Here is a 122,448-nt window from a genome sequence, read left to right on the forward strand (position 1 = left end):
TTGCACTCAAAACACATCACTAACTGGATCTCCATGTGGTATATCTATTACCATAAAATACTCTGCTGCTCCCCACTGAAAGCTCACTATCCTCCTCTGCCCTCCGCTCTCCCTCACACACACATCAGCCCCCAACACCACCCATACTCCACCACCCCCACCCCCCACCCCACCCCACCACCCCAGCCCCTCCATGAAAACCGCTTACGCTGGCAGTTCTGAATTGGGTTAAGTCCAAGTTTAACATTAGTGGGGGCGGTTGGGTGTTTAAAAGCAGCCTGCGGAGAGCTGCAAGAGTGATCACAGCCATGACTTAAGCTCCAGTAAAAGAAAAAAAAAAAAAAACTCTGCACACTCCTTATTGCTTTGTTGTGAGAATGATGGTCTTTTTTTTTTTTTCTTTTCTTTTTAAACCACAAATTGAGAAATCAGTAGGCTAATGCAATGCAGACGTGCAGATTTTATGTTTGAGGAGGAAGCTTAACTTGTCTATGGGCAATTTACATCGACGTTGCCAAGGACAACATTAGTTACCTTAGGATTATTAATTTCTGCGTGATGTTCCTGCAGAGAGCAGTCATTTATCACCCGTACTGCAGGGACTCGTCTTACCAAGGAGCCTCGTTTTTCCCTCTGACTTTGTGCAGTATAGCCACAGTGTGCTGCCACTACCAGGAAATGGAGATATTTTGGGGCTCAGCTCTCTTTTATTTGGATTTTGTCCTCATCCCTTGTTCTGGGGAAATGCTGACAAATCTCATTCTTGGTGCCAGATTCTGAGTAAAACCCTGTCATTGTTTAAGGCCAACAAAAGAGTGGTTCATTTAGAGTCAATTTATTATGATTTCTTCTTTGTGTCAACAAATAGTAACACTGGCTTGGCAAATTGCTTCACAGCAAATACAAAACCAAACCTTGGCTCTCTTGTATATGTGTGTGTGTGTGTGTGTGTGTGTGTGCGTGCGCGTGTGCGTGTGCGTGTGTGTGAGAGAGAGAGAGAGAGAGGGAGAGAGAATTCTATTATTACAAAGAAAATCTTGATATATGTTAACATGACAACTAAGAAATGTGCCCATGACTTTTTTTGTGCAGTTCATTAGGTTCAGAAAAGGTTAAAGTATTTTTCCACATGGCATCCTACTGAAGTATCCAAACCACAGCTGCATGGGGGCACCACTTGTAAAATCATGGGCTGTGATAACAGGATTAAATGGGTGCAGTGAAGCAAAGGTCACGGACACGAGACCAAAGCTCCTGCAAATTTAAACATGAATTTTGCATGTGTTTATATGAACGTGGAGACTGTTAAAATTTTATTAGATGGCCAACATGGACACGGCCACTGGTGATGATTTTATTTAAGGCGTCTTTTGTTCAGATTATGATTATTAAAGCACAATTACAAAAATGGTGAGAAAAAAACACTGGTCAGAGGTGAAGGTGATTTCAAATGTCTTGTTTTGTTCAAAATGCAAAAACATTTTTCAGTAAGTTGAACCAGCAAATTTTTTGGCATGTTGGCTTTAAAGACAATTCAAACAATGAATTGATTTTTGAGATTAATTTTCTGTCAAACACCTCATCGATTAATTGATTTATCACGTCAGCTCTAGATGACACAGTAAAGTCCTGTTTCCACTGGAGTCCTTAATGAGAGGACAGATGCAGGAGCCCAAGTGATAAAATCAAAAACATTTAATTATAATAAATACATACAAATTATAATAAAGGATGAGAAGCTTAAAGACCCGCTCCACATGTTTTAAGACAAAGATAAAATACTCTAATAATCATTATGGCTAATTTTCTTATTCCACAAAATAGATAAAAAAAATAGATGGATATAAAAACCACTTCTTCTTCCTCATTGAAAAATCCAGAATCTATGAATATTATTGTTCTGCTTATATGTTTTACTTCTGTATTGTTTCAAAGGATTAGCTGCTGGACACTAGATGTCTCCTCCTTCACTGAAAAGTCAATTGTTAGTGTGTGTGTGTGTGTGTGTGTGTGTGTGTGTACGGAAGTTTTCACATTACACTTATATAGGTTTCTTACATGACCACGATTGGCACCTGAAAACTGAGATTTAAAAGTGAGCACAGAACAGCTTTCCTCCTACAGCAGACGAATGTGAAAACAGCCTTTCAGTGTGAAACTCTGCACACGATCTCTGCACGGTGAAGCACAAACATCCAACTGAACTAACAATAAGCAGAACACATTTCTCACTGGAGGGAAAAAGTTAAATTGTATTGGTTGCCTATTATTTTAATGTGCAAAGGTAACTTTTTCCCAGTTCCTGGCACCACAGAACCAAAAGGAACAAGCACCAGTGTTGGACTTAAACCTCAGCAAGCCCAAGTTGTCAACACCAGCTCTGGTGTGCATGAGTTCCTCCATCCCTACGAAGGTGGTCTTGAAGATACTCGGGGGGGCTCCACTGACCACACTGAGTTAAGACTCTGTCGGCATTGCTTGAATGTGCCCTTGGGCTCAAATTCACCACAACCCTGACTGCTTCATGTGAGAGATCTGTAGTTCATCTTTAAGTGTTTCACCAAGAACAGACGTGGCCTTGCACTTCTGACCAACACAGGAAGGTCAAAGTGTTGTGCTGGGCTGAGCCTTTACTGTTCATCTGCAGCTACTCCTCACATTCAACACAAGCCCACTGTTCTATATAAATGAAATGCATTTCTTAACAGCGATGCCATTTCCAGGAGGAACAGAGTCATAATTCAGGTGAGCACGTTCTATATAACTTCCTTAAACATGTATTAACACACCAGCCCTCCCTCCTACTCTCAAACTCACTCAGAAATAGACCTGTCATCTTGCCACCATCCCCTTATCGTCTAACTGCTAACAAGCCTGTTTGCCTGTGACTGACGTTGATGTGATCCCTAAAGCCCCGGGCTTGGCACCAGATCGCTCCTAAGCCAAATTAAGCCTCTGTCATGCCCACCCCCACCTCCAGCCTAGTGCTACCCCTGCCATGGGAACCCTAAATCTTTAATGACGACGGAGAGCTCTGCACGCTCCCACGACACAAAAGCGATGACATCTGTCTCTGTAAGTGCTGCACTCCAGAGCAACCCCATTTGTTCTATCTCCGCTTCTTGAAAAGAAATCAAATATAAAAGTTGAGGGAGGGTGGAGGCTGCTAAAAGAGGAAGGAGGAGGTGGAGCTCAGGAGGTTAAAACAAAGATCCTTTCTTTCAAAGGTTTATTCCCCTGCCCACTGGTCCCTAAATGTTCAAAGAAGGTGTTAAAAGAGTCTCAGCTCGCCGTCGTGCTCTGGTGCCCTGGCTACGGCCCACCTGCTCACAACTACTTCCAAGTCGACGAGGATGGTGAGTGAAAAACATGCCTCCAACCACTGAATCTAACTCCTGGAAGCCAAAGCCACTGACAGCACCTCTCAAAAGGTGATTCATTTACCAGGCCGAAAAACCTTCTGACCTTTGACCACCACAAAAACCCCATACAGCAAACCGAAGAAAAAGTATTTCTGATGAAATAACATATAATAAAAATGTCTGAAACTAGTAACTGCTACAGCACACCACAAGGAGGAAGACAATTCATTCAGTTATACTAAAACAGTGTAAGCTGTGGCCCTCCTCTGACCACCTTAAAACCAGATTGATTATTGATTAATCCAAGTCTTTTTTTTTTTTTTTTTCAATTAATCATTGGTTGATGAAATGTCACAAAATAGTGACAATGATGGTGCAATTCCCCAGACACCAAATGCATTGTCTCTGAAATAGCTTGTTTCTTTGAACCAACAGCATAAAAACATTACATTTTCAATTAAAACATAGAAAAGTAGTAAATACTCACATGGGAGACGCTGGAAATGGAGGATGTTTGGTACTTTTGGTTAAAATATAAATAAATCTAAACAATATGTCAGTTATTAACATTTTTGTCAAATCATTTTCTGTCGATCAACTAATCGATCACAAACATTCGCGGGTTCAGCACAACTTCCCCTTCTATTTCTTCTTCGTTTAAGTTTATAGGCGGTTTGCGAACAGCGAATTGGCGCATTACCGCCACCAACTGGAACGGAGTGTGTATCGGGATTAAAAAGCCTGTTCATATTCCAAAATTAATTAATTAAAAATAAAAATAAAAACTCATATCCTTTCAATCAGTTTTGTTATTTTAGGATACTGGAATAAGATTTAATAGCATCCCCGTGACTTCTATTGCTGTACATCTATTACATCAAATTTTATGTTTTATCTTTCTCAAATTTTGAATCATATTTGATATTTTTCGTAATGAACCATAACATGCTCCATTGTTTCCTCTTATCCACAGTATTCACATTTGTCAGTATTGCGTTGAGCACAACTTCCCACTTTTTGAATAAGTTTTTAATTCCAGGCTGTTTTGTCTACCGTAATGCCTTTCATGCTTCATGGTCAGGCACTTTGAATTGCCTCTTTGAAATTAAATGTGCTGTATATTTAAAATACCTTGCGTTTCCTGGTAAGCATTGTAGTGATTTCACCTGGTCAAAGAAGCTTTTCAAATTACACCACTGGCAGAAAATCTGGAAGATTCGTCTTGTCGTTGTGAACAGGCACTGCGGTGGTCGCCTATGATTCCACTCCGGGTCCTTCTTGTTGATGAAGAAAGATGGCGGCGTCCATCCTGTCCAGGAGGGCAGCAGTGTTTTGTAGGACTTTTAAGGGAATTTCATCTTCTAAACCTACGAATTCTCAGTGTGGACTGTTGTTGCAGACAGCGTCCTACAACCCCAGACCCCTGAAGCTAAACCTCCGTGAGAAATATATTCCAGACAAAGACGACCGGGAGACGCCGGAATGGCAGAAGACGGCCCGGTACGACAAGAAGCTCTTCGGTCGCTACGGAACGGCGTCGGGCATCGACCCCGCGTCGCTATGGCCCAGCCACGAGCAGCTGGACAAGATCATCGCAGAGGAGAATGAGTGGCACCCTCCGTTAGAAGTGATGCTGAAGAACATAAAGATCAAGGAGAAGGAAGAAACCAGAAAAAGACTGGCAAAGTAAGTCATGCTAACGTGGCTAACGTCAGTGCGTCAATTATCGGACAGCGAGGCTAGTTAAGCTGCGCACTCTTTACTCTGATTCCTGTTCAGTCTGATTTTATTTCTGTCAATGACTCGTTTATAACAGTACTTCAGAACACTTGAAGACGCTCCCTGACATAAACCACAACCTAGACGCACTTTATGCCTCTTATATGTTAGCATTACATTTGAGTCACTAGAAAATACCACGATTCCACAAGGTAGTTTAACAGCACTTTTATTTCCAAAATCGTCAAAGATCTTCTCACCATTTGAATGAAAAAATAACTCATCTGACTTAAAGATTATTCACTGCAAAACATTTTACACAGGCTAATACAAAATGGTCCCATATCTCACAAACACTGTTACCACTACAACAGCACAAAGTAATTACAAGGTTAAGTTCTATTGAGGATAAAATCAGGACATTTTGTCTAATCTGTGTGTGAAGTGTCGCTGTCATCACTACCCTCTGGGAAAGAAATAGAAAAACTATAGCTATCCACAATCAATTTAACATCTACAGGTTCAGTGTTACCTCCACCCATTTTAAAACTATTTTAAAACACTGTAAAAATGCATTAGTTTACAGGCATTGACAGATGTGATGAAATATGAAGCAATTACTTCTAGTAAATAAACACAAGGATTGTCACCAGTTAAATGGAGCTGTCCCTGTTTATGAGGCAGTTTTTCTTTTTGGGGGGGGGGGGCAATATGCACGGACCATTCTTGCAGCATATTCTGTGTTTGTTGTCTTTAATATTGCACAATTATTTCTTATCTCCATTTTGAACATTAACATTTTCTTATTTTTTACAAATAAAATCTATGAACCCATGAGTCCTTAATAAAGATGGCACCCAATTTATGGCCTGAATTCAAACCCGGCCTGATGTACTAAGAGCCTAAGTGGTTTGCGTTCTACCAGGTGAGCCCCCAAGATGACAAAGCATTCAGTGCCAGCCATACTAAGAAGTTAAAATGTTCCTGGTTGTAATGCTAACGTGCCGATGTATATCAAGTATCTTGTTTACCTTGTCCATCTTTGTTTAGCAGGTTAGCATGTTAACATTTGCTGACATGCAAATGAGCACTAAACACACAGTACAGCTGAGGCTGAGTACTTGACAAATTCTAAGTTTGACCTGATGGTGGCACTAGATGAAAAATGAAAGGAGTGGTTATTACAGTTAATCCTGAGGGGAACATAAATGTCGGATCCAGATTTCAGAGCAATCCATCCAATAGTTGTTTAAATATTTCACCCAAAACCAGAGTGGTGGACTGCCCATCACACAACTATGCATCCAGCACCGCATCAACATCTGTTATACTCATCTTTTCTATTTCCACCGCAGAGAGAAGCTCATAGCAGCAAACATGGCCAAAATGCCCAAGATGATCGCTGACTGGCGCAGAGAAAAGCGTGAATCCAAACTGAAGCAAAAGGAGGAGAAGGCTCGCCGTGATATGTTGCTGTCTCAGGCCAGAGAGCGTTTTGGCTACGCAGTGGACCCCCGCAGCCCCAAGTTCTTGGAAATGGTTGCTGAGATAGAAAAGGAAGAGAAGAAGAGGAGGAAACTAGTGAAACGCAGACTGAAAGAAGAGCAGGTGGCAGCTCCTCTCACGCCGCCTGCTGACTCCTCATAGTCTTGAAATAAGCGTTGGGCCCTTGGTCTAACTGTGTTTAATAATGGAGAGTGTACTACACAACACGGTTCAGTGGGACAGTTGTATCTGAACAGAATCTGAAGAACAGTTTGCTCCTTGTTTTGTGTCACCTGGATCAAAGAAAAAGTTTATCCAGTTATTTGCCCTATTTGTTTTGCATATTTGGAAAAACTTCATGACCTATGTGTTTAGCTGTCACTGAAATAAATTAATCTCTGAGCAGATTGCATCTTGTCTAACATATTTTTAAAGGAAGAAAAAAATTACTGCAAGACAGACTGATGCTGATTTTTGGTTTAAGACAAAACATTCATATGTAGGATTTATTTGTGCAAAAATAACTTTTAGACATTTGAAAGTTTTTGGAAAGTACACGCACCGATCCAGATACGTCCAAACACTGAATTTTAATTAATTCAAACACACCGAGATGGTGAGAGTTAAGAACAGCAGCAGTTTCACCTGTTTATCCGTGTCATGCTTCCATCAATTTCCTCTGCAAGTGAACAGGCCGGGACAGATGCAGTGACAATGTGTTTGTCAGGGAGCACAGAATACTGGCTGCGACTGTGCGTCATAAAATTATCCAAGCCCGTTAACTAATAACTAAATTACGTTTTAAAACAATTTTGCATAAAATGTTTGTGCAGCTGTGTGTGAAATACCATGAACACATCAAAAAAAAAATCTTCCTAACATGTTAGAGCACAGTATGCTTAAGTTACGCAGTTTGGTGATAATCATATAGAGCTCTTACTATACAGCAAAATAAAGTCATTACAATACCTTTCATTAAGTCAAAATTTATTACATTTACTATTTATAGTGATATCAATCAGCTGTTGATTAAGATTTTGTGTAGTTTAATATTCGATGTAAACGATAAAAACATCCATAAAATAAAACATCTACTCTATATACACTCGAGTCTGTGTTAACCTACGGAAGACAGTGAAATTCAACGTCCCTCAACTTGAAATTTCAACTTGCCACGTTCAATTCTCTTTGAAGTCTTTCTGTGGACAGGACCGCTCTTGTAAATAATCAGGTTATACCTTTGTCCAGTGAGGTGTTGTCGCAAACTGTGATGCAAAAATACCTGAAAAGGTATCCCAGCACAAAGATAAAACACTCAGTATTCACTGGTTGAAAAAATGCATAGAGGTTAAAAAAAAAAAACTGGGTATCAAGTTAAAAACAGTCAACAGTGTGAGGGAAATGGAGGGTCCACTGTGAAGAGCCTCTGCAGTCAGGAAGAAAGGTCTTTTTTTACAGATGAGTGTCCTCATCTTCACCAGGGTCAGCCTTCAGTTTGGCCAGAGCGGCGTGCACCCTGAACTGCGTACGAGACTCCATCGAGTAATCCTTGTAGTTTTGTCTAGGAGGTAAAACAGCACACACGGTTAGACAGTGGGTAATTTACTTTGCACATGCTGTGCTCTTGTTCCGCCCAGACAAGCAACAATGACACCTTCCATGTAAAGTTGATAACATATCATTACCCCAGTGAGTGGATAATGTTGAGGACGGTCTACGTAGACCTACATTAACAGGCAAATGGCGACCTCTAGTGTTCCTGCATGCAGCACATTTCCTGTCCAACTGACTTGGAAAGTGTTGGGTCCATTCTCAGCTTGACAAGTGGATGCAAAAATGTGCAGTGGTGTGAGGTACAAACTGTGGTCTAGTTCAGTTAGAAGGCGGCTGGATAAGAGCTTAGATTTCTGCTAACATCACCAAAATCCTCTGTAAATAAAAGGTCTGTACAGAACCTGAAGGGTAATGTTTAATCATTTGCACACAGTAATAACTACATTAGTGTTTTTCATTACTAAACAGAACTTTTCCCCTCATAATAATCTATGCAGATGATTCGCTCCCCTAAATGCTGCATGTGTAAGTTATGCAAGCTGCAGAAAACACAGCATCTCTGTGTTAAATGCACATATTCTATAGGTACAAGAGTTAAAATAACATGTTTTACTTGGTCATATAACTGGAACTATGTGGCAGGATTTCACCGTTTCTCTGATGGTGCATGCAGCAATGAAGCTGCTGTAAAGGAATCACTTACTTGGCCTTCTGCAGCAGTTTAATAGCCTCGTCCCTTCTGCCTTGGTCTATGTAGAGCAGACTGAGCTCCACCAGGGAGTTGGGCACCAGGTAGTGGTCAAACTTGATCTTCTTTTCACTGAAAACACACAGACAGGAGGTGAATTATGTAATTACGTTGCTGTCACTTACAGTCTCATTTTACACATATTTAAAGTCAGGACCTTGGTACTGTACTGCACACGACATCCTCAGTAATGCTGCTGAACAGCTGTGATTTGTTTTTCTGTGCAGGTCGACTGACTTCACTCTTGAGATGAATGAGGAAACAAATGTTTCTCACAAGACCTGTTTGAAAGTTTCCTCAGTCATAAGTGTGTTGTCGTGATTTCAACAAGGAGTGATCCCATTCATGACTGCATTACAAACGTTCACTGTGTGACTTGGAAGGTAAGTTGAGAGGATTCTGTGACTACCAGTACATCCGCTCAAGAGCTGCCCTTAGACAGACATTAGGAAAGAAAACTTTTTCGGATGATTTTGGAACTGTTTATGTTTTTATTGGTACTCTGTGAATGATGGAGGGAAATTTTGAAAAGTTTAGGAGTTTTCTGGCCAAATTCAACAAGACAAATCCAAGCTCACAAAAAAAAGCAATTAACTTTTCACATGCAGTGCAAAGACCGGTGATTCTCCATTCACAGAGAATTCATGGATTTCTAGGAGGATGGTTTCCGTGTGAGCAGGTAACAAAAAACGAATCCACTGCAGCTCACCTGGAACACACTTTGTTGAAGCACTCCTCAGCAGCCTGGAGTAAACCCTGGTTCTTCAAACAGAGACCCTTCAGAAGGTGGATCACACAGCGGTCGTCCACCGAATACTCGTTCTCTGTAGAAGACAGAGCACACACCTTCAACCTTGTAAAAAAGGTGGGTGGGGGTGGGGGGGGGGTGTTTCCTGGTTTGGGATGTGCTCTATTACCAGGAGCCTCCAGCAGGGAGCGCTCTGCCTCCACCAAAGTCTGCATCATGCCTTCAGTCAGCTCTGGTCGTTTGCTGATCATACTGAAACCATTCCACATGTACATCATCTCCTGTGATGAAAAAGATATATATATATATATTGGACGGCTCTGTGAGTCAAACATACAGCCCGTTGTGTGTGTTTTTTGTGTGTGAAGCTTTACCAGCACTGGTACTGGCAGCTTGACTGGGCGTTGAGCCTTGTAGCGTCTGGCTTTACGAATAGCAAACTTCTCAGTCGGAGGAGACTTCCCTGCTATCTTCTGCTTGAAGGTTGGCACTTGTCTAAAAGACACAGGAAAATAATAAAGGTAAATTTGGAAAGAAAGCACGAGGTCTGAATTAGTGAGACAGCGCACAAAACTTTGGATGTATTTGCTTTTATACCTGCGTTTATTTACCAAGTGGTAAGCTTTTATAGGGGCCATTTGAATCACCCAGGTGGAGGTGATTGTCACTTGACAAGAGCTTTGGTCATCGTTGCATTTACAAGGCAAGAGGTTATAAAACTCCCTCTGAGCAGCGCTACGTCTTCAGGGCAGATTAGAGGCTACAGTGAGTTACTATCAGAAAGTGACTAGACGGGCCGGAGCTAGCTTGTTAGCATGCTAGCATGCTCAGTAGAGGTAAAGACATGATAGAGTTAATATTGGTGTTGCTTTCCACCTCTGGAGACAGCTGTTGGTGAGTAAAAGAATGAAGCTTGATGCTGAACTCACAATGTTTCTTCTAGACTAGTTAGTAAACAGCTGTTAATGCTAATGCTAACTTACAAATTGCTCCTTTAATACAAAAGTGACGCATTGTCACCTCATGTAGAACATGTCGGAGTAAGGTCAGTAGCAGACTCTGAACAGGAGAAGCAATTTTACTGCCATGATCTCAAAGTTAAAGTGCCCCTCAACTCAGAAATGACTTTGCGTAGTGTTACTTCAACTGGATGTTTGACAGAATGATGTATATGAGGTGTTTCAATGCATTTCATCCTCTGCTGGAGGGGAAAGTTTCTCTGTGCTCACCTTAAATCTGAGTTTAATACGTGGACACACACATACATTATGTCACTGTGTGACATCCCAACTAGTTTGGAAGCCAATCACCAACAAAACTTTTTTATTTATTTTAAAGGACTCAGAAAATGTCTGGAGGTGACCTTTAATGTTTTACATAGTAACCTCCTCAAGTGTTTATGTTGTGCAAAACTGTAACTCTCCCAGAAGACATTGCAGCTTTGGTCAGGGAGGACTTAGGCCTGATCCACCCCTTGCGTATACACTTTATAATCCTGAGTGTTCTCACAAAGTTCAAACACAATTACCGTCTGTGAACAATGCCATTTGCGTAGCAGCTGTTTGTCTACATATACAGATTGGTAAAAAAAAGTAAATATGCAATGAGCATAAGGACAATAGCAGTCTGTTGCTAAGACACAACATGAAAAAATGACGGCGTATTTACCTGAAGAGTTGTACCTCGTCCTCCCCAAACGGCCTGGCCTCATCCTTAGGCAGCATACTGAGGTAAGCAGCTTTCATGTACACATACATGGCCTAACAGAGACAAGCAAACAGACAGCATTCACGCTTTTTGTTCCTCAAGATGTTTGACAGGATTTAAAAAAAAAAAAAACAAAAGGAGAAACTTCGCAGTTCATCTTCACAGTGGTGTACCTTGGACCAGCGGCTCTCCTGGCTCAGCAGGTCTGCGTAGAAGTAGGCCATCTTCCACGCTCGTTTGTAGGTGAAGCACCACATCAGCTCCCAGTAGCACATGTGGTGGAACTGCTTCCACGCCTGCTGGGCCTTGCAGCCATCTTCAAAGAGCGCCACCGCCTGGGAGCATCAGTGAAATGACACCGTACAGCAAAATAATGATGTTTGACATTTGAGGAATGTCCCGTGTTAGATATTAACATTCGCGCTGGTCCTTTGCAGCTCACTGGCTAAAACATAGCAATAATGTTACCATAGTAACAAGGTGCTATTACTTGCTATTATGTAAAGTGTGTGAGAACATAATACTGCATTAAAAACAAATGTACAGGTAATGAAACACCTAGTCATCATCATTTCCAGCCATTTTCCTAAACACACCTCATCAATGTTTCCTTTGATCTCCTCAGTCCTGCCTGCAAAGAAGAGGAATATCGCTCCCTGGACAAAAGAGAAACAAAGTACAATTCATAACATTTTATTTCAGCCTCTAATGTTTCAGTATTACAGCTGACTGTCAGCTTATTGCATTAGATTCTCATCTTTCTTCTAGAAGACCTACTGTCCAACAATTACTCTCGTCAGTGTTTAACCAAGACACTTGTATTTTGGGTTTGGTACACACTGTGTCAGAGCTTTGAGTTTGCTCTCTGGGAAGGGCTGGCATGTAGGTAAAAGGTGGAGTAGAAAACGGGGATTGTGAAGTTACAGGAGTGTCAAGCGGAGTGATAGCACGGAGGCGTGCGAGTACACATAAATGAAGGACGGATGGCGTCAGGATCCAGGGAGCACGAGGGACTGCGTGAGTGGAAGGTGGAGTGAGTGTCAGAGGAAAGAAATCAGGGTGTGGGAGAATCTACGCGTGTGACTACATGAGGAATAAAAGAAGGAATAAAAGAAAAGAGATGCAATGTGAGTGGAGGGAGGGATGTGTGAGAAAGTGCTGACACAGAGTAAGACGCAAGAAGGTGTAAAAATAGAAAGACTGACAGAACAATGAAGAAGTTTAGGCGGCGGTCGGAGAAAAGAGAACAAAAGTTTGAATGAGGAACTACGAAGCACCAACACAAAGAACAAGATGTAATCCTAACATCACAAACCACAGCCTGAATTCATTAACAATAAAAGGATCATTTAAACCAAGTTTATCTCAACCTGGATCTTGTTTTTGTAGTTTTGGCCTCATTTCTAACAATTATGACAGAATTCTTCTCACTTTTCATTCAGATTTCTGAGATGATTGACTGTTAAATATAAGTAGAAATAGGCCAGAAATAGAACAGTTAGATGACAGGTTGTTAATCAGATGATCTAAATCACTTTAAAACCCCTTCCCTGCACAAGAAAACAATCGCTACGGCAAGCACAGTGGGTCAGTGTTTAATCAGAAAGTTACCCCCTCTGACTTTTCAAGATCTCAGAAATGACTTTAGTAAATAAAGTAAAAAAAACCCCAAACCAAAACCGCTCCTTACATTCAAAGCTTAAACGTCTGTGAAGCCACAATTGCACGAGAACGCCACACACCCCTGATGTGTGTTAACACCTTCATTACCAGACAGAAAGTCCCAAGCTTTTCATACAAAGTGATTTTGGATTTTTCTTGTTTCTACTCACCCGCGGGTAACGAAGCCGGAAAGGTTTGAGCAGACTTTCAGCCTCAGCCACCTCGCCCTCCCCTGTCCCTGTGGAGGATAAGAACAAAGACATATACGATATGATATATGAAATGATATACGATATGATAATATTATTTGAATCTCGGGACGCATGTAATGTATGGATGCGGTACAGCACTACCTAGTATGAAGGTGAGGAAGGTGTAGTAGCAGAGCAGGAGCAGAGCACACAGCATGGAGCGCAGATTCATCCCTGTGGCACCGTCACGCAGCAGGGACAGACCATATTCCTACACCAGGACCACACATGTAGAAAACGTGCATGAGTGCATCGCGTACATGAACTGATACGCACACGGGTGAGTTGTTCGTTTTAATGAGTGAGAACATAATGAAGGCACATCACACCTTGTCTCCTGAAAAGCCTGCGAACTCCAAAACTCTGAGTATCCGCGGGGGGAATAGAGAGAGCGTCTGTGGAGAAAGAAGAACCGATGAACTCTGTGGTTCAAACGCACGACACGTCGTCAACCTGCAGCGTTTAAAGATACTTCAGTGACATACCAGATTAAACGCCCCTATTCCAAATGATATCCCTCCCTCTAAGTGACTGTGGCTGGGTCCTTTGAGACAGTTGTGAGATTTTATGAAGGAATGCAGGTCTCTGGATGAAAAAAGGGAATTATGTTATACACACCACAGCTCAGTATAGAAACCCAATACTGACATTCACTAAACATAAGGCCTGTTTTCTCTTTGTTTACTTACTTGTAAATCAGGTAACTGTTTCGTACTTTGATCCCTCCTTTGATAAAACTCACCATGTTCTCATCCTGTGAAAAGTAAAATAAAACTAAATAATGCCAAAAATCCCGCATGCAGTCATTTGAGTTAGATTTTGATTTAATGTAGTTGAAGTGCTACAAATCTAAGTTCCACTTTCATGCCATTTATTTAATTGACATTTCTTGAAAACACTTTGTTTCTGTGTCTTAAAAGGTGGAGTGTTTTACTGCACCTGTAAGAAGGTGAGAGCAGCTCTTTGGAGTTGGCACTCTGCATAACACACTTCAGCATGAAGCTGCACTGCAAAAACACATCCATACACACACATACACACACACACACACACATGAATAAATAACATACAATAATCAATGGTCAAGGAGCAATAAAGCATAAAATCCAGCTGTTGCTATGGGTTTAATCTACAGGACAGGAGCTTCCAGACTTGACCTTCCACTCTTCTACCTGACTTCATCACTTTTGAGGAGTAGATTAAGAAGAAAAATCAGTTTCTTCCTGAATTTGCACATACAGATTCTACTGGATCTTCCTCTTACATTTGTAAAAGTCAACCCGATAGATTTATTCGGCACCACTACAGCTGTGGAAACAGTTTCCTTCTCCATGGAAAGAAGACAATTCTGTCTGGGTGCATTAATCCACTGGACGACTCTTCTTCATTTCAATGGTCTAGCTTTTCCCACCATCACTAATATGCTAACAATGCTTAAGAATCTTTTTTAGCCACACAGGCAGCATGGCTCAAGGGACGATCATATCACTCTGTCAGCCAACTGCTTTGGTTCAGACTGCAATAGCTCAACAACTATTGGCTGGATTACCACGACATTTTCCACAGACATATTATGTTTAATCCTCTGACTTTTCCTCTACTGCCGACATACGGTTTACATTTGTGGTTTTGAGTGAAATAGTTAAATAACTGTTTAATGCATTGTCATAAAATTTGGCAGAGACATACTTGTTCCCCTGAGGATGAATGATAATCCTCTGGCACCATCATCAGTTTGAAATTTGTCCAGTACTCTGGTTTTAATGATCAAACATATGCAAAGCTAATGACATTCCCATCAGCCTCTGCTGTACTCTATGGTCAGTGCCAGTTAGCAAATGACTGCATGCTAGGATGCTAAGACGCTAAACTGAGATGGTGAACAAAGAAAACATTATACCTGCTTGTGAGCAGCATTGTGAGCATGTTAGCATGCTGATGCTAGTTACTATCATAAAGCACCACAGTCAAGCTGATGTCTCTGTTGACAGTTACAAGTACAATAACAAACAGCAGGGGTGCAGAGGGTGCAGGGGATGCGGGGGGTGCAGGTGGGGAGATCTTCAAGCCTTTTACCTTCAGTAAGTGATTCCGACTTGTTGGCCAAACCTGGGGATTTCTGTCGAAACCTGAAACAGCAAACAACATTTCTATTCCTGTGACTGTAACCGCATCTTTTCTGACACAACACTCATCCGTGAATTACATGTGTCCAATTCTGCTATCTCTACAGCCACTTTATTGTTGCTTCTCTCATAAAGACGCAGTCAAATCAGTAGAGACGAGCCATGTAAATGCACTCATGTAAATTTGCCTCTTACAGCTGAGGTGTTTAAAAAGATGTGGAGACTTAATTACAGTCTATGAAATGGCTGAAATGATCGTCTGCTTTTAGACCGAAGCTGGTGAAAATGATCCACAGCCTACAATGACGGGACGTCCTGACCTCTGACAGACCTCCTGGGCACTCTTCATGGTATTTCCTGCGTTGCTGATGTCATCGTGCTGGAACGTCATCATGGCCTGCATTTCCAGCACAGTGGCGTAGATAAGAGCATGGTACATACTCTCATTCACCCTACACAGAAAACATGGGAGTCGCAGGATCAACATCACACGCATCACACCGTGAGCAAACAGAGGTAATGTTAGGAGGACAGCTACTGTGTGACCTGCGCATTTTCCTGTTGAGAAAAGATAAGAGTAAATATCTTCCTCTCTTTATTCTTCCTATCTGCTCCACCATCCCAATCCGTCTTGTGCATCGTGTTTATTTTGCAGGGCTGCCATTCTCCTGGCTATTCGGTCACTCAAACCTTGGGCGTCAGCCTCAGCAAACACTTCATATCCTGGAGAACTGAAGCCTGCCAGGGCCACCCTCAAGTCTTGGCAGACAGGAAACGCACTACTTCACAGTTCATACCGAAGAAGTTTCTTAACATCAGCAGAGGCCGAATACTGCTGAGATCATACTAAAGGCATAGCCTGCCCCTGTGAAGAGAACAGTACCAGCTGCTTCAAACCTCTGTAGAGACAAACATGACTCAGGATTATTCTGTTACCTTGGCCGCAGCCTCTCCAGGCTCTCGCTGAAGTGGTTGTTAAGGAAGAGATCCAAGGCCTCCACACATTCATCCAGACACTCTTTCAGGGTCATCTGTGAGGATCTGCCACACAGTGCAAACAGGGATTTAAAAAGATACACATAACAAATGCAAACTGAGCTGTAACTGAGCTGTGTGTTCTGTGTTCTGTGAGGTTAATGTTAATGTTTACTCAATGATTAGTATGCATTTGAGTTTTTAAGTATTTTTTATGAAACGCAGACTATATCATCGAAAATTAAGATTTATCAATTAAGCATCAGCAGTTTTGTTTCCGGAGAGTCTGATGGGAACTGGAAAACCCCCTCCGTCATCATCAGTCACTGAAAGCATGCAAAACTACACTAGACTCCTTCCTGATGCAGTAAACCCCCCTGCAGCTGCGACTATAATTCACTTGCCACTCTCATGACAAAGCTCGATCTATCATTGGCAGACAACGAGAAAACACCAGATGCGGTTCATTATCATTTCCTGCTGCAGGTGAACAAGTTTTTTTTTTTTTTTTTAATTTCCTGCTACATTTTTTTTTTTTCCTTTTGCCGAGCTCAACATGATCTCACCAGCTGATCCAGAGAGCAAATATAAACCGGTTACCCGACCACCAGGATATCAACACAACGTCTGCCTTGTGGTGGGAGAAGTCTTGACTTGTAGCGTCTCTGTGAATTCTCAGTTGCGTGTACTCACTTAACTGAAGCATTTGCGTCTTTCCCATTGGACATGTTCGCTCTCCGGGCGGCGTGCCCCCCAACACCTGTTAGGTTAGGAGCTCAGAGGTAGTCGCAGGAGATCAAGACGCGTCCAGGATTCACACCGTAAAACTAAGCACTCAAACTAGACCGGTGACATCGAAGCTGGCATTAGGTAATAAAGATTCGCCTGTTGTTTAAACTCGGGTAAAGTGCTTGGAAGGAGCAGAGGTAGACGCGTGCGTTCGTATGTGTGGATCCAACAGTGTGAGTGTGCGCAATAGAGGCGCACCTGACTCCTCCTCTGTGACACCGCTGCCACGCACACATTACACTGGAAACTCAGAATGAAAGGAACTGAATGAAAGACTGACAACAGCTAAATTAGACCAGGTTGTATCCAACAGCACAACGGGTTTTTTATTTTTTTTTTTATTTTTATATAATATTAAATTTCTTCTGTTTTTCTGCGAGGTAGAAATCAATTGTCAAACTCTGAGATTGAAACGGTTCATTAAATCATCGTAAGGATAATTATGCTGAGTTCAAGTTGACGGAAAACTCGGGAACTTCAGTGCGGGAAACATACACATGACATCATCAGCTCTGAAAACCAACTTGGATGCCCGCGGTAACATTATCACATCAGTAGTCAATCATGTTAATATCAATGAAGCTCGAGATGACTAGCGCGCTAATTTCAATGATTACAAAAGTATTTGCAAAAGAAACGTTGGCAAAATCACTAAATATTAAACTTTGTTGAAAGGCGTTAAATAGCATTTGTAATGTTGCTGAGTTTCCCAGCAAAAAATCCGATGTTCATGTGTTTCAAATTATTTTTTTCACAGTTGAAGTGTCTAGTTTCCTACGTGTCCTGAACACAGCAATAATTTAGCATTACACAAGATGACATATGGATGTGAATAATAAGTTTATTAGGATGAAGATCAGTTTTCCTCAAGGGCAGTGGGAAACAAACTGCCAACTAGGCTATTACTTTACTTGAGGCGAGGGGTGTGTGTGTGTGTGTGTGTGTGTGTGTGTGTGTGTCCCAAATAACTGATTAATTCGTTATAAATTATAAATTTATGGGTCAATAGTTGGGTGTCACTCAGCACCTACTCAAAATGTAGATTCACATCTCTCAGTTCACGTGTATTTTTATAGTGCAGACACTTGGGGGCACTACTGTCATTGTATTTGTAGCAGTGTAGTGGAGACTGAGGCTCCTTCATTGGTGCCTCCATCAGTCAAAAGTGACCCAGCAGAGACCCCAGGCTTGTACTATGACGTAGGATTTGAGGTTATCGAGGTAACTTCAGGTTTAACTCTGGGTTTTCAGTCCTACGACACTGCGTGTGCTCTTTCTTTCATTTGTAGAAAAATACAACCACTCGCAACTCGCATGCAAAAGATTAAATACTTTTTCTTTTTCTGCACCAGATGCTTTGAGGATGGAAGACTGTATTGTAATCACGGATTGTGCATTTATGAGAGAACCCTACCGTTTTTAAGAATTCACATTTGTTATTCCTGCACCTCAGAACAGATTGGTGAACATTTGTGAACTTGCTGCACTCTCCTCTAAAGTTAGAAACCAAAGTGAGAAAGGCAGGGCCCACTGGGGGCAAGCTAACTGCCTGGGAGGGACAAAATACAAAATACATTAAACTGGTTTAATTTGCACTTGAACGTGATCATTTTACAGTAAGCTGTTGGCTTCTAGAAACCAGTAATCTTACTCTTATCTGGCCCTTTTCATTTATACCCATTCATTACTGGTTCTTCAATTGTTAATTTATCATTTTTGTGGACAGTTTATTTTTTAAATGCACGTGGAGCTGACTGAGAGATGGTCAGATGAAACAACCCTGTATCGTAGAAATAACGTTCCTATATCAATAAATTCAAGGAGCCAGGGCGAGATACACACACACACACACACACACACACACGCAAACATAAGCAGTGTGTGTGGTTAGAAGCAATTAGCAGATATGATTCATAAAATATAAACATGTTTCCCTTTAGCAGTATTTGCTTTATCACTGTACAGGAGCATTTTTCATCCATTTTTATTGGTTGGTATATTCATCAGTAAAAACTGATCATTTGATAGTTTGATTAAAACTTATTAATTACTTATATATTAACCCACTCACTCCAAGGATCACAAGTGTCCCCGCAGCATGAGGACATTTCCTGCCAGAACTAACTCATGTCAGAAAGCTCACTTATCTAAAAGGTCTATCTAAACAGCATTTGCTCCAAGTTACACATTAACACACATTATTTTTTTTTATCATGCCACCTAAACCAAAATCAATTAGCTTGATCCTAAATTCAAACTTACTGTACAATATGTTTTCTTATCTATGCAAAGTCCTGAAAGTCTTGGTGGAAAATCTGAGCTTGTGTGTTTCGCTTTTAATAGTTTCAGGCAAATGGCACCGAGTGGCACTAATATCCACAACTACAGCACACTTATAATTCAAACTCTTTCAACCTGCATGTGCTTGTGGACAATGCGTTTGTTGTCAGAACTGCTTCCTTGTTAAATTACAATAAAAGAGGAAATACATGAAGGATTTTCAGCTTCTCCATCCCATTAAAAGCTCCTGTAATGTCACACAGCACAAAAACTCACCAGCATCTAGAAACATTTTGCATTTTATTTCAAAATTGATCACCATACAACAAACATAGAAATAACGCATCACTTCCGTTGCTATTTTATAAGCGGCCTTTTGGCAACAACACTCACAATAGTGGTTCCTGTGCCCAACAGACCAGCCTTTGTTTCATTATCACAGTAAACGCAGTTATCACGTAATTCCTCATTGACTGGCCATGTGTCACAGGTAGTAGCACTGCTTGACATTGAAAACAATCTCTGGTTTGTGTAGTCTGTTTTGTAAAGTGTAGTTGTCTTAAGAAATATAGTATATGTTCATATACATCTATATATCTATTAGATAGATTTAAATGTAGTAAAAATAGATGTTATGTCATTCAGTAATTCTGATTGCACAAGATTGGACATTAACCGTCTTTGGTGATGAGGCATTTATGCAAGACAAAGGCACAGCCCTTCACTCCTCTAGAGGAGATACAGGAAGCGGAAAGGCTCCAGTGATTAAAATAATCCTTCTAAGGTCTTCGCAATTTGTAGTTAGGCACTCATTGATTTTACTCTGCAGAAAAGGATCATGGAGACGACCATGGCACATACCTGGGAAGAATATATGCATTAGAAAAATAAAAATTAAAAAAAGAAAAAGACAGAAATGCCATTTTATAATTTCTCTGATGAATTTCAGCCTATTCTTAAATGGGCCCTACAAAAGAAGAGAAGGAGAGATAAGGTCATACCTCCAGAGCTGCAATCCCCAGCGCCACTGCCACAATAACCACCGTGTTGTCGTCGATCAGCTTCTTGATCTTTGGGAAGCAACCAGTGATTGACTGAGGAAAATGAAGAACAGAGGTAGAAGAGTTAGTTATTCATTCAAAATGGTTTTGGATCTTGTTTTTGTTGGTTCTTCTACTTTCAGAGTCCGTACCGTGACACTGTCGGCCATTGCCTGAGTACATGAGGAGTTACCGCCCGGGCAGCACTGTGGTGGGTATTGCTCTTCATGACTCACATAATATGGAGAGTCTATGAAGTCGGAGGCGTTGTAGAATCCACAACATTTTAACTAATACGGACACAAAGAGAGTAAGAGTCACACAAAGTACTGGAGAAACAGTGTCAAAAAAGATCACATTTTGTAGTTTATGCAGTAGCATGATGTACCGAGCTCATCGTAGTGTTCCACAGTCCTGTGACGTCTGGATTACTCCCATAGTCTGACTTGATGTTCTGAACTGCTGCTTTGCCAAGCTTCTGGATCAACTCATCTGCCTGAAATACAAACATACACTAGCCTTTGCATCCGTGTACCAAAGGTTAACAGCTGTCGTGATAATCCAGCTACTAATATCCTCTGTGTGAAAATGTTCTTTAATAACTTACCAAGGGTCTGAAAACCAAGATCACAACTGCTCCCGCAACCTCCGCTATGAAGACCAGCAAGACTATGATAAAAAACTGTGGAAAACAGCAGAGTGTCATTCGTTTTATTGGAATGAGATTATTAAACCCAACATTTCCAATAGCTAATAAAAATTGTTTTAATTAACGTTACTGTAGAATATTGAAACTGTTCTTATGGTTTGTATGCACCAACAGTTGGTGCTTACGTGGGCTATTTGTAAGTTTTCTCTGCGGCCGAACGTCGAGAGCAGGTGGTGGTGATTGATAAGAGCTTCAGCCATTGTTGCGTTTATAAGACAAGATGTTATAATACTCCCTCTGAGCAGCGCTACGTCTTTAAGGTGGATCGCAGGCTGCGGTGAGTCGCTATCAGAAAGTGACGAGGCGGGCCGCGCTAACTGGTTAGCATGCTAACTTCAGTAGAAGAAAAGATGTGATAGAAACAAGAGGTAACGTTGGTGTTGGTTTCTACCACTGGAGACAGCTGTTGGTGAGTAAGGGAATGAAGTTTGATGCCGAACTCACAACGTTTCTTCCGTAAGTTAATGCTAACGTTGGCTATGTAGCAATAGCAAAACAACAACCAACTTAACTAAGCTTAACCGGCATTTCAAATATCAAAATCAGTGCTCACTTGTTAGAATTGAGAAGACTGCTTTTGTCTTCCTCTAATAGCTCCTTTAAAGGAACTGTTTCACATTTTGAAAAGTACACTTATTCTCCTTCTTGTTGACTGTGTCTCACTGTGTCTCATCTGTACGAAAACCAAAGAATAAAACAACACTTTTCTGTAGTTTAGACTCTAACTTATGCTCAAACCTTTTCTTTGACCCCTTATAAAGTAGCAGACATCAACCTACCAGCAGCAGCATACACTTGCTCTCTTTGACAGCTCCGCAGCAGCCTAGAAAGCCTATGATGACCAGCAGCGCTCCTATTGCAATCAACAGGTAGCCCACGTTGAGCACCTGACTGAGCTCTGACGGCGCGTTCTCAATTTTCCCAAGGAAGCCGAGGATGGAGCCGCTGTCCACCTTCACCCAGATCCCAACACCCAGGACGGCAGCACCCGCCAACTGATGGAGAGAGATGGGGAGAGTGGAGAAATGGGTAAAAGCTTCAAGATTGAAGCAGCAGTCCACTGATTTTGCATGTGAAGTTCAGTCAGACAGCTGAAGCAGAGAGAATATCTTCTTGCAAGCGTCATCAGTTCATTTCTGTGTCACAAAGATACCATGTTTCTTTGCACTTGCGCTTTTTTTTTTTTTGCACATTTTTTCATAATGCAAAAGTAAAAAGTGAAATGAATGAAAATGAAATAATTTTTGAATCATTTGTCATTAAACATGAAAACTTACAAAGATAATGCCATTGAAAACAAACATCATGACTTTGAGGAATCCAAAACACCCCATCTTTGCTTCTGATTGTTGAACCTATGAGGAAAAAAACCCAAAAAAAAACATCAGTCATGTGCTGCCTTTGGACACATGTAACAGTCACTTGTGTGTACAACATTAATCATCATGCTAATGTGTTGTCCTGCTTGTCACCAAGTCATTATGCACTGCCAATTAGGTGACGAATTAACAGTGGCACTGTTCTGTTTCCTCCTCCCTGTGAGGTGGGAGGCTGAGCGCCAGGGAGGGGAAAACACCTGCCACTTTCCCAGCTCGTCACCTTTTACCCTTTGAAAGCTTAATAACTTATCTCTCTCAAACACCGAGAGTGCCCCGCACCTTTCTTTGCCACTCCAAGGACATTTACAGGACACATATCACCTAACAAAGAACTTGGGTGAGGGTTTTGTGTGGTTTAGCATTAGGGAGGTGACGATTGAGGAAGTATGCCGCACTGTATTTTCTAGGAAGTGATTCATTGCAGAAATTAAATGATAAAAGGTATACCACCTTTTGCAAATGAGGAAATGAAGCAAATTTAGGAATTACAGATAGGTTGCTTCTTTTTGCAACTTTCCCTTTTTTTTTTCTCTCTTTAAATTGGTGCTACAGTATGCAATAAGCGTTATGCAGCATAATGAAAAAACAAGGACTCCAGTGTGTGAATTTGTATAGAAAACTCTGTGGTTGGCCAGCCGATCCATCACAGCCATTTCTCTGGGATGACAGTCAGGGAGGAGGTCGGACTTTACAACATCACATCTCTTTAACTACCTGTTTATCTGTCGACACAGAAAAACAGATTTGTTTAAATTTGTGTGTGTGTGCTCAGACAAACGCATAACATTAATCATTCTCAATAATTCTGACTCATTAAACACAGGCTCACAAATAACAGTATTTTATCTCTGAATCTTCTCCTCCCACCTCCCCCTTTTTACAGCCTCCACTCTTCTAGAGTCACTTCAAGACTGTCACTTTCAAATGTGTGTGTGTGTGTGTGTGTGTGTGTGTGTGTGTGTGTGTGTGTGTGTGTGTGTGTGTGTATGGACCTCCCAGAAGGGGAACAGTCTTCTTTGTGTGGCGTGACAAAACAGACAAATTGTTATCCCCAAGGACAATGACAGAGCAGAACCCTATTGTGTGTAGCAACAGGCTGCTTTCTAAAAAATGGGATCTCCCTCATGGTCTCTTCTCTCTATTATTTAATTAATGCCAACTATTCAACCACAGCCTCTATGGTTATTTTTTAATTCCTTAAAAACTTCACCAAATATGCGCTCAGACCAACATATCAAATTAACTTGTCAGTCGATTTAGCCCACTTACGCTGATACAGTAAAGCTGGTTGTCATCAAGTTAATCATATATTTGCGGGCCAAGATGTCCTCAGGAAAAAACAGCCGTTGCCTTGACTCCCACAAACTCCCTCTATCATTTCACTCCTCTGTGCTTTTCCTACTTCCTCATGGTCAATGATTGCACTCTGACACAGAGAACTCAGCCTGGTGATGTATTAACAAGCCAGAGTCACATGCAAATCTCAGAGTGAGCCAGTGTGCACAGGCAACATCTCTTTTTCTATATATCGTGCAGCACATATAGGAAAAAGGGGAAAGCTCTTGCCTGAATGTGACCTACTTAACGCCACATGTGTGAAATTTATCAGCAGATACATGATCTACATTTGTTGGTCTTGGATCGACAAAAGCTCTGAATTGTCTCAGACTGTCCAACTTCCATCAAAAACAGAGCGGACGAGATGAATCTCAAAGGACGCCTTTGAGAGGAATAATTCGAGGCAGGTCTCAGGGGACAAAGGATCATTGTTGGATGGATCCCTCCTTACATTGGTACGGCACTTGAAAAAATAAGCAAAGGACCTAAAACTCGCATGAAGAAGCAAACATTGAACTTTAAAAAACACAGTTCGTCTCAGTTGAGTCATTATTACCTTTCACAGGAGAAATCCAAGGATGTGCTCTGAGGCTGGGCCACTGCTCAGCGTCTTTACCTTCACTGTGGTGATGGAAGCTGTTCCTGTGGGAGCGGACTGACTGTGAGATAACAGGAGCACAGGAGTGTATTATTCTTCTGCCCTCTGAAAATGACCCACAATACGCTCTCTGTCTGCCGCTTCCTGTGGATCTGTCACTCTGGTTGATATGAAAGAGCTTCTAAGTGACTTTTTCTGCTGCTTTCTGCTCTTATTTTAAGAGTCCCAGCTGGTTATAAGTACTGGAAAGGGAGGAGGGGAGGAGGGGAGCAGGTGGGCGTGACCAAAGCGGCTGAGTAATAACACACATCACCATGGAGTCAGGCTGGTTGCTCCTGAGGGAGGGAGGGGAACAGAGAGAGAGCTCACCTATGTGCAGCAACACCAACGAGCACGTGTGTCTCTGTTTGAAGGTGTTATTTTGAAGACAGTTTGTAGATATGACAAAATAATGTGACCATTTTTAATTAATATTAACAGACCTCTTACAAGCTTTTCCTTCCTCAGCATATACTGAAAAAGTTGTGTATTAATAGATGGATGATTATCTATATCTATATCTATGGAATGCCAGCTATACGTTTCCATTGGTTGTTTGGTCTTTTGCACAACGCTGTCTCAGGGGTTCCACAAGGGTCAGTCTTAGGACCACTGCTTCTTATTCATAAATGGTTCCAATTGGCAACATTTAAGTTGCATACATTTTTTTTTTTTTTTTTACATCAACAGCGGATCAAATGACAATGTAAGATATGAAAAGTGTGGTGTCTTTTAGCTCATGGTCACTTCTGGTTTTAAAGCCATCACCATATCCTTTACCATTATTGCGCTCTCAGTGTCTACACTTTTCTGAGCAATCAAAGCACTCACAAAAAAATTTGGAGAATGCAATTCATGGTCAAAAGTCACCTGCTGAAGCAGATGATAAATAAAACAATAAAAAAGCTCCGGGTACAAGCTACTAAATGGACCTTGTGAGATTGTTTTCTCAACTACTGTTTCCAAGGTCAGGAATGAAGTTTCAGTTTCAATTGGATAAAATATCTTACAGCTCTAAATATAGCGCTAAAATAACCCTTATCAAAGTAAACACTCACAGTGATATAATAACCAGTGGCTCAATGGGAACTTCTATTTTAGTTTCTCTTGACCTTACTCCTTTAATACGGTTGATTATGCTATTCTGATTAAATATGCTACACTGGTCAATCCTAGGACCACTGCCTTTGAATCTCTACATGCTCTTGCATGACAAAATTAAAAGATTAAAACACAAAACTATAATACATATGCAGGCGACACAATACATAACATTTCTCATGGACTCTGATCCTATTAATAATATATAACTAAAGCAGTTTTGTATCACTTGATAAACAAACTAAAAGTCAATTAATTAAATTTTATTTCAAATTAAATTTTGTATCACAAGTTGTTTCTGGCCACAGTGGGTGGGGACACTCCCGCCATCTGAACCGAGAGCAACATGACCACTCAAGCTGCACTGGTCCAGTGTGAGTGTTTTTCCATTGCATGACATTTTAAAAGAAGTTGTTTGCGTTGATGACGTGGTGCAGGTGTGCTGATTTAAACAAACCACAGAACAGTAGAGTACTCTCTTTGAAAATTACACTGACAAATAATAGGAAGGTTCCAGCGCATTCAAAATACAGTCCTCACATGTACATGCAAAGCGGAACCTGAAACTCCAAAATTCAAATTCGCCGGCTTCCAATGTAATTCAGCTTTATCCTATATGTTTGACCTTATCACTGACTCTGATCCATTCAGACTTAAGCAAGTTAAGAGTTGTTTGTTTTCTAAGGTGTGTATTTGTATGTGGTTTGTGTCTTGTGTTAGATTCATGGTATGTCAGTGTCTATTGGAGAATGGCTTTTCTTGCAGTTTCTCTTTTCTTTTGTTGCTGTTTGTAATTCCTTGTAGCTCAATGCTCCTCAGACATTTTACAGTGTGATATTTCCTTAACTACTAAACGTCACAATCCCGAGAGTGACAGATGTGGAAGACTGACTCATCTGCAAAAAGAAAGTAGGAGGCTGTGGCCTATATGAAGAATGAGTCTTATGAGTGTGTTGCCCCGAGCTAAACCTTCTATTTACGCAAACATCCAGAAACCAGTTACATGTCCAACGTTCAGCAGACTGAAAATGGTCCAGTATTTATGAAGTCATTTTATGACCAGGTGTCAACACTTATGCTTTTCATGCCCTTTCTTACTTTTAATGCACACCCCCACTTCATCACAAATGCACACACACACACACACACACACCTTAGAGTGCATTATGCAAGACGCAAGAACACGTTGCATGTTATTAATCATTTGTGTCGCACAAATGTCTTTCAGAAAAAGAAAAGTAGAATACAAGTACGAGTCATATTCATATATTTTAGTGATTCATCATTTAACAAAACTGACAGAAGACAGAAAAAGTGCATTTACTTAGAGACTAAAATACAGACAGAACACAAGAAAGGGACATGAGAGGACAGAGGTGAATTTTCCTGAGATTGTCACGTTAAACTCACAGGATTTTGTCATTGGTACCTGTGAGTAAGGACGCTGGGATGATGAAAACAGATGATAGGAAAATGTAAGATCAATACTGCTCTGCTGGCCCACACAACAGCTGCTCAAATTTGAATGACTGAAATGAAAGAACCTCTATTTGTGACACTACGAGAAGTGGTGCCAATTTCACAGCGTTAAATTTATTTTTATTTTTCTAATAGATTTAACACATATACTGTATGTACTGTTATAGTCATATATTTACCCTCCACACTAGTTGGCATCAATAATCTTTTTTTGGTGGTGTTTTAATGGACTGAGCAATTATATTTAACCCATACTTAATCTTTAAAGGACCATACCAGTGTTTTGCAACGTGTCTAGAAAATCTTCCTTTAATGGAAAATATTTTGTATCAAACTTTTAATTGACCGTTCACTAAACCCCAACCCCCATCCCCACCCCCTGCAGCGCCTGTGTTAGGTATATATACTCTTTACCATGGTAGTGGTGACAGATTTACCGCTCGAAATGTGTAGTAATATCAGAACATTTTTTTGTGGATTGTTGATTTCAGACAGAGGTAGAAAAAAAAGCAAGCTTCTCATCCTAGCTGACAGCCGTTGATTTTATCAGCTCAAACGAACTAGCTAATTAAGCTAGGTGACATAAGCTCCATGAGCTGCTGAAAACGCCGTCTCCCAGTCGACTTTGTGACGCTTCAAACTGACTCATTTTAACACAAGAAAGCTGTAAAAAGGGTCATTTGAACTTGGTGGCTAACATACATGAAAGGACCGAGGCTAAAGCTGCAAGTCTCAGGCAAAAAGTCAGTATCCTCATCAGCTGATGATCCACGTGGAAGACACGGTAATAAAGAAACAGCATTGTTCTTATATTGCAGTTAAAAGCTCCTAGTATTTAAAGTATAATAAGGAAAAATGTACCATTAGACTGTTATTTTTTCCTAACGCAACGTTAGCTGCTTAGCTTACACACTCAGACAAGCAAGACAGAGGCTACATTTTTATTATACTTTGAAACACCATGTTTTACTTTTAATATTATAGAGAGAAACGGCTTTTCTGACGAGGATTAACCAAGGTGTTTAGAGAACATATCACCATCTCAGTTATGATTGGCTACAGTTGCTGGAATGTAATGTAAACTTTTGTTAGCAGGACAGCGCCGCTAACATTAGCCCAACTTTGAGAGCATCCTGGATCAACTCCCAAACAGTGGGGGAAGTTTAAACAGGGGTTGTGCTGGTTGTGAATGGAGCTTTTTTTAACTTGTAACCTGTAACCTGTAACCCCACAATAATGTAGTAGTGAAATGTTGCTGCCCTTGTAAACAACAACGGGCCACTATTGTAGATAGTAAGCTAGTTAGCCAGCCATGCTAACTCTTGTAGCTTACGTTAAAACAGAAAAACACATAATTGAATGCATTCCTTACACTTTTGCTCTTGTGATTTTGGTTTTTGAAAGGGTAAAAAAAAAAATCCAATGCTTGACATAGCTGCTGAGCCTAGTTATGGTTGTTTAACTAGGACTGGGTGATCACTGTTTAGGGAAAGGGGTCCAGTGAATGGTCAGTTGGACATCATTAATCAACAGTGGATTAAGCTTTTCTTTCCTGCTGTGTCCTGCACAGCTGTTAGAGAGGCTCACTTTGCATTTACCTACTGCTTGTGTTTTCACAGGTGATGCTCACATCATCCTGGACATGAGAAGCAAAGGAAATTGTTTCTCTTCACTGGAAGTCTTCCTTTGGTTTTCGAAGGCCGACCTGTTTAGCTCCTATCAGCAGCGCTGGAGTGCCTCAGGTTGCCTGCTTGTCTGGGTGGCTCTTTAGCTTGTGGAATTTAACACTGTCCAGCTTCTCAAACCTCTTGTCGCAGAACTCACAGGTGAAGTTGTAGTGGGCCTCTGGAGTGTGCTTCTTCATGTGCCAGTTCAGGGATGCACGCTGGCGACACTGGTAGCCACAAATTTCACATCTGACAGATGACGCAGGTGAGAGGACGAGACGGACGGAACAGGGAAGAAAACAGGAGTGATTATGGGCCTCTTCTTACAAACTCTAACTGTGTAACAACAAGAAATGTTTTCAGCATTATTAACTTACTGGAGCGGTGTTTCTCCTGTGTGGGTCCGCCTGTGAACCTCCAGGTGATTCTTACGCTTAAATGATTTTCCACATGTCTCACAGATGAAATCTCTTACCCCTGTAAAAAAAAAAAAAAAGAAAAAAGATCCAGTTACATTTGGAGGTTTATGAAGATGAGACTCTGACATGACAAGCGTGTTTTTGTGCGCCCACCTGAATGGATGATCATATGGCGATGCAGGTGGTTCGACAGGTAGAACTTTTTACCGCAGCCTGGATGGGGACAAACCTTGGTCCTCCCTTTCCTGTGAACTAGGTTCACGTGATTCTACAGATAAGGGAAAAAAAAAGGTTATTTCATTCTTCTGCTAAACAAACTGAAGCATGAAATATGAATGAAAGCTGTTGTAGTACCTGAAAGCTGCTAATAGCTACGTAGACTTGACTGCAGCCCTCGTATGGACAGTGGAACATCTTGAGCATCCCATCGGCCTCAATGACTGGGCCTCGTCTGTTCCTCTTTGACCTGACGCTGCGAAAACAGACAGTGTGGAGTAGACTACAACAAGAGGACAATAACTGGTGGTGGATTAATAACCTCTGCAGAGCTCCTAACCCTCAAATCCTTCCTTGTCAATCTGTCTGGAAGTCACTTCACCATTTAGAGAATGTGTGCCACAAACCTGCTCAGACTCCTCTGCAGTTCTCTGTCACCACTCAGCTCCAGAGCGTCAACAGTGGGCTGCAGCAGCTGTTTGTCACTCAACCCTGCAGAGAAACGGTGTGAAAACCCGATTTATAAAATCACTCAGCTGAATCTAAATGTCTCCTGACTTGAGCACTGGCAGCTTGACGACTTTCATATCACTTTCACTATAATCAACATCTTTATTCTTAAGGGTGCTGAGCCTTGAGGGGAAAATATGTGCTATAAATAAAGGATTTCAGGTCTCAATTGTTGCCGTATATACGATCAATGCTGAAAACTTGACCCTTTAATTTGTCTCAGGTTATTTTTTAGAACGGTTCTGAACACAATTTGCATTAGCCAGTTTTCCCTTCAAATTTAGCACAAAATTTTACTGAAATCCCCCCAAAAAAATCATCAAAAGAAAATATTATATTAATGTGTGTTTCCAACCATTACTGTTACGTGAATATTAGGAGTTGAGTGGGTCAAGATAAACAGCTGGTGGCCCTAATTCTCCAGTTGGGAGTCATTAAATCATCATCGTCATCGCAGGAGAAGAGGGCGCCACTAGGTGACGTGATTAAAAGAGCGCCAGTCAAAGCTCAAACGATGTCGACTACATGACAGAAAAGTGACATTTCTGTTTGTTTCGTGTATTAATGTGAGGAAGGTTACAGTCTCATCAATCCACGTAGATATGACGTTTTCATCTGGTTCTATTTTTAGTCTCTGACACCCACTGGAGCCTCTGAGTGGATCGACCTTTTCACAGCCAAATAATTCAATGATATTTTTTGTTTAATTCGACTTCGCTCACCTAGCCTCGGTCTTGTCAGGTAGCTCCTTTACATTCAAACCAGTGTCTCTGCCACAACTAATGCTGGTTTTAGTGAGGATCAGGATATGATATGGAACATAAGAAACCTGGTCATTCATACTCCTGTGTGAATATTACATTATTCAGCTTTCTGAGTGTCTATCCGTTGTTTTTGAACTGAGGTGCAGCTATTATCAGCATCTCCCTATCATTTATAAATGTCTATAAAGTTTTATGATCCAATATTTATTTTACTCTGTTTGTATAATGCAGCTTACAGTACAGACATATAGCTATTAAAGCTATTTAGGTATATTTGAATAGTGCTGAAAAGTGTTGCATTACGGAAATATAACCTGCCACATTGCTTCCTTTAATGGTTTCATATCATGCTTTTACAGTGTCATGTAGTATTTGCATATTGGATGTTCCTGTAAATCTGCTGTTGCTGGAAGGTCTACACAGACTCTTTTACCAACAGCAGCAGAGTAGATAGATAGATAGATAGATAGATAGATAGATAGATATTTTAGCAAACATCTGGCTTCATAACCAAAATTGAGGCTATGTTAATTAAAAAAATGCCTGGACTGGTCCTGAGCTGGTGGATCCTTTAACGTTAATGTCAGTGTGTAGAACATCACAACCTCTACCTCTGTATTACTTGTTCAGCTGATGAGGCGCTGTGTGGCTTGAGTGGAGTGCACACCTGGGCACAGTATCCTGGTTATGAGTCTTATTACAGTTCAGATCAATTGACAGGATGTTTGCACAGAACATGAATGACCACCTGCTTATTCAAGTCTATCCATAGATGATTCTTACGCAGTGCTGTCGGCAAATGAGCGTGGCAGCCAGTAGTTTCAAATGATAGTATAGAAACATTCAGACACTACATCCACATTCACAGTCCAGCCCGCACCCCCGCACCCAGATTCCCTTTCAACGTACCTGTCATGGAGTCTTCATCCTCTGCTGTTCTGATTTTTGAGTCACACGAGCACACCTGGTTGTAGGTGACGCCCCCGATGACAGTGCAGGTGACTTCCTCCACGTTTCCGCCGCCCATATTGAGCTGGATGCCCTCTGACGCCAGGGCCTCATAGCTGGGGCCGGTAATGATGATTAACTGCGGACGACAAGAGAATGGAAAAAACAATAGTAACTTTTGAGGAAAAGCGAAAGCACATTCCTTTAGTGTGTACTACTTAAACATCTCTACAAGATACTCATTCACCTACCTGCGAGCCTTCCAACGCCGTCCTCTGGTCAGGGATCTCACAGCTGGTCACTACCGTCTGCAGAGTCTGAGGGTCAAACAGCTCACCCTGCTCTTGTACGTGTATGGGTGGGGGGACCGACAGCTGCGGCTGAGCGCCCAGTTGGACGGAGCCACTCAAGCTCTGTGACAGCACCGAGTCCTCATCCGTCTTCTCCAGTTTATCGGCTAAGGATGCCGCCACGGTAACGCAATCGTAACCATGTGGTAAAGTCCTGATTTCTTCTTCTCCGAGTCTCTCTCCTCCTCCTTCCCCTTCGTCTCCGCCTCGCCTCAGATCCTCAGCCTCCTCTTCTGAGGGGATGGAGTGAAACGCCGCAGCAGGGGAGCCCTGCTGTCGCTCCATGACCATCTCCATCTCCCACACGGGCTGCCCTGTCAGTGGGACGTCCTTGGAAGAAGCCTCTATACTGGGTTGGTGGTTTAGAGCTGCGGCCTCTTCGATCGGGCTCATGGTTGTATGTTGTACCTCAGAAACATCCACATTTTCTCCCACGTCTACAGAAAGATGAAAAAAAAAAAATATATATATATGTTGATCATCAAGGAATTCAGGATTCCCCAGCTGCTGGTAAACATTTAACTACTTATGATATCAACAACAAAACTACAAACCCTACATGACGAGTCAAAGAACAAAATTACACAGTGATCACCTTTGAATTGTTTGTGAGCCTCTTTTCTTCTCCTCCTGCTCGCTTCGCCTTTAGCCACCAGCAAGTCTGTATTTGCAGCATTCTCCTCTCCGTTCACTCCGTCCTCCTGTTCAGAGTCACTTGCCTCCCTCAGTGGCGAGAAAAGGTATTGCACAAATGAGTGGTTGGAGTCACACTGCCAGATAGCAGCGGTGGAGAAGTTGGGCTGGGGCTCCAGGGCCTTGAGCTGTGGCTCGTGAGGGCAGGAGCGCGAGTGCTCCTGGTACCAACACACGAGGCTCTGGAGGCTGGACACACGGTCCCTCCTGCCTGGGAAACAAGGAAAGTTGACAGATGAGTGGAGAAGTGGATTTCAAGAGGATTTGGTCAATTCAGAATCTACATGTAAATCCCGCTCTTTAGATTTCAATGCCTTGTTGATTCCTTGACTGAAAAAATATTAATACAAATAGCAAATCAACATTATGAGATACTGAGACAATTAAATAAGAAATAAGACATAATTAATGAAATCATATCAAGTCAGAACTTTGACTTCATGGGTGAAAATCAGATATTAAGCTTTACCCATCAGTTCTGCTGATTAATAACTATAAGCTTTTCATATTCTCTGTTAAAAGTTTGGTTATAAGTTGTCTGAAAGTGGGGAATCATAATTTTTACATTGCGTCTTCAAAAATCCAAATATATTTGATTCACTGTCATATAAGAAAAAAACCTCCTATTTCAGAACTTGGTAATGTTTGTCATCAGTCCCTGAAAAACTCAAGTCAATGAATCATAGAGTATTAAAATATTTGCAGATTTATTTTCTTCCAGTTGACTAATCGATCAATCAATCAATCAATTAATCAATCAATCAATCATCTAAAGCTACAATTCCAATTCCAGGGGGATGAGTCAAGAGTTTGACTTCAAATTTGTCAAATGATGAGATAGAAGTTATTATTTCTGACTGAAATTTCAGTCTGTAGAGGATGAGGTTGCCCTGATGAAATCAGTTCACCACTTGCATCCACTTTCCACATCACATGAGCAAAAAGCAGAAGAGCAAATCTCAGACTGAGCATTGTCAATAACAGATTTGTCTGACTTAACAAATCTAATTAACTCGGCTACTTAAAAAATATTTGAAGAATAATCTTTCACACACCTTCCAAACCTGTGTGACTGATTTGGGAAATATCCTCCTTCTGTTAATGGCAACACTCACCTTTTTTCTGCTTTGCTGAGACTTCAGGGGCAATCTTCTTCCTGCAATGCAGAATAGCATCATTTTCAAGAGTTACGTAGAATAAAACAATGAAGCTGCCAGCAGCAGTGATTGACAGAATGGAGGCAGCAGTAGCTTATAATATTACAGCAGACCGCCCTGATAAAAGACAAAAACGTGCAATTTCAGGTAGCTAATGTCAGCGTGTGGAAATAAAGTGGCCACGGCCATGCCTACCCGCAGTATTTCTGCTGGTATTTTTCTCCATATGTGGAGTTGAGCAGGATCAGGTACTCTGCCAGTCCAGCATCACTCAGGCTGGTCCGTCTGCGGAGCTCACTCCACAGCTTGTGCGACTCTCCCAGGTACACCCTCCTCACATCGTACTTCTTTCGGGATTCAAGTCGCCTCTGAGCTCGGTCGGTGTCTGTGAGCCTGGGTCGTCCTCTGCAGCGCCTCAAAACACCTTTCCCTTGGTCCCCAGCTTGGTCAGTGTCCAGGGGAACCTCCAACTCTGCCAGGCTATGCGCCATCTTGGCTGTTAACAGCTGATGTTGTGATTACCCGACTTTCCGGAAGTTGCATAGACCTCACAGGAAGCACCGATAGAGGCGCCTTTTGTAGCTTGCGTCCCACAGCACGGGCTTTTAAACGTTGCTAAAAAGATTTACACAGTCGTAAACAACATGAATGCATATCTGTTAAAAAATACTGACAGAAACGTCCTCCCTGCTCGCAGAAGAACCGCGGCGGAACGGTACAATAAACGGAACTCTTTTCTCACGGACCGCACCAGCATGAACACCGATGTGCAACATGTAAACAGACGCGGGAAAGTTAAGCGTTACCAGTGACATAACTTAATAAGAGGTGTATAGTATCTAAACAATAGACATGACAGACATTTTAACGCTTGTGTTTAAGACGTTTAAGTCACAAACGGATCTAAAGATGGACCTCACAGTCAGTCCTCCGCCTCCGACAACCTGCGGCGCCCTGGTGGTCGGAGACCACAGCGTCAGCCGGTCCGTGCTGCTGCTGGCGGCCGTGACGGCAGCCTCACAGATGGGGATGAGAGTGATGTTCTTCACCCAAACACAAATTCAAAGTCTCCCAGCGTCTCTGCAGAAATGTGTCCCGAGCCTGAGCCCGGAGAGTCTAAAGGTAGAAGTCACTTTGCTCTGTCTCCACTCGTGTGTTTGACATACTTTCTCTAAAAGTTGTAAACTATAGAGGACTTTTAAGTTGCAACTAATTTATTAATGCGTAATCAATCATTTACTAATACGTTACAGATCATTAAACCATTTAGAAACCAGCTTTTGGGTTGCCAGGTAACCAGAGATGTGGTTAAAAGCTCCAGTAAAAACTAGAAGGCGGACCTTGCTGTCTATTCAGATTAATTCCTTGTTGTGTAACTGTAACTAACAACTTTCAGTCTACAAAATATTAAAAAATGGTGAAAAATGCTATCTTGACCCACTGACGTTCTGTCTGTCAATTTAGTTTCTTTTTCTGTTTCTTTTTTCTTTATTTAAGAAAATCAAGTTTTCCTATCCCAGGACAGTGGAGGAGCTCCTCCTGCAGATTGCCAGCCTTCACGAGTCCACCAACACGTCTCCCACGCCACCCTCACTGATCATAGTCGACAGGTTGGAGAGCTTCCTGTCTGATTCTACAGGTGGTAGCCACAGTGGATTTCACCCAGGAGAGCAGTCGTGTGCCGCCCACCTGTCTGCGCTGCTGTGTGACACTGCTGCCTTTCTCACTCAAGTCCTGGAGCAGCGTTCCTCGATCTCGGGCCCCTGCCGTGTCATCGCCTCTTTCCAGTCTGAAGTAGACCCCGGACAAGCTGGCGGGGAGCCCTCTGCCACAGATCCCATCCTTGATATCCTTGATCGCTATTTCCAGGTACGCTGCACTCTGGACCAAGACAGAGGATATGAAGCTGCGGCAGCTGGACTACAGCAGCTGTGGCACATTTATCTTTCTGGGAGAGGCATCACAGAGGCCTCTTCTGCCAAAGACGGGGAGGAAAGGCTAGATGTAGCCCAGGAGTGGCAGTTGCTGATTTTTCCTGATGGTTTAATGGAGTTTAAGTTGGTTTGAAAATGTCTGTATCAAAGACTTAAACAGTGGGCATTGATAAAAGCCAATCTGTTGACTTGGAGAGGAGTAGTGTTTATTTTCAGCACCACTTGGCTTGAAATTTCGGCGCTTGGGAGTTTTCAGTGATGATGAGATGTACTACAGTATAACAGGCCATGGTCACTATTACACTCCATCTTCCAAGTAAATCATATCTTCTTTTATGCGTTTCCAGTCATTTAATACAGCACTTGTCTTTGCTTTGACTGCCGTTCCTTCTTGAATACATTGTCATGTAATCTGCTGTTCAACCTCTTTGATATTATTTAACCCACACCACAATATTTGTAGATGTAAAACATTTAATGAGTTTAGATGACATAAAGGTTTGTCAGACATATTAATCAAATCTTACACAATGAAAAAATGTATATACAATACTGGAGAATTTAGCATGTGTGAGACACTGAACTTACGCGGCTGATATCACAGTGAAAGTATTTTACACATCAGAAGAAATATAGAAAATACTTATTTTGAAAAAAAAAACAAGTAAATAAGTAAAAAATATTAATCCTTAAAAGGAGATATTCTCAAACTGAGTGTGACAAAGACAACACCCTCTCTTAAAATATGTTGCATATTAGTAAAATATTAAATATCAAACAACAAATAATTAAAAATAACATTTTGTTTTTTATTGTATTTGATAAATCATGAATTGCTGTTGTGAAATAAATTTAACAATTTGTAAGAGAGTAAGTTTTGAGCTTTAAACCTTTGTCTCCTTTAGGTGTCACACTGTGCTATAACTTTTTTTTCAATTTCAGTTACAACATATTTACTTAAGACACAAAAGCAAACAAGCATAAAAAAACATGGAAATTATTCAGTTTGATTTGAAAACGGCAATGAATTTAAATGTTTTGAATAGACATGTCGTGTGTGCTCTGCTCTTTAGATGGCAGTAATGACTAAAAGCAAACATGACAAGAGAGAGACTAAACTAACGACTACAGTCACCTGAGAATGAATATTGCCTTAAAACTTTCCTGCACAGCCTACAGTAGTAGTATTTTTATTTTTATTTTTATTTTATTTGATTATGTGTTCGGGTGTTCTTGGATCATTCTCTGAAACAACTGCGATAAAATACAAAAAGCATCATAATATTATTTACAAGTACAGTTAGTTTTTTATCAGGTTTGGAAATTACACTGGCTTAATAGCTGTCGGGTCCAAGTGAAAGCTGTGTGTTTTGTTACTTGAGGGTATAAGGCAATATTCCAATTTTTTATTGTCAACAAAGCCCATGAGAGGAGCAAAACTAGCAATATCTTAATATTATATCTTTTTTCACCTTCCCTTATCTGCCTTCTTACTAAAAATGTAAATCCTCAAAATAAATATATATATATAAATATATACTTAAATTTTTAAAACAGGCTCAGTAATTTTCTAGAATATCTTGGCGCTGTAGTTTTTAGCAAATGTTTGTTTATTTGATTAAATTTGTTGGGGACTATTTTCTGCAGTGGATTAATACACATTTGGTGCTCTAATGAGTATTCACAGCACTACAATACTTTATGTGAGTTTTACTTCAAATAAACCACTGTGGTCAGTGATATGGAGGAACATGTCACAGTGTGATGGTTGACTCACAATGCTAGCAGTGTGACATTTGTGGATGGACTGCCATTAAAATTCATCCATTCACACCCCTCAGAGTAAACTAATACCTTTGGTGATCACTTTAATGTTTCATGTGGTGTCACCAAGTCAAATATTAGTTTGTCCAGTACTTTGGTTTGTGACCTGCAAATCTAATTAGATTCCCCGTCAACCTGTTAGTTAGCATCATTTAGCATGCTAAACTAAAGACAGTGACACTGTCAGCATTTTAGCATGTTGACATTAGCGTTGAGCAAAAAGCACTGCTATGCCAAAGTACTGCCTGACAGAGCTGCTAGAACGGCTTTAAATTCTTAGTCTTAGACTGGACTAATGTGGAGCTCTGTGGCACGTGCTGAAGGATCAGTTTATTGCTGGTTTAAGTCTTTTCATGGGATTTGCTGACAACAAGAAAAACAAAGAATATCACCAGTCTTATCCTTTAAGACACGTCAGAGGGAGAGGGAAAGTGCGTCAGCCCGTGTTGTTCACAGTCCTTTGGTTCTGTACGTCTACTCTGTGTTTTAACCTAATAGCTGTTCTGTCATTTAAGCTTGAAAATAATAGTACACGTTGCTCAAACATGAATAAATCACCATGGAAACGATCAGGGAGTTCACCCCCTCGGCTTGAATTTTGGTGAAGTTATAGAAATATTCCTGATCTGATCTACAGGATAGGATACTAAGAGATCAGCATACCAACCTTTACAATGAATATCAGTATTTGGCATAAACCACAGCTGCCATTTCCATGTAATGGCATTGTCCTGTACAGATCAGGGATGATTTGGCTAAAGTAGAAATGATGTATGTACATCCAGTGGACTTGGAGTCCTGTAGCTTACACTTCACTATGAGTCAGTCAGAGCCCAAAACCTTGATACGCCTTTCTTAACAGTTGATATGAGGCTCTGTAGTTTTGCGTGTATATCCAGGTACCCTCCTCCGAGCTCGCCCCCAGTCTCAGTCCATGTGCGGCTGAGCTCCTTCTCAGCGGTCATCGTGGACAGAGTGCTGCCTCGGCAGGAATGGTCTTCTGTGAGCAGGGAGCTCATTCTTGTACTCGTTGGCGTAGATAACCACTTTCCCAATGTCGTCTACTCTGCTCATGGGGCTGTAATCCATAGAGACCCCAGAGTCTGCCACTGCCATGTAGGTGTACCCCGGGCCTTTGGGCGTCCAGGCGTGGTTCGGGTACTCAAAGCTGGACTGCGATGAAAGACGCCCTGAACCAGAGCTCTGCTGCACAGATCCCAGGTCGGAGTGAGATTCACACAGCACTGTCTTTCTGGAGGCAAAAAGTACTTCGAGGGGTAACGCCTCCTCAAGAGTATCATCCAGGTGCTCGTCCTCGCTGTGGTTGTTGGCGCTCAGGGTGACGTAGGTGTCTTGAGACTCCAGCAGAGAGGACTCTGAGCAGGGCATGGGGCGCTGGTGAAGTGCCCGTAAGCGATCCATCAACCAGTGGTCTTGCGGTGTGGCTCTCCATCCTTCTGTCAGAGGTGAATTGCCCCTTTCCGATGGCTCTCTCCCATCCAGGCCTTTCTTCACATCGTTGTCCTCCTTCCTGTCTGCGGTTAAAGCCCTGGGGACCGTGGGTGGCAGAGGCGGGGAGGGCAGTGAGGGGCAAAGGCTGAGCTCCGAGAGTATTTCCAGAGGAGAGGGGTAGTCCTCTGAGTAGAAGAAAGCCGGAGTCAACCACAAGCCTCCATTGGTCTGCCCTAACCACTCCTGTACAAAAACACAGGAAAAGATCATGACATTTTTCCTGTGACACCACGACCAGCTATTGAATGTTCTAATGTTAGCTTCCTGACAAGTTAAAGTAAGATGGTGCTAAACAGCAGCATGCTAACACGTCATTCTGAGCATGCAGCGTGCTGATGTTAGCACGTAGCTCAAACCACCGCTGCGCTGAAGCACAGCCTCGCAGAGCCACTGGTGTGGCTGTAAAGTCTTAGTCCGGTTCTTACCTGAAAGTCCCCGCCGTAAACGGTGAAAAGACCTTGGAACTTGCCGTCAGGAGTCGGAATAGTCGGCCAAATCTTCTTTGTAAGAAACCTAAAAAAAAAAAAGCATAGATACTGAAAATATAATTCTCAATGTTAAAGGTTCTTACAGAAGCAACCATATATGTTTATGTGGTTAGAAAAGTAGCAATGCACTTGTGTCCCTGTTTGACCAACCTGCGATGGGACAGGAGCATGGTGAGAGACAGCACGACGAGGATGAAAGAGATGATCAGAGTGAGGGAGATGATGAGTGGGTCAAATTCTGGAGGAATAAAATGATCAAAAGAAGAGTCATTGCAAAACACTAGGAACCAATTAAGAAAAGAAATAAAGGGAACCAATTAAGAAAAGAAATAAAAACGTGTAAAAATGTGGGACTACATATTCCCTTTCTTTTTTTTCTTTTTTTTGTGTGTTGGATGTGTGAAGGAGTAAATGAATCCTCACCTGCAGGCAGTGTTTCTATGAACACTGGGTCACTCCAGGCACTCCAATAGCCATTGTAGCTAATCCCATCCAGCTTTACACGGACCTGCACCTTGTACTTTGTACCTGGCTGCAGGCCTGTCAGGATCAACTCTGAACTAGCTCGTACCACCTCGACCTGGAAAACAGTCCTCAACTCATCAGTGAAGTCCATGAGTCCCCCGACCATCAAACCTGCTGCTTGAACCTTCATTCAACTTTTAACGTATCAGCGCCGTACCTGCGCCACATGGCTGTCCGCCGTAGCGTAGCTGACCTCGTACATCATGCTGTCATCCATGTACTTGAGAGGGGGAGGCACCCAGCTGACATTCAGTTGGCCTTGCTTCCCTGTGCTGCTCACCGCCACATTGGCAAGAGGGTCAAGAAGAACTGCCATTCAGAAAGACAGCAGGCAGCTGGTCAGGGAGGATTATTCCTTACCCCATCGGTACCCTTACGTACCCTAATGTCACATACATGTGTAGCTCGAGTGTGTATTGATTACAGCTTTGTTTAAACCTACAACAACCAAATATTTGGGCACTCAGGATCATCAGAAACAAACTTTAAAGACAACCACTGAAGCTGATTCAGGGTCGTGCTTATGTCGACCTTGATGGACGTAAACTAAAACAGTGAGTTGAAAGATAGTACAAAGCAGCTGTTGGGAACTGCAGCTTCAGGTTTTTAATTCTCTATGAGTTTGAAAAAAAACTTTTCTGGGAAATTTAGCGACAAGGAAAATGAGTCTAATCCAACATTCTCACATAAAACTTTCAAATGCGTTTCACAGGTAAAATAACTTACAGACAAGCTCGATGAGGAGGCTGCGATTGTGGATCAGAACTCCCTGCCGATGAACTCGGACGTCCATTTGGACAAACATCTGGGTTTGGTTCAGGTGGCAGAGGAACAGCCTCTTCCCACCTGCTGCACGGAGAACTCTCAGTGGGCATCTGCTGCTGTTTTCTTGACTGCTCAGGACAGAGAGAGACAGAAGCTCAAAAGCAGTACTTTAATTCTCAAATGAGTCCACAAACAGTTCTGACCTGGCACGATGCTGGGTCGTAAAAACAGTTTTTAAGCCTTGAAATAATTCTTCAATGACCCTGTTTTATTTGTAGACTACTGGTTGAAATAGAAAAAGGAAAGAAAGAAAAAGAAACCCTATGTATATTGGCCATATTGGACACAACGTGGCTTGTTGTTATACACTGTCTTACACTGAAAGTGACTTACTGGTAGCTGTATGTGAAGGAGTACTGGTCCACAGAGCCAGCTCTTTCCTCATCTTCCTCCCAGAAGCACGTTAAGTCCTTCCTGCCTTCAGCAAAGCATTTGGGATTTTCTGGCTCTACCTTCAGCATCATAGACACTAAGGGGGGTACAGGTGGGGGGGCAACAGACGTGTGAGAGCACCATGTGAGCTAGAAGATCATGATGGTCAGCCGAAAGCTTTTCTGATGTCTTAGACACGAAATACAGTCACAAACAGACTGGAGCAACGGAAGGTGTATCCAACACATCATTTCTCTATTTTTCTTTTTAACTGTCAGTCAGTTACTCAATATTTCTTCTAGTTCTTTTCTAAAAAAAAAAAAAAAGTTACCCTACCTTTCTTTTCGAAATCTCGCGCGCCCTGGACGATGGAAGCGGTTCGCATGGCGCAGAGAACCATGAAAAGTGCCAACACTCGGCTCAGGTGATCACATGACATCCTTTTGTCTTCTCTGTGAACAGAAAAACGTTGGCCTTCTGTTGTTCACCTGCATCACTGGAGAATAACCTGCCACAAATGCGTCCGCCTCGGCTCTGGCCTGGGGGAGGCTTGTTTTTTGTTTAGATACCATGGATAGCGCAGCGCGGTTACGCGCCTGCTTGTGAGCGATAAGGTGAGTAGAGCTGAGCTGTTTACTTTCTCCCAAAGTCAGTGAGGGAGAGGAGGGGCAAGAGTCTAACAAAACTTTTTACTCTCCTGATGATGGGCGGAAATCACGCGCTCATTGATGTTTACAACTTGTTTGTGCTGGTTGTACTAGTGAACGAGGAAGTGCGCCCACTGGACTTGTGCCGTGCGTAAAAGCGCGCAAACGTTGAGAGAGAGGGAGAGACAGAAAGATAGATAGATAGATAGATAGATAGATAGATAGATAGATAGATAGATAGATGAATAGATAGATAGAATTTAAAAAAAGGAATAATTTTACTCTTTTTATTTTATGGACTTCTGAGCATCTCACAGGAGCTGAAGCTGACCTCCTTCAAGATGCGATTTGGGCTCAGTTCCTGGTTGGCTCCGGGCCAATTTAATCCCTGTATGTGTCCAAGTAGTAGAGTACTCACACACCTAAGAAGCAGTCCAAAACGGTTTCTTATCTACTTTCTGCACCCACATGTTTTCTTCGTTTGACCAGCATTATCAGAGCTGCAGACAACCCTGTTTCTTCACCCACGATAAGTAGCAGAGGGGGGCGTAGCGGCCCATCCCCGTCAGTTTAAATGCAATTTAGCGCTTCTTTACATCACTTCAAAAGAGGAGGAGACAGCCCTACCCTATAGTGAAATGGGAGCTGATGTAAATACAAGCTGTATTTCACTCACATGACAACAATGGCGATGATGATGGTGATGATGATGGTAACAGAACTGAACCAGCTTAGTTAAATTCAGCTCCACAGTCTTTACAGCCAGTTTAGTGAAACACCAAACATCAGATGAGTGAAGTTCTGCAGAGGCCCTGCACAGGGAAGGTAGCTTCTTTCTGGCTGTGGTAACAGGAAGAGAAGGATGAGGAAACCTGCATTGTTGTGGGGGACAATGGCAGAGTGTGGTTTCTCTGGTTCTTCAGATAAAACATGAAAAAAAGCCCAGACCTGATGTTTTGGGGTCAGGAGGTAGGATGCATGGTCATAAATTACACTTAAGATGCTGCCTTCACCATACACACGTACCAGCCATGTTGTACCATAAGTAACTGAAAACAATGACTGGCAATTACTCCCCACCTTTTGTAATGAATATATTCTTTATTTTTCTTATACACATTTCAACATGTTCAATTTATTCTTGTTTATAAGATGCACTTTTTCACAAAGCTTCCATCCAGCACATTCAGAACTTACATTAAAGGGATCAAATGATCTGATCTCACCTCTTTTAAAAAGCTACCTATCAGGAATGCAACACATGGAAACACAGACCATAAACATAAAAAAGAAAGAAAGAAGACACACCAGACTAGCAGCTCTCGATGCTACAAACCTATTTGTACAACAGCATCAGAGCCAGTAGATCAGCCGTACAGCAGATGAGCACAGTAGCGCCAGGTACAACTGAAGCACATTCAGCGTGTAGACGAGCAGCAGCCGCCGCCATAGTGAAACTGTCACAGATACTACACACTCTCTGATGCCTCTGCTTCCATTTAAATAGATTGCACAACCACACAGTGCTTTTACACAAATGGGGTAACACAAATGTAGTGTCATGAGTCGGTGACTATACACAGCCTCCTTATGTTAAACTCACCGTGGTGCAGATGAGGTGATAACACCAGCTATCTGTGAAACTATTCACTGTCCAGCAGCACATGCTGACAGCAGAGATAACTGACCTCAGGCTTACACAATAGCAGGGAGTGGACTGACCACCAGTTGTGACCCCAACCCTCCCTCCCTCTGTGCGGAGCGGCAATGAGCTTTGGCCTGGCAACGTGAGGCTGCTATCGTGGTGTAGAGGTTGTGGTTGATACTAACTGACAGTCAGTAGTCAGCACGTGGAACGGCACCGTTAATGGCAATTCATTGATAAAAATGGCAAAGCAAATGTCCTTTTGTGAGATTTTCAAATTTCAATTTCATCAATCAGGACACAGTTTCCAGCAGGTTCAATACTGAAATGTCAAAAACAGTATAAATGAACAACAAAAGCTGCACAGTTGAACAGGTGGCAAACGTAAAGAGGACAGATTTTACAGTAATGGGATATAAAGTGACACAGGATAACACTGGTGCCGACTAACATTCGGCACCAGCACCTTACGTTTCCTGATGGTGGCAACAGCACAGTTGAGACATAAACCTATCAAGAGATCAGTGTTCTTCCCTTTCTGAGTACACACACACACACACACACACACACGGTGCTGCATTTGCAAAAACAGATATTATGTCAGTGACAATGACAACAATAGAAAGTTAATTCACTACTTTGTAAATACTTATTAAAGTTATTAAGCATAGTATTTTTGCCATGCCAACTGTTTTGCCATGCTGCAGTTAGGGGAACAGTATGTGCGTCTGTATGTGTGTAATGGTGAAAACGTGTGTGTGTGTGTGCGCGTGTGAGTGTGTGTAAGAGAAGAAAGAGTGGCACAAAGTGGGGAGCGAGGACATGCCACGAGGCAGGTCATGTGACAAACACAAGTGTCGCCAGTGTTAAACGACTTCCTCACACGAGCACACGAACACTGAGGAGAGGACAGAGCACAACAACGTTTCCCAGCTACAATCAGGTTAGCGCAGGAGACGAGGAGCAGCACAGCAGCTCACCACTGACATTAAGATTCTAAATACATGATAAGGGTCGTGATCACATCCTGCTGATCCTATTCTTTATCATGCTGATCTTGATCTATCGTCTTTATTTTTCATAATGAGTGATGGATCATGAGAAGTATATTCAGAATCTCACAACAGAGAAATCATCTAGGGGTGAAAAAAATCAACACGAAGACATACTTGTTCTCACACCTGAATTTCATGTGGCCGCGCTGCGCTGACACGTCAATATTTAAAGAATTATTCTTCAACGTTTAATGGAATCAGATTTTATTTTAAAGAGACGGTTCAACATTTTGGGAAAGAGTTAGATACGAAGAGCTATATGTCATGTATGGTAAATATGAAGCGACGGTGAGCAGGCGGTTAGCTTAGCTTAGCACAAAGACTGGAAACAGGGGGAAACAGTTAGCATGGCTCTGTCCAAAGATGATAAAATCCTAACGTTATGTCTCATTTGTTTATCCATACTAAAAAAAAACAACATCTTTGTGCTATGCTAAGCTATCCAGCTGCTGGGTGTAGCTTCATATTTACTGATATTAAACTTCTCGTCTAACACCCAGCGTTTTTCCCAAAATGTAAAACTTGTTCTTTAAGACTTGCCAGGATGACATTAGTAGAGACATGAAGTAGCAGATCATTTCAAGAGGCTGTAAAAAAAGAAAAGAAAAAAGGACTCATGCTCCTCTCCTTAAATCAGTCATGAGCATAAAGCGTCCAAGAAATGTCTTAAAAATAATAAGGCCTTCAGTTGCAGAAACATGATTCATTTCAGTTCAGCTGCGACAATTAAATCCAATAAATGTCTCTTAGCAAAAAACAGAGCTCACAATATCGACTATGGTTTTTCAAGGCCAGCTGCTGTCGTCATTGTAAACTTGAGTTAAGACGAATGTAAAGTGAAACTTTAGCACATGTACTGTGTGAATGTCAAAGTACAGATATTATCACACACTATCTGTGACTCCAACACATTTGGCAACTCTAGCTTCTGGCTATCTGCACAAATATCTGACACAGGAAATCAAAGGAATGAATGTTTTAAATATAGTAAGTTAATGATGCTAAGTGGTCAAGGCGGTTGATGCGGGGAGCGGACAGAGCACGGGGCAGGTGTTGTTGGACTATCAGCTCACCACAGACAGAGGCAGAGTGGGCCTCTATGAGGGAAAAGACAGAAGGCCAGGCATGGGGGGCAGAGAGGGGGTCTAACAGCACCGGTGACGATTATCTCAGCTAGCTGTCCTTTGGTTTGTGCAGCGCGACGTGCGGACAAAGCAGAGCTGGACGAGGCTGGAGTGAAGAGAGAGGAAGAGGTGCGGCACTTTGCTTGGTTGAGGCACAGAGAAGGAGTTGATCTTCATGTAGGAGTATCAGCGTGTGTGTGTGTGTGTGTATGTGTGTGTGTGTGTGTGTGTGGGAAGAAGACAGATGGTTTAGCAAGCACAGCCCCCCTGGCTCTCTGATGGCGAGTCTTTAAGGCCCTGGTTCCTGTGGTTGGATACGAGGTTGATGTCTCCCTCCATGCTCTCATTCATCTTCTCGCAGATGACGTCCACTAGACGCTCAAACACCTGCTTCACGTTGATGTTGTCCTTCGCGCTGGCCTCAAAGAACTGGAAACCTGAGGGCGAGCAAGAGCACACAAGTGGTTTAAGGTGATTTCATTTCATTTAATATCAACTAACAGATGTATACATGTTTTTAAAAAGAAGTACAAAACAACAAATAATACACAGGTGTTACCCAGCTCCTCAGCCAGTCGCTGGCCGTCCTCTGTGGGTACAAGCCTGTCGTCCTCCAGGTCACACTTGTTACCGACAAGGATCACCTGAGCATTGTCCCATGAGTACGTCTTGATCTGCGTCGCCCTGAAGGACAGACACACAGTTGTGTGGTCTACATTATTAAAAGCAGTTAGAATGGATCTGTAAAACAATATATACAATCCAACAAATCACTTTCCTGTATAATCAGCTATTAAATATTACATTTATAAAGTTTCTGTAGTTCCACTGATAGGAAAAAGCCATGGGATTGTGCAGAATGTTTCAGAGTTGGTATGTGAAAATGTCATCTATGTTTAGTTGCACAATGCAAAGATCTGACGACCTTCTACAGGGAAATAGTGTTGAATATCATAAAGCCAATGGAGATATTTTAGGTCCAGATCATTCAAACAAGTGACTTTACAATTGTGGTGAAGTTTGGGTGAAATCTGTAGGAAGTCGGGGAAAGAAGTTAAAAAGTTCTGCAAAAAATGAACAAATGGCAAAACGATATTGAAAGAAATGGACTCGACCTATAAGGAGAGATACGTGAAGGACCAAAGAATCCACTTAGGAGCAGAAGTGCTACACGACTGACCACACGGTGGCGCTATCCAAACTAAAAGGTGGTTAGCTCTTCCTCAGCGCATGGCTCAACTTCATACCCAGTTTCATTTAACTCCTTTTTGAGATAATATTAACGAAAAACACCGATTGGGACAACAGATATAACACCTCGCGGAGTGTGTTTAAACAGGCCCAACTCACCAGTCCTGCACTGCGTTGAAGGAGTCCTGGTTAGTGATGTCATACATGAGCAGGAAGCCCATGGCTCCTCTGTAGTAGGCTGTGGTGATGGTACGGTAGCGCTCTTGTCCTGCTGTATCCTGCATTTACACACACACACACACACACACACACACAGAAAATATATATATATTTTATAATATATTCTTTTTACATTTATCAAAGTCTATAAAACAAAACAAAAAAAAACATTAATTCCCATGTGATCATTCATTATATGATTTGTAACCACAAGGGGGCAATATTGTTCAAACTATGGCCTTTTCCAGTTCAGACTGTACTTAGGTGTGTACAGTCATCTCTCAATCACAGCCTGTTGTGTTCAGGTGTAACAGCTGACTACATTTTTTTTTTCTTTTAAATCAGAATTTATTTTTTTCTAAGCCACTTCACGATCTTTCCACACACTTTCTGACATCTGCAGAAATACAAGTAAGTGCTCTTGTTTGGGAATCACTGATCAAATAAATCACTGGTCATGAGCCAGAAAAGGCAACTATCAATTTTCTCTCAAACATTAATTGAGATAAAACTATTAGTGATGAGAAACTTGTAATGAGGCATTTACAAACTAATCTCAGGTTAGTTTTATGTCTGGTTTAATTTATAGTCTGTAAAGATGTAAAAAGATAGTTATGGACCCTGGGTGCTGTGTAGTGTAAAAGGAGAGGCCAAAATGTGATTGCGCCCACTTGGCTTCATTACCACATCAAAATGCCACTTGCTCCACTCTACACCGTCCACCAGGAGATGGCATTTAGATATGAGCTCCTGCCACAATCGTTTCTCATCAAGCAGGACTTCTGGTTTGTATCAGTCGCCAGGCAGCAAGAAGAAACAGGCAGATAACAGAAATGCAAGAATCGCAGAGTCAGAGAAGGTGTGGCACCCTCCCACCCCCCACCCCCTCCCTCCCTCCTCCTCCTCCTCCATAATGAGTGACCTGTTTATCAGAAGCATCTTCTAATTAAATGGAGGCTGTGTGTGATGTCACAGTCAGCGGCTCAAGATAGTTCAGTGGATGCTCAAAGCAGAAAGATCAAACAGGTAGTCTGAGTCCTTCATTTGCATCACGGACCTGTGTGTGTGTTTGCGTGTTTGTGTGTATGTGTCTGTGTTTGTCTGATGTTTTCCTCACAGTGAAGAGGAGGAGGGGGAGGAGGGGGAGGAGGGGGAGGAGGAGGAGGAATGGGTTGTCCAGGTAACCAGAGGCCATTGAAGGTTATGAATGTTCCATTACAGCCTGGACTGCTCCGGGTGGTCGGCCTGAATGATCCGTCTCACTTTACAAAATGGACAAGACAGAGGGGCAGTGTGCTGCGGAGCTCCTTCCATCAGAGACAGAAGAGATCGAAACTGCCCCCCGCCCCCCCGTATTTTCTTTTATTCTTTCCAAATGCCACAGTCAGAATCTGCTCTCCGTCAGGGTTGCTTTTGTTTAAATAAAGTGTGAAATATTCCAGGTCCATCTTTATCTCATCCATGCAGAGATGATCAAATATTTGGCGGCGTAATGGGACGTCTAACCAAACAGTCTGTCTCCAGGGCGGCTATAATCAACCCCAGCCAGTAAACACAAGCTGCTCCCTCATGTGTATATGTATGGTGATGGACAGGGAGGGGTTTAAATCAGGCCTCTGCATAGTCAGAGACTCTGACGTCACTGGGACCCTGATCTTTAAACATACGTCACCTGTGTTTAATTTAACTGCCAACACAAAGCAGGAGCACACACACACACACACACACTCAGGATATCATCCTCCCCGGGTTACCATACACAACATACGTGTGGCTGCGTTTATGCTAAGTGTGCCAAAGGTGTGTGTGTGTGTGTGTGTTTGATCAGAACATAATTCCATGACACAAAAAGGAGGGAGGTAAACAATATGTGTACATAGTGTGAACACACTGTGCATACGCTTGACTCTATGTATTCACTGTGCAAAGGGCCATGCGGTGTGTTATCAGGCTAGCCCTTTTCCGTGATTCACAAAGGGAAGCTAGCAGCTGGCACGGGATCATCAACAATACTCTTTGTCTGTGGAAGTGGATGAAATCTCTTACAGACGGGAGCTAAGATGAATTTAACAGCCTGAAAATTTCACAAAGTTGATTATTAACACCACATAACGGAGGACAAGCCCGCTGCTCCCACACCCTTTAAATACACGGCTCCAGTAGCACTGCAGTATGTCTTCATTATGTCTCTGTCAGAGGCTGATGGGGAACTTCCTCTGCTTCCTGACCTAAGGAAATACCGGGTCCCTTTGTCCGACAGCACTATCAGTAGTTGAGCCAAGAGCAGGCACAAACAATATGCCCACCGTCTCAAAACCCCTACTGCATCACACACGTCATACAGTCATTACAGTTCATTCTTTCGGCCCTCCTGCTCCACTGTTACAGTGTCACACGAGTCATCTAATAGAGACACATGTTTGGTCAGGTAGGTGAGTGTGTGTTTTGGTGTGGGCTCCTCCGCTGCTGATTCATCTCGGTCACTGTTTGTGTATCATACAGAGGCTCACACACTGTTGGTTCAAATGAATCATCTGTTTGAGCAGCCTCGACAACCAATATCAATAGGATTTGTAGTGCGCTGTGAGGAGTGGGGAGTGGGTGGACAGATATTAAGGCAATACCTTTTAGTACAATGTAAAAGTCCTGCAATGCAAAACCTGAGGTCAGTTTTTATTGAGACTGGCAGAGGTATTGATCCGGCTTGATCTAGGCGTTCCAAGGAAACAGTCAGTCAATCAGAAGAGAGGCTGAGAGACCGACAAATACGTCCTGTTGTTACTAGAGAGAGGCTTTTGCTAGGCAACTTAAAACCACAAATATATCTTCTTATGGATATCAAAACTTAAACAAAAAAGTAACTGAGATAACCCTGTAATTGGTGGAGTTCCACTTTAAATACTGATTATTAAACTGCTAATTAGTATTTACTGTACTTGTATAGTTGCCCTTTTAAATTGTGAATTACAGTAAATAATGCAGTGACGTGCTGCCATGTTGGTCAAAACTTAAAAACTGCCACAGGCAAATTATAATGTAGTTCCACGAATCGTACATTTAAAGCAGCCTTGACGCAGTATTTTTATATGGCTCACATGACTACTTGTATGTGAAAGGAGGCGCTTGTGGTGAATTATCACCTTCAGCTCTGCAGAGCATTTTACTGTCTTTCAGCTCACTGTTTTAGCTTTCCATCCCACAAGTGTCACTGCTTTGGTTCACAGCTGCTGCTCTCATCAGGGCCACTGTGCACTACCTGCTCAGCACCCAACAGCAGACAGACACAGTTAGCAACTAACTGGTAAACACAGTGGAGCATTTAGCCAGATATTTCCCTCAGGAGACCAAACCCAGAGATAAGAAAGAGAGTGATTATTAGAGTCAGTTTCATCAGATAATGAGGATCTGATGTAAGACAGTTTCTCGTTGCCTCTGTGCAAAGAATATTATTATTATTGTTGAGAAATGTCCCCATCAACTCAACTGCAGAAAAGACCTTTTACTAACAGGCAATAAAAGAAACATCAGAAATCAGAAAACTAAATTCTCATCTCTCATCCAGTTCGACGGCTCATCAAGTAAAATAAAACATCGCTGGAAAACAATAACCTCCAACTGGGGTTTGAGGCATCAAATAAAAGACTAGAGACAACTTCACTCCTTTACTTCTTTACACATTTCTGTGAACACTTGGTAGATGCCTGATAAGGGTAAAGAGAAACCATGAGTCGACCGTGAGGAAGTCATCCTTTTTCACTTGCACAATTCGCAGGCTAAACTTGCGCAATGGCCAAAACCACAGTCCCACACAAACTTCATCTTCAAAGGTCTTCTGTCGAGCCTCCTATCAGACATGACGCTGACTGAGAGGGATGTCCTGGTGCCAACAAACATTCCTCGTGGGCTTACTTTCCTATTCTCTACCTCCCTGTTTGTCCTTTATAGCCAAAACAATTAGAGTTCACATAGAGTTGTAGAACAGACTGAGACAGAAGCAAGAAGTAAGAATTAGAAGCCGTGGCTGTAGTTTGGCAGTAAAAAAAAAAAAACCTGTTGTTTATGTTTGCCTTTCACAAAAGGCAGCGTGGTGTCGCAATGTGACACCGCAAATCAAAACCACAACGTATCGCATGTTTAATCTCACTCACCCAGATCTGCAACTTAATCCTCTTGTCGTTGCGGAAGACGGTCTTGACCTTGAAGTCGATGCCCACGGTGCTGACGAAGGCGGAGGTGAAGGAGTCGTCCGCGTAACGGAACAGGAAGGAGGTTTTCCCCACGCTGCTGTTGCCGATGATCAGCAGTTTGAACATGTAGTCGAAGTTCTGGTCGGCCGCATCCTTCTGAGAGGGCTGCTGCTGGAGCCGCGAGTCAGTTGATGCCATCTGGAGAGGGAGAAGAAGAAGAAGAAGAAGAAGAAGAAATGAAGATAATTAAGATAACATGAGGGTGTTTAGTGGATAACGCTTTACCAAAGCAGTCAGTCTCTGAACATGACAAACACTTATTTTTATTTCTTGTTTGATCTGATTGGTGGTTGTATAAAGTGTTAGACAAAGACGAAGGAGTTTTGTGAACCTTCCCTCTATGATGGTGTTGAAAACAATGGCGAAGCTAGTAAGTTAGACCTTGAGCTGAGATTTTTTTTGTCACAAGTTCTGAGGCCAAACGATCCAATATTAAGTCTTAAAACTCAAAGATAGATCTTTTTCCCAGTAAACACACATCTGCGCTAAATGTTAGTGGTTACTTGTCGCGGGTGGTTCCGCTTTGGGCTGCATGAGGTGTAAAATGCCTATTATGTGGAAATGGAGTTTATTACAACGTACATAAAAAAAGGTTATTTTGAGTGAAAAGGTAATACAGGTGATAGCTGGCTACATTAGCAGCCTTGAATTACGACAGTCCCGTGGAACTGTGACATTAGCACTGCAAATTAGAATATTACATGAGTTGCAAAGTGATTTATCTACAACAGAATCAGAGCTTGGCTAGACTGTAGTGAAATCCATCTGTGATGAGAAGAGTCCTGTTACAACTCTATTAATCGAAATGAAAAGGCTAACGCTGAGATAAAGTTCAGAGTAGCTAGCATTTGTGCTTTTAAATTATGGGAAGCTATGCCATCTGCTTCATTATAACCATTCACAGTCAGTGTAATCTCTCATGGGGGGGGACAGGTATGAGATTACCTGCCATTAAGCCTTTTAGTGTCAGTCATCCAAACTGTGGGAGGAGGGAGAGCAGACGCACAGCTCTGGGTATGAAAAGGAGAGCAGAGAGCTATCCCTCTAAATGCACACACACACACACACACACACACACACACAACAAATACACAGCTGATCAATCAGCAATCAGCGCAGCTCAGCTCAGCCCTGTCTCTCTCTCTCTCTCTCTCTCTCTCTCTCTGGAGAGACTCATCTCCGTGGAGACGGGACTAGGACTCAGCTGCCAGCAAGAACCATTAGTGGTCAAAGCAGTCAGTTCACTCAGCTTTTAACTGGCCAGATGGAGGTCTCCAGAGCAGGATAGAGATATCTATCACACTACAACCAGAGAGGAGGAGAGGAGAGGAGGATCATTATTGAGAAATTAGAGAAGCCTGGCTAAATCATTTATTGTTTATACATGTTTATTCTCAAAATAGTGCTGGTGTGTGAGAGTCCAGCTCCTCATTTGTACACTGATAGCTTGTTTTTGTGTGTCTACTTAATAAAAACTATTTAAAAGAACTATTGTTACAGGACTTCATGAATAAGGACACAAAAATATATTGCTGCTGTCTGACGAAAACATTCAAACTCTGACACTTATTGAAAACCTTTAAAGCTGGATCGGGTGATGAAACCTTTACAAGTAACAACTTCAAACTTGTCTTCCCTGGATTTTTCTGTAACACATATTAACTCGCAGTCCACTATAGCATGAAGCAGCCTGTGCAGTCTTGTGTGATGGTTGATGTTGTAATGAAACTGCAGTTTTCTGACGGTGGGAAAATGACACAACACCCTTTCGCAGCTTTACATCACTGCTGAGTCTGAAACCTAGGTGCATTCCCTATAATCACAATCCCCTTTTCACAGAAAATTGTTCTCTGGGTGTTACGTAAAGACCCGCGTTTAAGCTGTAACTCTCAAGTCTTTCTAATCTCTCAAAACATTGGCTGTGAAATCCAAAATCACATGATGCCTGCGCTGCGTTAGGGTCTCCAAGGTACATCTCCGTGTACTTATAGATCCCATACCACACTAAAACTATATTAATTTTTTTTTTCTTTTTGCTCCAACTTTCTCATCAGCTCAGCTTTAAGCCTGAGATAAACCCAGTCACATGTCCTCCAAGTTTACTGTGCAGCTCAGGATTGTCTGCAGGCAAAGTGGGCTCATACAGTCAGCAGACATTTTTTAAATTGTATTATCTTCCCCTTTTTTTTTCAATTAATGTGACATATAAGTGACTAGATGTACAAAGTATTTTCTTGTTACTGTGCTGTGTTGCTTAATTCTGCGGTGTCAACTTCCCTCTGTGTATGTAAACTCCTTAAGACACACAGGATATATTCACAGCAACACAACTGACTGCACTTATAAAACTACTGGTAACACTGTAGAACAACAGCATCAAATTCAAACATCTCAATCTAACAAACCAAGCAGTCAGGTCAGATCACACCGAGCATCTGTGATGACTCTGATAAGGAGCCCCACATCAGCACCTGCTATGATATCAGGGCAGGACAGAGAGGACAGCCGTCCACTGAGTCTGCAGCATGGATGAGAGTGGGAGCTGCTTTATGGCACACTGGAGCTGCATTATCTCCACTAAAACAAATACAGGCTATTGTCGTGAATAGGGCCTGATGATGGTGCATCCAGGTCCCCCAGCTGGCACTGTTTGCTGAGCCAGGAGCCAGCAGGGCTGCCTGACCCACAGGAAATGAGCACCATTGATTAGTTGGCAGCTGTCACATCTGTTCTCTCATCAAGGGAAAGACAGAGACTCAAACACTGATAACCGATTAACTCAAGTTTAATTTCGATATTGGAAAATGGCTGATATTCTAAGACAAATACACTTGTTTTAACTGTGGTAAAAACCCAAACATTAGCCACCACACCGTTGAGGTAAACCTGTTAATGAAAAGGAAACATGTAACTCCACTCGGGGTGAAAGTGTCCATTACCATTAAGGAAATGTGAGGCAGGAAAAAAGAAAAACCGCTGGACTGAAACTTAGACCGACTTACCTTCTTGCGGAAGAAAGCAGACGTCCCACTCGGTTCCCTTTCGACTCTGATATCTCCCGTCCGACACTGAGATGCGTGTGGAACTGTGCTAACAAAGTGCACCTGAAGTATCCCTTCCTGCTCCAGCGACAGCAGCAGCAGCAGCCGGCGACCTCTCCTTCCTCAACAGGCTACTTTTTTTTTTTCCGTGTCGGCGGTCGCGGACTTGAGCAGCTCCCGGATCTAGCTTGTGTATGCGTGTATGCGTGTGTGTGTGTGTGTGTGTGTGTGTACTGAGCTGTCGGTGTGGCTGGAGCTCCTTCTGTGACGGAGTTAATGCGGGCACTGAGTCAGCCGCTGAAAACCTGTGGCGCTGTGTCAGTCTACACAGCTCGAGGAGACAGGGCCGTGCAGGGCGCGTGTGCACGTGAGCGCGCGGGGACCACATCAACCTCATACACCCTAAGGAAACCACTACTGGGACCATAAGTGTGTCCAGGCTATTACGCATGTCATTATTGTCATATTTATTTATTTATTTATTTTTCTTACAATATTCATATATTATCTCTACAGGGTTTTCAGTGATAAAAGTAAAAGTGTAGAAATTGACAACGAGACAAATAAATAATTAATAAAATTACAGTTAGAATAAATAAAATCATTGAGGTCAACTTTAAGTTTTGGTAAAGCATATTCAAAGTGTGTGGGGCACAGTAACAGTAGAAAGCAGATCTTCCTAACTCTGTAGCAAATAGCTTTATAAATAAATAAGAATAAATGCTGGTCCCTCCTCTGATAGAGCAGTGATACCAGGTTTTTGGTACAGTAGGCAATGGTGAGTCCCACAACTATCTCCAGTGATGAATCTTAATGCAGGGTGATATACTGCATCTGATGGTTTGAGTGTGGAACTGGCTGCCGGCCCATACATAACATCCCTGTAATCCAGTACAGAGAGGAAAACTGCTTCAACAATTCCTTTTCTCATAAACAAAGAAAAACTAGATTTATTTCTGCAAAAGAAAACCCAATATCAACCTCAGTCTGGATAACAGCATTTCAATGTGGATAAGTTTTTCATCAACCCAAATGTTTAGACATTAAAAGTATTGCGCTCTCTTTAGTAGAACAAATTTCTAAAACCACCAGTCAATATTTCTTGCATTTGAAAACAACATCTATTTTGTCTTTGCACAGTGTAGAACCAGTTTTCAAGTTATGAAAGTGTCTTTGAAGGAGGTTAAATGATAGCTGTAGAAGGACCACGTCATCTGTATATCTCAATGAAAGTTACAATTGTTTAATGAAGAAATTATATTGTTTATGTAAACAGAGAATAGGGTTGGTCCAAGCACAGAATCCTGGGGAACTCCTTTATTAATGGGGAGAAAAGAGGACTGAATATTACTTATTTTGATAAACTGGGGCCTGTCTGAAAGATAATTCTGACACCACAAGCATCTAGCATTGTCAAAACCCAAAGAAGAAAGTTGTTGTAAGAGCAGAGTATGGTGTCCTACAATATCCCTATCATATCTGTATGTTAAATATGCCACCAGTGGTCGGTTAGCTTAGCTTCGAAGAAACGGGAAAACAGCTAACCTATGTGTCAGTTTCACTTATTTCTCAGCCAGGTGTATAGTAAAGTATAGTAAGGTGTCTAGTAAATTCCAGGAGTCTCTATTGGACTCAATTTATAGACACACTGTTAAGCAGAAAGCTAAAGCCGCACATTCCTTTAATTTTAGGGGCCAAATCCCTCACAAGGACCTCAATGAGTTCGCTGGTAGCAAGACACAGGCAGGTGGAGCGCACAAGGCAAAGTTCAAGTAAATAAAGTGTGACTTGGAAGGGTTGGAAAAATTTCTCTGCAGAAATCCATCAGATATTCACTGTCGCTAAATTAAATTTGAGCGTTATCATTTTTGTAAGAATCAATATAGTTCAGACACAGATCTGTATCACTGTGAACCAAAATAGCAACAACAGTGGACTTCCACAGTAAAGAGCATTGACAGCTCAGTGGATCTGCCCCACTCACTGCCAAGCTCAGGAAATGTCAGCGGCTCCTGGTGGCCTCACCTTTTTTCCGTGTGTTTCTACCCTCACAGTGACGACAAGACTGCAGGAATTGACTGCGCCTGCCCAAGAAATAGTCCGTAAAACCACACAGTAGCAGTAGCCAGTAGTCAGTATCCTTATATTTACTGTACAGACATGAGTGTAGTATCAGTCTTCTCCTTTCACTATTGATAAGTTAGCGTATAAGTCTATTATATGACAATAAGTCAGCTGGAACACACACACAAAACACTATCAATTAAACCACAAAACTTCAACCACAATTAAACTACAAAACCTCTATTGGGACTTTAAAGTACATTTGACAAAATTCAGTATTTTTCTCTCCTATGATGTTATGTTCAAAGACCTCTGAATTTCTGAGAGGGAGTGGGACTCACACTGAGTTTATGGAAGCCTTCAGTGCTCCCTCTTGGTATCATCATGAGTTTTGATGGTTTTGTTTTTCTGGTAAGCATAACAGACGTTCATAATCATTAACTAAAGCAGAGGTGTGTGTGTGTGTGTGTGTGTGTGTGGGGGGGGGGGGGGGGGGGTTAATGTTTGTATCAAACTGTGCAGCCCTATCCTTTGATAAATTGTGCGTTCTATTAGGATCTCAGTGTTTTTATGCTGCATAGGTGCATATCCATCACCGAGATCAGACAGTTGCAAATTAGGTCTACATTTCCACATTAAAGATGATTGAATAAAGCCTTGCACAGACTCATAAATAATTGAACACACTGTATTACTGCTGGGCTGCTCTGCAGTATCACTACAGGTCCAAATAATGGACTCGCAGCCGCCGACATTTACAGTGTGTTTGCTGCAGTGACTTTCTTTCTGTTACACACATATATTCATTTCCTTGTGCGGGGTCAGGAATGAGGGAGGATGGTGGAACTTGTCTGCTGTTTCCTTTTGTTTCCCTACTTCCTCATGTTTTAGTCTGAGCAGCCAGAGGTGAGGAAATTTTAAACAGCATAGATTTTCTTCACGGTCTTCATGTCCGTGTTTGACTGATCTGAATAAACTCCTCATTCCTACATGCAGATTGTTTTTGGAGGGTTTTACTGAGTTATTCTCACCAACTGTCCTGTCACCTCTCAAACTGTATCAGGGATATGAACCGTTCACTTGGAATCTCTCTCTCCCTTGCCATGAAGAGATGAGTGGATAAACTCGCTCTCTGGTTAAACAAGGTTTGTTTCCTGATGCCACTGCAACGGGCGACCTGACAGGACAGCAAAAGACATTCCTCAAATGATTCAGAATGTGTGGTCGGCCTTTTTCCTCAAGTCACTCAGTCATCCACTTGAACTAACTTCCTTGTACATTCTCAGTGAATGTACAAGGAACTCAACTGAAAACGAGGCACGTTAACACAATGTCAGCAAGCCGAAAGAAAGTGTGTTTGGAGGTTAAGTATGTATGTTGATACCATGCTGTATTTGTATAAGCTAGAAAGCAAGAAAATTAAAAACCTGATCACAGCTGAGGGAGGGAAACATCTTAAAAAAGGGCCAGCATGAATTGCATTGGGAAAACCTCATCCCTTTACTTTTAGTCCCTGCATCTTATATTGAAATGATTCCATTATGATCCATTAGTGCCGACGTAGTAGCTGTAATATGGACAGTGCCTCTCTCATCCTGTAGCTGGCCAGAAAACACTGTTCTCTGCATTCAAGGCTGCTCCTCTCAAAATCCAACATGCGTCACCGGTAATTGAATTAAAAAACTGTTTATTCCAAATCCAGGCGCTGTCTGTTGGGTCTGCGTTCACTCATCAGTGTGTTTCTTTCCCTAACCAATCCAATAAAACAAGTGTTTGTTTTTAGGGCATAAAGATCATGAGACGGCAAAACAGAAAGACACGTAGCACCAGATCAACAGAGATATCAGTGGACGCACTCGTAAGAATCAAACAGCACGCTGTTAAATCTCACAATCAGTGTTAATTCACCATTGTTGAAGTTAAAACACATTTCCATCACAATATCTGGAACACAACATTTAACAACCATACAAACAAATGTAACGCTGTGTGTTATGCCGGGCTCAGCAATGGAGATACAAACTTTCCTTGAAAACACCAGTGTCTTAACATCGCCCCCTGCTGGGGATGCACACAGCACCCGAGGTGTGCTCATTCACTTTTCCCTGTGTTTTTAAAGGAAATGCAGTTGTTAACAGGGGGTGACATCATCCGTAATAAAGTCAAATATTAAAAGAAGGTATATAAAAATGCAAAAATACATCTTATTTTGTGACATAGCATTAATTAGTTACTGATTGACAGGATGAAAAGTGCTTAACTGGCAGATTCAAGTGAACAACAGTAGTGAGCTCGGTGGCAAAGGCCTCCTCACTCATAAGGACACTTGGGACAGCTCCAGCTCCACCAGTGGCTCCGACAGCGATGCAAAATTCTGTCTAATTAAGTTTAACTCAAGTCCGTACTGTCCTTCCAGATTCATCAAACATCATTTCTACCTTATCATATGAAATACTGTGATGACTGCAGAAAAAGACTGAGACATTTTTCATAAATTGAAGCCTGAATCCTGCTCCTCTCTAAATGGTGGATAAATTCAAGGCTGTGTAGATCAGATTCACTGTGGTGCAGATGAAGCCTATCAGGTTGCAGAGGTTGGACAAGCCGTGGTAGCGGCCAAAGGTTCTCTTGTATGCTCTGTACTTGGGGTCCTGCTCTTTGAGCTTGGCGTACGCCTCTTTCTGGCTGCCCAGGCCTATCTGGTTCCCCAGGCCGTGCTCCTTCTCCACCTCCCTCATCTCGAACATGACCTCTGTGGCCGCCGGGCCGAACCACTGGGCGTTCAGACCTGCCATGATCAGCGCCACAAAGTACAGAACCATCTGCAAGATAAAAATAAAAAAAAATTACTTTACTGGAAAGAAACATTATGATGATTTACTTTTAAATATTCTGATTTAAATATATACATGTCTGTCTAAGACATATGTGTATTTTTGTTAGTGTGCGTATGTGCAAGTGTGATGTTCAACCTGCACACTTTCATGCCAGTCCAGCAGCTCTCTGGGGTGGTACACAGCGTACACAGCCAGGCTGACAAAGTTGCTACCCAGCAGACAGTAGAAGTATACAGGGAAGAGTTTACTCTGCACCAGGCCAAAGGTGTGCAACGTTACCTGCCACACCAGCGCAAAGCCTGCAGGCACAAACACCGAGGTCAGAAATCAAATACAGTGTTGTAACAGGAATACGTTCGGTATGTTGTGTCCACCGTACCTGCGATGAAGGAGACCCACACCTGCATGCCCCAGGAGAAAGAGAGCACCAGGAGGTGTAGCACTTTGATCAAGTCTGTCGGCTCCCCCTCTGTTGCCATGGTGTCACTGTGCAAACTACACACAGACATCCAGTATATACACAGTTTGCCTACATTGACCCTTGTGTTCTGCTGACACTGGCTTCGCTTCCTTAATAGTTTGGTATTCCACAGACCTGACTGCTGGATGTGTTAAACTACCACCTGCAAATCTTTCCTTTAAAAATTTATTTATTTATTTTTCTTCTGGTCATGTTAAAACCCAATATGTAGAAACTACAATCATTTGCTTTGCCAAAAAAAAATGGGTTTGCACATTTGATAAAGGTGACAAAATATGGAAATTAGTATTTTTGATGAAGCTCATTGTGAACAAATGGATGTTAATTTTATTTGCGAAAACGTAATTTATAGATGTTCAGAGATGTTATTTATGTTTGGGGTTCATTTGACCCCACAGAGGTTAGTGAATTAACTGTTATAAAACTCCAGTAACAGACACACAGATAGCCTTATTTGGGATAGGGCGGGGGCAGAGTTGTGTAAACAATGTCAGGCCTAATCACAGGTACAGAGCATATGATCATTGTAATCCATGTCTTACATCAGGGTTGTGTAATTTTCTGTAGCATGTCGACAGTTCTAAAACCATGTTTTAAAGCAATTCTCATAAAAAGTTTTTGTTTTTTGTTGCTGTCACAGAGAGTCTCGGGTGTCCACAGGATCCAAACAGAGCATCAGGGTTACAAACAGGGCCTCAGAGATAAAGGTCCTGTGTATCATTTGAGCCTGCTGCTCCACATGTGCAGCAGACCTGATAAAGTCCCCAGAATGAGATAAGAGTGCAGAGGCCGAGCAGAGAAAATGCATTACACTCATTTCATATCAGACAATTATAACCCGTATAAGCGTCTTCGAGGTAACAACTTATCAAAACGGCGTGATAAAGGTGAATACACGGGAGAGAAGCGGTGGACCGGCTCTCTGTCTATAACAGTTTGACAAGCTAACCAGCTTTAGCCTCTAAGCTAAGGGTGAGTTACACAAGACTTTTCCTGGGCTCGGCAGCGTCGCTGACTTCATTACATTTTAACTACATTCAGTCACTGGAGGGTTAGAAAAGGTCGCACTTACCTCGGGTTCCTTTCCCTGTGAGTTATTAGCAAAGCCAAAAACACAAATGAATAACGTTGGTGTGATCCAAGGTTCAGCTGAGCCACTTCCTCTATCTCCACTAGCCCCGCCCCCTGTGGCACAGGCGGACCAATGATATTCTTTGAAAATGAATATCTTATAATATTTAATGTATGCATCCATTCATTGATTTTTATTCGGTGTTTTCTGTCACAGTTCCTCCCTTGGTTTTACCCCCCCCCCCAAATCTTGTTGTCGCCGAAGCAGCAGCTTGCCAGTTTAAGGTAAGATGCCGTTTTTTCTTACTTTGTTATGTACAAAATTCTTAAGCTTTAATATTTTTGTCCAATAAATTTCTTATTCCACAGAGCAGAGAACAAGCAACCACTGCTGCTGACCCACTGCTTCTGACCACTGTGGCTGTGCAGTGCTAACTTTACCTACCTGTAAAGTTATTGTTTTTATCATGTGTTTTTACTGGCTGGTCAGAGGTTAAACTAAAGAGTCACTCTATGGTGAAAATCTGCTTATATCTTCATAAGTAACTCCATCTTCCTCTTAGAAATTAAATGTTTTACATAGTTACATAAGCTGTGTAGCTTAATGCTTCAAACGTTATAATATAAATATTATAAATTAGATTTTGATGTTGTGTGGGCAGGTGATAAGAAGTGTCTGTACAGAGCTGGTTATTTGAAAGTTTATCAATACATCAAATCTTAAGAGGTTATGCGTTTTGCATGTATCTTACTCTGCAAAGTAACCGGTGACCACAGCCATCAGATAAACACTGTAGTAAAATTCTCTTTGATGATTTACTTTCAGAAAACTAAACTTTGTTATAAGAACATGCGCAGTGAGAATGTGTGAAAAAATACACAGAAATGCTGAAGCACACTGCCCTCAAATCCCTCAAAAACTTAATTTACAAAAACCTTTTTTCCCCTGCACTGTATGGTAGTATCATGTAAGCTATTGTCATCTGTACCTGCAAAATTCAATTATTCATGTAAGTTCTATAATGCTTGCACTTTGTGAAATTAAAACCACACACAACATATTAATTATGGTTGCACTAAAACAAAAACAAAAAAAAATAATCAAGTGAAAATATTCTAGAGGTGTTAAGAGGAATACATTTACACATTTCCCCCACCGTTTAACTCCAGTGGATATTAAATTTTGCCTGAACCTTTTATTACCTGATTATTTTCTTGAGTTAATTGCCCTTCAACATGTTTTTGCTATTGATGGACCTTCAAGGTAATTATTTTTCAATTTCTGGGGAGAAAAAAAAATCAGTTTATCTTAATTAATTACAGCTACCAGTTTAGCCTAATTGGTTTTATTTATCTATTAAATGCAACATTTATCTATCTAACATTTCTTTCTCAACTGTCTGTTTGTACCATCACTCGAGGAGGAGGGACTTAATTTACAAGACGAGCTCTACTACTGGATACACAAAGCTGCCAGTCTCCACTTTTCAACCAATCAAACCCCGGACAAATTTTCAAGTAACCAATCAGAAGCGGTCCTCCAGAGACGCTGCATCCGGAGCTAGTTGAATACACAAAGCATCCTCCTACGCTGCAAGACATCACCTCGGTAAGACAACAGACACATCATTAAGCAAATGCTTGACGCGGCAACCCGAGACAGATGAAACACACGCGCGTTAGCTTCGCCTTTTGCCTTGAAAATCGTCTTTAAAAGTATTTTTTTAATGTCACACAGTCTTTACCCACATGCTAGCAGCTGTTAGCTCGCTAGCGTGTAACGGTGTCTTTTTTGGCGCTTCAGTGCATCGTTAATCTGTTTGGAAGAAATTACAGCTTCGGGCAGCCACTGAGTGTGACTGTGGTTAAGTGTAGTTCAGATTTGCTGTTTATATAGTGGTAACGTTAATTAGTATTCACAAGAAAAAGGTGTAACGTAAGGTTGACACGGGAGTCGCGTTAGTTTTTCGTCCAGTGATTGTACCTGCCTGAGAACCAGGTGCGGACCGAATAAAAACAAGCTATGACAGATAAAACTGCGATTTGATTATTTGTTTTTTTGTATACAAGAGTCATTTAAATAGGTGGAAGCTGAAAACAATCTATAATGTCTAGTAAAGGTAAAGTTTATGAATGGAAAGCCATGAAAAGTGACTTAACCTAATGGGCAAATTTGCATTAATTCATAGTACATACACACAGGAACATCCACTAGACTTGACTTCTCTGTGAAAGAGTGTAAAGGGAAATCCAGAGTGAATGAAGTGTATGGTAATAACCATGGCTGATGGGGAAAAAGAAGAAAAAAAGTAATCATTCAACTGTTTTTGTTTGTTTTTTTTTCTGCAGGCATACAAGATTACAAATGGGGCGCAGAAAGTCAAAGAGAAAGCCACCTCCCAAGAAAAAAATGACAGGTAACCTGGACACCCAGTTCACGTGCCCGTTCTGTAACCATGAGAAATCCTGCGATGTGAAAATGTAAGTTCAGCCTGATGTAACATCACATTGCTTTAATAAAAATTAAAAAAAATAAAAAAACAAACAGAGAAATGCCTCATTATCAACAAACTACTTACTCTTTTCCAGGGAACGAACACGCAACACGGGAATTATATCATGCAGTGTTTGTTTGGAGGAGTTTCAGACTCCAATAACCTGTATCCTTTTTTTTTTTTACCAACAAAGGACAGCAACATGGCTGACTGGCTGATTATAATTACTTTCACCTGTTAAGATTTGTTTTTTTGGTCCTGTTTGCTTTATTTTAGGTTGAAGGAAAATCTTGTGAAATTAAGTAATGCAGAAAGTCAAGAGCCAAGGAACAATGATTTTGTTTTTGGTTTGAATCCAGGAATTTTGAAATGTCTGTCTTAATATTGCAATAGATGAATTTAGAGGATTGTTTTTTTGTGTGTGTGTGTGTCACTTGCCTGCACATGTGGAATATCCCTTAACCCTTCCTCTACAGATCTGTCCGAGCCAGTGGATGTTTACAGCGACTGGATTGATGCCTGTGAAGCAGCCAATCAGTAGTCCCGTTTTGCTGTGACTCACCTTTTCTCTAACCTCACTCACGTAACACCTCTTTGATTGGTCTGGTGAATCACTTCCTGTTTAGCACCATGTAGCAGACATTATGTTTTTCTGTTTTAAAGTGTATGACATCCTTAGTTTTCATTTTTGCTACAGTGTGGCTTGCTGAGCATGACGCATCTGTCTGGCTGGGCCAGAGTGTCATCATGTTGTTTTGACAGTAACCTCTCTACATCACAGTTCTCGATGTAAAGGTTTTCATATTTAATTTCAGTGATTCGCTTATGGAAAGTGATTCTTTATTTTATATTGGATCAAGATTTCGTCTTTTTCTGGACCAAACTGTCGTAAGTTTAAAATGTAATCTGACAGATATTTCTACAAATATAAAACATTCAATGTCCTTCATTTTTTGTGAATTTATAGATGAAAAAAATATTCTCTACTATTTGGGTTGAATACAGATTATAATGAGACATACAAGTGTTACTTTTGTGTTAGTAGTAGTGTTTTAGTTTTCAACCCTGTCACTAATGCACTGAAACATTAAGTTTTTCTTTTGTTTGTTTGTTTTTTGAACTGCCAAATCCTTAATTGTTTTGGACCAGTATATATATTTGTACTGCTTGATTTTATTATGTTCCTTTTTAAATCACAATCATGTTATTTCTGTTACACTACTTTTGTGGATTTCACGTTTACTGTGTAATTTGATGTAATGACAGTAAAGAGAAAATTACACCAGAACCATATTTTTGAAGTGTTTTTATTGCACAAATGTCATGTTTAGTGAAAGGCATATAGAAAAAAAAAAAAAAAAAAAAAAAAAAAAAAAAAATCAAGAGGTTAGCAAAGATGTATAGTTTGAACAATGTTGAAACAAAGCCAACACATTAGGGTGAAATGTTACTATACATTTACTTGACATTATTGCCATTGTTGATATCACAGGGTGGGAATGATGATCAATAAATTAACTACATTCCTATATTTGATGGAATAAAAGTAATGTTTGGTCGTTTGATGGATTAAAAATACAGTAAATATACTCATGCTTTTTCCCCCCACTAGATGTCGCCCTGCCACATGTCCAAAATCGTAGCTGTGATGCTTTTAAATCAGGAGCTCAAATATAATGGTCCATTTACTTCTGACACCATTTAAAGCCAAAACTGAAATGTAAGTGTAAATTTCTGCACTCTAATGTGTTGAAAATGAATCCTGTGACAGCTAGAGGCACTTCTAACTTTTACATTCAAGACATTCGGTGGGTTAACAGTATGATGCAGAAGTTTCAAAAGGAGGATCTCATCTGTATATTTGGCATGACTCACATTAGCAATTATCAGCAAGCACCTGGGTCTGCTTTGATATTGCTATTTATTGCCAGTGGTGGACAACGTACTCAGACACTTTGCATAAGTAAAAGTAGCAATACCACAATGTAAAAATACTCCTTTTGCATTATCAGCAAAATGTTCTTTAATTATGAAAGTAAGCGTAGTAAAATATTGTTACTTATACTTACAACATACTTAATAAACTAATTTGTTTTGTATGTAAAAACCTCATTGTCTAAAGTAACTATAACTGACAAATGTAATGGAGTATAAGTAAAAAGTGGCATCAAATGGAAAACTCAAGTAAAGTTCAAGTACCCTAAAATTTATATCTAAGTACAGTATCTGAGTAACTGCACTTAGTTTCATCCTCCACTGTTTACAGCACATAAGGTGAGGCCAGGTAAAGTGCAAAAGGAGCAACAGCACTAAAGCCAAAGTTCACTGAGGCAGAAGGCGAGCGGCAAATGTTTCCAAAAGGCTGGAAGCAAAAAGACAACAGCTTCACTCTCAGTACAAAAACTACTGGTGACCTAGTTTACCCCAACATCAAACTGGATATCACAACACTTACATTGACTTTTTTTAAGTTTATAAATGCATTGTCTGACAGACCCTGCTACTTTTTCTAAATACCTCCTCAAAAAACCAAAGACTCACGCTGCACACAAGCCATGTAAATCAGCCCAGTAACATCGGCAAAATGGGTAATCTGGCAGGCCGGTGAACACAACTATTTGTCAGCGCAGGTGCTCACAAAACAAAAGCGATGTCCGCACAAAGCTACAAGTCCTCCTGCATTGTTCGCCCCCCCCCCCCCCGTCAACCTGTGGACCTGAGGCTTCTGCGTCATCCCGAGCGCTGGGATCCCGGAGCCTGCGGAGCTCCGACGTGGACTCTGTTCCAACTGGGTTGAAGTTCAATAGCACCAACACAGTCACTTGTTTCCTTTCAAGGAACGTTCAGATTCTGCTTCGTCAGTGTTCAAACTGGACAGGACGGGTAAGGGAGGTGAGGCGAGGGGTATAAAAAGTAAAAAAAAAAAAAAAATCTCTAATTACAATGCAAATATAAAAAGCAGTAGAAAATAAATCTATAAATAGCAAAAGGTCATTTAATCTCAAACTAAGTGTTGTTTGGGTGTTTTTAGCAGTAATAAAATTCATCAGCGCAATGAGATACAGACGTTGGCCACTAAATTAAATCTTTTGACGTAAGGTCAGTGTAAACACTTTTTTTGTTTTACTCATGGAAAGAAAAACAATAAATTCCCAAGAGTAAAACTATGTTTAGGGAAAAGAAGGGGCAATAAAGACGACAGTGACGTCAATCAGTGTTAAATAACAGTCTGGGAGGTTTGCTCATCACAAAGACAGTTGTGGTTGTTTGTCTGAAGTTAAAGCAAAGGGGAGGGGGGATGGGGGCGGGGGGGGGCGGTGAGGCTGTCCGTGTTTTTTTAATCTGAGTACTGGTTGTAGCCGTCGAACTCCACCTCATTGCCGTTGTTATAGTAGGCCTCGGTGGGGTTGGTGCAGTACTTGTTGTCATAGACCTGGCGGGGCAGGCCGTAGGTGGTCATGCCCTGCTGGGAGGCCACTTTGTTGGTGCCCATCTGCAGAGAGATGGTGGTGGTGTCACAGTTCTCCAGCTCCAGCTTCTTGTCAAAGATGTGCCTCCTGGTTCCCGGAGCTGTCATGCCAGACTAAGGGACGGAAACAAGATGAAGGGGTTTTTGAAATTAAAAAAGAAAAAAAAAAGAAGAAAATATTCTGCGGGTTGTGTAAATATATTTTTTTCAAAGCCTCTTGAAGAGGCAACGAATACTGACTGAATTCAAAGAATAAAAAAGGCCGGTGATACTGTATGTTTTTCTAACTGTCAACATCCCTCTCTGTGTCGTAAAGCTTCGCTGTTGCCCAGACACTATTAAAAACACAACATTGCCGCGTTGGGTGACATGTTCCTTCATAATGATGGATATGGGCACTCAAGTTTATTTGTCAAACCCATGCACACTGTCCTGCTGCCAGAAATACTTGCTACAATAGTGGTTCTCAGCCTTTTTTATCTGATGTAACGCCAGAGCTCTGTCAGATGAACTCCATGAACTCCAGTACGCTTTCATCCGCAGGCCACTTGTTCCAGCCGTCTTCACTTGATTGGTTTTAAACTGGATGTTATTTAGCACTATTAATTGTATAAAAAAGAGGTTGAGTGTTTAGTTTGTTTTGGTCTGGTCGCACTGCTACCTCGGATTGTTTCAGCCATTAAACCCTTTCAGCTACTTTAACCATTTACCCATCACCTTTAACTAATCATTTTAACCATATGAGTGTGATTTCAACATTTCTACCCATTACTTGCAGCTAACTATTAATAGTTTAGCTAAATTTTAATATTGAGATTAAAGTGACGGTTAAATCATTTTGCATGACTTTTACATGCGGCTATTTCAACCATGTATTGGCTACTTTAAGCTTTTTCACCGTATAATATTTTTAGCCATTTAATATCCGTTTTAACCACTTAACCAGTCTATTTTTCTCGTTACTTCAACTGTTTATCCGACACTTTCTTTTATTTGAACTGCTTTTTTCTTGCTACAACTATTTATCCATTCATTTTGGCTAACTGTTTAGACTTTGCTTGCTTCTATCTAGTTAACACGTGCGCTGAAGTCATTATTTATTTAAAATAAAGCTTTTTTTTTGTCTAATTTGATGAGCCACACTTTTTCCCCACATACCCCCCGACTACAGCAGAATTACTTCATGGTATCCCTGGTTGGGAACCACTGTACTACAGCATCAACATGTGTATTAATCTGCATCTGAAAATAGTTCAACAACCTCACTGTTTAAGTAACTTACATCGCCCGAGCCCGAGATTTTATCTGGTAAAATGGATGAATAAAAGAAAAGAAAATTATTTTTAGTGTGTCTCTCCTCACCTGGCTGGCTCCTTTGTTGGTACCCATCTGTAGGCTGATAGTAGACTGGTCCAGCGGGTTGTCCATGCCCATCTTGGCATCATACAGGTGGCGCCGTGTGCCGTAAGAGGTCATGCCCTTTTGGCTGGCAAGCTTGTTGGTGCCCATCTAGAGATACAGCAAAATGGAGTGAGCCGAACAAGTGAAAACACTCTGTTAGTTCGGGGACATAGCTGACACTTTGGGCTTCATCTGTACGACTAAAAACAAATGTAAGGTCACACCCATGATGGCAAAATTAACCCGTTATTCAATTCAAGACTCATTCTGCACGACTCCAGCAGGGGGCACAATTGCAACCCACATCCATCTATCTGGTCTGAAATGGGTGTCCTGCCAGCAGAGCATCTTCAGACACATGGAGCTACAATCTCATATGCGATCAAGGGTGTTAAAGCAGTAGATCAGTGTAGTTTAAAGCACGCCTGCTGTTCTGACCTGCAGGCCTATGATGTTGCGTCCCTCCCTGAGCTTCTCTGGAGCGAAGCGGCGCTGCTGCTTCTCAGCGTACTTCACTCCAAAGTCATACTTGGAGTGGAAACCTTTGGACTTGGCCTGAGAGAGAGAGAGAGAAGTGGCAAGAGACAGAAAGGAAAATGGTGGTAATAGAGTGTGTATTTTTCATACCCATGTTGTTTTTATTAGGCTGATGCCGTTTCTATATTGTCTTCGTCCGTGCAACACAAAGCACTCACACAGGTAAATGAATGGCTGCAACACTGAGCATAGAACTATCACAATATACTTATGTACAGTCATTGCTTGTGGTGTCTGCAGGATAAAAGTTATTGGGATTTTTACTGGTTGCACCTGATTCTCTACCATCACACTTTCCTACAACAGATGTCACTGGAGTAACAGTGTGTGTGTGTGTGTGTGTGTGTGTGTGTGTGTGTGTGTGTGTGTGTGTGTGTGTGTGTGTGTGTTTAGCTGCCCTTACAATTCCAACCAGAGCGATGAGCGTGCACTGGACCTGAGTGTGGTTGACATTCTCAAACAGATCGTTGGCCTCAAAGATGTCATGTGGCTTCAGGCCGTACTCTGTGATCGCACGGACAAAGTTCCCTATGTTTTCCAGCTGAGGAGGATGGAGGCAAAAAAAAACCGGAAATATTAGAGAGAAGGAGCTGAACACAGCTTTACACAGTCAAAAACCTTTTAAAAGCAACACTTCCACATTTAGTTAGATTGTGAAGATAGATACCACTCACGTATCTATACGATAAATATGAAGCTAAAACTAGCAGCTGGCTAGCTTAGCTTAGCACAGAGACTGAAAACAAGAGAAAACAACTCGCCTAAGATATAGTGGATTAATTAGTGAGCTTTAGTTACTTCTGGACAGAGCTACACTAGCTGTTTCCTCCCATTTTATTCCTTGTCTTAAGCTAACTAGCTGCCAGCAGTAGCTTCGTATTTATCATACAGATATGAATCTAAAAACTCTCCTAAAAAGACAGTGACTAAGCATTCTTTCCCAAAATGTGGAACTAATACTTTAATATTGTGATAACAGTTTGGTGTGGACACCATAAAGAATAAAACTGAGGATTCTGTGTATTTGCATTTTGACTGTTGATGGCTCTGTAAAGCCATAACCTTAAACTTATATCGCCGTTTAGCACCTTCTTATGCGATGATGGGTACGTTATTGTATCCCTGTGTGGTGTGTTTTCTATGTTTTTGGATTTCTGAAAGTGTTTGTGGCTCTGCGAAGCACTTTGTGACTGTGAAAAGTGCTATATAAATAAACTTTACTTTAAATAAGATCCTATTAAAATGCACAGAAACTGAATTGAATGACAACTGCTAAAAATTTAAAGTACCTCAAGGCTTTTTCTTCCCCCGTGCATTGCCCTTATAATGTCTGACTCCCATCTGAAAGCCTTGACTGTGTAGTCCATTCATTTGCAGCAGCATTAATATCACAGTGAGAATTTTTTTTTTTGAAAAGAGCTTCAATCAAGCCTTAGAAGCAATGTTTGCTTTTTCAAGCCTGTAAAAGGCTAATAAATGCCACGCTGAGATGGGCTTCATTTGATATGGCAGCTACTTTATGGAATGTAAATAGGCTCCGTGTTGTCAAGGCCAATATGGCAGACTAACCAAGTTCCACATGCTCTGGAAAACGTCCCTGACTTTGAGAGTAGCAGGACAAATAAGGCCCTTTTTTTTTTTTACTTTTCCATAGAGCTGGTGCATTACCTGGTGCCAGTTTTGACTGGAGTGGTTGATCTTTCTCACAGAACCAGGCTGGAGAACATTAATGAGTCTAAAAGAGAGAGGCACAGAATTCAAGAAAATCTTTTAAAAAGGGCAGGTAATATTATTGGGGACAAATCACTGAAATGAGTACGATTACATTTCCGAGGTGTCTGTGTCTGTCCACTCACTCGCACAACAGGACTCCATCCTTCAGGCTCTCCATGAAGCTGTCCCCCATCCTCTTGCCGGTCACATCCTGAATCCACAGCCTCAGCTCCTCCTCCTTCTGGGGGTCATACTTCCCTGCAAGCTACAATAGGACAGAGGTCAAGAGGTCAAACATTAGCTTTTACTTTCGCTTTATATTCAGTTTTGTTCTAAAAATATTTCAGCCCATCGAACTCTCCATGACCGTGTCTCATCTCTAGTGGCAAGCCTTCAGTTTTTTGTAGTGGCTTTCATGAGAAGCACAAAAAAGACTCGGCAAAGTGAATAGTGATCAATGTATCCTGTGGTTGGAAAACAGAAAACAGATGAAGATAAAGCACAAATTCACCCTCGTACCTTGTGGAAGAAGAAAAAGGTGTAAATGTAAGCATCAATCTGTTCCGTGGAATATTCCAGATTATTCAGATTCAGCTTTTTCAAACTGAGCTGTAAACTTTATTACCAGTGTGTGTGTGTGTGTGTGTGTGTGTGTGTGTGTGTGTGTGTGTGTGTGTGTGGTGAAATGTGTTCCTGCAGACGCCCTTCTGTAGGTGGGAGCTGCCACAGAGTCGGACTTGAGGACTGTGGCAGGTGTTTAAACGTTTGTCTCTCACCACGATAAGTGAGTGACACAAATCATGAAACTTTCAGGTGTGAATCTGAGATCAAAACGAAGGTTGTGTTCGAAGACGGGTGGCGGTCCGACCTGTGAGTACTGAGTGCTCGTATATTAATGTACTAATGAATACTAGGTGGGTCAAAACGCCAACACGTTGACAGGTGTTGCGGCTGCTGTGATCCCATTGCATTCTAGTCTCTAGTTTCACCTGTGTCATCTAATTTTTTACCAATTATAGGGAAACTAGGATTTATTTATCTTGAGAAAAGCTCCATTAAAACCAGAGAAAATATTAATAAGCACTAGTACATTTTGTCTTCCATATTTCTTCTGTTTCCCCACAGTTTTGCATGTTGAGCTGACCTCCAGTACACTCACAAACATTCTTGGATCAAATACTTGAATGAATCAGAAGTGTACCATTTGAAAACTGTGTCTACTTTCCTTACAACCGCTAACAAATTAAATAGTTCTTTCCAGGAAACTTCCTTGGAAGTTGTTTGGAAATCACACACCCATTAAATGAAGCGATACCCACGTTTTGATCATGATTGGGAAGAATAAAGTGAAATTCTCTGAGGGATGGAATAAAAGCAGTAGAGCATAGATAATGTCATTTGAAATATATTTTAAAAAATACTCAAATCTTAAAAAGGTAAATGCACACACACACACACAAGTCTCTTTGTCAGTTTAATACAACCTTTCTTTCAAGCCTAATTTCAGGTTTTTGGTTCCTAAAATAACTCTGGTTTCTGCCTTTCTTTTCTCATAAGGCACATCATAACTGTACTGTCACTGAAAGTCTTACTGTATAATAAAAAGTACTTTGAGATGAAGGGTATAAAAAGAACAGGAATAAAAATGAAAATGAAAAAGGCCTGTGGACATTCCTGCTTAGAGAAACACTCTGGTCTCTCTCTCTCTCTCTCTCTCTCTCTCTCTCTCTCCTCTCCCTGTATTTCCTTATTGGCACAAACACATTGCCCTAATACTTTGAATTCTGGCGTGAGGTTTAAGGCTGCTCCCCCCCCTTGCACGCACGCACACACACACACACACACACACACACACACGCCCTCGTCCCCTTTTCCTGAATGTTCTGCAGATAAGTCTTCACAGTCTGGGATCGCCAGCCAACACAAACAAGTATTTCAAAGCAGCGGGGATAGCGGAGGCTTCCAGTCCATCACACCAAACTTGGGAGAAACAGCTTTCCCAAACACTCCTCCCTCTCCCTCCGACTGTCTCGCTCTCTGTCTCCCATTGGCCCAGCTCATATTTCTCTCTCCCCCCCTGTTTGTCTCACCCCCTCTCTCCCTCTGGGTTTTCCAGAATCTGCCCTTTTACAGTGAGTTGACTATTCAGGCAAACCACGTCTGATAAAGACAGGCCAAGATCGACAGGTCCTGCTTCCAGTCGAGGTACTTGAGCTCAGAGTCTGATTTAGCCGTGTTGTTCTTTTCATAGTGGAGCTCAGGAATGCGGTCAGAACTGGTTGTTTTCTGAACTCTGAAAGATTTTTTATTCATAAACATGAATCATAAAAAAGGCAAATAGGATGGAGCATGAATACTGAAGAATAACCCATTCAACAAAACTTTAAATAGTGCTGGTGATGCTGGATATCAAACCTCAATCTAAACTTTGCAGGTCCACTCATAGAGCAAGACTGTGTAACCTTTGCTAGAGAAAGGTCACTGTGGACACAAGTGACAATTATGGAAAAATGGCAAATGCTAAAACAAACTTGGCACAAGAGGAGAAGAGTCATGAGGTCAGTATAGTGAGTAAGTAATGTCAGGTATACAGCAACATCTATCTAAAGTTAGCTGGCATAAGCCTCTAGCCATACCAGACCAAGTAAGGCCACAGTGACAAACCTCCTGACGTACTGAAATGAGCGACGGTGCATTTTATTGCTATTTGTTCGTGGACAATTCTGTTATTTCAGTATCAATACAACAATCAGCAAAATTATAATCAGGTGAGGTGGTGCCGTTTTAGTATTTTAGTCCAGCGGTTCCCAACCGAGGGGCTGGGCGTCCTCCGATGGGTCACCAGATAACTCTGAGGGGTTGTGAGATGATTAATGGGAGAGGAAAGAAATAAAAACAAAAAGTTCTGCTGCATAAATGTGTATTAATGTTTTGCATATTTCCTTAATTGTCGTTTCATTTTGTTTAATCATGGACAACTTGACCTTGTCAGGCTGCTAACAATTATCTAAATGAAACCATCTGAGAAGTTTAGAGGGGAAATGTCTCTCTGCTGACAACTTATCTGAAACGTGACAAGGGACCTCAACGAGGCGCTGCTTTGAGAAACACTGCTTTAATCTTTATCAATGTGTTGTATTTTATCAGCTTATCATATGTTTTTATATGTATATATAAAAATCTGTCAAGTAGGCAAAATGATGTGGAGTAGAAAACTCCCTCTGAAATATAGTGTAGAAGTATAAAGTACCTTAAAATGGAAATACGAGTGAAGTACAAGTACCTCAAACTGTACTCAAGCACCGAATGTCTGGTCAAATTCTCCCTTCTTTAAAATCAGAAAGTTTCTGACTCAAATCAAACTTTTGCCAGTTGTAGACAGACGAAGCGTTGTCTTTAGACATTTTACATGCGAGATATCTGGCTTCTTTGTTGAAGAAAAAATTTTAAAAAAGCGTTTTTAGTAAAAACCGTATCTGTATCTGTATCTGTATCTGTATCTGTATCTATCTAAGTGAGGTATTGAAAAAAGTTCTGGTCGCAAAACTCCACAATCAAAACATTTGAAATAATACCTTGTTTTGTTAAAAAGACGCAAAGCAAATAGTTACAGGATAATGATAAAAACCAAAACATAATGTAACAGCAGCAAAGTGCGCCGTGATGTCAGTTACACATCGATCTAAACATGACCAGCATTAGCTAACATCTGCCAGTAGAAGCTACTTGTCACAGCAGACCAAGGCTACAGCCGCAAAGTGTACTGAACGTAGACATAGTTCGTGGTAAGATGAATGCCAGCTTTAAATCTATAAAGACCAAGACTGCAGTATTTCTTCTCAATTTAGGCGTCGGTCAACAACAACAACTTGTAGAAACTCACGGGCCGTTTGCTATAAAACATTTGAACATGTGGGGTCCGACAACAGAGAACAGATCATCAGTGTAAATGTATCCAGCTGTTTGTAAGCGAACACAAACAAACAAATAGTTCCTTGATAAAAGCCGCAGTGAAATCATCTCAAGCGTGCTGTGGTTCATTGTGATTTCTGTTCACTAAACAAATAGTTGTTGTTGTAAGATGGATCTGCCATACGAGCCGCCGGTATGATTCCGTCTCCGCCATCCGTCTCCTGTCCACCTGTGTTCTGTCGGGACAGTGTTTCGTCATTCTTGACTTCAATGTAAATTGTTTAGACGAGGGACACTTTCTCAAGTTCCAAGTCAGAGCCCGGTCACTCCTTAAAAGGCCATTAGATGATGCTGATGTACCTGTCAGTCTTCCTGCTGCATCTCTGCTCCTCTCTGATGTCATGCCGCTGGAACCTAACCATCCCTGCCCGACCCACCAAGCCCTGCCGCTCAGATAACAGCTGTGTTTAACGTCGTTTCTATTCTACAGGAAAGCGACCTGGGAACGGTACAAAGATGGCAACGAGGTAACAGCCAGATTATTGCCAAAATCTCAAACCTTCATTCCTGACTAAACAGCCTGCTGACTGCTGAGTAGTTAGGAAAGGAATGTGGGTTTCGTAGAGTGAAGAGCACCTCTGTGTGAGATTAAAGTACTGATGAGAGACGGCACTATTCAGGGAAGAGGACACGTCCCTCCAGGACAATAACGACGATGATGATCCGGGTGTTGGAGCAGACACAGGCTGACCTTTCTCCAACTGTCAGCAGCTCTGACTCATCCCAGCGTACAGAGTCACTACTGTCATGATGCCACCAACAGAGAGGCAGCAAACACATGAAATAAAAATCCCAAAAATCCTATTGACTCTTGCTTTAAGAACACATCTCAGCTTTGTCAGGATGCTGCAGTTTAAACCGGAGGAATATGATTGTGGGAAGGGAGTACATTTACTGTAGTACTGTAGTTTGAGGTACTTGCACTTTACTATTGCTGTCTATGCTATTAGCTTCGTCTGCTTCACAACACTTCAGAGAGAAAATATTGGGCTTTTTTTACTTACAAATGTATCATCAGCTTATAAAGTCTGATGTATTTATATGAGCTTCAACAACAAACACATATAAAGTAGTTAAAATTAAATGAAAATGCTGCTCACATGCTGATGCAAACGGAATAATTACCAAAAAGTATAATATAAAATATATTTACTGTCATTATGAGTACTTTTACTTTTGATACTTCAAGTATATTTTGCAAATAATGCTTATTTACTTTTACATAAGTAGGATTGTGAATGCAGTACTTATTGTGGTATTAATACTTCCACCACTGTCGCTCTTTTCACAAAGAACCTCCTTACAAAGTAACTCAGAGTCAAAAACAAATCCACTCATAATCATTATATGTGCCTTCAATTTTGCAAATCAAGCTTTAAATCATCGCTTAAGCATCTTGACCTTCAGTACCTGCAGGCTCATATTCACAATCCTACATAAATGGTTCATTTCAGTCCGTTTGGTTTCTCAGCCGCGGAGATAAACGAACCAATAACAGAAGAATAACACAGCATTGTGCAGCACAAGTCAAATCCCCCCCCTCCCTCCTCATGCTGCACTCTCACAGACTAAATGCCCTGACCCCTCATAATCGCACAAATAATTTGGCCACTAAGACCTACTTTCAGCTCCAAAACAATCACCTCCCTCACTGTGTGATCTGTTATCAGAGGGCAGGAGTGCACACAACCTGGAGTCAAACTACAGTGAGATCACATCAAAAAACAACCTCTTTCTAATTGTTAAAACTGAACATGCATACGAAAAATATCTGCTTCAAAGATTAAAAGATAAGAGTTACAGACACTCATTTATGTACGAGTCAGTTTTTGTGTCCTTTATTTTATATTTGAGGGTGAAACACGTGCCAACAGGTCGCTCAGGTAGATCAGGGTGACTGCAACTTCCTTATACCAAGTTTTTATCCAGCAGTATCATATAATTGCTCCATATATCATATAAACAACCATTTGATCGCTGCACAGAGTTTCCGTTTGAAGGTGATCCATCTTGGAGTTACTTATGATGAAGGAAAACTATTCAAATAGGACTGTTTACGTTATTCATCCTCATGCCAGCCTTCATTGGCCCCTCGGTGGACCCCTGACCTCGCTCCAGGTGCTAAACGCTACAGCGTGTTTCATAGAAGATAAGAATATATATATATATATATATATAAAAAAAATGTAAACTTACCTTACTCTTGACCTCGGCAGAGAGACCGAAGGCTGGGCCGCTCCTGAAATGTGATGTCATTCTGTTGTTTTGTCTATTTACAGTGGAGCTGAGGAGGGCTTTAAAAATGGAGGAGCAGGTTACAGCTTTCTGTCCGAGGCAGGGAAACACACAGAAAAAGTCCCGAACAAATCCGTAGGTACCTTTCTTTTTTTTTTTTTCTTTTTTTCTTTCTTCAGTTCGTCACAGTCGTGCTCGGACCTGCTCGTGAGGCTTTTGGACAACTTTCCGACACTGTTCTGAATCTTTTTTAAACTCTTCCCATGTGTTTGCTCTCTGATTGGCCGCGGCCGCCGTCCAATCCGGACGCAGCCTCCTCATCGGGGGGAGTGATGTCACCGCTCGGGTATTAGATTTAATGAGTGTCACTTTTTCCACCTTCAGGCCAGTCGGGGATGCTTTTCACTTCCACTGACATGCACTGTGCTCAAGTTATGTCATTGTCATGTTCACCTGAATGTCGTTTATCAGTCAGAGCCTTGAAATGCATTGGCCTAACATTTTCCCCATTTTCATTTAACTACACATCATGTCCTGTGATGAACAGTCAGATACAACAGGAAACCAACGAGTAATTGTTTGTTAATGTTGCAATGATACCCTACAAAAGAGGATATTAAAAATGATTGCAATAGGAGTGAATATTGTCAATAATATATGTATATATATATATATATATATATGTATATATCCATTACTATCATCATGTTTGCATGCTTTTATTTTTTGTATTTTTATGAAATAAATGAAATGAAATGATTGAATGAATAAAAAGAATGTAACATTGGAAGATATCCACTTGATTTGACTTTTGTCAAACTTTACATTAACTTCAGATGAAGTTTAAAATATATTTATACACAAAATAAGGACTGTGGCTTTTATCTATCACTGAAATGATGGGGAACAAAATAATTCACTCAGAGAGCGTTAAGTAGGGATCTTTTAATGACCAGTTTGAACAGGAGAAATGATTGAATTATTATAATATAATGTAAGTGACCCAACTTAAAAAAATGTGAACCTATCTTTCAATATGAAGTTTGAATGAAAGGCCACGTTGTGTGAATCCTCCACAGCAGATGATCTTCGCCCAGCTGCTATGGAGCTGTAGCTTTTCATATTCCCTGTCCTCTGAGCCCTTCAAGGACTTCTTCTTCATGTCGACTGAAAGAATGAGATTAAAAGTTCACTCCTGACCTTGGAGAAAGCAGTTGACAAAACGATCGTATCACAAGGTTCATTCAGTAGGTGTTCTGGTTCTGGATAGTATCAAATGATTGTTTCAGGTTTAGTTCTGAAGCCAACACGAACAAGAAGTCTTAAAAATGATCAGTCATATCCAAAAATATACAGCATACGTACTTTACATCCATATGCTGCTGTGGAGCTGATAGCAGCGTGTTTGACGTGTGTTTGATTGGTCGTGGTAGCTACCGTAGAGCGCCTGACGTCACCCTGGTAACAATGAGGTGGTTTTCCTGTTTTACTCCTGAGTGTTACTCCTCTTTCCCCCAATAGCCAGGCGGATGACGGGGAAAGGAATGCAGCAGATTCTGGGGGTCTGAGGGACAGAGGAGGCGGCTCCCCGGACAGCATGATTCACCCTCTGCTCGCTTATTTGTGTGTGTGTGTGTGTGTGTGTGTGTGTGTGTGTGTGTGTGTGTGTGTGTGTGTGTGTGTGTGTCACTACCAGACACATGGCAGGCGTGCTGATGGAGCCGGAGAGGAACGTTCTGGAAAGGCCAGGGATGGGTGAAAGAGAGGGGGACAGAGGGAGCTGAGTTACAATGCAGGACATGTGGCTCCAGTGGTGATGATAGACAATGAAAGGGTGCTAATGCAGATTACTGGACATACACTGTTACCCAGCAACAATGCAAAGGGCTCTGGTCAGTCAGTGGCGGATTTACACACACACACACAGGTGAAAATAATTACTGCAGAGCAACAGTCTGCATGACAGACTTTCACTGACCACGACACTCTGGTTACGTTCACAATGTAACACACTGAAACTATGCTACTTCACTTCACTTCACTCTTGGGATGAAAATGACGTGATGTGAAGAATAAAACCCATAAATCACATGAACTTTCCAGCAGGAATTATGAAAAAGTTGAACTGCAGTTTCAGGAGTCCAGCACCTGATTAATATTGATCCTACAGCATCAAATGCACCTCAGAACATGTGGTGTGATGGATAAATGTGATAAAGGCAGAGTAGTGGGTCTAATAGAAAGAAGGTTCTACCCACTAATAGATCTGAGATATGATACAGAAAAGGCCCTTAGGGTAATTGCAGAGAGGGGCAAAACTGCAAACAGCCCGAGCTCCAAGGTCCTGGTTGCCAGTGACGACACCAAGGTCATGTTCTCTGTAATGTTTCTAGGAATTTGTGGGTTTGAATGACCTGGTGTTTGTTGGGTAATTACACATGGTGGTGATATGAAGACACTTTTAATTAGTATCTTTAACATTGAGTGTTTCAGGTCAGAAATATTAAAAGACTATATAGTATAACAAAAGGGTTTAGTATTTCTCCAAGGGCCCTCTGCGCTTCACTGACAGAGGCAATAAAGAGACAATAAACAACTCCAGAAAAATGTAAAGTGACTTCAAAGAGATGTAAAATGACAACATAAAGAGGCAAAAAAACAATAGAGATTCAAAGTAAGGACAAAGAGAATGTTAAACAACTACAAAATGGGCAAAAGAACCACAAAGAGACACACAAGAACTACAGAATGACACACTACAAATAGATTTAAAATTACTACAAGGAGATGCAAAACAGCCGCAAAAAAAATAAATAAAATGTAATATAATATAATAAAATGTAAAATCTGACACCTTCGATCAATAAAGTAATAAATCTGAGAGTGTAAAAAGAGAGCAAGAGACCTGCCCGAATCTTAGGGTTCCCCCACCCTCCACCAAATCCCACTTTAACCCCTGACTACTTACGAAATTTATACACGTGCAAACACCGTGAACTCGTTAAAAGGTCTCGGGAATCGTAGTTGAAGTTGAAGAACTTAAAGCAGTTGTCAGCTGAAGATGCGAAAGCAGTTAAAGTGTAATTCTTGAAACTGTTTAAAAATGTAATTTTAAGTTTAAGCCCTGTAGGCAACTGAATAGTCAGTTTGTATGTGAACACTGACAGTAGTTGAACTAACAGCTGAAGAGTAAGAGCTGAAAGACATTGAAGTTGCAGCAAGAGATAAAATTGAAATTTTAGCAGAGGTGATTGGAGGTAGTTGAAGTGTGTGCACTGTTAGTACTGGAAGTGTCAGCTGGTATATGAGCAGCAACAAGAGTTCAATTGTTAATTGCTGATGAGATCAAATCACCTGATTGTCATTAAACAAAAAAGAGATACACAATGAAAAAGGAGTACTGACAGGTAGTGTGAAGTCGAAGCGTATGCGTTGTTAATAGTTGAAGTGTCAGCTGTACTGTTAGCAGTGACAGCAGTTAAAATGCCAGGTGACGTATTTGAACTGTCAGTTAAGAGCAGTTGACGTGTAAGTGCTGAAAGCAGCTGGAATGTCAGTTCCAAGCGTTAGAGATAAAAGCACTTGAATTGTCAGATGAAAGCAGTTGAAATTCTCACTGAAGTAGTTGAAGTGTGTGTGCAGATTTCTCGTCGGTCTGTAAGAACTGATAACAGTCGAAGCATCAGTTTGATAGGATTTGATTCAGACTAAATGTCTTCGAATTTGACAGCTTTAATCTGGAATATTTAAAAAAACAATTCATACACAAATAAATAAATAAATATAGATAAATATATATAAATAAATATATATATTATATAGTATTAAAATATAATTTAGAGATTTAGTATTTCTCCATTAGAATTGTATCCCAGCAGTGTGGAGAAGACTTTGTAACGGTCACTATAACTGAGCAGTTAAACTGACTAAGAAATAAGAAGAGAAAAATAAAATATAGTTTTTAAAATTCTTTTCATGCTCATGTTGGTCCAGAGGTGGAATTTGGATTCATGATCTCAGTATTTAATAAAATCCTGCCTCTGGCCCCGATGAGCTCAGCGCACCAATAACCAGCTACCAATCAAGTTAAAAGAAAATAAACAGAGTACAGAAACATCATAATGGACCTCATAAACTGGTCAACCTTATACCTCATGCTATTAAAATATAGTAAAAGTTCAATTTTTGTATTTTGTAATGTTTCTAAAATGAACCAAGACTGTAGTCTCAAATTATTATTAAATGACAACAGAGTACCTGTTTGGATATGGAATTATGCATTCAAAAATGTGCACATGCACAGACACACACTCTCATGCATGCACAGTCGTATTCTCTCTCATATATATACACACACACACACACACACACACTAAGTGAGGGGTCTTATAAACATTTCACTGAGAGAAGAAGAAGCACACACATGGAATTCGGACACTTTATTTGGGCATGATGGGAGAAGGGAAGGGCCTAAGCTGAGAGGGATAGAGATGTAATGTCTTGTGAAAGAGGAATAGAGGAATCCCTCACACTAAAAATAACAGACTGCAGTCAGATATTTACTGCAAGGTGGGATTTACTGTTTACGTTGACTCTAAGATCGTCTACTTTTGAGTACATTTACTGTGTTGGAAAATGTAAGGTGAATGGTAGCTGATGAGTAAAGAGGCCTCTTTTAAATAAAAGATTTTAATGTGCTTTGTATTTACAGTATTTTCATTTTAAATGGATGAGGCTGGGTTTTTCGGGAGCTTAGTAAGATCATAACCAATCCAGCAATCCAAACAAAGGAGCAGTTTAACTGTCTGATGATTTACAATTTCTAATTTCTACCAGGACTGAAATTTACTGAACACACATGGCACATTTCAGAGAAAGTATTTCAGAGTAAAGAGATACATCAACAGTGAATACCACTGGAGAGACATCTGGGATGGCAGGAGAGCTCCAGGCTGAATACAGAGGTATGTTGTTATGGAGGCGTGAGGTCAGAAAGATGCAGAAACACAGAAAAGGAAGGAGAGGAGAGGGATAGAGAGGGAGATTAGTGCAGTTTCAGAAACTCAGAAGGGCATTTCTACAGTAAGCCGTTTCTCCCTCCACCCACCGACCCCTCTCCTCACTCCACTCCGTCTGGCTATTTATGGTAGAAGGCCTCAAGATCCTGCGCAGCTCAGAGGAGTTCTGAGGGCTGAGTTCATGGCATCATAATTCCAACCTGTCGCTACAGTAGGACAGGAAGCTTCAAACAAACCTGGATTTGGTCAGTAAAACCACAAGCATGTTATTCAACATGTCAGCGAGCTCATATTCTCAGATCTTATACATCTGACTATACATTGCTTTTTGTAAGACGTCAGAAGCCAAAAAAAGAAAGGTTGGAAACCACAGGTTTAATCTTTAATAAAGTGTTGTATTTTAAAATCTTGTTATGTTATCCATTGTGTAAAGTCTTCATCTTAAAAGTAACTAGTATCTAAAGCTGTCACATAAATGTAGTGGAATAAAAAGCGCAATATTTCCCTCTGAAATGTCGTGGAGCGGAAGATAAAGCAGAATAAAATCGAAGTACAACAAGATTAAATGACTTTATTACATAACTTACTCAACTTCTTCCGGTATTTCAACTGCCACTTCAACTACTTTCAGTATTTCAAACCGTGACAAACGTCCAGTCTGTGAATTTTTCAGCAGCGAGCACACGTCCGTTTTCTTGACCTTTTGTAATCAGACTTATCCGAAGACTCGTCCCTCGTCCATGTTCCACCTGAGGGGCGGTGACGCAGCACGAAATGGACCGTCCATCCCTTTCAGTTGTTTTCACACTCCTTAAATCTTGGCCCGTACTCTCAGGCTGGGACGGGCTCATGACATCTCCGGCTGAGCTAGGTGGTGACGCTTAAGGTGCTGCTTGTTAACAAGCTGGTTGAAAACTTATTTTGATCACCTCTGGAAAAGGGTTTGAGCACCTTGTAAAATCGGCTCCGTTCACAGAGTCTCCAAAAGTCTGGAATGTAGATTTTTTTTGATTTTTTTTAATGTGTTTTTGTTTCCCCAAGTCTGGGAAAGGTCTTCACCAAATTCCTCCTGAAATAGGCATATCCCTATAATCTATTTATTTTTACATAATTATAACTTGCTCAGAGTCGTGGCCGGCTGGTGCTGCTCACGAGGAACAAAGTCGAAACACAGATAGTGGTCCTTGTATGTGACATTTATAGACATTAATTCTTAAAAATGTCTTATAAACAAAGCTGACAGGAGGTAAACACACTAGAGAGGCTGTGGCCCTGTTGCAGATTCAGCAATGAAAGCAGCACAAACACAGAAGCGTACTGCACATGCTTCTTTGTGCTGGTAATGTGATAGAAATTGTGTTGAATCCAGCGATGACAGACGGTGTATTTTCCTAACACGCAGGTGTGTTTCTCTGTTTACATGACGCGCAGGTGATGATTTTTCACCCTGTGCGTGAGTGAAGTCCACGCCGTGAGTGTGTGCTGTAGTAGCAAGAGGAAATTTTCATTGAGTCTCTGTTACGTGACCATGTTTGGTAAAGCTCCTCAAGCGCAGTCTCTGACCAAGCCCCTTGACCGATTGGTACACACACACACACACACACACACACACACACACACACACACACCCACCCCCGCACACACAGAGGAGATGGTTCCAATCACAGACCTACTGTGGCTCAGACCCCGCCGCCCCCTCCTTCAAATCTTTCACTTTCCATGCTCCTTCATATCTGCCTTTCATCCCCTATTTCAGCCAAAGTCTTGGCTTCACCTTTTCATCTCATTTTGAATGTCTCAGTCTGTTCTTCACTCTTCCTTTTTTGTTGAATATCTCCAACACTTTCCCTTCTTTCTTTCTTTCGCTCTCTCTCTCTCTCTCTCTCTCTCACACACACACACACACACGCACAATTTAAAAAGAAAAGAGTAATGGTGCCAACTACCAGTAGCTGGTCTTATTGTGCTTGGGTACGCAGCAGGCGGATGACTGGACCAGTTCAGTATGCCGCTGTCTGGATGCATTACACTGAACACAACAGGTCATTCTCATGCTGACATCACTGCTCAGTAGCCAGTGAATTAGTACATTAAAAAGGAAACTTGGTTTGGTCTAATTAAGAAGAAAAAAAGTTTCACCAAACATTTTCTCGTCTTCAGCTTTATTGAAGAACAACACTTTCAAGTAAGTCTCAGCTTTCAGCTCTACAATTACATGATCATTAGTAGTGGTCATTGTAGACGACAACAATCCGAGTCACAAGGTAATGCTCAGACGAGGACCCCTAAGGCCAGTGTGTAGTGTAGGCTGCTTCACATTAAAATCTCCAGAGAAAAACAAAACAGATCATAACAACAAATTGCATTGCATTAAGAGACAAAACAAAAGGAGACGGAAAGGGGAAGGAACATAAAGCCACACTGGCAAGTCATTCAAAGGGAAAAAAAAACAAAACAAAACTGGCAAGTCATTTGATTGAAAAGGTTTCCAGTCATTTTTAACAATTACACAAATTCTGTCATCTTTGTAATACTGAGATTCAACCAATTCTCTATCATTGTACACCTACGATCGAACTTGAAAATAAAGATTTAAGAGGAACAAAAATGGGACAAATAGTTGTGGAAGTACCATGTGTAACCTTGAGAAGACCAGCACAATATACTGTTTATGTACCAATTTTAATGCAGCTTTGCTCCTAATGTTCCCAAAAGATCAACTCGATCTGGGATCAGCACATTGAGATGATTCGTATGTACCTTTCTGATATATATATATTTATTATATAATATAATGAATGTTGGCCTCCCCAAAGAAACAAAGGCAATTGGGTTGTTCTCACCCGATACATTACTCAGTACAGAATACAGATCATGGCCTTACAATAGCAGCTTTATCAAATTCATCAACCATTAATTCATTCTGTTGATTTTCCAAACAGCCCCAGGGTGTTGAGATACAGCACAAATATCGGGTCTTGAAATATATTCTGTAGAAAATCCTGAAAGTACAAAAACTCAGTTCAACAGTTTGTCTAAACTATAAGTCTAAACTCAAAGACATCCAAGAAGAAGCACACGACGCCGCTACAAGAAGTGTGTCAGCATCACTGCTCAGCCAGTCCCAGTAAAATCTCCTCCGACTGTAGTCATATTCTTTTTTTTAGTTTCTTGACTGAACAATATTACAGTTTTAACTCTACAGCTATTCACAGTTTTGAAGGCCGGAGAAATGAGATGTTAGCCTTCCCATCACCTACCTGTATATCTTAAAGAGCTTATGACAAAAATATAGTTCGATTTCCACTGCGAGCTCGTCTTAATGCCGCTAAATGACCCATCACAACATTCACCGAGACTTAGCCCTGTGTTCAGGGGAGCACAAAATAATCAACACAAAACACGCTCCCCGAGAGGGATCAGCTTTGGATTATAATACTTGGCCGGATTAATCGTTGTGCAGGCAGATTATAAAAATATATACATAGAGTATACGTATGGGACAGAGGGGAGATAATCGCTGGATATTACATTAGAAAGATCATGCTAATCCAAATCTGACTGCATCACATCCACCGTTTGTGTAAAGGCACGAGTTACTGCAGCCCCTCCTCTGTGGTGACAGACAGAAATACAGGAGATCACTGAGTTATTGCTCCACAGGGAGTGTGCTTTATAGTTCCACAGTGACAACAGTGAAAACACCACCAGACATTCTCAGACTATTATAACTATCGATGTAACTACAGATACCAGGACTTAAAGGGGAACTCCACCGATTTTACACATCAAAGTTTGTTCACAGGTGTTGGGGTGGACTATAGGTGCACTATATATATATATGTATATATATTGTAAAGCCTTTTGTGGCTCCAAAAAGGAGCTGTGCAAAGTTTGATAAATTGCCTCAAGTGATGTCACTTGAGTCGGCGTCAGTTGTGGCTGAAAAACTGGAAGTTTGAAAATGGAAAAACATCTGGGGGTGGTTGAGTTGGAAAGAAATGAGTTCCGCTCCTCCTCTCTGCTTGAGGCTAAAGGCTTGCGACTACGTTAGCCGCTGCTAGCATAACACACCCAAATCTGCAACAGTGGTGGACGTGTTGCATTGTTGGTGGCTGCGTTGCACTCTGGAAAATGTAGGCACTGGGTTTTGAAAAGGAAGATAAATGTGTGGAATAAAAACAAAAAAAAAGACCATAGGTTTCAATTTGTGCCAGAGGGTGACAACTATCAGTCGCTATTATGCTTAGCTGAGGTGGAAAAGTTGGTGCATTGATAATATAAAAATGCTACAGAGTGCCATGACTTACATGAAGCGTGTGACTGCAACATCACTCGAGCTTCTGCTTCATTGAGACTAAATATCGTGTCACATGAAACGGTCAGACGTGCGTGAAGCAGAGGAGAGGAGACTGTGACCTTCGTCAAATTAGTACATGTGAAAAAGAAACAAACAGAAAATGCCACATTTCCATCACGTTTTCTGAATTGTTTTCCTGTTGTTTGACGTTTTTAAATCATGTCATCTTGTTGCGTCCTCTTCTTCTGCAGTGATTTAATGGCCTGACTGTAGAATTAGATTTTTTTTTTTTTTTAAATTTGGTTGAAATTTGCTCTACATATGGATGGAGTCCTGGCTATGATCTCTTGTTCTACTGCATCGATTTTTATCCTTGAAACAAACAAAAAAAACCCAACAACAACTGTTGTTGACATCGACATGCGATATCATAGGAGTGCAATGCTAAATCGGTGGTTTTTAAGCAAAGAGGAAACAAATGAAAATGTAAGTGGAGTACAAACTTACAATTTGTAGATTGAATTTCCAATGATCCACTTCTAGTGTGTTTGTGTGGCTAAAGTCAAATCTGAAACATCCTCTTGTGTTTCTGTCTGTCGTGATATCAGCTGTGTAGTTATTAGCGTCTGCTAACAGAGGACTGTACAACGAGAAGAATAAATGAATTTGTAAAAAAAAAAAAAAAAAAAAAAAAAATCAAGTAATGCCGCCTGTTACACACAGAATGTGGTAAGGATTAGTGAATTAGATGGACAGTATGCAAAAAGGTACCTGCACACTTACTGTATGTGTCTATACTGTTGAGACATGCAGGGAGAGGAGAAAGGAATCAAAAACACATGCATTCAGTTCAGTATGCTCCGAGAGGAGGAAACATTAACTGTTTTGGAAGACAAACCCTTTTCAGCATTAGATTAATGCAATTAATATTTAGATGTTATTCATCTATCTTAACTATTCACTAAGGCATCACAGAAATATGTCAATCTTACCATGCTTTATAGTGAGGATCTATAGTTTACGCAAAAAAAAAAAAAAAAAAAAAAACCCAAACAAACAAACATGCAGATTGCCACACTGCGTCCAACAGCATATTGTTGTCACAGATTAGTACAGCCAAATAAGTTTGATCATTAATAGAGAGAATTTTGAAAAATGTTATGTTGCTAACATTCAGCAGAAGGAAGAGCACCATGTCGGTGTTTTAGAGGGACACCAGATACAGTGTACGGTTTGCAATGCTATGCTTTACTATGCATGTGCAAACTCGTGTATGAACCCCTCCTCCATTAGGTTCTCAAGTCACTGAGAACAGAGGAGATAAGTGGAAGTTGGCCTATCCAAGCCTCCCGGGGGTTGTTTCTCTAACAAAAAGGTTCACCGACTGGACAGTCGAGAGGGAAAGGTGATGCCGCGGCGTTTCCTGGGATAAGCTCTGAAGACAGTTAGCAGAGAGGGAGAAGCCCCTCTGAACCAGTGATATCACAAAAGGTAACATTTAAAAAAAAAAAAAAAAAAAAAAAAAAAAAAGGCTACGTACAGTACAGTACAAAGAAAAACAAAAATGTTGATTAACTCATGAGGAAGGGACTGACGAAGTCTCTGTAAGGCAGGGGGAGAGGTAGAACCAAATCAAATGTTCGAGCTGGATAGAGGAGCTCTATCCAGTGAGGCAGAGGGTTGCAACAGATGTAATGTGAGTTAGACATGTTACTGTGACTGCTAGGGACTTGAGGCTGTGTAAAATAATAAAAGGGAACACAGCACAGTGATGCCAACACGATGAATACTGAAAAGGCAAAAATCCTCCTGTGAAAAGCTAAGGGTGTTAGAGAGTTTGTCTTTCTCTCTCCTGCATGCATATTCTCAGGGTTTTTTTTTTTTTTTTTTAAATATAATCCAAATTATAAGGAGGTTGGAGGGGCATGGCTGGTGATATAGGCAGGCGCCACTTGTTATAAGGAGGCCACAGCAGGTGATACTGTAGAAGAGGCATTATGGTGTTTTTCTGTCTCTTTTTGAGAGGTCTGATGAGTAGTAAGACAAGAGCCCTATAGATTCACAATCACTGTATGGGTCTGATGGGAGAGCTCTTCACTCTGCAGGCCTCGTCTCTTCGAGTATGGACGGAGTATGAACAACAGAAGAGGCCTCCAGTCGTTGAGATGGTTGTCGTGTGAAGGGGCGAAGCTTTGTTAAACTTTGTGATCTTATTCCTCCAATATTATTGCTTTCCTGTCTTTCACAGGCACTTCAGAGGATTGGGCTTTGGCTGAAGTTGAGCGTGAGGGGAGATGAGAGGGATGATGGTAGTGATGAAAGAGGCGAGTGACAGACGGAGTTAAAAGTGTGCTTGTGAGCTCTATCTTGTCGTCTGCGACCAAAAGCTGTCACCCAGCAGGATACTAATCTGTCAGCGAAAACACTGAGGCTGCAAAGGCTGGTGCTTGAGTGAGACAAGTCTCCTCGTCCTGTGTCGGGGTCACCTGAGGACTCTTAGCCCGGTCCACTAGCCGACTACAATGAGATAAAGGGCTAACTCTGGGGATTCAAGGGCGGGGGTGGGAAGGACGCTGAGGCTATAGCCAAAGGGAGAGGCTGTGAGGTTCCTGGGTGTCCAGCCTCTCTCCCTGCTTATGTCTGTGTCTACACATCCTTGACTCTACATCTCTTTAGTCTGTGTGGTTGTTGACATACTTCCTGTCTGAGGAAGACGATGCCTCTGCTCCTTCCTTAACTTTCCTTCCTCCTCTCCCTGTCAGGACTTTGTAGCAGCCACGGGCGATCTTGTACATCCAGACAGTGTTCAAGATATCCAGGGCGATGCAGGAGGTGATCCAGGCCACCTGGGCGCCCAAACCCAGCCGCTCAAAGTCTGGGGTGCCGAAGGTGGCGAATACACTGGCCCAGTAAGATGGCATGACGGCAATTCGCACAAGGAAGAACACCACCGCCATGGCAACACCGTTTGACACCACCATCCGGTGTGAGCGGGGGTATTTCAATACCTCAAAGAACCACCTGGAGGGAAAAGATGATTGAGAAAAATGTCAGGGTGAAACACGTCAGCCCAATGTTAAATAAAGGAAATGAATCCCGGGACGTGTTGACAAATAGTGGATTATTCACGAGCAGGGCTGACTCACCTTTGGTTCACAAACGGCGTGGATAACTCTGAAATGAGACGAAAGTTGGCAAAGTAGGGAAGCACACCACGAGTCTGCAGTGACCAAACACACACAAACAAAGCACAACACATGAACAACTCACGGTTAGATTACCATTTCAGTTCCTACACTCTGGGTCTAGAGGAGTGACTCACCAGCACGTATCCATATGCATAGAGCGCCGCCAAGTGGTGACAGACAAAAAAGCTGTCCCCCATTGTGCTCCAGTTACAAGCTAGCAGCACGAGGTCTGGAGAGCAGAGAGGAGAGGTTTATCACACAGCTGGCAAAGAGAAATGTCTGTTTGACTAGGTGGAGTATCATGTACATAACTGCCTTTTAAAGGCAAAGACCAACAACTGCACCGGTGCCGACTCCCAGAACAAGACGGGTTAAATTTTTTATAATTGTGTTGTTTTATTTGAGACAATGTAAAAAGACATTTAAAGCTGAAGAATGTCAAATTAAATCTAAATTGTGGTCATAACCCTGAGTTTCTAAAACCGTCTGAGTTAAGTGTAGAGGGGTAGATAATGAAAAGGACTTTCTGACTCATATTGTTTCCTTTGACATATTAAACAATGTCTTTTCTTTGATCAGTGCATCTGCTAATTCACCTATCTTAGATTGCTCAACCTCTGTTATCCACGACAACGGATTAAATCCAAAATGACAAGCACTGCATTGGTGGTAATAATCACGTTACTTCATGCAGCAGCAAATGCACCAGAAGCAGAACATTTGTAGAAGACTAAAGATATTTATGGATAAAAAATATCATAAAACTGCCAATAGACCCTGGATGAAAAACACTTTCTCCTACAGTTTCATTTGAGGGAGTGAATACAGTTTTTTATTAATGCACCTGTAAACTGGTTACTGATTTAATCTAAAATGAGCAGCTTTGCCTTTGTGTTTGTAACTATAATCAAATTACTTCAGAATCAAAGTCATTTTCCTTTGTGTGTTTAAAACATATTAAAAAAAAGACAAAGACTGACGGAAGCAAAAACAAAAGCAGCTCACCGTAAAGAAGGTAACCACAGGTTATGGCTACATTGAGTTTGACAAGACTTGGGTCACCCCTGTGGAACAAAGAACAGAGTGTAAAGGTAGTTTCCACACGGCTGTAACTCTACCACCCTGAAGGTAAACAAGCCAGGAAGGGGAAGCTGCTAAATATTGTGGGAAAACTCAAACTATGTGCTCTTCTGATCAATAATCTACTTCTGCAATGATGCAAAACTAATTAGCGTAACGACGTTAACACACTCATCATGAATTGCGTAAAAAGGTCACTCAAGGTTGATTGGCTAACACTGATGAGCTTGCTGTGATACCCTTGTACATGGTTAGGTGTTGATTAAAAAGAATGGCGTGCTGACGAGGCTGGAGTCAGTCGAGTTGTGAATCTGTAACATGACAAACGGCAGCGAATACTGACGTCATCGACTCTTTGTTTCCCTCCTTCGACAAATCGTCTGAATAAACAGTAGCTGGCTGCAGCCCACAGACCAATGACCTGTTCTGGTGACCGTCTGGTGTCTTTGCAAATAACATCTGTTCAAAATAACAATGAAGACGTCTCTGCTTCAATAGACACCTGATCCTGGTATCAGTCACGAGTATCATATAGCAAATGACTGGCTGACCGCGTCTGTAACAGAACCCCACAACACACATACAGTACAAACAGACAGACACACACACACACACACACACACACAGCTACTGTACAATGGTTCACCTTATGCACTAGATGACCCCCCCCTCCCCCCCAGTTCACCACTGTCAAAATTTATCCTGCAAATTTCACCTGAGATTGTTCATTATCACATTATCTGCATTAAGCAAAAAGCACTTTGACTGAATACATGAGGAATATGAATCATATGCTTATTGTATTTTTGTGCATATGTGGCACAAATTTGTTTATGTCACTTAAAAATAAAATAAAAAACTTGCAACTTTCCTCAGACACAACAATCAGGAACACTGTTAATGAAGCATTGTGTTTCTCTCTCTGATTATTTATCTAATCTAATGTCTGCTCCCCCTGTTAACTGATCAGTCGTATCACTTTACCACTGCACTTAAGACAGAAATGCAGCGAGCGGCACGTGGAGCCTTGGATCAGACCCAACCTAAGTGACAGTGTGATAGTCAGAGAGTCGCAGAGTCGCAGAGTCCAAAATCTTCTTGGATAATCACATCAGTGTGATCCAGCTTCAGTTAATTAAATGTAAAGCAAACCCAAACTCCTCTCTGCATGTGCAGTTAACGGACTGGTATTTTTGGCCGAGAAAATTACCTGCAGCTTTCTCCACAGTAAACTTTTCTAATTGTGCTGGAGTCATGTCAGTCGAGAAGCACTTGTAGGAACATTAAATACTTTCCTTTCAGGTGCAAACACAAGTCTTGTGTGGTCCACACCTGTTTGTCTTCATACAAGTCTGCTTTTCGTCACAGCAGGAAAAACACAGGATTAAAATGTCTTAATCTGAATGAAAGAGTTTAAATAAACTGCCAAAATTTACTATGATAAAAATATAAAAGTAAAAATGTTACATAAAGTTAATATTCAGTTAATTGAATCAGTTTCATGAGCATCACGACTTCCCACTTTACTGAGAGGGACAACACTTTTGTTTTTCTATTTAATTTGACACGACAACTTTCAGTATTGTCATATTCCAACATCTTTATCTTAGTCTTTATGCAAGTGGAACGTCCTTATGTTGCACATGAAAGTGTAACATCACTTGTAATAATGTATTTGTCTCAGTCATGGACTGCTTTGCTTTAAGGTTCCTTCATACTGTGCGATTTCCGGCTGTGAGACGAAAGTTAACGGTCATGACAGAGATGTGATAAAGTCTTCGGGGGCGGTGAGACGCCGCCGTCGACAGCTGATCCGGAGCTTTGAAGACCAAAGAGCCTCCGGCAAAATGTCACCTTATGTGTTAAATAAAACATTTCCACCAGGTTGACCTCAACTCAACACCACCCTGAAACGTGGTCCCCCATTCACCTCCCACGACCCTGCACATGTTAAGTTCAAGTCTAGATAAGCCAATCAAGAAATGCGGCAGGGGCACGGCGGTCAGACACGCTGCTTGTTAACTGAATAGATTATGATAACGGCCGAGGCGGCTCTGCCAGCCAGAGCGGCACACTGAAAGAGCCTGAGCAGCGGCCCAACACAATGCAGGTTTCTAACAGTCTGGCTCTGGCCACTCCAGCCATATTGAGAGCAGCGGGGAGAACAATGCCGCTGTGTGACAGGTCTTAGTGATGCTGTAATACAATCAGATTGACTGGAGAATTAATGCTTGCGCCACTCTGGTGTTGCAACGAGATGAGCTTTAAGGCATTAGGAGACTGCTGGGGATCAGCTAGGTGCTGCTGGGTAAAGTGAGAAATTTAACAAGAGAAGTGAAGAAATAAAGTTAAAGTCGAAACATTACCACAGAGAGAGAGAGAGAGAGAGAGAGAGATAACCGCTAATCAGCTTTTCCTATTAAATTCTGTCCAAAAAAAAAAAAAAAAGTGCATAAAGACAAAGACTACAGACACTAAGCACCTGAACACTCAGCAGATGAAGATTGGTAGCAAGAGGAGGGAGGGAGCCCCTCTTGAACCCCCCCCCCCCTTTTTTTCTCCCCCTTTTCGCCCCATCAGCGATGCAGGCCGGGGCCGACACAGAGACAATAAGAGCGAGGGAGGTGTGCTGCATTGATTCGACAGCCCAAGATGTGCGGTGCTGCTACAATGGAGAGCTAGAGGCTGGAGGAGGCTCATGGAGGGCTATTGGTGGTATTGGTGGTGAGGGAGGGTGGGGGGGGTGGGGGGTCCTCATGAAGAGAGAGGCAGAAGGAGGGGGCAGAAGACTAGGCTGCTGTTGTTTGCTATGAAAAGGAGCCTTGTTGGCTGGATTCTAGTCCGTCTGCTAGAGAGCCAGAGAGGAAGCGAAACAGAGGAAACGGGAAAAGAGAGATAGAAGAAAAAGAGGAAGAGTAAGGAGTGATGAAAGATTAGTGAGACAGGAGAGAAAGACAGAGAGCTGGAGAGATACGTTTTAAAAAAAAAAAAGGGCAGATTAAAACATTGGAAAGGAGAAAGAAATTGGGAAGAGAAATTACCATTTCTCTCTTTTAGGATTCATTGATGCGAATAACAGAGTCAGCAGAAGCAGAGCAGGTGAAACACAGAGACAGAGAGGAGACAGAAAAGACAATAATCAAAGGCTAAATCCACTGAATCTACAGCTCTCTGGAGACTCCACTGACAAGTTAGATCCACTCTCTCTCCTTCCCTCTTTTCATTCTGATGAACAGAACGCCATCGTCATCTCTCCAAAAGGTATTAACTGCCATCCCTGATGATCCTTCACTGCTCCTCTCCTTCCATCTTCATCCCTTCATCTGTTTCCTCTCTCCCTTGTGAGCTAGTTGTCTGAAAAGGCAGCTGTGAGAAGGCAGGTTTCTCCTAAAAGCACCTAAAGCATTCACGCTTCTTCTTTTTTCTTAGCCCGGCAGAATGACGAGGCTCTGCGTGTCAGAGTTTTTGCCTTTTCCATCGAGTAAACAGCATCATTTCTTATTTGTTTACGAGGGTTTATGGGGTGGTATTTATTTCATTTGCATGTCACAGATTCTCTTGTTTCATTATATTACAAAGTTGTTGGATATTTTGCTGATGAATTTTGTTTCTGTTCCTCTTACCAGACGGGGTTGGCGTTGACCGCGTCATCGAACCACAGGATGTACAGACAGAACAAACCCACAATCAGAGCGTGCACAGTCGACACCAACCTGAGGATGGACACAAACGCACAAGATCAGATTAATAAACATGAGGCTAACAGGAGTTTACAGGAAGTGTAAGGAAGTGTAACAAATGGGTAACGGAGTGCATACGTCACTGCTGTCTTGCTTACGTGTCTGTTCATTCTTGTATACAGTATAAAATAAAAATCTAGGTTGTCCCGTGTCCACATGAGTGTGACTTCTCTTTTAATCAGGCCTGATACAGCATAACCGCTGATCTCTGGAGTAGTTATCTGGGCCGCTGAAGAGATACTCCAGAGGTCCAGTGGCTCTTATCTCTCCTCTACCAGAAACACAGTTCCTCCACTGTCACAGTGCAGCCTCTGGGGCACAGTGAACCCTGTCCACAGGCAGCAGCTGCTGGCCTGAGCCCGGGCCAAGACCGGCTCTACAGATGGGCCAGTGTACGAGTGGATGAGTTCACTATTTCTGCTGAATCAAAGTCAAGTGTCTGAGGGTCAAGGTCCATCTCGACAAAAACAAACGTGGGGTTAGTTTTGTCAGGATGTCATGACTTTGCAGCGTTACACAACAACAGTATTCTAGGGAAGCGTGTCTCAGTAGAGCTATGATGCAATTTCAATTCAGATTCAAATGTCATGTGAACATTTTGAATACTTGTCATTCAGCTGTCAAAGAAAATTCCACTGAAGTGTCTGTGTGTATTTTCAGATATAGTAAATGTGATCTCATTTAGCTGCACAGCCTCAACACCCAAAAGACTAAGTAGACACATTCTTTGACTTTGATTCTGTAAAATCCTGTGAGATTCCTCTGACGTCTGTTAAAAATATAAATGATTTAGTTTTGAATGGTAAACTGTTTTCAAACCCTGTAGCACGGTCATGAACATTAGCAGAGTTTCCGTGCAGTGTTTTATGACAAAGGCGATCCACCGAGCCTAAAACAAACAAAACCTCTGCAAACACCAAAAAAAAATTCATACACATAGATCAACTCACATCAAGGAAAAAAAGAATAGAGCCGTAATCTCACACAGGATATGAGATATTTTTAACAAGGTGGCTTCAGTTTTGTTTTGCCAACATCTACTGATCATATAAGATGTGTCAGGGTCTGTGTGGCTTATGGCCTCAGCTAGACATCTAAACCTAGACATCTAAACACATGTTTTTTTTAAACAATCTCAACTACGTATCAATATACAGTATTCTGTGTCACATCTGTTCCTGCGAACACACAAGATCAGATTAATAAGCATGATAGCAGGAAGTGTAACGACTGGTTAATCATTAAAATAGGGAGTGCGCAAGTCTCTGTTGTCTGTTCATGCTTGCATACAATATAAAATTACATCTACGCTGTCCACATGAGTGTGACTTCTTTTCCATCAGGCCTGATACAGCATGACCGCTGATCTCTGGAGTAGTTATCTGGGCCGCTGAAGAGATACTCCAGAGGTCCAGTGGCTCTTATCTCTCCTCTACCAGAAACACAGTTCCTCCACTGTCACAGTGCAGCCTCTGGGGCACAGTGAACCCTGTCCACAGGCAGCAGCTGCTGGCCTGAGCCCGGGCCAAGACCGGCTCTACAGATGGGCCAGTGTACGAGTGGATGAGTCCACTATTTCTGCTGAATCAGAGTCAAGTGTCCAAGAATGGAACAGACATGGAGGACCTTGGCTAAGACAAGTTGGTAAAACCCAGAGTCCAAATCGCTGCAGGCCACGTCATGAATCTATTTATAATCTCAAAAACGAAAGGAGCTGCAGTTTAAAAGAAGAAGACTGACAATAAAGGAAACACACGAGATGAACACGCGACTCTGCTCTTTCTTTGGAAACGCTGTCTCCCTCCCATACTTGCACTTAAGTCTTGGTTACATAAACAGCACACTGACACACTGAGAGCAGGCTGTTATGCAACAGTAGACCACTCTAAAGTGAAGCATCAGTGCCTGGCATTTGACTTGTTTCAGATTCTTCGGTCAATACTCTCTGTGCTTTCAATCATAGACAGACAGGCTGATGTAAACTATGGTTGTATGACTCAAGGATTATCTGTGAGCACAAGAAAAAAGGGGCAAAGGGAAAAAGGGGGAGCGACAAAACAACAGCCAGTAACAGTCAGTGAAAAATGTTATGCAACTACAAATGATTGCCCTCTGAACTTCTACCCCTGAGGTTCCTGTTTGAAACTTAAAACCTCTCTGTTCTCCACCAGCCATTCATATCACAACTGTAGTTGTGTGGAATGAATGATGAGCCGGCCCGAGGTGCATCAGGGTCCATCTCAACAGAGCTGCATCATCAAATGATGCATCATGACTTTGCAACGTTACACAACAACAGTATTCGAGGAAAACATGTCTCAGTAGACCTATGATGCAATTTCACTTCAGATTCAAATGTCATGTGAACATTTGGAATATTTTTCATTCAAGTGTCAAAGAAACCGTAAATACAAAACAACCGAGTGAAACACACAACTTCCCCTGAAGTGTCTGTGTGTATTTTCAGATATATTAAATGTGATTTCTCATTTAGCTGCACAGCCTCAACACCCAAAGGACTAAGTAGGCACATTCTTCGACTTTGACTCCCTAAAATCCTGTGAGATTCTTCCGACATCCGTTAAAAACATAATTGCTTTAGCTCAGAGTGGTACATTGTGTTCAAACCCCGTAACCCCTGTGAATATTAATGAAGTTTCCTACAGTGTTTTATAGCAAAGGCGGGCCACCTCGCCTAAATCAAAGAAGAAAAAATTCAAACACTTTTTTTAAAAAATAAAACTGCAAACTTCAAGGAGAGAAGAATAGAGCCATAATCTCACACAGCATGTGAGACATATTTAATGAAGGTGGCTTCAGTTTTGTTTTGCCAACATCTATTGATCATATTTGATGTGTCAGGGTCTGAGTGGCTTACGGCCTCAGCTAGACATCTTGACATATGTGAGTAACACAGTGTTTTTTTTGTTTTTTTTTAACAATCTCAACTAGGTATCAACATACAGTATTCTGTGTCACATCTGTTCCCACATGACATAAGGTATATGAGATGGGTGGCAGCTCCACATATGGCGAGTTTGAAAATCATGGATTTTAAAAACATATGTCCCGGTTGCTGAATGTCTGTCAAGCATCACAACAAAACTTTTAACGGGGAGAGCTAATATTTTCCCCACTACTTTCTTGTCCAGAATTAGATGAGATCAGGACTGTGTCTGACTCCTTATGTCTATACAGTAAAAATAAAGCTGGAGAAAATGAGGTAAAAAAAGGTGTTAATTAGTGAGATTTAGAAGAGCTGATTGCTGAATTTTGTTATCTTGAGACAGCGGCGGACTAGCAGTTCTCACGGCAAAAAAGCAAGTGTACGTATTCGATTTTTCAGGCTAAGGTTCATTTGATAACGAGGGACCCTATCTTTAGTGTGATACACCCCTCAAATAAAAACATGATAACCTTTCACATGGTACCAAGATCAAACTGCCACAGTGCTGGTCTATTTAAAAAAAAAAAAGGCCTGCTTATAGAGAGGGAGTGGCGACTTCCTGTGACACACCTGGAGTTCCACTCGGTCAGTTTGGTGGGAGGCAGCCGTCCATAACCTGGTGTGAGGGCGTAGGAGAGCCGCGGGCTGGCCACTGAGAAGAGTAGCTGGAAACCCACGAAGCTGCCAGCTACCACGGTCAACTCTCTCGTCTCCATCACTCACCTAAACACAGCAGGGAGGGAGACGGGAAGGGAGGGGTGTGGGCAGAGAGATACAGAGAGGGTGATACACATGGACAGGTTCAGTGGATGACTGTCAGTCATCCTGGGCAGCGCCAGAAGAGAAACTGAGGTGGCGGTGGTGGTGAGAGGGTGAAGCAGCACCCTGTGTGGTTCATCCAGTCCACAAAGAAAGGAAAAGAGACAGAAGGGAAAAAAAAAAATAAGCTGAAGACATGGGCTGTCTGATGCAAGTAACATGAGAGCTTTAGACAGGCAGGGCAGTCCACAGAGGGGGAAGAGAGGATGAAAAGCACAGAAGAGGCACTAGAGTTAAAGGCAACAGAGGGAAAAACACAGAGTGGCAAAGACAGAAAAAAAAAAGTTAGTGGGTTCTGTGAATACAGTACGTAACACAGCGTTTAGATTTGGAATAAAAGGTCTCTATTATTATGCATATTTTGCAAGGGGGATTACAGTGAGTTGTTTAGGACACACCAAAAATCCCTGAGAAGAAAACAAAGGCTGAACGAGGGAAGAAAAGAGGATTGTCAAGATGAAGCAACTGGCTCAGCTCATGAGACAGAGGCTGTGGAAGACTGTGTTACAAGTTTTTAGCTTGTATTTTACTTCATAAATGCACTTTATTATTTCATAATTTATGTTTAAATCGTCGGTGTACTAGAACTTTTTGTTTCCTTATTGCTCACACTTTGATTTATCGAACAGATTTAAGTGTTGTATTAGTAGCATTAGCAAAAAAGAGTTTAAGTGTTGGACCAACACCAACTTAAACTTATGTAAGAAAACACAGACGGAGGATGTAGATGGGCAAGCTACTGGCTGTAAACACATGCAAATACACAGTGTAAAAACTAACTGAAGAGATGTGTTTACACTCATGCGGGTCAACAAACTAGAAGCCTTGTGTCTTCACATCACAGGCAATCAGTAGAGATCACCTTAAACGGCATCAAGTTTGCAAAAGCAGGAAAATCAGTTTGTTCAATTTGTCTTTTTCCAGGCACGGTTAAATGAGGAAAGTGGAGAAATGTAATCTTTGAGTCAATTAAGTTGTTTCCCCCCCCCATTCACTTTAGATTTACGTTACAGCTCGAACTGTAATCTTTTTGGCTTTCCAGAATTGCTTACATTCAGGAACAAAAAATTCAGACTCTGTTTTGAGCCACCGGATGTCTCAGGGTCGGGTCAAATCATCAACAACTCGCTGACTCTTGCCTGGCCTCGATCTCTAGACAGACAAAATAAATGGCAAGTACTGTAGTCCGCGTAATTCATAGTCCTAAACTTGAATGAGGAGTAGAGTTCATGACATGGTTAGCAGCTTGCTAGTGTTCCACGAAAATTATCATCTGGCTTTGTTTGTCAGCTTTCACCTTCTCAAATCACAAAAGCTGGTACAACTGCAATTGCAGCAAAAATTGTCCTCATATCAATATCCAAATAAGAGCCCTTATTAATCCGCAAGAACCTGAGAACACAAAAGGTCACTAAAGTGCATCCTCATCATGACCTCTCATCTGTTCTTGAGCAACATCAGCTATTGCCACACACTGTATCTCTGCTGGTCTGGACTCTGGCCTGAAAAATGCACTCTAATTCTGATTAAACCATAGAAATTATGCAAGCTATCTAAAACCACTTATTCCAGGAGAGCTAATGATTAGGATTGTGCAAGGTAAAGATTACTTCTGACTGGCAGAGACAAAGGTAAGAACCTAATATAATGCTTTATACTAATAATCATATTTTCTGAAGGCATTGTGATTGCGAAGCAACCTATATAGTTGAGCCGCTGGACATCACATGACACTGAAGGCACGTAGCCCACGTTAAGTTCTATTTTTACTCTAAAAATGTCCACTGTTATGCATGCAAACTGTACCATAAAACACAAGGAAACGAAGCACAAGAACAAGCTGTTGAAGAAAACAAAGCACCTCAAGACAAAGTACCAAAAGCAAAACCCATCAATCTTTGCTCAGAGCCACCAGAGGCAATCTTCAAGCACTGCAAAATGGATCAAAATAGATAGGATCCCTGGCAGTCTGGAAATAGACGTTAAGAAGTGCAACTCCTACTCCACTGAGCTTCCCAATGCCCCTATTCTCTAGAAACTGGCAAGTTCAACAGGGGAGCTGAGGCGGCATTTTGTTCTTGGAGGAGCCACACCGCCCTGAGAGCCTCTTATTGTCCCCAGCAGCAGCAGCAGCAGCAGCAGCAGCTATGCACATTCCTGGGTCACGTTGATCATATGCAGCATGTGCCTGAATAATTCATTGGCGTTCTTCACCTGGCAGGCTGGTTCACACTGCCCCATGGGAAGAAGCAGCACACAGAGGCTCCTTCACTGCGGTTGACAGCCCGGACAGGAGAGGTGCTCTGCCGTCCACGTTTGACCTTGTTCCGCTGCACTATCCTGCTGCTGTCAGCAAACCATGACCCCGTGACATATCGACCAAACATAAATAATAGCGGTTCAATTTCCCCTGTTCCTCTGGAAATCTAAACCGGCCCCTGTCTACCGCATTGCTACACCAGACCAATGGGTCTGACTCGCTCTGTGGCAGCCCTGAAGACACAATCCTTGGCCAGCCTGATCTTTACAAATCTCTGCAGGCAGGTTCGATCGCGGCATGAATACTGATAAATAACTGAAGCATATTGCCATTTTAAAGCTGACAGAAATCTTCCCGATTGGCCTACAGACTCTAGCAATAAACAACAATAAACTCTCTCCTCTGTGATTCAGAGCATTGTGCACACAGCACACAGCGACCGGCCTGTGCAAATTCAAAGTAAAGGGTGTATGCAACTAACAGCAACTGAATACCTTTACTTGATAAGTCCAACGAGCTTTGCAGTAGGTACAAATGCATAACAAAACCGTTGCAGACAGTTACTGGTGACTACTGGAGAGCAACGTCTCAGATGCCATTATTATCGGGCCACATTATCACAATACAATGCAGTTTTACCACACAAGACAAGCAGGTGTTGAACGAGTTGTAACAAGGAGCCGAGCCGGCGGCCGAGTCTCAGCCCTATGAATTTTCCTGGAGCAAAGTTGTTGACTAAAACAGTTGAGGAGTGCTACGTATGCTGTTAGTGCTGCAGCCACAGGGAGACAGCAGGAGAGAGCCACAGAGCTGTTGCAGTCAGGAGATTTGTACGGTAAAAAAAACAAAAAACAAAAAAAAAACATCTCAATTGTGTTAAAGATAAAAATAAAAATACACCATACGCATTATGGTTGATGTGGTGGAAGGATTAGGGAGCGCTCTGTTACCTGCTATCCGTCGCATAGGTCTGTGTAGGCGGATAAACCTCCGTTTAGCCACCGTCTTCTCCACTTTCTTACAACTTGACGTTAGCTAGCAAGTCGGCTACACTGATACAGCCCGCTGGCTCTCCCTGTGCGACCCCGGGAAAGAGAGAAGGAAAAGCCGCCTCTGCTACGCGAACAAAGCCGTGTCCGAACAACCATTACAGCCCGGAGGAAGATGGCTCTTCTTTACGGGCTTGTTTCCTCGATACCATGTGTTTTTACTTAACAGCCCGATTGAAAAGTTTTTTCCCCCCGTTTTATTTTAGCGTTGACAGTAAGGACCCGAGTGGTGACGTCGACACGCACCCACCTCCTCGTGCACACGCCCCCACGGCACAGGCTACACCCACGAGGAACAAAGGCCACAGTGCTGTATAATTGATGATAACATGCACCAAGATAGATAGTGGAGACTTAAGGGACTGTATTAATGTCTTTGCATGTTACAAATCACTACTTAACGTTATAACTAATCGTTTTGCTTTAGGTTTTACAATTCTGAATTTAATGTTCCAGCATCCCGGGTTTCCATTCATTTCCAAACAATATCAAAATCTATTACCACTATAAGCCAGCCTTACTACTGTAAGCAAGTGTTTGGTCTGTTTCCTAAGTCTAACGCATTGGCTGGTAACCATTGGCTGCCTGGTGAAGGTTGATAAATACGAATTCTGAAACTGTACCAAACACCTTCAAAACTATTTTGAAAAAGTAGAGCTGAAAGATTAGTCAATTAATCAATAAGTCAATTGGCAGAAAATTATTACTATTTACTATTTTACTATTTTGATGATGAGTCATTCTCCAAGCACAAATGTCAAACATTCTCTCCTATCATCTTCTCTTACGAGAGGATTTGGTGCTATTCTCTGTTTTATATCACTGTGAACTGAGTATTTCCAAGGTTTGGAGCATCGAATAGATAAAACAAGAGATCTCAAGATGTCAAGTGGGGCTCTTACAAATACACTGGTGTGGTCCTTTAAATAAAAAGTGAAATGTAGTCACTGTTTGACAGGTGAGACAGAGATGCACTTCCTCCGAAAGTGTAAATCATTAAATGAAATATGGAACATTTACTTTAACCAGTTCAGGTCTGTAATTCCTAAACGACATCTCAAAATTAAAAAAATACTCATAGGAGGAGGAGACAGGGCATATCTCGCTGCCTAAGATACATCAACATGCCATAACCTGAGGGCCAGTGAATGACCTAGACACACACACACATGCATGCAAATAATATACTGTAATATATAATTAATATATACATGTACATCGATCTTTCATGCCAATAAAGTACTTGTGGATTTGAATTTGAATTTGAAACGTGAGAATTAGGCAAGAGAATTATAGTATGATAAGGAAGGCATTATCTTTTTTCTTGGCTTGAAGAGATATGAGAGATATGACTCAATCTAGTTTATACCAGCATGCTGCACAGGTGACAAGGAAACACCTTTAGCCACCAATAGACTGTGGAATGTGAGAGGAAATGGACACACCTTGGGGGAAAAACATGAATTCATGTGGAATGAGTAACCTTCACACCATTAGAGCAAATGAATCAACTGTAGATCCTGATTGTCTATGCTACATTGTCAGTTCTGACAAAGTTGACATGGGGTCATTTCAGCCTGCTAATGAGTTTTTATTTTTTATTTCGGAGTGGGTTGTCGTTTGTCATGGCAACTGTCTGACTTCTTTGTCTGTCATTTTCCAGAGTGACACGTTGAGTCAAGGTTGTCTATCTGGTTCCACCACACACTCACACACACACACACACACACACACACACACACACACACACAGAGAAATGTTCTTCTCATATACTCACATACTGGCTTGTAGCCTTGGGCTTACATTGTGTGGCAATAAAAGCTCTGTGGGCAAAATCAAACTAGGCCTACATACGGTAACATATAGTTACAAAGGTATATGTTTCATTGAATTGCTTTGAAAATTAATAATTCTGTTTGGGTTAATGAGTTCATTTGAGTGGATCGTACCCTCTATTAAAGAAGTGAGTGAGTCAGAAACAAGCATGGAGTCAGAGACATTTTGAAAGATGGATTGCACATTGCCCAGCAGAGTATTAGGGACAGATATATGGAGGTAGTAATACTCACTCAACGTACAATCTCATGGAACCGAAGAAAGGAACATACTGTAGGAGACATCTAAGGCATTATGGTTCGGTTACAACCAGAGAGCACAATTAAATTAGATTGTAGCTACAATCTAATACAAATTTAAAGAGAATTAGATTTTACTGTGAAAATTCAAATTTGTTCAGTATTTCCTTCCCGGTCTAGCAGAGAGGAAATAAAGGGAAGAGCGACTGAGTGAGTGAGTGAGTGAGAAAGCACACAGAGATGGATAAATGATATTTGTGTCAACTGAAAGAGTGTGTCGAGACAGGATGAATCTAATCCCTTCTCTAACAACGAAGAGCCTCACAGATTTACTAAACATCGGCTTCTAATTAAAGCAGATCAGATGCCAATAATAGGAGTGGAACAGTGAAATAAAGAGGTGTAGTGAAAATGATGCATTCAAATGATATCAGATAACATGTCAGGAGCCAGCAGGTAAGCAGCGGTTGACGTGCTGTCGCTTAGTTTCTCTGGTGCAGTAGGTTGTAAAGTGTCTGGATGTTGTTCTGTAATTTAAATGAAAAATATATTATGTGTAATTAGGGTGAACTGACCCTTTAAAAAAGGCTATTTAAGTTTTTTCTGCTGCTGAACATGGTTTCTCGCCGGGAGTGGGTGGTGGTGATTGACACTTGAAAGAGCTTCAGCGATCATTATCTTTATAATACAACAGGTTATAATACGCCCTCTTCAGGGCAGATTGGAACAGTGGATTGTTATGGGAAAGTTAGGAGACAGGCTGGAACAGGCCAGGGCTAGCTGGTTAGCGTGCTAACTTCAGCAGAGGAAAAGAAGTGATAAAAACAACAGTTAACATTGGTGTTGCTTTCCACAGCTGGAGACAGCTCTTGGCAAGTAAAGGTATAAACGTTTGATGCTGAATGTTGCTGCTAACGTTGGCTTTGTAGAAATAGCAAAAACTTAAATATAACTCCTGTAAAGTCCAAATGTCAGTGGAGTAGTTTGACATGTTAGGACCCAGTGGGTGATTAGCTTACCTTAACACACTGTCCAGAAACAGGGACAGAAAGCTAGGCTAGCTCTGTCCAAAGATAACAAAACACACCTACCAACACCTGTAAGCTAATATTTCACTTGTTTGATTCATTAGTGATTCAGTCTTTGTGCTAAGCTAAGCTATCTACACAATAGTATGGCTATTAGTATGGCTGTTTGTATGATAGACATAGTTAAATGAATATACAGGATATCCATCCCAAAGCCTGTTGGTAAAGGTTCATAATATAGGTCTATATGTAAATATAAAAGATAGACATGTATGTTTAAATTTAATAAGAAATTGTTAAGAAAATCATATACAAACATATACAAATATTGACATACATGTTTTAATGAAGTTGCATTTTACCATGAGTAATTCATGTGTTAAAAACTTATATCTTCATATATCAATAGGAAGTATATATGTCATAATAATATATCCTCGTCATAATATAAGGCGGCATACAAATGCCATAAAACACCATAGTATAGTATGGCTTGAAAACGTCATAGTATAGTTGGTGTTACGTGTTTTTCAGGACTGATGTTTGACCCCAGATCAGAGACAGAACAAACACACCAGTAATTACAGTTGAATCCAGGTGTCTGGGGAGTACACAAGGCAGACGAACGGAGGACACTGGAGACCAAAGGCTTGGTGGGTGGTGTGGCGTGGTGTGGCGACAGCGAACTGTGGCAGGATCAGCAGCACACAAATCAGGATGTCTTCTGGAGCACAGGAGAGCAAAGAGTTAATACAGGTGAAAACACCAGGGAGATTAGTGAAACTCTAGATAACTCTGTGGTAACATAAACTAATCAGAGCGGCCGAGACAGCGACTACCATTCTGAAGAGCTAGACAATGTGGCAACGAATGGATGGATGATCAGGGTATATATACTGCAGATGATGATGAGTGATAGATTGCAGTTGTGGTGGTGAGCTGCTGTCCAGACCACGCCTCCACTGAGTCACCTGCAGCACATAGATACACACACATAAAGAGGAGAGGGGAGACAAACATCGCATTGTAAGGCACACAAAAGTCATATTATAGTCAAGCATAAAACTGCCATAGTACAGTGCAGTAAAGCATAAAAAGTCTTAGTATAATAGGGCAAAAAAAAGAAGTCACTGTACACTAAGGCATAGAAAAGTCACAGTATAGTGAGGTATTAAAAAAGGCCATAATATAGTAAGACAAAAAAACGTAATAGTAAAGTAAGGCTTAAAAACGTCTAAAAACGTTATAGTATAAAAATGACAAAAAAACATCATAGTACAGTAAGGCGTAAAAATGTCATAATATTCATTGTGAGATTTTCTAAGGGTTTTTTTATCCACAGAAATTAAACTCATATTTTGACCATTTTATGTTTACTCCTGCTAGCAACTTGACTACTAGCCCACAGAAGACAGAAGCCAGGGTTAACTTGCTAGTTAACACTAGCTAACATGGTCAATCAACATCAGTTGACATTCATGTCTCACGTCATGTGATATTCTCACATGACGTGAGACTTCAGATAGCCCCCGCCCTTTCAACCAATCAAATGCTAGCGTGCCTAAATCTGTTGTATTGGAGGCATTGACTCTTGGAGGGACACTGGAATGATCTAATGTGACTTCACTTCAAACGTAGTGCAAATGATTTCACTCAAATATTGGTCGGGGCAATTCTGTCCTCCCAAAATATTGGTAGGGACATGTCCTCTTCATATGCAAACCACCGCCCTTGACACAATCTGCTGTAGCTGTATATTTAACATATATAATCTTTTAATCTAGCGGTCAGCTGAACAAGTTTATATCCCAAAATGTCAAACTATTTCTTAATGTTTATCAGATTACATGAGTGTTACATGATTACTTACATTTTAATTCTGTGTCTTTTAAACGGCTGTCAGGTTGTTGTGTGTGAAAGTAAATAAGTCACAGTTTTGGTGTGAAATGGGTGGAAGTGACTCATGACTGAGTGTGAAATGAATAGAAATTTAAATACTGCGTTTTGGTGTCAAACTGATACATGGGTACAAAATGATGACAATCAACACATTAAAGCATCAAGTCTCTCTTCTGATTTCATAAAAATCTCGAAAGGGATTTTGAAAGCTTTTGTTATCCCATTGATATAATTGAGTTTGTCAGTCTCACTAAACAAATCCTTAATTTACATTTTCAAGCATGGAAATTTTTATGTCTCTGATGACTTACTTGTAATTAACATGTAATTATGATGTTAATGAGAACAACAGCGACACTGTTTATCATATTAGGAGAACAATTTAATACACCGGGCTACTTCACCTCACCGCAGGCCAAAAGGCTGTTCTCATCAAGGTGTGAGACGGGACGAAGGGCAGGTCGCAGCAGGGCGGTGTAAAAAATCTGCAGGCCGGCTGAGTCTTTGGGTCAGTGCCATCACTGTTGGTTCTGTTTAGATGAAGCATAAACTCTGTGTGAAGAGGACCTTGAAGACATTTGCTGGAAGGGGAGAGGTGGCTGGCTCGGAGCCCGGGACATAGAGGTGATTGGTTTTATAGTGGCCCTGCAGTGGACGTCCATATGCTCAGCAGAAAAGTGTATATATCTAAAGTTAAATCAGTTATGATTTGGAGTGGTGCGCTGGTAAAACTCTTGTTTGAACGGGAGGAGGAGATGCGGCGCAGTGAAGCGAACTAACAGCCTGCTGAGTCTTGTCTATCCACATTGCAAGAAAAAAGACTTTTAGAGGTGTCCACAGACTGCTGCGGTTACGGCTGTTGATAGCTGAAGTCATATGGGTCAGTAGCTCAGGTAAAAGGGCCGGTTTACCAGGCCCAGAGCCCCCACCGACGATACTCAGGTCACGTTCTCACTTTAGTTTCTGGAAGCGGACAGTTTGTTAAACCACTCTCTCAACCAGCAATCGTCCAGTCATATTTCCAAATCAAATATACGACAGCAAAAATGATAAAGAATGTATCTGTCTGCTTGAATGTAAGCTGCAAACATTAGCATTACTTGTCAACTAGCTTGATACCAACACTAGTAAAATAACCCAACATCACTTCCGAGGCCAATAATACTACTGTTTTTTTTCCTACAATTAATCCCCCCCAGTATTTCAAGACAAGAGTGTTTAAACTTGACTGTTTTGGGCTGATAAATGATTTTTCTGTTCAGTCTATTGCAGGTAATATGCAGGAAAAAAGGCTGTCTACCTTCATAAATAATGATAATATGAAAAACCAAATAATGCATTTTTTACAGGCCTTCGATTTTGTATTTGCATTACAAGCTTTGAAGTCATGACCTCAGTATTTCCAGAATCCTTGCTAATGCCCTGGAGTTTAAACATAAAAACTGCTTCTGTATAAAAAATTGATTTTTTTTTTTTTCTTCGGATGTACCAGGATTAAACAATCAAAGTCTTTGCTTGTTTGGTTCAGTAGAAATTGACATATGGGCAAAAGCAGAGCAGCAGTCGCCGTCTTTTTTCACCCGAATAGACGCAGTCATGAGACAGAGCTCCAGACGCACAGGAAATGTCAACGGCTCTGCCCCGAGGTCAGGGGCATTTGGAGCCTTGATTGGATCTTTTTTCAGGTAACCTATAAAACACAATCAGACACAGGGAGAAGGCCACAGAGGATAATGAAATTATCCGGATAGCACGCATAAAACACCAGTGGAAAACAGAGAAGTGATGAAGGTTTTCTGAAAACTAAATTTGACATGGCTGAATATAGATAATGAGAAAATATTGAACCATCTGTTCCAGGGTGAAATGTGTATCAAAATATTCAAGGAACAGGAAATACTGTGAAAAATGCCCACAGTGGAAATATAGATAGAATTAGTTGTATTTGTGCAGCATTAACGTACGTAATACAAATTCCATATTAATATTTGTACCACTGTGCGTCAGGTGTTTGCCCTCGGGGACCAGACATTCAGAGTATGCAGATGGAATTGAATACAAATTCACCACACACTACACGCACATATGTCTATTCCTGAGTGTACATGCAGGATATACATATATGAACATTCATGGGTGTTAATGCAAATCGTATTCATGTATTATATTACAATATTAATGCTGTGGGTTTTTGTTTTTTCCTCCACTCTCCATTTCATGAGGATACTTTGGAACAGTGTATTTATAAGACAATAACATTAGTAGTAATCCCAAGAAAACACTTGGCAGGATAAACCATTATGCTGCCGTCTTAAGTCAATTACAGTAATTATTAACCTCCCTTAGGCCCTCTGAGCAATGTTTGAACTTACCAAGGCTCAAAATATTTAATTATCTCAGGAGGAGACTAATTAGCGCTGTATTGCAGGTAGTGAGTCAAAAACAGCTATTATTCCAACAAATAAACATGCTATTTAAATGTGTGCCTCAGCAGTGGGAGAAGGTCGAGGTGTAGCTACAGTCTTGCAGCCAGAAGGATTGGGAAAGCCCCTCTGTGTGCTTTCCAACACCATATACATGATAAGAAATTTAACATGGCATTTTCTGAATGAATAGTCTGCTACGATATCTTCGTTAGCAGCCTATAATCAACTGGAATAGAGAGCAGTCTGGAGGAAATGTGTGTAATTGCTGGCGGCTACTGCTGCTTTGAGCACAGTTGTTGACATGTATTGCAGGTAATTTGACATCCTTCATTGGTAAATTAAGGCAAGACAAGCCATTATTTTGATTTTTGAGGTTTTAAATTGAACTGTAGCACCCTCAGTTCCTCACAGAGAGTACACATTAATTAAAGGCTCATATGATTATGATATTTGATGAACTATTTGACATTAAAATTTGATTTGACATTAAAATGGAAACCTTTAAAGGAAAACCTTTTTGGATGTTTGGGCTTTAGAAACTCCTTCTGGTCGAGGGAATTCTGCAAGTAAAAGTGCTTCAATACCTAATGGTGCATGAGTAATATAAAGTAGTTTATAATTGCCCAAACAAATGTGTTATTGATAACACTGGCACACTGGGGAACCAATGTGCCAGTATGACTATTTCTGCACATGAGGTATTTTAGCGTCAGACACATTTATCATTACTAGCATTAAAATGGAAGAAAAAAAAAAATCAGTACAAGCTACGGTCATTTTGCCCTCGTCTTTATGCCCCTGCTCAAAGTATGTGGAAGTAACACTGACAAAAGATTCCTGACAGAACAGAAGAAGGGACTGCACAAAAGTGATTGAGGTGGGGAGAAGGGCCGACCATGAACAGCAATGCAGATCTCAGCGCCGGTTCAGAGTTGGTTTAACTTGCGAACCCTCCAAGAAGTTTTGCTCATCCACAGGCTAGAGAGCCGCTACACAGCCAGGCCATTACATCACTCTATACATCTCCCTGCAATGCGAGCAGCAAGCACACAACATCAACAACTGCAGACCACATCATCTATTTACATTTTTATGTTGATTTTGAACATATCCAAATTTTTTAAAAATGGCGGTCACAGAGTTTTAGATGGTGTTGTTGGTCACGATAATCCCGTTTGCAGTTTTCCAGGCTGAGAGCTTGTTGTTTGGCTATTGAACCACAAAGAACCGAGTCTAGATTAGCCGCCTGCTCCTTACTGACCACTCGCTGCAAATGTGCCTCCGGTGGCCACTCGCGGTATTGCAAACAAAATCCCACGTGACCTCCAATCATGAAAGAGACACCTAGAACTGCAAACAAAGTCAAGTGTTTTTCTCTCTGTTAAAATTTAGTATTTTATGTTTTTAAAACATTTCAAGGAGCCTAGAAAGGATTTTGTGATGTCATCATGATGTAAAGTCTGCGGTTGAGCTGGAACACACGGGTGGGCCCAGCGAGGAAAACACCAACACACACGCGCCGCACAACGCGGAAACAAACTGAGAAGCTAGAAAAATATTTCTGGTTTATGTGTGTTTAAGTGACCAGTCGCCAACTTTGTGTCACGTATCCAATTCCCATAATCCATCCATGGGCTGAACCCTAATGTTTCCCTTTATAAAAAAAAAAAAGAAGCAAGATCCTCCCTTATGTCATCAGCGTCTTTGGACTTTGTTTTTTGTGTAAAGTGACATAAAAAGCCATTTATATGATCTACGTTTTTTTTTTTTTTACACAATAAATGTAACAAGGGAAGGTTGAATTCAAACATGAAATCTCTCCCCTGCTCTCTCAAACTGCGCTACTTTCACCCTGGTTTTCTGACCCCACCCACCCCCCCTAATGGTTTTTGTACAGTTTTGCACTGTCTGTGCTGCAATCACGTATTAAGGAGTGAAGAGAACACAATGTGATTACACAAAGTGACTGCGATTTTTATTTTTCCACCATCAGCTGATTTGAAGCTTTTGCTATTCTGAAAATGAACACAAGATGGCAGACTTGATACTGTCTTCCAGTAATGGTACTTTAAAGGGGCCCAGAGAAGAGTAGCATTCCTTGTCATTCGGTGTCCATTACATCAGCCCCGTACTCTAAACAACAGCCTGCATCTATTAGAAAGTAGAGAAGAAGAAGTGAGCAAATCATTTTGAAACTTCCAAATCCCAGCGGACAGAACCCATCTCCTGCAAGGCTGAGTTTTAACATTTAGCTTCGTGCCACATTACATAATGTTGGTGGTGCTAATGTAAAGCAGTTAGACTCGAATGGGTAGCAGAGCAGCCTATGCCAGGTCCCAGTATGTGTGTGTGGGGGTGTGTGTGGAGGCGTCAGAAAGGGAGAGGAGGGGGGAGGGGGGGGTGCCATAAGTTTGTGTGGTGCCATGCGCAATCTATTCCATTCTACACCCACACAACTAAACTAACTACTGTAACAACTAACAAAATGCCGAAGAAAAGCTTTTCACGAGTAAACAAAACATGTGCAGATACACAAAGGCACGCACACACACACACACACACACACACACAAATTCATATGCACCTGTCACTCTTTACGCAGACTGGCAACTATTGTCAGTATGATTTAACCCCACTTGTCCTCCATCCCAGGAAGTTTGACAAGCGCCATCAGACAAGAAGAGCTGGTCCTCCCTTTTCTTGAGATGTGAACAGCTGGGGCCTTCTGTGTTATGACTCCCGCTGCCACATCTGGTGTGTGTGTGTGTGTGTGTGTGTGTGTGTGTGTTTGTGTGTCTATGTGTTTATGGGTGTGTGTGTGTTTGATGAATCCTGCCACATCTGGGAGGCAGTCCAGCTGTCCCACTCCTCACACGTCTGGACAGCGTGCTGCAGACACCTAGCTGTCACTCCGGGTTACCTGGAGCCCACCTCACTGCGAGACACTGGCTACATGTGCATCCACACTGCCACATCTGCTCTGCGTGTGTGTGTGTGTGTGTGTGTTTGTGTGTATGTGTGAGACTGGGTATGTTTATCCGAGCGTGTATGCATATGTGTCTGTGTGTAAGTGAGAATCTGTGTGTTAGTGCTTGTGTGTGTGTGTGTGTGAGTGTGTGTGACACAGGGTACATGTATATCCTCAGGGCTGAGGCTCCAGTCTTCACACCTCTCAGTTAAAAACACACCCAGAAAGACACACCAGGCACTGTAGCCAGAGAGTGTATGTGGGTCAAAGAAGAGACATTTTGAAGCTTACCCTTCCAAAATTCAGCAAATACGTTTAAAGACAAAAAACATTTAACACCAACCAATTAAAAGATGTTATTTTAAACAGGAGACACACGATAGTACAAATGATATCTTGCTATCGTTTTAGAGAGAGTCTGAGTTCCCATCAATTTGACCTTCAGTAAATTTGATTTTTATTTCTCCTCGAATGTCAGAATCTCACAGAAACTGTATATCCTGGATCTCCTTGTTCCTGTGCACCACTGAACGTATTTCACACTAAATATTTAAAGTTTCAAACCCAAGGCATCACTGTTTCATGGCTGCACCACGACTTCAAACAGAAAGCTGTAGATGCCTTGTGCATCATTTTAGACATATTTCTATGGATTATAGCATATATATATTTAACCTTGGAATTTTAGCAAGAATTTTAAATATTTAAAGTAAAGTCTGGATGAGTTTGAGAAGGACATGCACTCGTAATAAGAGGGTGAATTTCCTGTACCAGTGTGTGTATTTGTAAATGCTACATAGTGAGGATGTGTATTGAAATGTGTAAATACTGTATATGTCACTATATTCATTAATGTCATTTAGAGACTGTATAAAATTATCACAGGGAGAGGAGGTCATTGATTATATATTTTATATTTCTATTCATTTAAATGGTGATAATTATATTGTGTTTTGTGATTCGTGTGTAAACCAGACCAGGATCTTTCTCTAACCTTAACCAAGACCTACGAGCACCTAAACACTGTGTTGCAAGAAAATAAATCAAATGTGTTTTCATTTTATTGATACGTTCAGTATCGACATCACATTGTGACTTGCCAGATACGTTAATTAACAATATTTCCTCATTGTATGAACAGAAAATGTAATCTGGCCCGGACTACATTTCCTTCAAAACATCTTTTGTTGTCATTTGAATGGAGCGAAGCAACAAAAGAGTTACAGACAAACAGCACAAGTCAAAAAAGACTAAATACATCTGATTTATAAAACTGTGAATTCCCAAGGAAACCTGCCAATAAGAATAAGCATCTACGAGATCACACCTTGTATAAATGATATAAATTAGTCAAAGATGACTATAGGACTCAAGCTGAAACCTTCAGTCGATTAATTTCTTGTTCTGTGATATTTTGCTGACGGATTAACTGGTCAACTCATTCTTTAAGCAAAGATGCAGAAAATTCACTGGCTTCTCAAATGTGAACATCTACGTCTTCTGTGATTTATTCTGTGGTAAAGATGCAAAGTCTGGTTTTGGCAAAATGTGATGGGTATTTTTTTGCTATTCTCTGAAATTTGATGCTAAACAAGTAATCGATTGATCAAGAAAATAACTGGATGATGAATCAAATGACTGTTTGCTGCAGCCCTGGTTTTGTCTGAGTGGAAATGATTTCCACAACAGAGAAAATCGCCAAATAAAAATACAATATATTATTAACCGTATAGATCGTGCATCTTAAACCGTTGAGCTACCTGTCCACTGTTGTTTGTGTAGATGTGTGAACGGCAGCCTCGGCGTGAGATGGTACTACTGTACTACACTGAGTACATCTCTTTTCCTGTCCACGTGGAGCTTTGCCAGCACTGTACCTCCAGATCAGTGCAACATGCATCTCTCCCTAAGCACTCAACCACTGAAGAATCTCCACTCTAATTAACTGAGATTACAGCAATTAGCAGACCATTAATCACACCCTTATTAGTTTAGCCAGGCAGAGAGAGGGGAAGAGTGAAGCGAGGGATGGAAAGACGGAAAGTGCAATCGGATGGGAAGCAGAGGAGGAGGGAAAGATGGAGCGAGGTTCTCCTCATGGCACTGGAGCTGGCGCTGATTTCACACTGCCTTCTGTTTCACATAGTACACTGTAGCTTCAGGAGCAAACAATGGCTCCCTGATTCATACGTGTCTCTACGGCACAGTGTGTGTAGGTTATATTTGCACTTAATGGTGTTGAGTAAGTGTCACGAAGCCAACACACACTCGCAGTCGCACGCGGACACACCTTGGTGCGAATTCAAACACACCCTGTGCAGATTTTACATGTGATAGGAGAAGTGTAGATATGGTGTGTAATGTGTTGGGTCTAAGAGACAACTGTGTGTGAGTGTGTGTGAGTGTGTGTGTGTGTGTGTGTGTGTGTGTGTGTGTGTGTGTGTGTGTGTGTGTACTATGGTGGTGGGTGGCAGAGTGTGAGTTTTAGCTGGCACGAGTGCTGGTATGTTAAAGCATTGAGCTTGTGTATGTGTGTGTGTGTGTGTGTGTGTGTGTGTGTATGTGTGTGTGTGTGTGTGTGTGTGTGTGTGTGTGTGTGTGAGCCAGAGGAGAGAGGTTGTGTGTGTTAAGGAAGAATTGAGAGTAAAGCGGCTTCAGAGGATGAATTTCTAAATACGCTCGTATCTGATACTATCTTCTATCTACTAGTCTCTCTACCCCCCCCCCCCCAACACACACACACATACACACACACACACACACACCCTCCACCAACCTCCCCCCACCCCAACTCGCCTCCCCTCGTCAGCAAGCGGGGTCAAATGTTATTCCCTCCTCGTTGTCACGGTTGCCAATCACCTCACATTCTGTAGCAACTGTTTCCAAGGCAACGGAGAGATCCGGTTGCCAGGCACCGAGAGCAATGCATGTGATTGTTACTTATTTATTTAATTCTATCTTTATCTATTTGTTCATTCTAAAAGCGTACGCACTTGCATTCACGTGCGCCCCCTCCATGCACCAGAAATACACACATATGCAAACACACACACACACACACACACACACACACGGTATCACTGTTCCTCTCTCTCTCTCTTTCTCTCTCATTCTCACATGAACACATACATGAACTATTATCTGTTTTTCTTTTCCAAACACAAATGTATGCACACACACACACACACAGAAACGGCGCACACAAACACACACAACACGCACGCATGCACATGCACACCGAATGATATGACCCTGGCGCTAACTAACTAACCCATCTGCATTTACCACAGGTGTGAAATGTGCACAGTGGATGACAAACAGTGATTATCATAGCAATAAGGATCCTAATCTGAGCCCTGCTCTCCTCCTGGCCTTCTGTTCCCTCCTCTCATCTGCCACGTCTCACAGGAGCTGCACAGTGATAAAGACAGGCCCTAATGAGAGGGCTCTTATTGCACTGTGATTTCCTCCCTCCGCCCCCCCCACCCCCTCTCCATACCCATCCTTCTATACCTGCAGCACCCTTTCTCTCTCCATCCATCCATCCATCCATCCATCAGATCCCTGCAGCCACTCCTGCATGTATCAGGCCCTTTGTTTGTCTGGATAAATATTACAGGGTAATTGTAATGGAGTGACTCATTGAGGGGGAAATTACCACTATCACCGCGTGGCCAAATCCAAGGCGTACTTATTCATTCAGTCTACTGTCTCTGTTTGCTTTAGAGCTGTGGTTATTGCAGACAGAAGTATAGGGGGGTGGGCGTGGGGTGGGGGAGGACGGTGGGTCAGAGATGAGGAGGAGAGGCTTCAGCTGACCGGGTTGATTCTGACGGGGTGGGGTGGGGGTGTTGCTTTGATGTCAGCTCACTCACAGATGTGAGGTGCTGGACATTCTGTTGTTCATGGGCAGCTTGTAATTGTAAAGGAAAGACAATATGTTAATCACCCTCGTCATCATCATCATCATCATCATCATCATCATCGGTCCTACGGGATGTGAAGAATGAAGAATTACAGGTAATTTGAGTGCTGGGTGTGTAGGCAGTGTTGCTGAATATACGCTGCTGTAGATGTACAGTGTAGGCAGGTTAATTGTGCTTTTGAACAACATAATATTCCATGGAAACATGTTATAAATACTCGTTACAGATCATTATTTACAGTGTATAGAGAGTGCTGTGATATTTTTAGCCATGTTGGCAGAGTGGCTTTAAGAACGGTGATAACTGGTGGTTGGCCCAGACTGAAATATCTCAACTGCTACTGGTCAGATTCATATTATATATATTATATATATATATATAATATTTCAACAACTCCTGTATTGTTTTTCATAAGATTCATGGTGCCCAGAGGAAGATCCCAAGAGACTTTGTTGATCCTCTAACCTAACCTTTCCTGTTTGCCACCGGCATTGCTGCACAGCACAACTTCTGGTGCTGATACCCGATACTGTATTTTAGGCAGTATCGAAGGTTCTTCTAATACTAGTATCAGTACTGGAACAACTCTGGACTTGCCGGCTTCCCAGAGGATGAATCCCAGTAACTTTAGTGATCTCCTGACTTTTCATCTAGTGCCATCTAGTGGTTTATGACCAAATGCCTGCACAACTAATGGCATCCCCATCAACCTCGGCCGAGGCCACTTATCCGATGTTAGCGTGCTAACACGCTAACCTACAACATGTTAGCCTCTGGCACGGCTGCACGCTCTTAGTCTTGTCACTGTGCTGTATGTGAAGTAGGAGATGGTTTAGTGGTGCCATCACTACATAGAAAATTATTGGTTTGACATGATCGTGGAGCCAAATATTTACACCTGCAGAATACAATAAAATTCAAAACAATGCATCTGCAAAAAAACAGCAATATTTTTTTGTTGTTGCAGCTACTCATTATTCTTATTCTTGATTAACCTGCTAAATTATTTGTTTCAATAAAACGTTAGAAAAATTGTTGGTAAATTTCTCAAAGCCAAACATCACTTCTTTAAAATGTAGTGTTTTGTGTAAACACCAGATATTCAGTTTCACATAAGACAAAGAAAAACAGGAAATCTTTGCATTTGAAAAACTAGAACCAGCAAGTTTTTTTTTAGCATTCTCCATGAAAAACTGACTTAATGGTTAATCAAATATCAAATCTGTTGAATTAGTTTTCTGCCAATTGACTAATCAATTAATCAAATAATCACTTGAGTTATATATAAATGGTAATTTTTGAGGTCATTGTTGTAATATAATATCAAGGTTTAATGCTACTGTGTTACCTCCCTGTATATAGTCCCACAATTAATCCGATATCATAGAAAAACCAAACTAGTGAAGCAGGTAATCAGTGTAGGCAGGGAAATCAATTGGATCTTTAATTGCTGTATGGAAGAAGAGACAGAAAAATTGCACACACACACACACACACCACACACACACACACACACACACGACAGAGAGACAGTGGCGCTGATGTGAGTGGAGTCTCTAGGGAGTGGCGTGGAGAATCCTCTTGGCTGGGAATTTCCAGGGTTTAGCACACAGACACAGTTTCTGTCAAAGGGCCCTTTTACATGGATGAGCCTCAGCATCACATTCGCCCACTGTGAAATAGAGGGATTTGAATAATCTTATTACACCCCATTACAATAACACTAATATGATCCAATTCCCTGAAAACTACAGTATATCACAGTGGGGAAATTGACCATGTTGACCACCCCACAGGGTTCCACAGATGAGGCGAGCAAATCACCAAAATAACAAATAATATTAAGGGGAGAGTGTTTTTTTTGTTGTTGTTTTTTTATGAGTGTAACATTTCTAACGCATGCCTTGACTGGTGATTTGATCCAGAGGTGAAAGAGGTTATCAGATCCTTTCTAGCAATATCAGTGTAAAAATGCTCCTTGACAAATAAAAGTGAACGAACGGTTTTATCTGCGAAATCAAAAGTATAAAGTGAAAGTTCTGCGGCGAATGGATCCCTTACATAGTGTTGCAAATTATAATATCATGTATCATGGGCTTATTGTGACAGTGTTAGTGTTTCCTTCATGTGTAAGTAGCATTTTACTGTTAAGGCTGGTTGAGGTGAAGCTAATTTTAACATATTCAATAAACAGTTGGACGGTTTTATCAGCGAACCTCTAATAAAGACATTTCTGTCACTGAATCCTGGAAACTTTACTTTCTTAAATGTGTAAGAATATTTCATAACTGTTGTTCATTTAAATCAACACTAACAGGATTCTGAAACGTGAAACTTGATTGAATTATTGATCGAATTAAGGGCATTTGCTCCATAATACAGACTGTGAGCAGCACACTGTTGCTACGGTGTGTGAGAAACGAGGTGAGGTACGCTACGCTAACCAAGTTGGGAACGTTAACTCGTTTATGCAGCTGGTCTTCACAGTCTGCAGTAAATATGGTTTTCGATAAAATGCAGAGCTGCTTTATGTCTCTTCAAAATACCTGAGACTTCTTGCTGCAGGCGATCTGTGCGAGCTGCTCTTGTTTAATTTGTGATGTTGTGATGAACGGGACCTTTTTTATTTATTTATTGTTTATATCTAAATATATAAATACTAACTTAACTGTAATTTAATACAAACTTTATGACTGTCAATCATTTCTTTTTTTTCTATATGGTTTACATATATATATATTTTACAATTATGTGTGCATCTATCCAGCAGCAGTAATTATTAGGTGTCGATATTATTTCATGGTTAAAACTTTTTTTCTGAATATGAAAAATCCTTGAATTTTCTTTTGAAATAAAGACATCCTGTTTACTGTCACTGTTCTGCCATGTTTGTCGCTTTCTTTAAGTCTCAGTCTCAGTCACACTTGATAAGATGTTTTGCACCGAACATATTTTACAACCTTTTCAATATTTTTTTCTTGTACGCAAAAATATGAATCTTCAAAAGAGTCTGTCAGATAAATGTAGTGGAGTTACACACACTCTCAAAGACAATATTTACCCTTGACATGTAGTGGAATACCAGCATAATGATCAGAAAATAGAATTACTCTTAAGTGCAATACTTGAGTAAATGTTCTTTTCCTGTTAGATATTGTTCTCGTCTGCTGCTTCCTGTTTGCCTCTCTCATTGTCCCTGTCTCTGTTTCTCTTCCCGCCCCTCCTCCGGGCAGCCTGGAGAACAGCTGAGTGTAGACTGAGATTTATCTCTTACTTTCTAAATGTGTTCCTGCCCGTGCCCCTACCTGCCCGCCAGCCTGTTTGCCCGCCCGTCTGCCCGCCAGCCTGTCTGGATATTGGATTTGCTCTTTGACTGTGACCTTATACACGGCGAGCCACAGGAGCTAGTGCGACTGCTGGACCTTCTGTCCTGTCGTGCAGAGTCGTGTCTTCCTGCCATCGGGGGCCCAGCCTCCCTGTTCCCCCTCCCCACCCCACCCACCCATCCACCAAACCCTCAGTGCACATGCCCCCACCTCCCCATCCCTCCACCATGTGCACTTATTGGATTCCCCTCTTCACCAGGCTCTCTGATAAGGGCATCTGTCAAGCGGATGAACAATCAGAGCTAAAAAGGTGTGTGATGCACGCTTGGAAGGATCTTACTTCCTGCAGAGGCCGAGAGGATGGTGGGTGGAGGAATGGGGGGGGGGGGGGGGGGGGGGGGGGGGGGGAGAGAGTCTGAGACCAACAGCGGGACTTTCAACGGGAGAGGAATGCCATCACCACGGCGGCTCTTCACATCAGCAGGAGAAACGTTTGTTGTTATCGATGATGATGGCTTCCGCTCAGCTACGCGTATTCTCAAGCAATAACATCGACATCTGTATTATCAACCCAAGAATACCCGTGGTCGAGACGGGAGCAAACGGCCACGCCACCTCACTCCCCTCCACCTTCTCTCTCTCTCTCTCTCTCTCTCTCTCTCCCACCCCCCACCCCACCCCTTTTCTTTCTCCGTTCGACGCTATACAGCAGGAGAGAGCTGGAGGGAAGGGTGGCGATTTCATAAGCTGCTGAAACTGTCCAGGTCCTGCAAGACAAGAAAAGAGAAAAGAGCGTAACTCTTCTGGGACTGATTCATCAAAAGATTAGGGCTGCAACTGGTGATTACTCTTCATTATTGACCCATCTGAAAATTATTTTTTCCATCAATCAATTAATCATCTAAAAATTTTTTTTTTTAAAAACGTCTTACTGCCTGATGTCGTTAAACATCTTGTTTTGTTTGACTAATTGCCCAGAACCCGGAGATAATCAGGTTACAGTGATATACGACAAAGGAAAGCAGCAAATCCATTTGAGAGGCCGGAACAAGACAAGGGTTTTTTTTGTTTTTTGTTTTTTTTGTTTGGAAAAGGACGGAAATGATAAATCAGTTACCAAAGTAGTCACCGATTATTTGTCCGTCAATCAGCTGATCAATTAATTGACTTAACGTGTCAGCTTCAAGACAAGCAGCGCTAAGCTTCGTCAGTAGATGCCACACTGATACTGAAGCTTTATGAGAGTAAAATGAATACTGAGCAATTAGCGAAAGAATCAGTAAATCATTAGCGAGTTGGTTTTATCCGTGCAAACGGCGGAGTGAGTGCTTTGTTCAAGCTGCCCACTCTGTGTTGTGTAGAAATCCTCACTAATTGGAGTAAATATCTCTTTTAATGGCGTCAACCACGATGCGACAATGAAACCGCTGTTGTTTTCCAGTGTCGTAAATATTCTCCACTCCACTATTTCTTCTGCCACACCAACTGTATCTGCAGTCAGCAGCGGGCAAAGCAAAGAGAGAAGGAAGAGAGAGAGACTGTGATGGACTGCCGTGCTTACATGAATAGTCATTTTGTCGCTGCACACTAGGGTGCAATAAAGTTTCGGCTTTTTTTTTTTTTTTTTTCCTCCAATGCTCGGGACCCCTGACTGAGTGCGAGTAAGGAAGTGGGAGATGTGAGCTTTGCCATCCCTGTCCCTGTGTTTATCAGTGAGTGCCACAGTCGCACGCATACATCTGAGGGAGTGAGGGCTGCCCCCGCAGTGCTGCGAGCTCGAGCCCCCATGCTGCACACATGAGAGAAATCAGGAGAAAGGGAAGAAAACACAGAGCGAGAAAGACACAGAGGTGGAGGCTTTAAGGAGAGAGTGAACGAGAGGTAAAACGGCAGACTCGGAGGCGGCGGCGGCGGCGCGCGCACGTGTGTTTTTTATGTGTATGAGAGAGATGGGAAAAGGACAGAAGAAGGCGACACGACGAGCAAGAGAGAAGGAGAGAGAGAGAGAGAGAGAGAGAGAAAAGGCGGCGGGGAGAGACAGAGAAATAAGGGAAATGTCAGGGAAGAGAAAAAAGAGGGGAGAGTGTGTGTAATTTCAAGAGATGAGAGAGAAGAAATGGATAGAAGCAGGAGGGAGTGTGTTTTGTGTGCGAGAGAGAAAAAGAGAAGGGGAGGCTGGGGAGGGCGGAGGGTGGGGTGGATATCAGCTGGGTTCGGACTGTCATTCTACGACATGATTGGCTGTGTCAGGAAGAGATAAGCAGTCTTCACATCCCTCTGCCCTCGCATCTTCAAGGCCCTGGAATCAAACGGTGGAGAACACCGCCGCGCGCTCCTCTGCACTGAAAAGAGACTACATGAAAGGAGTGATTCCTGCTATTATTCTAAACACCTCTGCATGTGAAATACCACACTTTTTCAAAGGGTGGGGGGTGGGGTGGGGTGGGGGGGTGGGTGGGGAGAAAAGGATGAAAAGGCAGAAAGACAGAAAAGGGCTGGTTTGAAAATGTTAGGATTCTTCATAGGAGGTTGTAGGCTGATAGTACCCTTGTGGTTCCGAGGCCCCGAGATCTCAAATCCCTGTGTCTTTACAACTCTTTCTTCCCCTTCCGCTCACCATAAGCTCTCACATTAGACAGCATTAGGGAGGGAGATGGAGCGAGGAAGAGCAACTCCCCTACGTCTCAGCTCCTGCGGGACTTAACATCTTAGCTCTTAACTGTCCTGGTGGCCTGTCCGGTCCCGTCTCCTCTGACTCAGTCAACCCCTTCCCATGTGTCATCTAAGAGAAATCCCCAAATTAATCCTTCAACCATTACTATAAGCTCTGACACTCTTGTATAGATCTGCGGGATTATAGAATAGGTAGGTATTATAAGGTATTACTAGGAATTAGTTTTTTTAAGTAGCAGCTTAAACCTTCACGTCTGATGACGAAGAGGTCCAGTGAAAGGAGTTTTTAAACATTTATTCTGTTGATACAAGTGGTTCCTCGTAGAGAGGAGACGTAGAGGATGATGTAAAAATTCAGATCACAAACCCCTTTATAAACCCATAGCTTGGACCCACACATTGAGGATTGATTGTGCAGATCTGAGCGCACATTGGGATAAGAGTAAGTCTTGTAATGTTTAGACCCAGTGAGGATAGAACACACACACCAGGCTCGTCTAAAACAGACAGACTGTCTGCGAGGCTACACAGGCATCACCGGCAATCTCTAGTGTGCTCCCAAACAGCTCCCCACTATGCGCCGCATCAATTATTCAACATATTTATCTATGCAATTTGACGGCCTCTCCCCTCTAAAGCTCTGAACAAATTGCGGAAGCAGCTAATATTGCTTCTGGGTCTGTGGCTCAAATCACTGCGCTTGCAAGCCCCAGAGGCTGAGCACAAGAGGCTATAAACAATCACTTGACACTTAGCACTTATATTTTTTGATCTGTCGGGCTAAATGCAGGATGTGAACTCGTGCACACCTCCGCTCGGAGTCATGCATACTGAAGGTAGGGCCTTCTTTTATGAAAGGGACGATGGTGGTAAATGTGCACACGAGACCTGTGGAGCTTTTACAATACCAACAAATCTAAGCATCCCTTCCCCCCATTGGTATACAGATGCACACAAATGCACAAATGCATGTGCACACTCACACTCCA

General features: G+C 41.6%; 11 protein-coding genes across 15 annotated transcripts; 3 read left to right on the top strand and 8 right to left on the bottom strand.

Annotated features, from left to right (window-relative positions):
- Positions 1-4,645: 4,645 nt before the first annotated feature.
- Positions 4,646-6,976, top strand: gadd45gip1 (GADD45G interacting protein 1). The gene is made up of 2 exons (XM_022747956.1): positions 4,646-5,048; positions 6,437-6,976. Exons 1-2 carry the CDS (start codon positions 4,657-4,659, stop codon positions 6,726-6,728), a joined length of 684 nt encoding a protein of 227 aa, XP_022603677.1. The 5' UTR covers positions 4,646-4,656; the 3' UTR covers positions 6,729-6,976.
- A 560-nt stretch (positions 6,977-7,536) lies between these two features.
- On the bottom strand, positions 7,537-17,284 carry LOC111223711 (tetratricopeptide repeat protein 39A-like). 3 transcript variants are annotated; one of them, XM_022747955.1, is made up of 18 exons: positions 17,036-17,284; positions 16,299-16,403; positions 15,683-15,814; positions 15,313-15,365; positions 14,176-14,243; positions 13,926-13,990; positions 13,722-13,821; positions 13,566-13,631; positions 13,336-13,447; positions 13,156-13,223; positions 11,920-11,979; positions 11,497-11,658; positions 11,285-11,376; positions 9,991-10,111; positions 9,786-9,897; positions 9,578-9,692; positions 8,824-8,940; positions 7,537-8,127 (listed from the first exon to the last, which is right to left on the bottom strand). In XM_022747955.1, exons 1-18 carry the CDS (start codon positions 17,056-17,058, stop codon positions 8,019-8,021), a joined length of 1,680 nt encoding a protein of 559 aa, XP_022603676.1. In that variant the 5' UTR covers positions 17,059-17,284; the 3' UTR covers positions 7,537-8,018. The 3 variants fall into 3 exon arrangements, with proteins under 3 accessions (XP_022603676.1, XP_022603675.1, XP_022603674.1); XM_022747954.1 differs by having other exon boundaries at positions 13,339-13,447; positions 17,031-17,284; XM_022747953.1 differs by having other exon boundaries at positions 17,031-17,284.
- A 2,403-nt stretch (positions 17,285-19,687) lies between these two features.
- On the bottom strand, positions 19,688-24,697 carry LOC111223708 (tetraspanin-1-like). The gene is made up of 8 exons (XM_022747948.1): positions 24,429-24,697; positions 22,433-22,510; positions 21,935-22,150; positions 21,054-21,128; positions 20,835-20,942; positions 20,599-20,736; positions 20,408-20,500; positions 19,688-20,267 (listed from the first exon to the last, which is right to left on the bottom strand). The coding sequence occupies exons 2-8, from the start codon at positions 22,487-22,489 to the stop codon at positions 20,208-20,210; spliced, it is 747 nt and encodes a 248-aa protein (XP_022603669.1). The 5' UTR covers positions 22,490-22,510; positions 24,429-24,697; the 3' UTR covers positions 19,688-20,207.
- Positions 24,698-27,480: 2,783 nt separating this feature from the next.
- LOC111223727 (zinc finger protein 653-like) lies at positions 27,481-34,304 on the bottom strand. Of its 2 annotated transcripts, none has more exons than XM_022747976.1 (10): positions 34,009-34,304; positions 33,772-33,812; positions 32,559-32,867; positions 31,865-32,400; positions 31,575-31,752; positions 29,799-29,883; positions 29,530-29,647; positions 29,329-29,443; positions 29,134-29,233; positions 27,481-29,005 (listed from the first exon to the last, which is right to left on the bottom strand). In XM_022747976.1, exons 1-10 carry the CDS (start codon positions 34,302-34,304, stop codon positions 28,828-28,830), a joined length of 1,956 nt encoding a protein of 651 aa, XP_022603697.1. In that variant the 3' UTR covers positions 27,481-28,827. The 2 variants fall into 2 exon arrangements, with proteins under 2 accessions (XP_022603697.1, XP_022603696.1); XM_022747975.1 differs by having other exon boundaries at positions 29,530-29,674.
- Positions 34,305-34,608: 304 nt separating this feature from the next.
- LOC111223702 (ATPase SWSAP1-like) lies at positions 34,609-36,412 on the top strand. The gene is made up of 2 exons (XM_022747941.1): positions 34,609-34,935; positions 35,311-36,412. Exons 1-2 carry the CDS (start codon positions 34,666-34,668, stop codon positions 35,878-35,880), a joined length of 840 nt encoding a protein of 279 aa, XP_022603662.1. The 5' UTR covers positions 34,609-34,665; the 3' UTR covers positions 35,881-36,412.
- An 873-nt stretch (positions 36,413-37,285) lies between these two features.
- Positions 37,286-41,923, bottom strand: LOC111223701 (erythropoietin receptor-like). The gene is made up of 8 exons (XM_022747940.1): positions 41,630-41,923; positions 41,255-41,390; positions 40,823-40,989; positions 40,254-40,405; positions 39,995-40,151; positions 39,722-39,809; positions 39,509-39,596; positions 37,286-39,266 (listed from the first exon to the last, which is right to left on the bottom strand). Exons 1-8 carry the CDS (start codon positions 41,730-41,732, stop codon positions 38,526-38,528), a joined length of 1,632 nt encoding a protein of 543 aa, XP_022603661.1. The 5' UTR covers positions 41,733-41,923; the 3' UTR covers positions 37,286-38,525.
- A 2,113-nt stretch (positions 41,924-44,036) lies between these two features.
- LOC111223689 (ras-related protein Rab-3D-like) lies at positions 44,037-54,684 on the bottom strand. Its single transcript, XM_022747925.1, has 5 exons — positions 54,424-54,684; positions 51,323-51,559; positions 47,115-47,233; positions 46,324-46,448; positions 44,037-46,201 (listed from the first exon to the last, which is right to left on the bottom strand). Exons 2-5 carry the CDS (start codon positions 51,557-51,559, stop codon positions 46,014-46,016), a joined length of 669 nt encoding a protein of 222 aa, XP_022603646.1. The 5' UTR covers positions 54,424-54,684; the 3' UTR covers positions 44,037-46,013.
- Positions 54,685-58,360: 3,676 nt separating this feature from the next.
- Positions 58,361-61,014, bottom strand: LOC111223665 (transmembrane protein 205-like). Its single transcript, XM_022747895.1, has 4 exons — positions 60,917-61,014; positions 59,743-59,858; positions 59,499-59,662; positions 58,361-59,348 (listed from the first exon to the last, which is right to left on the bottom strand). Exons 2-4 carry the CDS (start codon positions 59,840-59,842, stop codon positions 59,046-59,048), a joined length of 567 nt encoding a protein of 188 aa, XP_022603616.1. The 5' UTR covers positions 59,843-59,858; positions 60,917-61,014; the 3' UTR covers positions 58,361-59,045.
- On the top strand, positions 60,669-64,687 carry LOC111223666 (transcription elongation factor 1 homolog). Of its 2 annotated transcripts, none has more exons than XM_022747897.1 (6): positions 60,669-60,816; positions 61,133-61,200; positions 62,337-62,524; positions 63,265-63,396; positions 63,505-63,575; positions 63,887-64,687. In XM_022747897.1, the coding sequence occupies exons 4-6, from the start codon at positions 63,281-63,283 to the stop codon at positions 63,949-63,951; spliced, it is 252 nt and encodes an 83-aa protein (XP_022603618.1). In that variant the 5' UTR covers positions 60,669-60,816; positions 61,133-61,200; positions 62,337-62,524; positions 63,265-63,280; the 3' UTR covers positions 63,952-64,687. The 2 variants fall into 2 exon arrangements, with proteins under 2 accessions (XP_022603618.1, XP_022603619.1); XM_022747898.1 differs by having other exon boundaries at positions 62,340-62,524.
- Positions 64,688-66,709: 2,022 nt separating this feature from the next.
- Positions 66,710-76,951, bottom strand: cnn1 (calponin 1). Its single transcript, XM_022747899.1, has 7 exons — positions 76,699-76,951; positions 70,674-70,795; positions 70,486-70,552; positions 69,221-69,358; positions 68,719-68,835; positions 68,242-68,388; positions 66,710-66,993 (listed from the first exon to the last, which is right to left on the bottom strand). The coding sequence occupies exons 1-7, from the start codon at positions 76,756-76,758 to the stop codon at positions 66,748-66,750; spliced, it is 897 nt and encodes a 298-aa protein (XP_022603620.1). The 5' UTR covers positions 76,759-76,951; the 3' UTR covers positions 66,710-66,747.
- An 11,112-nt stretch (positions 76,952-88,063) lies between these two features.
- Positions 88,064-101,294, bottom strand: LOC111223770 (transmembrane protein 56-B-like). Its single transcript, XM_022748035.1, has 7 exons — positions 101,040-101,294; positions 97,581-97,733; positions 93,947-94,036; positions 90,249-90,307; positions 89,378-89,472; positions 89,202-89,275; positions 88,064-89,076 (listed from the first exon to the last, which is right to left on the bottom strand). The coding sequence occupies exons 2-7, from the start codon at positions 97,724-97,726 to the stop codon at positions 88,728-88,730; spliced, it is 813 nt and encodes a 270-aa protein (XP_022603756.1). The 5' UTR covers positions 97,727-97,733; positions 101,040-101,294; the 3' UTR covers positions 88,064-88,727.
- Between the last annotated feature and the right edge of the window lie 21,154 nt (positions 101,295-122,448).

Source organism: Seriola dumerili, unplaced genomic scaffold (genome assembly GCF_002260705.1).
Source record: "Seriola dumerili isolate Sdu_G_001 unplaced genomic scaffold, Sdu_1.0 BDQW01000113.1, whole genome shotgun sequence".
Classification (NCBI taxonomy): domain Eukaryota; kingdom Metazoa; phylum Chordata; class Actinopteri; order Carangiformes; family Carangidae; genus Seriola; species Seriola dumerili.

Bases quoted from the DNA above. Each gene is read 5' to 3' on its own strand.
- LOC111223770 (XM_022748035.1), bottom strand. From the start codon at position 97,726: ATGGAGACGAGAGAGTTGACCGTGGTAGCTGGCAGCTTCGTGGGTTTC. The intron at 89,473-90,248 runs GTGAGCTGCTTT...TCTGCTCTCCAG, and splicing joins CTGTGGTTACCTTCTTTACG to ACCTCGTGCTGCTAGCTTGT. The intron at 89,077-89,201 runs GTGAGTCAGCCC...TTTTCCCTCCAG, and splicing joins ACGCCGTTTGTGAACCAAAG to GTGGTTCTTTGAGGTATTGA.
- LOC111223702 (XM_022747941.1), top strand. From the start codon at position 34,666: ATGACAGACATTTTAACGCTTGTGTTTAAGACGTTTAAGTCACAAACG. The intron at 34,936-35,310 runs GTAGAAGTCACT...TCTTTATTTAAG, and splicing joins TGAGCCCGGAGAGTCTAAAG to AAAATCAAGTTTTCCTATCC.
- LOC111223711 (XM_022747953.1), bottom strand. From the start codon at position 17,065: ATGTCCAATGGGAAAGACGCAAATGCTTCAGTTAA. The intron at 14,244-15,312 runs GTAAAAGGCTTG...GTGTTTTTGCAG, and splicing joins GTCGGAATCACTTACTGAAG to TGCAGCTTCATGCTGAAGTG. The intron at 11,659-11,919 runs GTGTGTTTAGGA...TGATGCTCCCAG, and splicing joins TCAAAGGAAACATTGATGAG to GCGGTGGCGCTCTTTGAAGA.
- LOC111223708 (XM_022747948.1), bottom strand. From the start codon at position 22,489: ATGGGGTGTTTTGGATTCCTCAAAGTCATGATGTTTGTTTTCAATGGC. The intron at 22,151-22,432 runs GTAAGTTTTCAT...TCTCTCCATCAG, and splicing joins TTTTCAATGGCATTATCTTT to TTGGCGGGTGCTGCCGTCCT. The intron at 20,943-21,053 runs GTAAGTTATTAA...TTTGTATTTCAG, and splicing joins TCTTGGTTTTCAGACCCTTG to GCAGATGAGTTGATCCAGAA.
- LOC111223727 (XM_022747975.1), bottom strand. From the start codon at position 34,304: ATGGCGCATAGCCTGGCAGAGTTGGAGGTTCCCCTGGACACTGACCAA. The intron at 29,675-29,798 runs GTTTGTGGCACA...CTCTTGTTGTAG, and splicing joins CTGCAGAGGAGTCTGAGCAG to TCTACTCCACACTGTCTGTT. The intron at 29,444-29,529 runs GTACTACAACAG...CCTTATCTGTAG, and splicing joins TAGCTATTAGCAGCTTTCAG to AATCACGTGAACCTAGTTCA.
- gadd45gip1 (XM_022747956.1), top strand. From the start codon at position 4,657: ATGGCGGCGTCCATCCTGTCCAGGAGGGCAGCAGTGTTTTGTAGGACT. The intron at 5,049-6,436 runs GTAAGTCATGCT...TTTCCACCGCAG, and splicing joins ACCAGAAAAAGACTGGCAAA to AGAGAAGCTCATAGCAGCAA.
- LOC111223701 (XM_022747940.1), bottom strand. From the start codon at position 41,732: ATGTCATGTGATCACCTGAGCCGAGTGTTGGCACTTTTCATGGTTCTC. The intron at 41,391-41,629 runs GTAGGGTAACTT...TACCCCCCTTAG, and splicing joins GCGAGATTTCGAAAAGAAAG to TGTCTATGATGCTGAAGGTA. The intron at 40,152-40,253 runs GTACGGCGCTGA...ACTGTTTTCCAG, and splicing joins CGGACAGCCATGTGGCGCAG to GTCGAGGTGGTACGAGCTAG.
- cnn1 (XM_022747899.1), bottom strand. From the start codon at position 76,758: ATGACATCACATTTCAGGAGCGGCCCAGCCTTCGGTCTCTCTGCCGAG. The intron at 70,796-76,698 runs GTAAGTTTACAT...GTCCTATTGTAG, and splicing joins CTGCCGAGGTCAAGAGTAAG to CTTGCAGGGAAGTATGACCC. The intron at 68,836-69,220 runs GTAAGGGCAGCT...TCTCTCTCTCAG, and splicing joins TCATCGCTCTGGTTGGAATT to GCCAAGTCCAAAGGTTTCCA.
- LOC111223665 (XM_022747895.1), bottom strand. From the start codon at position 59,842: ATGGCAACAGAGGGGGAGCCGACAGACTTGATCAAAGTGCTACACCTC. The intron at 59,663-59,742 runs GTACGGTGGACA...TTGTGCCTGCAG, and splicing joins GTGGGTCTCCTTCATCGCAG to GCTTTGCGCTGGTGTGGCAG. The intron at 59,349-59,498 runs GTTGAACATCAC...TTTATCTTGCAG, and splicing joins ACTGGCATGAAAGTGTGCAG to ATGGTTCTGTACTTTGTGGC.
- LOC111223689 (XM_022747925.1), bottom strand. From the start codon at position 51,559: ATGGCATCAACTGACTCGCGGCTCCAGCAGCAGCCCTCTCAGAAGGAT. The intron at 47,234-51,322 runs GTGAGTGAGATT...GTGTAAATGCAG, and splicing joins GGATTAAGTTGCAGATCTGG to GATACAGCAGGACAAGAGCG. The intron at 46,202-46,323 runs GTAACACCTGTG...GCTCGCCCTCAG, and splicing joins GCGACTGGCTGAGGAGCTGG to GTTTCCAGTTCTTTGAGGCC.
- LOC111223666 (XM_022747897.1), top strand. From the start codon at position 63,281: ATGGGGCGCAGAAAGTCAAAGAGAAAGCCACCTCCCAAGAAAAAAATG. The intron at 63,397-63,504 runs GTAAGTTCAGCC...ACTCTTTTCCAG, and splicing joins AAATCCTGCGATGTGAAAAT to GGAACGAACACGCAACACGG. The intron at 63,576-63,886 runs GTATCCTTTTTT...CTTCCTCTACAG, and splicing joins GTTTCAGACTCCAATAACCT to ATCTGTCCGAGCCAGTGGAT.